Below are 132124 nucleotides of genomic sequence, written 5' to 3' on the forward strand. Positions count from 1 at the left end.
ACATCTGCTTGGCAGCATGAAAGAAAACTTTCATAACTCAGTTTTGATCAGTTTCTCAGAAAAAGGCTGCTTATGCATATTTGCAATATATGCAATGTTTAGATATTTGTACTGGAAAACAAGACAAAAATACTCAGGAAAAACATCACTTTTGCAGTGCAGAACATTCTAATTAGTCAACAGATTTAAATATAAATGGCTTTGATTGGCAATTGCATTCATATATGATTGGTTACAGTGCTGCTGAAGAAAACACTGCAAAAAGACTGGAATAGAACTAAATGAGATGCTGGAACTGACACGTCTGCCGAGTTGTGCAGCTCTACAATGTATGTTGTGTTCAAATGTGAAACAGTATGCAGTGATAAATGTTCCAAAGACTAGTATGCTACACTGGTGTCACATGACCTCAGCATGTTGCGTCTTGGAAAAAAATGATTGTTTTGCATTTTCACAATTCAGTTTTGTGTGAAAATGTCTCGGATTTGGCAGCACAGCAGTTTCTGCAGGTCTTTAAAAAAAAGTCTTAATTCACCCTTTCACATATTACAGCCTTAAATTGGAATCAGAAAGTCTTAAATTCATAAAGTCGTGGCATTAAATGTTGCACGCAGTGCATTTTTGTCTTAATTTCCAGAACAAATATCTAAACATCCTTAAATCAAGATGCATTTACTGGAGATGCAAAATAAAGCCTATACTTAAAAGAACAAATATCTGTCAGTGGGGAATGAAAACTTTTCCATTTGTATTAAGTTGACCTTTCTGGGCCCAATGCCAGATATTTGTTCTTGTTTTATCTAGATAAAGAGACTAGAAAACAATATGAAAATACTGAGAAAAAAAATTTATAATAATAATTCCTTTAGTTTTTTTGCAGTGCAATCAGAAGGTACACTAAAAGTTATTTCCATATTGTAGTGGTTGAAAACATTTTTATTCTGCATAGTGCATACTTCATAAATAGTGCTGTGTGAGGAGTAATACCGTAGTATGTTATTCCAAACACAGCCTATGTCAATTCTTAACACAATATAGACAGTGGTTTCTCTCATGAGGTCAGAGGTCAAAGGACAGAAGGGCTCAGAGAGGTCTGGGGGAATGTTTTAATGGCAGATCAAATCCACACAACAATGACACGCGTTCATGTTCACTGCGGTGTCTCCTCCAGCTGATTCCCAGACACAGAGTTCCTCCGACGTCCTTCTCCCAAACACCTCATCCATGTAAGAAAATACAGCATTTTTTACTTATATTTGGCAAATACAGAAGCAAACCGAAACACAGTTTATTCTCCACAAACAAAAATACCCCAAAAAGGTACGATTGGAAATAAAAAACCGAGGCCAAACATGAAATATCCAATCCATCCGTTTCTCATGTCTGTTTATCTACTAAAATAGCTAGAATGTTAACAGTCTGTACATCTACAGGGGCTCGTCGTCATCAAGACGCCCCGGTAATTACATCAGGAAATAAAAAGAACTAAAAAATAAACAATGCTATTTACTATCGGAAATTCACATTGTACGATTCTCAGGACAAAAGTGGTGTTTGCAGAAAATATGAGTCTAAGCTAATCATAAATAATACAGGACGAGTGAAGGAACAACCAAACCGCTTTGAGACATCTGGATTTGCATTTTAAAAGGTTTTGAGACAATAACACCGCAGATATTTCAGTGGTCACCAATCTCTGTCTTAACTTACCCATACAGAGGCAAGCGGACAGACTTAACCAAACCGGTTTGAATCGAGGCTGCAAAGTTACTCCAAACTCCAAGGCCCAGTGGACATACAGAAGGCACTTTTAATGGATTTGACGTTGTGAAGGCAACCCTTTTTCATTATTTTGGGGCGGATCTTGTCATTCCTTGTCATTTGAATTGGGTATAAATTTAATATGCAAAAAAAAAAAAAAAAGCCTTAGATGTCATCTGTCAAAACCAACTATTTACTTTCTTAATGCACTGCAAAAAAATGATTCTTACTGAGTATTTTGTCTTAATTTCAAGATGCATTTAAATCAAGATATATTTACTTCAGAAGCAAAATGAGTCTTGTTTTCTAAACAAAGTACCAAAATGAAAAGAGTTTGCACTTAAAACAAGAAACATATCTGCCAATGGGATCAGAAAAATAAACTTAATTCAATTCATCTTATGTCATGTTGCTTTAAGTCTTATTTATGGAAAACAAGACAAAAATACTGAGTAATAAAATCATTTTTGCAGTCAACAACTTCCTACTCTTTAACAATTCACATTATTACAATTTTCTTGTAATACTTGAAAAACGTGATACACACATAAAACGACTTTTAAGATCATGTTGCCCAGGTTATTGGTTAATAAAAAATATTTACACAATCGGACCCTTTTCACAATAAATATCCAGTTGCACTCTGAAACATCACATTTCTGAAATAAAAAGGGCTGCAAACTGTTTCATGTGGAGTTTAATTGGAGAAATTACCTTTCTGTCATCATAATTAGTTTGTGTGAAATATATAAAACCAACAGAACTCACAAGCAACTAATGTACAAATCACATCAACTCCTGTAGAATTGAGCTGCGAAACTCTGACCGCCTTTCGATTTGTTCGCAAGCTTGGCTGAAAACGTGTTACGAAGATCCGAGTTCAGCCACACAGACAAAGACAGCAACCACAAGTCGTGCTTCACAAAAGCATCATCATCAACTAAAGAAAGGTCAATAAATTAAACCAACCAACCGTTCAAGGAATAACTTAACATCACCAATAGAGTTTAGTTCGAGTAGAAACCATTTCTAAACTGTTGTGAATGAAAGCAAGACTGTGAGGGGCAAAGTTACAGATTCGTGTCTAATGTTTTCCAGTAAACAACGTCTTTTCAATGTTTTGTAAACTGAATCGACACCAACAGTCTGTAGATCAATCGCTTTCATTCACGCCGTTTCATGTTCACTACACCAGTTCAATTCGTTTCTCTTGACTTCAACAACGCATCACATTTCCACGTTCCAGTAGCTCCTATCATCTACACAAAGCACACCTGATGGCCATTCGAAGACTGAAATTAGCTCAACATCACCAGAAAATGAGTACGAGTTTGACTTGTGCAATACTGGACTGGACAGTTGGTAAATTCAGATTGAGTTTGAATTGTGAGCTGACAAAATAATGACTTTCAATGTCTAATACAACAGTGCAAGTGCTGATATAAAACAAACTCTTAAAAATAATGTTTTTTCGCAGCAATTCCATAGAAGAAACATTTTTGGTTCCCCAAAGAACCTTTCAATTACTTTTTTCTTAATGTGAAGAACACTTCTGACTATACAGAACCTTTAGTGGAATGGAATGTTAAAGGTTCTTTAAGGAACCATCAATGACCCTTTATTTTTCAGTTTATCAGTAATATTGTGGATCTAAACGCATACACTGAAAGATCTGATGCATTTTGACTCCAAACAAACTTAAAAGATGAACTAAAACTGGCAGGTTTTGACTTTTCTGTTGCATCCCTCGACATCAAAACAGCTAGACAAACACTGAGAGGTAGAGGTGAAGGGGATCAAGAGCTGTGGGTACTTGTCATTTCATGGGAAGGTCAAGGCGACAGCAGGTTGAGGGGTTTCTGGGTAACAGAAGTGGGGTAAATTACATTACAGTAGTACAGTAGATGCAGCTCACGTGACGTCTCAAAATATTCACGTGAAAAATCACCAACTAAACACAAAAATGATAAACTGTAGTATGATGAACGTGACAAAATGACAATATAAACCTAAAAACTCAACCACAAAGAATGGAAACCTGGGAGAGGGCAAAACCTCTCTGTTTACTTCTATAAGGAACATTAACGTACTTATGAAACCAACAATAAAAAAGTAGTCTAAAGTTGATGTCTGACAAATCCAGGAACACACTGAAAACATTCCATGTGATCTTTTCATTCTGAATTTGTTGGAATTACCAAAATGATGAGTTTATTAATAAGTTTCTTTCTTCATGGACAAGTGTAGCATTACATCAGTGTCTCAGCAATGGATGCTTTGCAGTGAATGGGTGCCGTCAGAATGAGAGTCCAAACAGCTGATAAAAACATCACAATCCACACCACTCCAGTCCATTAATTAACAGCTTGTGAAGACAAAAGCTCAAAAATAAAAATGTCTTGATGGATTTGATTTTTACAAACATGCAGCTTTTGGTTTCTCAAGACATTAACTGCTGAACTGGAGTGGTGTGGATTATTGTGATGTTTTTATCAGCTGTTTGGACTCTCATTCTGACGGCACCCATTCACTGCAGAGCATCCATTGCTGAGACACTGATGCAATGCAACATTCCTCCAAATCTGATGAAGAAACTAACTCATCTACATCTTGGATGGCCTGAAGGTGAGCAATTTTTCTTTTTTGCTTAGTATTCCTTTAAAACCAAACCCCGATTTGGTGTTATGAGCGCTGACGGAGAAATAAATAATTCATTACAACTTCATCTCAATTACAGTAATTCCAACACGACAAAATGCAGCGTTTAATCTGGATCAAGACCCCCTTAGGATGAGTAAAACGCTAAAACACTTGCACAAAGAATAACCCGCACCATCGCTGTTGAAAGCACTCATTGGAAGTGACGGACATGCCGTAGATTGGGACTTTTTAATGTTTCAACGGTAAAACACAGACTAGTCTGGAATATTGCTTTGCGGCAGCTATTTACAGAACTGCAAAACAAACAAATAAAAAAAAAAAAAGTAGTCACAGACAAATCTGATCTACACACATACAGCTCACATTCTTCCATGTTTATGAGTGGTCCTCTTCCAAAATAATTACACCAAAAAAAAAAAAAAATCTGTAAACATAAAAAAATTACACTTTATTTGTTGTTTTCAATAGTAATCCGTCGTTTTTGTGGAATCATCTCTGCGAGCGGTACATTAGCCTCATGATCATTCGTGTTTACCCTTTATAAACCCTTAAATTCAGTCCCGCTGGAATCAGCTGCTTCCAAAGAGCAACGGCTTTCCCAGTGGATTCAAGTAAACAGAATTTCTCACATTGTTTTCTCCATTATTTTACTCCTCAGGGAAAGGACACCCTCTTCTGTTTGTTTCGCAAGTGCTTTCTGACTGCTCTCTCTCTCGATCGATCAAAGCGCAAACCTCATTTTCATCTCAGGGAACAAAGAAAACCAACGAGAAATCAAAGGGGACAAAGATTTGTGTTTCTGTTTTCCATTCCTTCCTTGCAATGCAATAAACCTGTGATCTGTGGCCCCTAAAGATACATGTTTTCTTTCCTTGTTTAATTTTTTGTTTCGTTTTACACACACACAACAGAATGAACATTTGTTTGGAAGCAAGGTCTCCTGGTGGCAAGTCACAAATTTTTCAGAGGTCACATTTTCCCCACGTGTTGGATGATTTGTTATCCTTCTATACTTTTGTTGTTGTTTTTTTGTTTTTTTTTTGTGTCTAGTCCCGCTTGGCTTGGAGCTGCTGCTTCCAGGCCTCGTTCAAGTAAACCAGTCGCTTGTAGTTGAGCACAAACAGGATGAAGTTCAGTGCATATGTGGTGATGCAGATGACGCAGAAGTCCTTAAGGACAAAGTAGAGGATGTAGCCCAGGTAGAGGGAGCCCATCACTGACGCGATGGAGGTGGTCATGAGAATCAGAGCAGCCATCGCACTGGCCGTCAAACCTGCACGTGTGCACACACACACACACACACACACACACACACACACACACAGAGAGAGTGAGAGAGAGGTTAATGCACTCACTGAAGAACAACAACCGACAACAACAGCACTGCCAAGAGTTCACTAATGCAGCAACTGCATCAAATATACATGAATACTGATGATGGTACTCTTTTAGTGCCATTCAACAATAAAAAAGCAATATTCATAAAAAACTAGTTTTTTAAATATTATTTATTAACACTGTATAATAATAATAAACAATATACTTCTTACAACATTAAAAATTCAACTATATGAATATTGTTCATCCTTTTGTTCAATATTTGATATTTTTCAAGATTTTTCTAGGTGAAACCTTTATAAAAATATCTATTAAAGGGGTGGTTGATTGTGATTTCACTTTTTTAACGTTAGTTAGTGTGTAATGTTGCTGTTTGAGCATAAACAATATCTGCAAAGTCGCAAAGCTGAAAGTTCAATGCATTTAAAATTCTGGCAGTTTAATGCCTACAAAAACGGCTCGTAGGGACTACGACGAGTTACTTCCCGGGTCCGATACGTCACGGACCCAGATAAACCCCGCCCCCGGGACCCAAAGCAAAGGGGGTGGGGCCATGCTGCGCTGCTTTAGAGGAAGAAAACTAGGGGTGCACGTAAAAATCTATTCATATATGAATCGCGATTCTGTCTTCTAGCGATTTTAATGGATTCACAAGATTCAAAATCAGTGTTCTAAAGCAGCGGTTCTTCATACTGTTGCTCGCGTCGCCCTGCTCTGCATCTCTCTCTCTCTCATTCAGATCATCAGCTCAGTGAATACACTTATTTTCACATAGCTATGAGAAGTGTTATTCATGGACGCGTGTGCGGTTGCTGTACTGTATTAAAGCTTTAATCAGAATGAAACCGTATATTAATAGTTAACATAGTAGCATTTACAAATGACAGCATATCTAAAAGTATGAGACATCAACAAACAAAAAAACATAGGCCTACCATTAAAAGCCGTGCTTGCACAGGTTCTGCGCGATCCTCTTCACTAATATTTTCTGGGTCTCAATCGGGCACGTTTATCAGAGAAGGGACAGAGCGGTGTACAATTAAGGTAAATTATGTGAAAAATAATGCGTTTTTTTAAAAACAAAAGCATTAACATGTTAGACTGCACTCCATAAACACAATCAAGCCTAGAAAAATCCCAGTCAACCACCCTTTTAATGAAATTTCTCAATATAATAGATATCTAATGTTAAGGTTGTCTAATATGTAGGCCTAATATCTAAAAGCAAGACAGTTCAGTAAAATATGCTTATTAGTAAAACTTTAAATGCAGCAATTATGGATCAATTATAATGCCCAGAATATTATTTCATTTAAAAAAATAATAAATATTATTTCTTGTTCCTATTAAAAATAGATTTCTTTACCAGTTGAATCATAGCCAAATTAGATTTAGACAGTTATAGTTAACAGTTAGAATTACTTATTATAAATCACTCTGAAATTCAGATTTTCTAGAGTATAACAAGAAAATCCAAGCAAAACCTACTCAACTCCTTCACTGTTTGTCATTCACTCGTCACTGAATAATGGCAAAACAATGAATACTGTAGAATGACTCTTATATTGTCCTATTTCTATACCAGAGAGATGCTGCCTATGTACAGTGTCCCAAATCCAGGTTACACTTGCAGTTAGAATGCTGCTTTAAAAGGTAGGTGCCTTAGACATGGAGTTTATGCATTTTAAAGTGGGCGTGGTTTGTAAGGGGGCACATTTGAGGCTTGACCTTTCCCCTACTCATCACTCACTCGAGCCCTTCAGAAAAGGGAGCATTTCTCAAGAACAGAGGGCATTCAACACACACGCTGGCACAGTCTTGCTATTCATAGTCATGAAATTTCATTAGGGCAGAGCAGGACAAACGGATCACACACACACACAACGGTGCAGACAAGGACAGAACTATCTGAGATTTGGGTCATGGAGATAAATAACATAAACGAGTGATATGGAAAGGTTTCAGAAATTAAAAACATCTTCAAGTGTCTGTTGGTTCAAGGCTAGACAGGAGGGATCTGTTCCAAAACCTAGTGCGGCCTTTAAAGACCCCGTCTAAATTAAATGGAAGCTGATAAGAGAATTATGTGTATATATATATATATATAAACAGATTTCACAGGGTCCTATTACTGTTAAAGTATTAAATCATTAAAGGTGAACAGGGTGACTTTAACTAATAAATATCACCATACTTTCCCAGTTGATTAATCACAGTACATTAAACAAACTGTTTTGCATTACAAGTTTTTCTGAAATGCAATGCTTAAATTTGCAAACGAGGCATCGTGTAATTAAAGATGCATTAATTTGCATAAAATCCCAGAATAGAAATCTGAACATTGGATAAACTCCGGTTCAAAATTCTGGTCTCATATTGTTAAAAATGTTTTTAAGAAATAAAATGTTACATCAATCAGTGTGAATGAAATATAAACAAGTAAAAATAAAAGCCTCCAGAATATAGATAGGAATAAAACTAAGTTTGGTGTATATAAGTGCTTCTGAAGTGGAGAAAAAACTTTTTAAAGATACATATTTTAATTGAAATATACAGATGCAAATAGGTGAAGTTCAATAATAAAACAAGGCGAAGGATATGTAAACAAACACCTCAGGAAAAACCTTATTATGTGTAATTAAATAAACACTTAAATGTGTATTTTGCATGTTTACGTTGGATGTCCACTAGTTTAAAAGACGTCAAGTTATGGAAGCAAAATCTCAAAATTGACCAGTGTATGGGAAAAAAAAAGAAAAAAAGATTTTGTCAGTAGTATCTTGGAAAACTTAATCCAGAAAAACACAGATTACACATCCAGCCATATCACATTAGAAGTGCAACAATGCCATCTTAAGGCCTTTCCACACTCAATGCGAAACAAATTTCGGACGCGATGACAAGCTGGAATAAAACAGCTTCCCTATGGATGCTTCCACATGGACCGCGAACATTCACGCACTTAAAATGCGAATGTTTTTTTTTTCGTCCAGTCCGATAAATCTTTTCAGTTTCACAAAGCGAAAACATGGGCCATCCAATAAGATTTGAGCGATACATCACAAGGCCAGAGCAACTGCTGTTACCCAAAAGGTCGACGCGGTGGTGCTGAAAGCTCAGAAGACTGTATTGAGCACGAGCGTAAAAACACAGAAGTAGAGGACTTTTTCCGCAGGAGAGAAGAGTGGATGCCGAGTTCTTGTTATTGTTGGTATTTAAGAACAGACTATTCTCACATGTTCTTTATACAGAATAACATATAAAAAAAAAGAAATATTTTTCTACACATGAAATATGAAGGCAAATAAACCTATAATTATGAAGACAGGTTTTCTGTATATGTTTTTATGCAGCTCATGGCATTTTTTTTTTTAATCAATAAAGGATGTTTATGACACATGCAGGTATCGGTCAGTCCATTATAAAACATACAAAGAGTGCATGTCTGGCTATTATGGAATCAAAATCCATTTTAGATCACAATTGGAAGTTATTACAAGCACTCAATGATGATTTAAAGTGGGTTTTGCATTTGCAAAATGCATTGCTGGTCAGCACCACCTAGCGTGCAGGCGTGAATTAGCAGAAGGCAAGCATTCGTTTCGCGCTCGGTGTGAAAGCAACATTCACGGGCAATTTGCCTCACGCTCAGTGTGGAAAGGCCTTCAAATGGCCACCTTAGAAGGCAGCTCACTAGGTTTATGAAAGACCAGAGTCATTTGAGTAACTGAGTCAACAGCCTGTCCATTCATTCATTCACGCATAGATAAGGAAACTAGCGGAGAAACTGCACAGTAAAATGTAAAACAGTCTATAAAGAAGTGCAAAACGCTTCCACGTGTACAGCCGTCCATCACTCCGAGAGCGAACTGCACGCTGGCATTATGCAAATGTGCTGCAATAGTGTGAAGAAAGACTTGACTGTGTCCAGTTTTAGACGCACAATGAACCTGAGGACAGATCAGCAGAGCCAAACACGCAGAAGACCTTGAGTCAGCAAAGCCCACATGACTGCTGAGAAACGACGCAAGGGGAAATTATGAGGCAGACATGCATGCAGGAATGGGTCGACTAGTCAAACCAATTAATGCGGCTGTTTTATCAGCATTACAGAAATAAGGATCGAAAGTAATGTGCTGAATTATCAGGACTATTAAAGATTTATGCCATTTCAGGTTGTAGTTATTTCCGTATCACCTTTCATCAAAAACAAAAAAAGATTTTACTATCATCCACATCATTTTCATGACAGTTAAGCATATTTTTCCCCAAATTTGCATTACTGTAATGTGTGAGGATGTTTTAATTGTGGTATTTGACTTATTATATTTACTATATTGTAATTATTTTAATTTTAATCATAGTTTAATTTTTAGTATTCTTTATGAATTAGTGAATTTTGGAATTTTTATTTCCAGTTAGTAATAGTTGCCATGACAACGTTTCTAATTTTCATTTAGCTTGTTTTTCACCTAATAACGGTATTTATATTTTATTTTAGCTTTATTTAAATAAAAAAAAAAAAATGTAGTATAGTTTTATTTAACAATAATAAACCAGACGAAGGGAATGACAAACATAAGAGAAACTGATACAGCAGTAACTCAAACTCAAACACGAGAGTCATGGGGTTAAACTAAGGTTGTGAATGTTTGACCTGTGTCTTATTGCACTGAAATGCTAAGAGATTTCAGCCGTCAGCGATGACAGACAAGGACAAGTGAGGGTAATAATTCAGAGGCCTGTGAGACCGCTTTAGATTACAGAGAGTAATGTTTCTACTATAACCGGACACGCTCACACGTCCTTTACAGTATCCGTCTCAGGAAATAATCTGTGTTAATATTCATCTCTGGCTAATGGCAGACACTGTACACTGCACAAATTAATGTGAACTATCAAATGTTTCACAAATAAACCTAGATGGAGACAGAAATGATATCAGCTAACAGTTTTAACATAATTCCCACAGTAGTACATGTAGATTGAGAGGCTGTAGACACCGTGTGTGTTCATGTGTTACGCAAAAATCATAATCAAGCTTATCGAGATCACGATTATTTAACACCATTATTCAGTGACTTTGCGAACATCACCTGTTTACTGAATTTTCAAAGAAAAAAATATGTGAACTTTAAATATAATTCAACTGAGAAACACAAAAATATAATTTAAAATATTTTCAATTTTAAATAAATGATAAAAAACAAAACAAAAATGCATGAAATCAAAATAATTAAGATCAACTAACTTGTAGTATATAGAAAATCAAGCAGTTGAGAAAAATCACAAGTGGAAATAAAATGGAAGTTGAATTTTTTTCTTTTTATAAATTGATATTTATATCTGCCATACTTTCTGTACTGATGCATCCATAGAAAGAACCTGTTGTTGTAAAAACAGACTCATTCTTGCCACTGGTCGGACTTTTGCGTCTATCTTTCTCAGTTGGTCGCATGAGCACACAATTTGGTCTCAATTTTTTTTTTTTTTTTTGCTACAACATGGTATTAATAAATGCATGCTGATGAACTTTTATCATAGTTTATAGTTATATGGTAACGAAAGTGTTCAACATTCAACCCGTTCTTTTTCCATCAGTATTATTTGTGATTTAAATTTTGTGAACAGGAATTTTTTCGTGCGCTTTCACTTTCAAATTCGCGATCTTGGTGTCACGTTTTACAAGAAAAGATAATTGTCTGTTTTGCTTATATCTATACACCTTTCACTTTTTAAGACTAAAACAAAAGATGGATTCATTGTTATTCTTAATTAAAAAGCGCAACAACAATAAAACAGTAGGTTACAATGACAAACTAGCTTAGGCTACATAACATTTATTAACAAAAACGAATAAGACGAGGCATGGCATAGGATACATCACATGATGTATTATATAACGACTAATAAGTTACAGAATGTTTAGCAGACACTGAGAAATCAAATATTAATAATAATATTAAAAAAATTAAGGAAAGCCTCCATAGCATAACGTGAGGTAAACAGCAAAGATAACAAGCTTTTCAAAACGAATACAAAGTACAACTAAACTGTCTGTCGCTGACAGGACTTGCATGTTTTTTTCTACAAGAATACCAGCATGTTCACCTTCTCTGGTTTAAGAAGCGGTTTTTTACTTTAGTTTGAAAACCAAATCCTCCATTGCCCTCAGACCGCTGCGCGCTCGTGCTGACGCGGTGAGTATAAACCTGGCTCTACACCTGAAGCGCTCGCGCTGAAAGCCCCTCTCTTCACGTGATCGGTGAAATCTGACTCCTGCTACAATGTGCCGCAGCTCTGCAGCGCACGCTGTATGAAGCAGACGCTTTGAAGCAGCGCAGACCATGCACTCGCACAAATGCGACCACGTCAAATTTTAACATTCTCAAAAAATGGTCACAAATCCATTTTGGTCGCAGTCTAGAGCACTGTTGATGCTGTTCTTACCTAGTAACAGCTGAAAGATATAAAACAAAATTCCATAGACACTGTTTGGCTGGTTTACTGCACTGTCGTTCCCAAAAATGGATCCCAACAGTCCAAATCCTCGACCCCATCTACAGAAAAGATAAAAACACAAACAGAGAGAAACAGTGAAGTAGCAGAAATCAAACAACATGAGAGACTGGAACTAAAAATAAATATTAATATCATGTGTGGGCGCTGTGGGTTTCTCGAGGGAATACAAGCACATTATGACAGAATATTTGGCCTAAATCAAATCATACAATGATCAAGACAGAAGCACAGTTTTCCTTTTATCAGTGCGAACAGAGATTTCTGACCCAAATTGTTTGAAATTATACTAACAAAGGAGAAATGTGGTGGTTTCCAGTCACATCCAATTCCGGCATATATACATAAACCGCACACATAAATAGATAAAATACTGCAGGTTAATTTCATTAACATTTGATATTTTTCAGTATTAAAATATCAAATTAAAGGTGCAGTAGGAGATCTTGGAAAATGCTAAATTTAGCCTGATAGCACTGAAAGTCAACTTCCCACCCTCCCTGCAATCGCCGTCTAAAGCCACACCCCCAGCAAGCATATACGCTCACAGACCAGAATACCAGAGACAAATTTACTACAATAGGCTACATCATTTCATATGCATCTCATCATGTGCGATGTTTGTTCTATTCGACCGTAAATGCCCTGCGAAGTGGACATCACCAGATATTCCCGCAATGATTCCATATATTCCATGTATGTTCCATACAAAGGGCATTAAAGTGTGCAAGACGTAAATTTAAATAGTATTTATTTACAGAGGTATGTTATGTCACATTTAACACTTCTCTAGTAAGTTTAGTCTGTGTGTGAAGACTCTGCGCAGCGCAAATCCGTGAATGAATGTTCCGAAGTGAAGTAAACTTCAACGGATTTCCCTGCTCAGGGAGTAACGTTAGGGAGCAAAGAACACTGTGTACGGAGCATGTCAATGGGAACACAGTTCATGGACGTAGCTCACTTCTAATGAGCTGGTTATCTGAATTGGGTGTGTTAACTAAGCGAGACATGCAAAATATGCAGAGACGGGGGCGCGAGGACTGGTATTGGGAACCTCTTGGCTACAGAAAACTTTATAGTACAGTTAGTAAGTACTACAATACCAAGAAGGAAGATTGGGTTGTTGATGTTTGTCTGCCATTCTCGCTCTGTCTACAATATTATACAGCGCTGATGACGGACCCTGTCTGCGCAAACCAGGTGCGCAGAGAAATGCAAATACATACGTTGACAGGCAGGTAGGAAAGCCAATTAAAATGCTCGGACCGAGCATTTGAATGGACGAACATTTCTTGGTCCTACACCTTCCACAGAATATATAAATACAGATAAATACATTTAGACCACTTAACTTAATGATTGCTATCGGGATGTGAGGAGAATTTCAACCAGCATAACAAAAAATGTTTCTGAAGACAATCACCTATTGCATCTTTAAGTATATAACTAACATTTCTCTTGTCAATCATCTTGGATTCATTTTTTTTTTCACTGACAGAGCTCATAATGCATTTTCTGCAAAGAAAGAAATCTGCCAAAACAAAGTATCTTAAAAGGCAGGAAAATCATATTGCATTTTTTGGGGCTTAATTATGGCTGACAATCACAAAACTGGACACATTTCAGCATTAAACAGTAAAATATAGAACTATATGGAAAATTATGGTTCATTTGCTAAACATTCAATCCATTGCAACACCATTTATAATGTTATGAGTAAACTTGAACGCAATGACTGGATGCCAGTTACAGTTCATATTAGGGCTGCACGATATTGGAAAAAAACTGCGATATATATTGTGATACGAAAAAAACAAACAAAAAAACCCCCACCAGATGACTTTAATAGCTCTATCTGAAAGAAAAAGAAAAAAAAAGATTGGGGTGATTTTGTAGGAGAGTAAATCAACATAGGAAATAAATTACAAGCATAGATAAATATAACAGAACAAAGATACAAATGAAATAAACAGTGCTTTGTATTTTTAAGACAAGTCTAACAGTATTCAGGTACAGAAATCGAATAATCAAATGTAAAATAACACTGCTGTCGTGTCTGGTGTAGACGCGGTGTCTGTGCGCAAGCAAAGAAAACGATCAGTATAAATGATCAGTAGCCTACTAAACATCGCACATCATGCGATGTGACTACCGCGGATGCGCACATTGCGATATCGATGCTGAAACGATATATCATGCAGCCCTAGATCATATAGAGCTGGAATCTGATTCCTACATCAGTCTCTACGTGTTTGAAAAGCCTGAAACCTTTTCTACTAACTAACCCTGAAGAGGAAAAAGATGTGTAACCCAACACTGGAGAGCAGTTTCCGTTTTATAACTTCCTGCCAATGGATTTGTCAAAGAACTAATGCTGCCAAACACCTGAGGTCATGCCCGATCTCCACCATATGTCCCAGCATTCCCAATGAAAGCGTTTCTGCTCAGAAAACATTTCTGCTCAGAAAACATGTGTGTGCTACATAAATAATAATGCAAGTACAATCATGATTCAATATTGCATCGCAACTTCGGGTCCTTGTATTGCTATTTTCTTAATTATGCGTTCATTCAATTCACTAGCTAGTTCAATATGAAGAAGCAGTTTGTCTAAACAAGAAAAACTGAACACAGCGTTCCTTCAATGAGATCTTGTACCAGATAAAAGCAAACACACAACACTCATTTCCTTTAGAATGTATGTTAGTCAATTGTTTATAGTATGCATTATTACTCCAATGAGCATTCTTATTAAAGCTTGTTTAACTTTTGAATGCCCAACTGAAACAGTGACAGAACTTTTAATAAACTTTCCATTGTACAAAACAGGTTCATTACAGTGGAAAAAGGTTGTTTAGATTATTAAAATGTTCTTTGCACGAAGACAAATTGATAAAAAGGTTACCAAAGGTACAGAACCCAAAAATGGTTCTTCTGTTATGTTGCTGTGAAAAATTCCATTTGAAACCTTTTTTTTTTTTTTTAAGAATGTAGTGTAACACAACAAAAACATAAGGACTCACGCTTGCTAGCAAGTAAAGTCTAGACATGCAAATTCTCCACTTTTACAGGAAACACCTCACGAGACATATGGCACTCACAACATTCAGCACCGTGAGAGAATAACTAGAACAATAAGCATGTATCCTCGTTCATTCTCCACAGGCATTTCAAAAGATTCCTTAACTAGTTGAAAGCCTTCAACTAAACCAACCAGCTCAGATGAACCACATTACAATGTTGATTAGAAAACAAAAGTATGCAAATCAGATTTTAAAAGGATAATGAATGTGTGAACAACTGCACAATATAAAACCATTGATACATGAAACAATAAACAACAGAATATATATGAACCAGGGCTTGACATTAAAGGTGCTGTATTTAGGATTTTGACTCTACTAAAGCATAAAAATACCATAATGTGTTTGCAGATATTTAAGAAACATGCTATGTTAACATACTTGTTTATCTGAAAAACAATTCTACAGTTAGTTATTCTCCTTTGAAAATGTGCATTCCGGCCCGGAATGTCTGTGTTTGTTATGGTTTGTGAAACCCGCCCACTGCCAGTTTACCCAATTGTATTTCGGCACCGCGGGTTGCCAGTTGGTGCAAAACACAGCGTATTTAATTTAATTCATTGGCATGTGCACTCATTTCTGTTGGTGTCGTTAATCTGGCAACCTGCGTGTGTGTCAAGTCTGAGGAGGAGGGACCGGGTGAAAAAAAACGTCTCCAATATTTTGAATTTGGACTGCAATACCTAGTTCAACCGCTAGGTGTCAATCCTACATACAGCACCTTTAACGCTTGTCTGGGACAAGTGGATTTCGTGAAGGGGCAAGTGAAAGAGAATTTTACTTGCCCAACCAGACAAGTAACCTGATTAAAACATCAACAACAAACAATAACTAGGGCAGCACCAAAACTTTGGTGAGAATGATTCAGATTTTATTACTTTCAGTGTAAACGGTGACTGATAACGGATAATGTATTGACAGTATCAAGGCATCAGTTGAGGCTCATGCAGTCTATCTGACTCACAGAAAAATCAAAAATAATAGGCGCAACGGCACAAACAAATAAACAAACATACTGCGGTACAAAAAGAGAGATAAATATTCTGTATAACATATGATATAGGCAAGCAAAATCACACGACCAAGCACCAGCACGACTGCAAATGTGACATTGATTTTATACAACAGTAGTTCAGTAAACAAGTAGTTAATATTTAACTGACTTACATTTTAGACACATTATTTACCCGGTTTTGCTAACGACAATAGTTCCAAGCAAAGCCACAGCAGAACAGTCGCATATCTCCGAGCAACACACAGCGGTGTTTCGTTACTGAATGATTCAGCATTTTTGAACGAATCGGGTGAGTCAATGATTCAATGAGCCATTCATAAAGACAGTGGCTGTATCCGAAATCGCCCCCTATACCCTCAAATAGTGCACTATTTGAGTGGACAGCCATTTTAAGTGGTGTTCGAAACCATAGTGGATGTTCTCGAGTGCACTCATTCAATCCCACAATGCACCGCAAAAACGAGTGTACAACAGATGTACACTCAACGGCTAGAGAATCCCCATAATGCACTGCGAGAGTCGCGCGCCGAATGAATTCCAGCATCTCACCAGAAGATGGCGCCTGCAGCTGAATCATCCATTCATTAATTTTAGAAGCGCTCGTCCAAGGCGTAATACAACAAAGGTACAAATTAATTGTAAATTGACTATTAGGGTTTATACATAATTTCCATGACAGAGTTCAAGATAAATCATTCAATCTTATTACTGGAGCTGCCTGTTTCAAATGATTAATAAACAGCAAGCAAACTATGCAAAAGCGGCAGTCCTTCCGGTGCACCGAGTGTCCGAATTCACTCACTCGTTTGCATTCACTCCTTCAGGTGAACTGCATGAGTGGACTAATGTAGGGAATAGTGAATGAGGGTATAGGGGGCGATTTCGGATACAGCCAGTCACTTGCTTTATTTATTGAATGAATTAGCCGTTTGAACGAATTGGTTGAATCAGTGACTCACTCATTAAGACCGTGACTTGCCGCCACCTACTGGTGGTTTGGTTTCATATTTGAAAGTATCATTGCATTTTTCCAACATTTCATATTTATATATTAAAAAAAGTAAAACATTAATCTTTAATAACATTATTTATGCATTTGCAATTTTACTGTGTAAATGCATTTATGGAACCTCTTATCTTCATTAAACAGTCTGAGTAAATACATCTAAATGGCACTTTCAATGCAGCTTCAGTGTCTCCTCTGCAGTGGAAAGATTAAGTTTGCTGATACTGATTTCATTTGAATGGTAACAACTATACAGAGTCTAATTATTCTAATTGAATGTATTGATAAAATTTAAGTATTTCATGTAAATGATGACAGCTACATTTAGTAAGGTTAGGAAAATATTGCCCTTCATAAAGTTAAAAAGTGTCCTAGAAATCAGTTTAAGGCAAATATCACAAATGTGCAGATTAAAGTAAGACCTCATAGAGCAGTGATGAGACTATTGCTTCAGAATGGATTACATTTACGCCAGAAAAAAAGGCTTCTTTTTTTTTTTGCCTCAGACAAGTAACTTTTTTACTCTTACAAGTGAATGACTGACAAGCACATGTCAAGGCTTAGTGTCAAGCCCTGTGAACACTCAAAAAATGTAAAGCAATAATATGAAACCATGCAATATAAAAACAACAAATATATAGCATATAATTAATATGCATAAAAGTTGAGAAGTTAAGAAGAGCAACTCGATCACTCGCAATGTGCCATGGGATTGGACGGTCGCTTTTAATTTGATTTTCATTGCCACGTTAACAGCGAATGCACTGATTGTTAAATCTCTGTGCAGGATTGTGGGTAATGTAGTTCTTGGGAATTTGGTTTATAATATATGATTTCTGAATATTAAAATCACTCTAATTTGTGGTTTCTACATCAGCAGGTGTGACAGAATGACGTTGGTGCTCATTGTAGAGCTGTCAATAAACATTATTGATAAAAACTATTTATGAAGAAAATAAATGGGATATTTACTTCCAGAACCAGACTGTTGCTCTCTATAATGTTAAAGTAAAATCAATTTCTGATACCAATGCATGCACCAAAATAATACTGTTTTCTTCTATGTTGTAGAGTCAGCATTTCTTCAAGCTTTCTATGCTGCATTTAAATTTCACTATACATTAAATATGAACTTTGAATACAATACTTTACCATTATGAAACCATATCAAACAAGCTACGAGAGACTGGCATGAATCTTGACTATCTTTGGTTTGTCTGGCAACTCCAGTCATTGAGATGAGATATACAAACCAACACTCCCTTATGTTTTACAGCACAGAATAACATCTCTCACATCCACAGGGCGGAAAACACTCAGAAATCTTTCACAAACCTTTAGAAAGCAGTGCAGTCGAGACTCAATGATCAGTACAGTGCGGTTTCCCAATGGAGAGACCATTCACAACCAAATTAGAGGCAAAACCCATAGCAAAAGATCTCGATCACCTCAAGCTGTCCGATTATCTGAAGTCGGTTCGGCTGCACAGAAAAGTCTTATAAAAGTTGCTTTCCTTTTAGAGCGAGACCTTAAGCCTGATTATGTAATGTTCCTTAAAAACCTTCACCCGGCTGGAGTTTAGCTTGGCTGTTTTCCCTGCAGACCGCCTGCTTTATCAGACAGCCTGCTGTGAGCAAACAACACAATCAGCAGCTTTCTGAAGCAATTCGATAGAATCAAACATGCAAACGCACGGTCTCTTTATCTACGTGATGATAATAATAACATAAGTGAGCATGATACAGGATGCCATCCTATTTATTTCATGATGAGTGGGCACACCTACAGATTCACAGATAAAGTGGGAGACTCTATTAATACCAGATCTGCAAGACACATCCGTCTGTATCATGTCATCTCAATATGCGACAATTGATTAAAAATATCAGAAATCATCCCTTAGGACGGCTGATCTACGCTGATAAGATCTCAGTAAGCATGTGATTTGTTTTCCATCAAACTAAAGTTCTCCTGAAAGTGAGTGAACTTCACATGATTGCCCTGAAAACCATATCAACATCTTTTTTCCCTCCAAGCGCTTTAATTCAACAACAAGCTGCATGAAAGAAGTGGTCTCGTTATTGCTGAATCAAGGGAGGGAGGTTATTTAATAAACAAAAGCAATCCAGAAACTGGACCTTAAAACTGCAAACTTACATTATTATTGTTAACATTATTATAAATTAACTACACTAAATTAACTGAATATATTCACTAGCTTTATACATTTAAAAATTAACATTTAGAGTATATATTTCACACACTAGTTAATATATAGTGTATAATACAAGTTAAAAATATGTATATTTTCATATATTTAGTGTATATGTAAATATATAAAACTGCACATGCATGTATATATGTGTGTAATATATACTACATATATATATATATATATATATAAAACACACATACATTCTAATATTAACTACACATTTACTAAATATATTAACATATTTAGTGTACATATAAATATATATAATAAATACATTCACACATTAAATTAATTACACTAAATTAACTACATATATTCAATAAGTATATACATTTAAATTAACAATTAGTGTATGAATATATATTTAAACAAACGTGTGTGTGTGTGTGTGTGTTATATATTCTAAATACCAACTAAATATTAGCAGGATAATTTGAGCATTAAAAATAATTGCTAAATTACTCCATTAATGGTTTGATGATGTGTAAGGGTGGATCCTTCAGTAATAAAATCAGGAACTGACGTCTCAAACAAATCACTCTGATCTCAAAGGTTACTAAAACAAAGTTGAACCCTGATCAAACTCAATCAATTCCCTTCTCCAGCTCACCTCTCAGCCTCATACATCAATAAAACGATTAATAAAACGATCCTGCATTTAAAGGGTCTGTTAAACTTCATATTCGAAACACGAAGAAAACTAAATAATCTGACAGGTAAGAAACAGCCTGTTGTACTCACATAAAGGGTGTGCTGTCAGCTGAAGATGCTAATAAATGAGTGCCTTTGATTTCACCTCAAGACCACAATCAAGACCAGCACATTAGAAAATAAATGTACATGAAAATATATTAGTATACGGCACTGAGCGCACTGCTATGGAGCTCATTCACTCATTAGCACTGTTAGCATTAGCTGCTATCGCACTGTGTTTCTGTTCACAAGACAAAAGCCACATTCAAAAGCAGCTTTAAAATTACGTCATTTAATTCATATTTATGTCTCTATTTGTGTCAACCCAAAAGGCGTTTCTAGAAAAGACATAAATGTGAGACGGATATTTTATTTTATCACCTTTTCAGTCAGTCAGCGGCCCGGAGCGACTCTCCGGCTGTGTGTCAAAACCAAGGGAACTCCCTAACTAGACAGCACTTCCAGATCGTCAAAAGCGCATTCAAACTCTGGAACGACCCTGAAACGTCCTAAAGCATCCAAAAGGGGTCAAACCCTTGTTTTTGAACGTGCGAAGCGCCTCCGGCAGCTGTAGACGTTGTCTAACTAGGGAACTCGCTAGGTTTTGACACTCTCTCTCACCTGGACGTGAAGACTTTGGAGCAGCTGATGGAGCTGCTCAGGTCGCACATGGCGCGGTAGTTGGCGTCGCGGGTTTTTTCCCTCTCCACATGGAATGCGTACAGGGATAACAGGATTCCTGAGAGACACACGAGCAGCCGCACTATCCGCTCCCAGCGAGGGGTGGACACTCGCAAGACGGGCGCCGCCATTTTTTCCCGGCCTTTGCACGAGCGCGCGCAGCCTCCCCTGCCTCAACCGTTGGGCGCGCGACGTGGAAAAGTGTCGGTACGTGTTACAGCGTCGGGGGCGTGGCTAACAATTTTGGTTTGGACGGGGCGTGGCCTGATCGCCGGGGGGCGTGTCCTTCGAGCGTCTCGCCATTCTTGTGTCAGTGGGGGCCATTGTAATAGTACAGATTCTATTATCTATTATTGTACCCTGATTACACAGTACGCACCCGCATGTCATAAAAGCACAGAGAGAGAGCTTTTGCTATGATAATATGATGAAAAAAGTGTCATTGCTGTCACATGATAGTATGACTGAAGAAGGAATGCAGTGTTGCAAAATTATAGGCTACAATTGATATAATGGGAAAAGATAATATATGTGACCCTGGACCACAAAACCAGTCCAATTTTCTGAAATTCCATTGATGTATGGTTTGTTAGGATCGGACAATATTTGGTTGAGATACAACTATTTGAAAATCTGGAATCTGAGGGTGCAAAAAAATCAAAATATTGAGAAAATCGCTTTTAAAGTTGTCCAAATGAAGTTAATAGCAATGCATATCAATAATCAAAAATTAAGTTTGTATTGTTGGCTATTGCTACAAATATACCAATGCTACTTATGACTGGTTTTGTGGTCCAGGGTCACATATTTAATATTATAAAATATTATATTCAGAGCTGGGTAGTAACTGATTAAGTAAGTTATCAAGTAAGTACTTGTAATTAGACAAAATTACATTTTGAAATACTTGTAATCAGACTACAGTTACTTTTTATTGATTACTTGATTACATGTATTCACACAATAACAATAAATTATTCAGAATTGATTGATTCTCCCTAATAGGCTTTTTTCACATTTCCAGGTTTTATCAGGAAGTCGTCATAGCTGGGTAAACTTCGAGAGCAGTGAATGAGAGAGTATACCACAAATATATATTTTACATTCCCCTTTGCTCAAATAGCAAAAGAAAAAAAAATCCACGATAGTGTTTTCATGATTTTCAATAAAGGGGAAAAAATTAAGAGACTGATCAGCAGTCAGAAGAGAGAACAATGTCAAATTTACCATCACTCCCCTAAACGCTGCATTAGAAACGCCCTGGCAGTACAACTATTTTTATTTATTTATAAATGCGTCCTCATAGTCTTGTGAAAAGCATTCAATTCCTTTCTAATATGCCTATGACATGCAGGTAAATAAATTATTTCATTTTTTAGTAAGTGTTTTATTTTGATTGAATTTCATTTAAAATTATTTATTTTAATTTTGCATTTTTATGACTTAATGAATTAGCTTTTCATTAAATTCACAAACCCACATGCAGTTCCTTCACAAACCCCAGTTTGGGAAACCTTGGCGTAATGTAATGCTTAATTGGCTTTATGTTGTTAATAACAACAAAATGGAATATATTTTCTTTGCATTTTAATATCAGTATGGTACAATATTATCCTATTTAAATCAATGTGATAAACGAGTTATGTTAAAAGTAATCTAAAATTAATCTGATCATATTATATTAAGTGTGTAATGTAATGGATTTTTTGTCATGTAATTTGGAATCAGTAACATACTACAATTTGTAAGTACTCTGTTCTGATTATATTTATTATGACACCAAATATGTCTTACGAATTAAATCGATTTTATCTCTGGGTTATCGGTTACAACATGAATGACATAAACACATGCTATTATGCATGATTTTATCAGAGACAGTTGTAGTATTCGTTATACAATACATGCATACATAAATACAGTAAAAACAGTAATAATGTGAAATATTTTTGACTAACTAAATAAGCAATGTTAATGATAAGAAATGTTTCTTGAGGAGCAAATCAGCATCTTAGACTGGAGTTATGATGCTAAAAATTCAGCTCTGCATAACAGGAATAAATTACATATGAACATATATTCACATAGAAAACAGTTATTTTAAATTGTAATAATATTTCACAATATTACTATTTGTATTGTTTTTTCGTTCACATAAAATGCAGGCATGGTATATATATATACTCGTGATGTATATGCATGCATACATTTTAAAATATATAATATATAATGTCTCATTTATTGTTTGTATTGACAAACATTGAATTCAGGTGCATTGTATTGCATGTTGTATGTAGTCCTGAATTGTACTGTATTTTGCATTTTATATTATGTAACAGACATTAAACAGATTGAAGTGCTACTTTAGTTCAAATGGCATACGTACATATTTATAAAAGATACTACACTAAACAGTGAATCTACACTGCCACATAGTGGCGTCTTTGTGCTGCAACACATGCTTGCATTTTATATGATACGTGCTGCTAGAGTTTCCTGTTGTCCATAATAAAAACAGTATGTCTTTAACCAAGAATGCGAAACATGCTGTGACAGATGCATTTTCAAATATATACTTCAGTGAAAATTCCTTTACTTGCAAACAGTTTGGAGATGCAGGATAGAAATGGGTGTTAACATGTTGGCAGCCTTCTGTAATCATGTGATCTGTGTCTCGTTAAAAAGTTATATAACTTGCGTGTGTTTTGTTTGTCTCGGGTATAAAATGAAGACAGAATATGCATTATAAACTTTAGAGGTTTTTGCCATTGGATGGAAACGCAGCATAGATGAATACACATCAATTTAAATACAGCAAGAGCACTTTAAAAACTTACATGCAAAAGTGCATGTTTATTGCGTCATCTGCTAACAGCATGAAATATACATTTATATACTTATACAGATTTATACTTACGTATATAAAATAAAGTCAGGCAATCATGTCAAATGCATTTTTTATTTTTATGGAACATTATTCAATATGAAATAGGCGCAAAACAAAAGCAATTTGGGTTTATTTCATACAGAATTGCAAATCTGAACAGGAAAGCGATGACCATTTTTGCGATTTCTCTGTTTGTTTTCAAGTTTGTACATGTAAAACTTAAATGTACTTGTGTAAATAAAGAAGGAAAATGCGGAAGTGAGCTTTGTTTTGCATGGATGCACGGCTAAAAACAGCCCAACCTTCAGCCAATCACGAGTGCTTTAAATTAACGGATCTCACCAAAACGCAGCCAATCACAAGCGAGCAGGAACTCTCCGCCAATCACCGAGCAGTTCTACAACCCACGTGACGGCGATGTTTCAGAAAACCGTGTGACAGCAGCGTTGTTTACTCACAGAAGAGAATCGCAGTGAAGAGCTCGTCTTATTCTAATCGAAATGGCCGCCGACATCGACAGATTAGTGTCTTTTGAGGAAGCCAATTACGATGAGTATGATTATTATAACCTGGAGGAGTATTCCTGCCATGCTGGAGGAAAAGGCAGAAGTAAGAAGGAGATCGGAATGAACACTAACCGCCATATCCCAGCCGGACACGAGAGAAAAATAGCAGAAAAACTGCTAAACAGTGAATTAAAACGCAGGAGAACCAAGAGCGCTTCCTCCTGAGGAAAATGTCTTGAGGTGAGAATGATGTCTATCTAGTGGGCATCCATGTGATAGTTGCTTGCGACATGTCTATGCAAGTCCTCCGCCCTCTTTGTGCACCAAGTCCCGTTTTATGCAACCTCGATCCAATTTTCATGAGCACCAGTACAGACAATTCATTAATGCTATATATAATATTATTGTGAATATGCATTTTTTATTAATTTTTCTGCATTACAGATTCAGGCCGCACATACTGGAGATGGATGAGTGAAACCGGATCGTGGTCCAAATGTCTGTTTTGCCTTTTTCCTGACCCACTGAATATTGGTGTCACGTGACGTCGATCAGCTGGAGGCGCCGCCGCTGCGGTCACGTGACGCGCTGCAGCAGTTTTGACGCGAATATCTTGTGTGTGTGTGTGTCTGTGTGTATTTGGGTGGTCCTGTACATGGCGTCACGTCTTTAAACGTTCACTGACTTAAGAAATGTGTTCAGTTGAAGGAAATTACATGTTCTTAAGGAGATCAGAAAACGTGTTAACTTCTATGATTGAAGACAATAAATAAATTTGCATAATTCTCTTTGTGGTTTTGCATTCTTTGTTTTTAATAAGCATCTGAATATTCACCTTTTTCATTTGAACATGGAAATAAGATGAAAGTATGTGATTGTCAAGGTTTTAAAGAAGATAAAATGAGCAAACATGTTTAACATGATCATCAGGTTATCAAAATAATTTTATATTTAAGCGTTCAAATCTTTATTGGGTCACTGTGTGTAACTTACTATATGATACGCAATTCAAAAGGAAAAGTTTTCATTTATATTTTTTCTTGTTTTGAGCGTAAACTCATTTAATTTGTTCAGTTTTTCAAATTTGCTTCTCATAAATCTTTTTATTTTATTTTTTATATATGATTATCCGGTTATCAAAATCATTTTATATGTAAGTGTTCAAATCTTTATTGGGGTCACTGTATGTAACTTACTATAAGATACTCAACTTAAAAGGAAAAGGTTTCATACCCCATTGACAGATGTTTGTTCTTGTTTTGAGCATAAACTCATTTAATTTTGTTCAGTTTCTCAGAAAACAAGACTTAATGTTCATTTTGCATCTCAGGCATCTTGATTTAAGGATGTTTAGATATTTAGATAAGACAAAAATACTGAGGAAGATACTCATTTTTTGCAATGCATGCAACATTTAATGCTGTACCTTTATGAATTTAAGACTTGCTGCTCTGATTTAGAAGTTTTATAAGGCCTGAATTTGTGGAAGTACCTAATTTTATTTTAGCTACACCATGTGATACCAGTGAGAAGATCCATTTACCATGATATCCACGACTGCACTTTCAGCTCTCTGACCTCCACATGGATTGGAATTATGAACAGACAGAACTAAAAATAGTTGCAATAATATAATATAGCTGCAAGCAGCGATGGCGGGCCCAAGCCATCAGTGCAAACGCCACCCTGGTGCCATCAGGAAAACTGCCTTACAGTAACCCTCTGGCAGTTTGGATTTAAGGGATACAGCAATGAAAGGGTTAATCTGAACCATCAAGACACACACATGTTCGTTTTTGTGAAAAGTGGGGACATCCCATAGGCGTAATGGTTTTTATACTGTACAAACTGTATGTGATATTGCCCTACACCAACCCTACACCTAAACCTACCCCTTACAGGAGACTTTCTGCTATTTCAGATTTTCAATACACTCCATTCTGTGTGATTTATAAGCGTTTTGAAAAGTGGGGACATGGGGTAATGTCCTGAAAAGTCACCTTCTCCTTGTAATACATGTCATACCCTTGTTATTACACAAATTTATGTACTTTGGTAACACTTTCAATAAGGTTTCAGTTATTAACATTAACTATATTAATTAACATGAACAATAATTATATAGCATTTATTAATGTTAGTCTCTTTCTCTCTCTCTCTCTTACACACACACACACACACACACACAAAGAGAACAATATATAAACCTTTTGTAACACTTCTCAATAAGGTTTTAACATTATGTAAGTTAACATGAACAAATTTTTTTTATAGCATTTATGAATCTTAGTTAATATTAAGTTCAAAATTGACTACTCCATTATTAATTAAAATGTCTAGTTAATGTACATCAGTTACTGTACCATGAACTAACATAAGCAATTTTTTACTAACACAAATAAATACAGTAAAAATATGTTGTTCATACAATAATAAGTGAACAATAATTATATAACATTTATTAATATTAATTCATGTTAAGATCAAAATTTATTAATACATTATTACAATTTAAAGTTGTATCTTAACATTAGTTTATGTACTGTGAATTAACATAAAATGAATATTTTTAATGTTAGTATTCCTTTTTAGTTCATGTTAGTTAATGAATTAACTAATGTTAACCAAAGAGACCTTATTGTAAATTGTTGCCAACACTTTTTATGATCTATAACTATTATATATATATATATATATATATATATATATATATATATATATGTGTGTGTGTGTGTGTGTGTGTTATGATGTAGATTTATCATAGACTCTTGGCACACTCTTGTCATAAATGAATCTATTACTGTTCCTACATAATTTGTAACAACATAAAATTTCTTGTAACAACAGCATATTTCTTCATGCTGTTTTCATGAATGAAAACTGAACCTTTAATAATAGGAATTTTACCACATAGAGTTGAGAAATGGTGGTGGTGGTGGTTGAGGAGAGACCCCCCCCCCCCATGATTGTAAAGCGCTTTGGGTGTATAGCAATACACAATATTGTATTGCTATACACAATAAAGCGCTATATAAATGCTTCATTCATTCATTCATTCAAATAATAAATGCCTTAAAATAAGATTTAAAAAATGTGTTTATGGCTTCCTAGGTAAGATATTGATTATCGAGAATACCATTAAGACGTCCTTTAAGAGATTAGCCTAACTGCCTAAACAGTTACCATAGTGTTTATTTGTCAGCATTTAAATGCACAGTTATACTTACGTGGGTACTTTCCTGGGATTACCAGACTCTGCATATAAAATTATATGTTCTTTAATAACATGAAACTGTATGTTAATTCCGCAATCATTATTTATGGTGTTGCAATTATTTTGTTTCTCAGTTTCTGATAAGAATGAGGCAGGAGATGTTTCTGTGAGAGTCTCTACCTATATATAGCACATATAAAATGAGCTTCACTGGAAGATTACGAGCTGGCTTATCTTTATCCGGAAGTTCTAAATAGCGCTCCATGCATATGGTCAATTGGTTGGAAATCCTCAGAGGAGTATATCAAATTCCAGAGCATGCGCTTTTTAAACAGACCTGAATAGCCGGCTTCCTGTTGGGCGGAGCCTATGACATGCAGCGTGATAGTTGTTCGGTTTCATATGAATACGTGCAAGTAAATATCTATGTTCATCCCATGACAAACTTCTAAAGAGTCAGACCAGTGACCTGTATCAGGATTATAGTTAACTAAAACTACAACCAAAAAAAAAAAAAAGGTTACTTGAAATAAAATAAACATTAACTGATATAGATATAGATAGATAGATACTTTAACTTGTACTAAATAACTTCAACTTCATAAAAAAGGAATAAAAAAGAATAAAACAACAAAAAAAACAGCCCTGCAAAAATCACAAAAATTAAAATATAAAAATAAAAACATTCAAAATATTAATAAACTGTAATAGCATCTCAATGATACTAAAATAGTATTGGTTTGTTTGTATGTGACCATAACCCTGTTTAAAATGATGCTCAGTCATTTTTCTAAAATATCTTGTGTAAACAAAGAGGCACAAATAATTTTCTCTGGCTTTTTATTCTTACAAATGAATTCCTATTTTGTTCAAAACCCCATCATTTTAACGGAGCATTAAAAATACACATGCAAAAGCGTAAACATCTGAATTCAAATAGTTTTAATCAGTCACATTGAGTAAATCTGTTGCATCACAAAAAGCCTCCTCTGCTCATGCTGTAATGGAAAGGTTTGATACTAATACTAAAATGTGCGCTGCTGGTACATCGTGTGCACCATAAAAACCTGAGTGATCACATTTTATCCATCTTATTTCATGCACCGCATACATATATCGTCATATACATGTAAGAATACACATGGTTTTGATATGATTTGCAGAGTGAAGCAAATAGAAGAATTCGTTAAACTAATGTGCATTTGATATGCTTTTGTTCCCCATACTAGAAAGTGGCATGCATTACATTAATATACTGTATGTCATCTAATGATTCCTGAATCGATCAGATCAGAACTCTAGAATTCTAAAATTGGCACTGGAATTTAGAACAGCAGATCACACAACATCTATGCAGTGTCTAACAGTGATCTCAACATGCTACACTTAATAGAAAAAAACGAAACTATTTCAGGTTTTAGGTGAATTCTGCATTCAAATCCAGCTGAACAGAACCGAAGTCAGTCTGTGTTTAAGCACTTGTGGTTGTGAATCACCAGCTAAACGCATTAAATATTTACACGCTCCAGTATAAAAGAGTCGTAGCATGCACTGCATGTCGGTAATGACGTGTCTGTACATATGATCAGTGCAGAAACACTGAGAATGACGAAAAGAAGAAGAGAAAACAGTTCTGACACCTTATTCATGAACACATCATGGATGAATCTTCTGAAAAGGTCAAATTCTCATCATAATTCACATACATCTCATTACCGTAATTTAAACAATATATCATTATTTCTTACATGTAAAGTTCTTTGCATTAAATAACCCAAATTTTGGAGAAAATTGTGTTGAAAATAATCCCACAATGATCCTAAACTTTTTTTATTATCATTGAGATGCTATTATGTTTTATATTAATTATATGAATTTGTTTTGTTACATTTTTCTATTTAATTTAATTTAATTTATTTTTGTTGTTGTAATTTTGCTGTGCATTTTTTGTATTTTATAAATGTTCTTTTAATGTAATAATAATAATAATAATAATAATAATAATAATAATAATAATAATAAATTGCTTTTATTATTTTTTATTTGCACTTTAGTTTTAGTTATTTTAGGACTTCAAATGAAACTAAATCAGAAATTAAACTAGCTAAAATAAAAATTATATATATATAGTTTTTTATATTTTACTTTACTTTGTTTTCAAGTAACTAGTTTTTATTTATTGTTTTTTAGTTTTAGTTAATTTAGTACATTAAGTTAAACTATGAGAAATTATCTTCTAATTTTCTTTAAATATTTTATTTCAAGTAACTATTTTTCTATGCTTTTAGTATTAGTTAACTACAATAACCCTGCCTAAAAATTAACAATAGGCTTAATTTGCTTTATGCAAAATATATTTTTTGAGATGAAATATGACCCAGACATCACAATACTGATCTCCAGCTTCATTCACACATATGTATTAATTATTCAGAGGTAAACTTGATCCCAAAACACTCCAAATCTTAAACATACTAGTCAAGTTTTATGACAAATGCATTGACCTGAACAAAAAACACATGCAGACATTCGAGGTAGCGAACCTGAATTTCATACAATCAGACTTCAGCAGTTTGTAAAAGAGCTAGAAACAGGCGTGACATCTTAGGATCTATAGCAAGTAGAAAGGACTCATTCACTTCTAGAAAAGTTAACAAAGCAAAACTCTTTGGCAAAAACTGCCTAACGTGTTGCATATCAAATCCAAAAAAGCAAAGCGTTTTTTAACAATATGCATCAGTAGATGAACTGTTAGAACACTTGGCTTTTTTCTTTCCATCATGCAGTCTTCAGAAACATCAAACTGCAGCATTTGGAAAGCGTTAACTCTTGGACGCGCGCAGCTTCCGGCGGAAATACTCTGGCGCGGCTTCCTGCAGCCAGTCGGCGTCCACCAAACACAGATCCCTCATGTAACAGCGCGACGTGTGCAGGAGCTCGTTGAACACCACGCAGGCGGGTTTGGCCTGGAACAGGACGGATGAGGGATGGATGGCCACGGGCTGGTGTGTGTCCAGAGCCACGTAAGAGCCGTCCGGTTGCAGCTCTGCCGCGTTCATGAACAAACCGTGAGCCAGACAGCGCCGCACGTTCGCCAGGTCCGACAGAGACGATTCCAGCTTCATGTTCATCTGAGGAACACAAGATCACAGGCACTTAATCATGCACACTAATCTGGGTTTTTTAATTGGTCTGATTTAGTGTCATTTGCATGTCACTGAGATACTATTATAGTTTTTTTTTATTAATATTTTGAATTAGCAATTTTTTTCCTTTTATTTTTTGGTAAATTTTATTTTGTAATTTGTTTATTTATTTTATTTCAGTTAAATGTTTACTTTATTTCAAATAACAAATACGTTTTTTATGGATTTATTATTTTTATGTGGTTAAAACAGTTAAATGAAACCATTAAAACCATTTTTTGTTCTTTGAAATAAAATCAATGTTAACTAAAATAAAATATATATAAAAAACCTTTTTCATTTAGTTTAACTTGGTGTACGAAAACAACTAAAACTAAACAAAATAAACCTAATAAAAACAAATTAATAAAAACTATATAGGCATATAAAAAATAATAAAAATGACAAAAACACACACAAAAAAATTATTAATGACAAACACACACAAAAATGAAAACAGAAAATAAACTGATTTAAATTTTTAAAACTATAATGAAGAAAACACAATTTAAAAACAGAAAATCTAAAAATAACTAATTAAATTATTAACAAAAACTATATCAATGATACCAAAAACTGATAAAAATTATAAAAAACTAAATTGCTCAATTTAACTAAAATTAATATAAAAACAGAATGTATACAAATAAAATCTAAATTTGATCAAAAATATATTTATACATTATACTAAAATAACACTGGTCTATTGGCCAAGTACAGTGTTATGATTATACTTTCAATATTTAATATTTATTCTGGTTTGTCCCATAGAAGTTCAGTGCATTACTGTAAATGTAATTTTCCCTTCTTACAAATGAAGGTATGATATAAAATCATTTTCTGTGATAACTGACATCATGTCACACATGTTGTACATTATCCAAAGCAACTTCCATTGCATTGAAGAAATACACTTTCTCATTTCATGCATTCCCTTCGAACCCATGACTTCGGCGCTGCTTGCGCAATGCATTACAGTTACAGAAACTGTTAGAGAAAGCTACCTAAATGCTATTACACAAACACATTCTCAGACGCAAGCTAATCTCATAGGAGTTGCATTTGCTCTTGGTTTTTCTCTCTGCATGTGTGTGTGTGTGTGTACCTTGATGCAGATGTCTCTGAGCTGAGCTCGAACCTCCAACACCAGCCCCATATTCCTGCTGTTCACAAAGTTCTCTCGACACCAGTCCTGTGAAAACACAACACACAGACATTTCCTAAAGCAGAGACAGAACAGAAAATTCACATGCAAACTCAATAAATATGATGCACTGCATTAATATCAGTTCTTCGTGTTCAGTTGTCCTCATAAGTGTACACACACCTTGCAGAATCTGGAAAATGTTAATCATTTTAACAAAACATAGAAATGTCATGTTGTTTTTCATTTAGCACTGCCCTGAAGAAGTTATTTCACATAACAGATGTTAGCATATTTTGCAACGTTCGTGTCAGTACCTTGTTTCCGCTGACTTTCTTGAAGGCCCTGTAGATGTTGAGGAGCGTCATGTGGTCACCCTCGCTGGAGATGAACTTCCTGCGGACCGCGAGGACGTCGTCTCTGCGCGCGGGAGGATTGTAGAGGACCGAGTCGACGGAGAGGAGCGAGATGATGGTCAGAACCTCCTCAGCGCAGGAGAAATCAGGAGAGATCAGCAGAGTCTGTGGAGACGCAGAAGAACACGCTTTCAGTCAAACTACAGCCAGAAAACAACAGCTTCAGTCCTCCAAAATCAAATAAACACCAACTGAAATCATTCAAATATAGATTTAAAAATATATATTTTATTTCAGCTAGTTGTCAAGTCAGCATTTCTCATTTTCATTTAGTTTACATGTACTAAAATAACTAAAACTAAAATCGAAGTAAAAAAGTAATAACTAATAAATGTCAAAAAACAACAACAAAATTACTAAAACTTTGACTAAAATGAAAATGGAAAATATATAAGTATTTAAAAATAATCAAAATACAAAATTAATAAAACATAATATTAACACAGTAATGCTAACACTGCTCTACACAAATATATACATTTATATGGAAATACTGTTAGACAAAAGTGTTATAGTAAAGCAATTTCCATTTTATACATCAAGTGAAATAAAACTAATTCAAAGTAATAAAAATGACAATCACAAAACAAAATGACTAAAATTAAAATATAAAAATAAAAACTAATTCAAATATATGCAAACAGTTACACAAAGGTGTTATAGTGTAGCAATTTGTATTTGTATGCATTATTAAATAAAATAAAAATGTATAAAACTATATAGTAGGGATGCACGATATTGGATTTTGCCGATATCTGATATGCCAATATTTTTCAAATCGTTTTGGCCGATAACGATATATTTCCTTTTCTTTCAAAACAACACTAAGTCTCTCCTGTGCAGAAATTATAAGCAAAATATTTTTAATTTTGGTTAGTTTTTAACAAGAACTTATTTGTTAGAATTAAATCAACAATAATGAAGGTTTTTTGACAGCACATTGAAGCTTTGAAAATAACTATAAATAAATTATATATTTTATATATATTTTTTCCAGCAGAAAGATGCAATTAACCTTAACATTTTATTTTAAGATTTAACATTTGTAGATGGTCTAAATCAAAAGAGTTGTAAAAATTCAGAAAATCTTTTGGAGCTAATGATTTGTTTAAAAAATAAAACATATTACACATTAATGAATAAATCAGTATAAAATTAAGTGTCATGTTTGCAATTTTTTTTTTCATGTAAGCTATAGCTTCTGACCTTTAAATCAAAACATACTCGTTATTTTATGACATCAATTGCTGCTTTATCAGAAACACAGTCTGAATGTTATTTGTGTAGGCTATTTTACTTTTAATTTAATTAGAAGTAGGCCAACAGCGCCACCTACAGATTAAAACTCTTTAACATTTGGTCGTTAGGACCTGGGGGTACTATTACTGTTTATACACCGAATGCGTCATTCTGTGCGTGCTTTACGTGCCAAAACAGTCAATCTAATCATCATTCAGACAAAACTTTGCTTCAAGAATGAGCCATACTGTTGTCGTGAGCTAATTGCTAGCACACCCTGAGCACATGTGAGTTAATGTATTCCTCTTATCGGCATAATTTTTCATATCGGGCCGATGCCGATATTTACAGTTAAAGCCATTATCGGCTGATTCCAATATTGGTCCGATAATATCGTGCATCCCTACTATATAGACATACTTAATAAAAATAACAAAAACGCACAATACAATTACAAAAACTAACTAAAATTACAATAAAAATGGAAAATACAAAACACAAAATACTATTAGACAAAAATATTATTGTGAAGCCATTTATATTTTTATATATTATCAAACCAAATAAAAATTATATAGTCATACCTAAGAAATTAAAACAAATAAAAATGCTAAAATTACTAAAACTAACAAATTAAAATTGTAAGAAAATCTAAATCAAACTATTAATTAAAAATAGCATCTCAACTATTGAGATATTCAACTATTAATTATAACAGTATCTCAATGATAATAAAATAACACTGATCCACAAAAGTTTTAAAGTGAAACGATCTGTTTTTCTATAGATTATCAAATGACAAGTCAACGAGTTTCTCTTACTTTGGAGAAGCGAGGCTCTAGAGGGAAGCAGGCCATTTTCTTGCCCAGCGGCGTTAATGACACGTGATCATCTTTCCTATCGACGGCGCCGAGGATACACAGCTGCTCCACAGCCGTCCGCAGCGACTCTACACACGATACGTGTTACCATAGAACACCACACTGCATAGCTCAACGTACTATTAAATAAACCCGCACATTAAACAGGCATACTGAACACAGTATAATGATCTGTTCTCAGTCTCACCAGGTGACGGTTTGGACATGAAGTCAAAGTTGAGGATATCAGGAACGCCCAGAGCGAGCAGCTGCAGAAGGACACTGGCCAGATTACACCTGCAGAGAGAGAGAAATCATCAGTGAACACATGCAGACTCGCAGTGTGAAAGTACAGCTTTATACAACTCATTTTACTTTGCATCTGTCTGGCTAAAGGGCCGTTCACACTGGATGCATTCTTGTGCTCAAACACTGACAGATGAAATGAAACAGAACCGATCAGAATGCACTGCAATGTCTCGATACACATAAACACGATACACTGTTTTTAAACACCACATTAAAAACAAAGTTGTAAAACTGTATTTTATTTTTTTTTTTTTAGAAAAAAAGCATAACTTAAAACAATAGCATCTTTTAAATTAGTTTTTTTTTTCTAAGAAAGCTAGTATTGTATGATAAAGAAAATAAGCATACTTTTTCTAACAAAATAAAGGATTTCTAATTTAAAAAAAGGATTGCTTTTTAATATAATAAGTATAAGTATTTTTAACAAAATAAGTATATTTTTGCACTACTAGTAAAAAACTAAATGTTTTTAAACCACCTTAAAAATAAAATTGTAAAAACTTGAAAAACAGTATAATTTTAAGAAAGAAATTACATAAGTTTAAAATATGGCATCATTAAGAAAATAAGATTTTTTAAAGAAAATAAGCATCTTTTTTTTTTTTAACAAGTATTGCTTTAATTAAGCATTTTTAAGTCTTTTTTTTTAATGAAAATAAATAGTTTTCTTGCTCAAGTAAAACCAAAATGTTTTAAAACAATCTTAAAAAAGTTTGAAAAACAGTATTATTTTCTAAAGAAAATTTGTATATTTAAAAAAAGCTGTATCTTTAATAAGTCTAATTTTGAGAAAATAAATGAAAGAAAATAAAGAAAGAAAATAAATTGTTTTATTATAGATATAAGAAAAACTAACTTTTTTTAAGAAAAAGAAGTGTGTAAAGTAAGTAATTTTTTAAATAAAATACTCGTTTCTTTTTTTGCACTTTTAAAATAGAAAAAAAACATGCAGATGAAATGCAAGAACACATCCTGTGTGAACGGCTATATGTCGGTCTTATATGGTCAGCTTGATGAATCTGCAGACGGTGTGGGCCGTACCTCTGTATCTCAGGTACAGTCATGTTGGCGAGGTTGTCAAACTCCTCTTCAGTGTAGAGACGGTAACATGAGCCGGCGTCTTCTCTCCCGGCTCGACCGGAGCGCTGCCACGCCTGAGCTTTAGACACGCGCTGGACCGCCAACACCTCCAGACCGCTGTCTGAAACAACACAACACTGTTAACCTCAGAAGAGCAGTACAGGACAATAAAAGCAAAAAAACAGACTGAAAAACAGCACATATCCCAGGGCTGTTGCAATAGTAAATGAACACTGAATGAAATGCATCTTTTGTGCAATATTCCACCTTGATTCAATCTAAACTCTGCAATTATTCACAGTGGTGTATTCAAAACTGTTTCAACTGTGATGTATATGTTAATATTGCTGCTTAAAGTATATTTATGTGTGTGTGACCCTGGAGCACAAAACCAGTCTCAAGTAGCACGGGTATATTTGTAGCAATAGCCAAAAATACATTGTATGCATCAAAATTATCGATTTTTCTTTTATGCCAGAAATCATTAGGATATTAAGTAAAGATCATGTTCCATGAAGATATTTTGTAAGTTTCCTACTGTAAATATATTAAAATTTAATTTTTGCTTAGTAATATGCATTGCTATCATTTGAACAACTTTAAAGACGATTTTCTCAATATTTAGATATTTTTGCTCCCTCAGATTCCAGATTTTCAAATAGTTGTATCTCAAATATTGTCTGATCCTAACAAACCATACATCAATGGAAAGTGTATTTATTTAGTTTGACGTGATGATGCATAAATCTCAATTTCCAAAACTGGTTTTGTGGTCCATGGTCACATATATACATAAACACACTGGTCTTTTAATTTATTTATTTTAGTATTTTTATCTGTAAATATGTTTTTGCACATGGCATAATTGTTTTTAGAGTGGCAGACTGTTTTTGCACTGAATAGGATTGCACATAATTTCGTTGCACTTTTTCTATAATGACCATAAAGATTCTGGTTCTGATTCTGTAATATTCTACACACGAGTGAGCTTCAGAGGGCTGAGAGGGTTGAGAGTCTGACCTGGATTGTAGCGTTTGGCTTTCACCATCCCCGTGTCGATCACGTATTTGATGCCGGAGATGGTGATGGAGGTTTCCGCGATGTTTGTGGAGAGAACCACCTTCCTGGATCCCTGTAAGGCACAGACAGCAGGGTGAGAAAAAGTGCGGGTTCAGCGTGCCGCGTGTTATTGTCTCTGGTGCTGCAGGGACCTTGGGCGCGGGCTGAAACACCCGCAGCTGATGGGCCGGCGGCAGCGAGGCATAGAGCGGGACGACCGTCATCGGGCCGCAGCTCTCCGGCAGGTGTTTGGAAATGTCCCGACAGGTGCGAGCCAGCGCTTCAATCTCCTCCTGACCCGTCATGAACACCAGGATATCATGCGACGGTGGAGCTTCCTGTAAGAAAATAAGCATCATGTTTTAAGAGAAAAGATATAATGAATGAAGCATTTTTTATATAGCGCTTTATTGTGTATTGCTATACACCCAAAGCGCTTTACAATCTAGTGTGCAGCATCCACTTGGATGATGTGGATGTGGATAATCTTTCAAAAAACAATTGGTAACTTGTAAAGATAAGCATTATTTTGTAAGAAAACAACTATAGTTTTATTTTTTAAATAGGAAAGCGTTGTTTTATTATTTTTTTAAAGAAAATAAGTATAATTTTCATAAATAGCATTTTAAAGAATTTAAGTATTGTTTTTTTTTAAGAAAATAAATGATTTTTACAGAAAATATATTATTTAAAGATTATTATTTATTTTTTAAATAAAACAAGTAATGTTTAATCGTTTTTCAAATAATATAAGTATAATGTTTAGGAAAATAAGTATAGATTTTAAAGAAAATCTGTTTTTAATAGAACAATTATTGTTCTTTTTAAGAAAATAAGTTGTTTTTTTTGGAAAATAAGTATGTTTTAAGAAAATATGTATAGATTTTAAAGACAATCAAGCTTTTAAATTAAGAAATTAAGTTTTTTTATTTATTTAAGAAAATAAGTATAGTTTTTTTTTTTTAAATAAGTAACATTTATAAAGAAAATAAGTATTGGTGAGGTTTGTTTTTTAGGAAAATAAATTTTTTTTTTTTTTTTTAGAAAATTAATATCTTTTTAAAAATTGTTCAACAGGTAATAAGTATCTGTTTTTTTTTTTTAGGAAAATAAGTTTCATTTTTTTTAATAAAATAAGAAAAAAAATTAAGAAAATAATCTTGCACTTCAAACAAAACCAAAAATCCAGAATTGACTTGTACTCAATAACAATTTGGAGCTAAAAAATAAAATAAAATAAAAACTGCTGTGAACAAAAGCAATAGAGTGAAAATATAAGACAAGGCACACATCAATCAATCCAAAAGACACAGAACAACTCATTACAACTCATTATTAGAAGTCAAAGACACGATCAGATGTCTATGACACTGGAGTCTGTCATACGTGTGTGTGTTTATGTGTGTGTGTGTGTGTGTGTGACAGACCTGGTGAATCTGAAATATGGAGACGAGCGCTGCCTGCAGATAGTCAGATTGAGGCTGTTTAGTGTAGTAGATCTGAATGGGATGCTGTCGGCCCTCCAGATACAGAACCGGCGATTTATTGAAGTACTGAGAGAACAGATCCACGTCCATGGTGGCAGACATCACAACAACCTACAGATCAACAGCATTCATTCACAGAAAATACACATTACCAAATACAGACCAATCAGAGTAAAGCATGCAAATATTATATCGATGTCATCACTGTTACATTTTTGAATGCTGAGCATTCTATAAAAGATTTTCAAATTTAAATCCTAAATTTCTTTAAACTTCACAAAAACATGAATGAATGGAGTCTCTACAGTATGTTAAGCAGTTCAGGCTGGACGAATTTCAGTAGTTTAGTATTAAAAATATTTACTTTTATTAAAACTCAAACTTACTTTATTTCAGCTTATTTTATTCAAGGAAACTTGAATAAAACTTTTTATAAAAAAAAAAAAAAAAAAAAAAATTATATAATCAACTATATAGACATATTGAAATAAAAAAACTAAAAAACTTAAATTAAAATGAAAAAAATAAATAAAATTATATATATTTTTGCAATAAAATTCACAATATTAGAGAAAACTATAGATTGCCATGGCAACATTTCTACTTTCATTTAATTTAACTTGATGAACTAAAATAAATAAAACTGAAATAAAAAATTTAACAAATAAAAATGATTAAAAACTATATAGACGTAATTAAAAAACTAAAATTAAAATGACAATGGAAAATATTAAAATAAAAATCAATACATTTTTAATTTGTCGGAGTAATCAGAAAAATTCACAACAAACAAAACTGAAATAAAAATGTATAATAGCCAAACCATATGGACTTTTTAATTAAAATAAATAAATGAAAACTAATAACAATGGCAAAATGCAAAACAAATTTACTAAAACTTTAACTAAAATTAAAAGAAAAGAAAAATTATTTATATGTACTACTGTGAATTAATCATTGCAGCTTTTCTAATAAATGTCTTAGTTTGATCTTAAGGATAGGTCAGGTTCTCTTGTACCTTCAGAGGCAGGAAGCATAACTAGCTGTACTAAAATGTCATATCGAGGCCCTTATAAATTAAACGCAACATTTGTGTCAATGTGTACAAACCGACTTCTCTCGTACCTTCAGAGGTATTTTGTTCTGTTGAGTGCGTTTGCGTTGAGCGGCCTTCACCACGCCGAACAGGACGTCTGTGTGAACGGTGCGCTCGTGAGCCTCGTCCAGGATCACCACGGTGTAGCGCAGTAATAACGGATCGCCTATCGCCTCCCGCAACAACATCCCGTCCGTCATGAACTTCAGCTTGGTCTCCGACGACGTGACGTCCTCAAAGCGCACCGTGTAGCCCACCTGAGCAATAACAGAAAAAACATGCATCTTATACTGACATTGATATTCAGATGATGCAGATGGAGAATGTGGAGTTTAATGTGATCTTCAGTCGTGAAACACACCAGTTTTCCCAGCTGAACCTTCTTCTCTTCGGCCACTCGTGCTGCCAGCGATATGGCGGCCACGCGGCGCGGCTGAGTGATGGCGATGATGCCCTGCCGGCCGATGCCGGCCTCATACAGGTACTGCGGGATCTGCGTGGTTTTACCTGAGCCCGTCTCACCTGCAACAGGAAAACATTACCTGTGTGCTCTTCTGCTGCTATTATAGTGCGCTTTCTGAAAAACATCCTCACAAATACACTGAAAAACACAACTTGAGTATGACCGTTCAGTCATAAACGGACTAAACCAAATCTTAATTAAAATCTAAATATCCCAACCTGTAAGGTTCAGGGTGTAGGAAGCATAACTAGCTATACTAGAAGCCCTTATGAATTAAATATGATCATTGTTGTGAACTCCATCCTAACATTGTACAGGCAGCTACTTATTTTCATGTATAAAGACCCTATTTACACTGTGATACATTTATACTGTAAATATTATTTGGAAAATACTTAGTTTATTTTACATTACATCTACTCATTTATAGTGCTGTACTATTATTATATGTATTAGAATCTTATTTTTATTATTTATTTATTATTACATTTTACACTGTTTTTTCTTCTTCTATTTTTTATTATCCTCGGTTTCTTATTTAGTTTAGGCATTTTATTTGTTTATTTTAGGCAACCAATCAATTAAGTTTAATTTTATAATTTATAATTTAGACTGTTTTTCTCTCAACTCTTTTACGGACCCTAATTATGATCATCCTCATATAAGGGACCCCATCCCAAAACTATCCTAAAAGGTCAGCTATTTATTTTTATGTATAAACACCCAATTTATTTTGAAAATATTTACATGTCTACATTTATATTCATATAATCTATATTATAAATAAATATATTTAATATATAAACAAGCATGTTTTTCTGAAATATGTACATTCATGTGTGTGTATTTATATATACATAATAAATATACACAGCACACATACATATATTTGTAAACAAAAACTTTTATGTTGGATGCGATTAATCGTTTGGCTTCAGAGGCCAAAATTTAACAATAAAGTGAATTGAATTGAATGTCTCCTTTCTCTGACACACCAGTTTAAGGTCTTGGAGTCTCTACTAACGAGCTGATAATCAGGCGTGTTTGATTAAAGAGACACGCAAAGCGTGCAGTGTTGGGGTGCCTCCAGGACTAGTGTTGGGAACCACCGAGTTAAGATATCATAACACGTGTTATGTATGTGTTGTCTTACCGATGAACACAACATTGTGCAGCTGTCGGAGCTGGTTGATGAGCTGGGTTCTGCTCTGATAGATGGGCAGCTGTTTGCGCTGCGCGTCCACGGCGAAGGGCGCGTGTCCGGCTCTGGGCAGCAGCATGCCCGGCTTCTTATTATCCAGGCGGAAGAAGGGGGAGCCCGGCTTAAATCTCTTCGCCGGAGGAGGGTCGGGGTCGCGGGGCATGATCTGCGGGAGACGCGCGGCAGTGTGAAGGGCCGATCTCGCTCATAAAGACAGACGGACAGCAGAGGAGTCTCGCGCTGCGGTTGTTTACATCATCCGCTCATGTGGCTCAGGAGCTGCTGGCGCGCGCCGATGACGTCACCGCGCCGCCTCGTGGCGCGTCTCTCACAGACGGACCATGAAAAAATAAGAAGGTAATTATTTAGGCTATGTATTTTTGCTCACTGACTGTATTTATAATTCTTTAAAAAAAAAAATCATTTTCATTTTTGTGAAAAGAAGCCTGTGTTTTACTATTTGTTAACATTATAATGTTTTTAAACTTTATTTCTATCATGTGGTTTTATTACTTTTATTTTTTATTATTATGTATTTGTTTTCGTTTATTCTATTGTGGTTGTTACTTAATACAACCTACTACTAACACTAATATGAGCACAGTTTCTAATAATGATAATAATAATAATAAATATATATGTTATTTTAAATATCATAGACTACATAAGACGCATTCATTTTGTAAATTAATTTAAATCGTAAAGTGTAATACAAATTAATCACGTATTTTTGAAGCCAACAAAAAAAATCACTGAACATTTATTCATTTAGCAGAGGTTTTATCTTAAGAGACTTACAAGTGAGGAACATAGTAAGCAATTCTTCACAAAGCCAACAATATTCATAGTATGTTTATTAAATGAAGTGCACAAAATAAGAGAAAGCTTTTTTATATATATATATATATATTTCAAAGAATTGGAGTTTTGTCAATTTTTCTTTTTATCTCTATATCCATAGCTCGCTATATTATGGAAGCTTTCAGCCACCAAATAAAACAAATAACACAGGTAATAGTAACATTTTATGTCACAATTCGGACCATTTTTCTTGCAAAAGGTGTGAGATACAAACTCAGAATTCTGAAAAGAAAAGTCTGAAAGTCACAATTATACACGACATCATTAACGTTTTGTGGAATTTGATAATATATGAGCGCACGGAGAAACTGAACACTAAATTACTTTGTCAAGGGTGTTTATAATTATTTTTACACAATGATTTTGGCTCTCTCTGCTATGTTGAATATATGGTACAAAAGAACAGCAGAGTGAGAGACCTGGGTATTGACCAATCAGCGCACAGGTACGCCTCCTCCGCTCGATTCTGATTGGATGTTCCACTGGTACTAATAATCTGCCGCTTCCTGTAGCGGCCTCTTTCTTTCACGCGTCCCTACCGTGAGGTGAGGCGTAATGTGGCCCTGTGCGGCTTTCCTTTTTTTAAACGATAATTGTGACCATATGAAATCTTAATACGTCATAAATGTATTAAGAATCACTAGCAGATATTATTATCACTCGACATAAACATAATAATGGTCGTTTGAGGAAAAAGGTAGCATTAGCCTGTTAGCATAGGCCTGTGCGCCATGTGAGACGAGACGTAAAATGACTTTCTGATTTAAGTTTCTCATTGTAGATTGATATTCTGTTATTTTGCTGCATGTTTTATGCAATATTGTATATAGTATGTTTTTATTTATTGTTGTTGTTATTAAATTATTACACGTATTCAATTACAGCAGGTTAACTACAGGCCAGCTGTGTCAGTACTGGTTAGTCGTTCCCCCTGCTAACATCAAACTGTTTCCTACTATCCCTGTCTGTCTGAATCCCTAGGCTTGCAGGGACGCTTGGTCTCAGACATTTCATTAGGAAATTAAAGCTAATAGTTGACAATTAAAGCACTATTGGTTCATGTAAAATGTTTCCAACTATAGCTTATTTTGATTTTGGCATAATCTGTGACATTTTAGTGAAGTTTTGGGTGTTACGTCTTTGTTTAAAGCCATCTTCATCACTACATTTTATACCCCGCAAGATGTGTCTCATAGAAATCTGTCTAAATGTCTTTCAACCTGTGATCCTCAGATTTTTCAACCTTGTCTTTAAACCGGCTGTTCACCGATCCTTGGAAGCACTGCAAAGATGCCCAGGGAAGACAGGGCCTCGTGGAAGTCCAACTACTTTCTGAAAATCATCGTAAGTTCTCCACGCTTTTATAACATGAACTACAGCAGGACATCTACAGCCCAGCTGTGTCCGTGCTGGTCAGTCGTTCCCCCTGCTGAAATCAAACTGTTTCCTACTATCCCTGTCTGTCTGAATCCCAAGGCTTGCAGGGACGCTTGGTCTCAGACATAATATAGTCATGAACCCCATAAGGTTGTTGTTTTTGCCAAGTGTTTATATATATATATATATATATATATATATAAAAATGACATTTATTATTAGTTTGATTTGAATATTTCTGTATTTAGTTTTTTTTAAGTTCAATAAATGCGTACCTTTTTTTTTGTCCCTGCTGAAACTAAGTCATAACTTATTTTGATCCAGTATCTTTTGTTAATCAATAGTTTTTTGTTTTTTTTAACTTTAATAAATCTTAAGTCTTAAATCTAATTTTGATCGAGTTTTTAAAAACGTAACTTTAAAAAAAGCAAACTTGGATCAAGTATCTTTTATTAAACTGTACACTTAATGATTATTAATACACGTATTTAGTTATTTAAAATGAGTAAACATTAGTCTGATTCAAGATTTGCTTTATTCAATAAATGCACGATTTCCTCACCCTTGTAATAAACTCTCTAGACATAGTTTAATCACAATTCCAATCCGGTTGTGAAGTCTGACACATTTTTCTGTTTGCAGCAATTGCTGGATGACTTCCCCAAGTGTTTCATCGTGGGCGCTGACAATGTCGGCTCCAAGCAGATGCAGACCATCCGTCTGTCCCTGCGGGGCAAGGCCGTCGTGCTCATGGGCAAAAACACCATGATGAGAAAGGCCATCCGTGGCCACCTGGAAAACAACCCATCTCTGGAGAGGTGCGTGTCAGCCTGGGCACAACGATGACCCACAGTAGACAAACACAGGCTTTTAAAGTCTTTATAGTGTGCTATCTCTATAAAATGATAAAACTTCCCTGCAGCTCAATCATATCACATTTTTTAACAAAATGATGCATCTTGTAGCATTTTATCCTTTTGACAACCATTTGATGTGAAGTCTTTTCCTTTAATTGGCAAACACCACAAAGACGCGATTCCTGACTAAATCTCAGCCACATTACAACAATTCTTAGCAAGTTTTCACATGCATGAATGATACGGTTTTCTGCATCTAAACTGCCACAGAAAAATTGTGGGGGAAAAAAAAACTGACCATGAATGGAATATTTGAGCCTTTTTATTTTTATTTTTGTTCTTTTGCAGAATTTACATTTAAATTTAAAACATTTTGTCTATTGCCAATAAAGTCAAAGCTGCTTTTACTGCTTTTTATATTAAAGTGCATTTAAGCTCATGCATGTAGTGAATGTAAAATCTCATTTTGAAAGGAGATTCATAATCAGATAAGAGATTAGACCTTTTTTTTTTTTTGCCCTTTTTGCCAATATTTTTTTATTTATTAGTTGAATTTAAGATGCAGGATTGCATCATGAATCTCCTTTAGTTCAAGTCATTACAATTGCAATAAATTCAGAGATGCAGGATCAGTTATGGGCCGGCTGTGACAGTGCCGGTTTGTCGTTCCCCCTGCACAAATAAACCTGTTTCCTACTATCCCTGTGTGTTTTGCATCCAACGACTCACAGGGACGCTTGGTCTCAGACACACTGCATTAGCCGCATGTCTAAACTTTAAAGAACTCCAGGTAAATGTTTGATTTATTCTCGTGTTTTGCAGGCTGCTTCCCCACATCCGTGGGAACGTGGGCTTCGTCTTCACCAAGGAGGATCTGACTGAGGTCCGGGATCTGCTGCTGGCAAACAAAGTGAGTGTCACTGAGTGACTGTGTGAATGTCTGAGGTTCTTCAGGGCTTGAATTCATCTCTTCATGTGACTATTATTGTCGTCTGTGATGGTAGGTGCCCGCTGCTGCCCGTGCCGGTGCCATCGCCCCGTGTGAGGTGACCGTCCCGGCTCAGAACACCGGGCTCGGTCCTGAGAAGACCTCCTTCTTCCAGGCTTTGGGAATCACCACCAAGATCTCCAGAGGAACCATTGAAATCTTGGTAAGTAGCAGGAGAATTGTCTGCTTTCAGCTTCCAATGATTATAAAGACAAGATTTAGATTTTTTTATTTATTTTTTACATAAAAACGAAAAAAAACTTTTTAAAAATTTGGTAACTTAAAGATGTTTTTTTTTTTTTTTAAAGAAATTAAGTATTTGTTTTATTGTCTTAATATTTTAGTCAAGACAGCAGTTATGCATCATTCACTTTAGCAGTGAGAGAGGGCGAGAGAGACCATTCACGCTTTCAATCTGTATGTTAACAAACTGCTTAATTCATTAGGGAATAGGCTCTTAACTGAAGCTATATAGTGCTTGTAACGTGCTGAAACAACATAATATATTATAACCGAATGTACGGCACTTATTAACATAGTCCATCGATTAGCATAAATCAACTGCTCGTAAAGCTAGGACATCAAAAATGAACATGAACATCTCAGATAGCAAGCACATTCGGGCCGATTCCGGCTGAAATGCGGCACTTTCTGCTCAGTCTTGGGATCAGTGGGAAGATAACGGGCCAGAGCCGTGTCGACTCTACAAAACACCTCTGGCTGTCAGATGGCTTTTTGTCTATGGGAAGATCTCGGTTGAAAGCTCCGCACTCGGTGTAGTTGTGTATCTACCTTCGGCCCCAGTTCATTTTGTCACAGGCGGGCCGCTGCTAGCGCTAGATTAAGGAAATCAGCTGCCTGAGAAAAAGTTTTGACTGTTAAATCCTGACGTAAATCTACAGTGTACGCGTGAGACAAAGTGGTGTTCTTCTGTTGTCTGTGATGGCTTGTAGGTGTTCTATTGGCAGCGCCACCCTCTGGTTACATGAACGTGTCACAACCACATCAGCACCGTAAACATGGAGAATTGTCAAAAAATCGCATAGCCCATTTGATAATCTATTATTAAATCAACTAATCGAATATTTGATAATCGTGATCCATCCCTAATATATATGTGTGTATATATAGATAGATAGATAGACAGACAGACCTGTTTAAACATCTTTTCAACAAGTTTAAAGATTCGAGCATCAGGTCACTACAGATGCTGATGAATCCAGAGGTGCAGGATCAGTTATGGGCCGGCTGTGACAGTGCCGGTCTGTCGTTCCCCCTGCACAAATAAACCTGTTTCCTACTATCCCTGTGTGTTTTGCATCCCACGATTCACAGGGACGCTTGGTCTCAGACACTTTAAAATTTATTTTGTTAGTATTGCAAATGAACTAAACTAAGTGTCCTGTACTGCCCACAGAGTGACGTTCAGCTGATCAAACCTGGAGACAAGGTGGGCGCCAGCGAGGCCACGCTGCTCAACATGCTGAACATCTCACCCTTCTCTTACGGGCTGATCATCCAGCAGGTGTATGATAACGGCAGCGTCTACAGCCCCGAGGTTCTGGACATCACTGAAGACGCCCTGCACAAGAGGTTTCTGGAGGTCAGTTCAGTTAATGCTACTCGTTCTTGTGTTGGGATTTGGCCTGAAAGAGAAATGACTGCTCAAGATGATGCTAAATCTCAATTTTGGGTCTTGGAGGATTTTATTTGTAAAGATGCAGGATCAGTTATAGACCAGCTGTGGCGGTGCTGGTTTGTCGTTCCCCCTGCGCAAATAAACCTGTTTCCTACTATCCCTGTGTGTTTGCATCCCACAGCTCACAGGGACGCTTGGTCTCAGACAATTATTTTCTTTACTTTTTTATTTATTTTTTCAATTTGTTTCACTTTAATTTTAAAATGATTTCTTAAATAGTTTAAATATAAAATTAAAACAAAAATATAATGTAGGGGCTAAAATAAGTAACATTAAAATTGTGCATATTTATAGAATAAAAAAAAATTAAATCAATTAACTTTAATAAAAATCTTTCAGTAATTTTCAACAATGATTTTGATTTTTAAAGGGGTCATCGGATGCAAAATTCACTTAAAGTTGTTTGAACAAATGTGTGTTGGAAGTGTGTACACATCCGTCCTATAATGATAAAAATCCACCCTTTTTTTTTTTTTTTTTTTTTTTTAAATCCCTATTTTAAAATCCTCTTTCTCAAATCAGGCTGTTCTGAGGTTCCTGTCAGAATAATGTAGTTCTGTACAGGCTGCTCCCACGATAGTTGATTGATAAGACCATCTTACCTTAGACCCACCCTGAGAGCTGTCCGCCATTGTGTCGATGCAGAGGAAGACAAGATGTCTCAGATTAAGCGATTTAAGTGTTTAGTTGGATGTAGTAATGAATATAGCAGTCGTTAGTTACTCCTGACATCTGAGCCGCTGAAGACGCAGAGGATTAACGTTGCTTTCGCTTTGACGTGAATGCGCAGATCCCCGGTCTACATAAATGCGTCTGTTTGCCCGAATCATTCGTGATCTAGCTTTATCTACAGAAAAAGTGAGTTATAAGGGTTTTTATGAATCTTTGCAAAGCGCCTTTCCTAATAATGTGCTAGTTGGCAAGTTTCGCGGCTGAAGTTTAGTATGCTCTATAGAGAGAGAGAGATGTATGTGTATTTGCATTACTATATATATATATATATATATATATATACATAAACATAAAAATATGCCTCATTATGGACTCTTTCTATGGGCCGTGGTATGCAAGCCATCTGCCATTTTTGGAACGGTCTGCGACTCTTTGAGCGCATTCACCGTGTGCATCTTCAACAGCAAGTTTTATGCTTGTTTATCTTTGAATATTCATTTATTATGGTGAATGTGAGATGGCTGACGCGTCAATGTATCTGGAGCGGTCGGATAGGGAATTACACGCATCTATGGTCTGCTCGTCGCTCCACAGAAGAGAGGGGTAGAGTCAGCAGAGCTCACTAGCATTTAAAGAAACATGGACTAGATCAGCGCGCTGAAGACCGAGCTGATTTTTACAGGGTAAAGGTGTTTTTTACACTACCATTGAGAAGTTAACCAAAGTATGTTATAGACTCTTCATTAAGACCCTAAAGAATCATATCAACTTGTGTAATATGGGCATCCGATGACCCCTTTAAGCAGTGTAATTTGTTAATTTGATTTAATTTGCTCTTATTCAAAAAACAAAATTATGTACTTGATTATATAGTATTTAAAATAAAAATACTTTATAATTTTTTTCCCCCCATTTTAATTTGTTTCCCCATCATATAAAGTAAAATGTTTTAAATATTTTAAATCTAATTTAATGTAAAAAATAGTTTTAACTAAATATAAATTTATTAATCAATATTTTAAATAAAATAGAAATGTAAAATTATTTTTTTCATTTTAATTTCATCCCCCTTTCAGGCCTTAAAGTGTTTATTCCCTGATGTCTGTGTAACTTGTCCATCTCTTCTGCTCAGGGTGTGAGGAACATCGCCAGTGTGTGCCTGCAGATCGGCTACCCGACGCTTGCCTCCATCCCTCACACCATCATCAACGGATACAAGAGGGTCCTGGCTGTCGCCGTGGAAACAGACTACTCCTTCCCCTTGGCTGAGAAGGTAAAGCTCAGATCTGATGTGCTGCTGCTTCGGGTTAGGTTATAAATGGCTGATCCGTGCCGTTCTGTTGATCAATCCTGCACAAAGTGACCAGCGTCCAGCCGTCCATGTCAGTGCTGTTCATCCCAACAGACAGGGACGCTTGGTCTCAGACAGTCCTAATAGATCTTTTTCTGCCTTTATTGGAGCTGAAAGCATGTCTGACGTGTAACGTGGTTTCTCTCCGCAGGTGAAGGCCTTCCTGGCTGATCCCAGCGCTTTCGCTGCTGTTGCAGCTCCTGCTGCTTCGGCTGTGGAGGTGAAATCTGCAGCTCCTGCGGCCAAAGAGGAGGCGCCCAAGGAGGAGTCCGAGGAGTCTGATGAGGACATGGGCTTCGGCCTGTTTGATTAAACTGCTGAATGAATATCCATGTCAGATTAACATCAATAAAACATCTGGAAACATCAGCTGTGACTCTGGTCATTTCATTCAATACAATAGTTTCACCAAAACCAAGGTAATACAATATCTTCATACATGTAGTTGTAATCATGCCTGTTATTGTTGTTTTGTGTATTAAAAACAGAATGAAACAGCAGAAAATGTTGAACATTAAACAAATGAAGAAACGTCCATAACATCTGACACACAAAACACTTACAGATAAAGTAATGCTGATTTAACGCAGAAAATAATTTCAGTTTACCAGAACTTTTTAGTCCGTATTTAGACTTCATTTATTTGTTAGCGTCTGTATCTTTTCTGCTCAATGACTGCATGAATCTGCTCCAGAAGTGTTTCTGTTGTTTGAGATGTTTTCCCAGCGACCTCCATAAGATCAGCGATCATCTCGGCTGTAAACTTTGTATGCAGTTATATCATTGAAGCACCCAATAATGATGTGAAACGTAGGTCTTTTACATGTCTAAATGAATAAACTTGTCTTCATCAGTTCACATTTTTTACACAAACAATGAGAAACCTTCATAACTAATGTGGTGCATGTTCATCGGTTCGAATCGAACTGTTTCCTCGGTTCAGTGACAGAGCAACTGGAGTGCAGGAATGAGTTCATTCATCATAGGATTATGTACGCCGCTATTTTTGGCTCGTTTTGAGTTGGAGTGACTGTAAAGCGTCTGAAAGTGAGTTTTGATCGAGTAACTTTAGATCTCTGCTGCTTGAGCCGCGAACAGTCTTGGTTCTGTCCGATTTGATAATCTGGTTCAGCTAGTTCACTAAAAAGAACCGGTTCAAAAGAATGATTCGCTCGAGAACCGGTTTGCCCGAGGCTCTGGATTACAGGTTCGTTTTGCTTCATAGGGCAATATATCATCAAGAGCCACGGGTATTAATTTTGTGTTCCTTGATATGATTTTTTTTTAGAAAAAATAAAAAGGCACAAGAGTAGCCCTATAATTTGTGAATTATGGTATAGGGAGATTATAAATGTGTGTAATACCACAAAAGAATCGCCTTCACTGATATCCAGGGAAATGATGAGGTCAATGTTTCTTTCTTTTCTCAGCACTGAGAATTGCAGATCATTGACAGATTTTTTTTTACATTTATCCCTGATAGCACACGTACATCTCGGAGATGTCTATTTGACATCTGCATTTACATCTGCAAGACGTATTGTGTTTGCTCATCTGCAGTATGTCTATAGGACATTTCCGTGTAGATGTCAAGTAGATGTCTTTAAGATGTTTATGATTCAGAATGTATGTAAAACTAACATCTGAAAGATGTCTTGATGTCAAGGTTCAATGTTAGGGCAGACGTCAAATTTGGGTTGAAAATGAAAAGCGGGCTGATGTTAAAACCAGACATTTGCTTGATTTGACTTGTGGTCTACTGGACCCCACTAATAGTTTGTAATCAGGCAATGTTACAGTAGTGCTACAGTATTGTCTCTTGGAGATCAGAAATCATGCAAGTCATGACTGTTTACAGACTTTTGATGGCCATCACTGCCTAGACATCAGTCGAGCTGAAGATGTCTTTTTCATATATTTCTTCAGATGGGACAATGTGTCTGTCAAGCTGACTCCTGGTCCTTCTATCAGCCAAGAAGTTGACTGAGGAAAAAGCCAGAGAAGAGCAGAAGCAGGAGATGAAGTGATGATGGTGAAAAGGAGCAGAGTTTATTGAATAGTTTTAGTTGCGTATGTCTCAATGCTCAGACTTTGTCTGACCTTCGTCTCAAATTCAGCTAATGTTATACCAAACTGCTTGACAACAACATCCCATAAACCTTGAGTTTCAATAAACATTCCCTCGTGTCTCTTATTCATGAAAACAAACAGCCCTTGAAACCACACAGACTAAACAACAATGGAAAAATAATATATATATATATATATATATATATATATATATATATATATATATATATATATAAAACTATAATATAATATAAATGACTAATCAATTAATGAATCAATGAAATTAATATATAAATAACTATATTCATTATTATAAATGATTGTATGATTAAATGGAATAATAAAATGGTTAAATGATAAATGATTATAAATGAGTGAATGAAGAATAAATGAATATTTAAAAAAGCAAGTAAAACACAATACAAATGTATGGTTACTCTCTTGAAGCAAAGCAGAGTTTGCATTTGAGGATCAAAAGATAGCCTACTTCAATCATGAGGGGTGGAGATGTTGAAAAATATTATTCAGTGCAATTTTCTTGTAATTAGTGTAACATTCCTCCCTAGATTAGCAACAATTGTCAATGGGTAGGGGTCTGCTGTAAAGCAAATGGTTGCACAGGGAAAGTAGACTTAATTGGTTTAGTCACATTGCATCCATGACCGCGTTTTTAAACATTCTTTATTATTATTATAATTTATACTACAGCCATTTTTATGTCCCAGAGTTTAACTTTATGGATGAAACCTGCTATGATTATCCTACTTTTAAAGCATAAATTTGATTTAAATAATAGGTTTACATAATATTCACATATGTAGACATATTGTATTGTCTCTACAGTTACAGCATGAAATGCTATTTGAACCTATAACATTTTACATAACATTTACTTATTTTATCTCATAATTCTCCCTGATGTGTGCAAATTAGGCTACATGCAATATCTCCAAATTTCAAAGCTATCTTAGGCTGGGCTGTGTAGTTGTAACCATCTCTTTGCTTTGTATCGTGCTTAAAAAAAAACTTTGGTCTCTGTTTGCACTTGATTTATTTTTGTTATTTATACTGTTTTTTATGTTCAATTTGTGGAAAGGATTTCAATTAGGAGGTCAGAAGTTCTAAAAGCTTATTATTCATGTACAGTTCTAAGGTCTGAAGAGACTTGTATGAATTCATACAGGACAGAAGCAGTCAGTTTGTGGTTTGTGCTTGTGTTTGTGGGAAAACCTTTTATAGTGCTTGTATATTGTTGCCTTTTACTGCATATGATAATTCATACTCATAATGAAGAACTGAAATGGCATTCATTACAAGTTGATTAGTTTCAAAATGCACCTGCAGACAGACTATTTTTCCAGTCATAAGAGTTTCACCATTGCGGATTTAAAAAAAATACTGTAAAAATCTCGTCTCGTCTTGTCTCGTGAGCTAAGGGTCTCATCACAACCCTAGTAAATATCCCAAGCTTTTTGCTGATGTGCCATCACAAACTACAGTAGTATGCCATGATATTGATGTAGGTGACAGCCAGCCGATTAAGCAACATCCTTACTGTGTAAATCCAAAATAACGTGATATCGTGAAACTGGTCTTGCAGTGCCTAGTCAAAGTCTGTGGAGCTCACCATGTATTTTGGTACCTAAATCTGACTCCACCAATATATTTTGTACTGACAGTGGTAAAATCAGTGCTGTAATCAAGCCAGACTCCTTCCCACTTCCGAGGATGGAAGATTATGTAGACTGTGTTGGTAGTGCACAGTCACAAAATTAGACCTGCTGAAAGGGTATTGGCAAGTCCCTCTGGCACCTCGTGGCTCTTGCATCAGAAATATCAGCATTCGTGATGCCTGATAATATCCTACGATACGCTGTCATAGCTTTCTGCATGTGAAATGCTCCTTCCACATTCCAGCGACTTGTGAACAGAGTATTTTTAGGAGTACCAGATTCTAAAGTGTGTCTGGATGATGTAGTAGTGTACTCAAACTCATGGGTAGATCATTTGGCTTGGCTGGATGCAGTGTTTGGCCGGTTAGATGATGGAGTGTGTGTGTGTGTTTGAGTTCTTGTTTTTTTTCCCTCCCTATCAATTAGTTGGTTCTATTTGTTACTTTAGCTTTGCTTGACCTTGCTTTGGCCTTGACCAACCTCTGATGCACTTATACCGCCAAAGGGATCACGTTTTGCAAAAAAAAGAAAAGAAAAAAAAAAGGTCCCCACGCTCTGAACGTGCTTATGATATCATCAGAGTTAAAGCATCTGGATCTTTTTTTTCTTTATTATCTTAAGGTCTTCACTGGGAATGTTTACTTCAGGGAAAAGGATGTTTAGTTTCCGGCATGTCTCGGCAGCAATTTTCTGGGATCAGTTAGCCTTCGCTCATCCGCCCCTCTAAGCCGCTCTCCTCAAGCAGCGGAAAAAGGAAGCAATCTGACATCCTAATTTGGAGCACTAAGTATTAAGTGGCAAGTACACGCTGGCTCAGAGCCCAAGTGCTTCTCACCCTACTGATCGGATAGCGCTCATCAGTGGAGTAACATAGTAATGACGGGCCCCAGGCTATTACACCGGCCCCCTGGGCTGCACGGTTATGAAGCACATACAAACACACAGCGCTCATGTCAAGAAGGGAACCCATATAAGTGAATTTGTGCAAAAAAAAAAAATTCTCTTTATTGCTTATGAATGTCAAACAATGAAGAAACGGACTGAAATATGCAGAAACATTTTAACATAAACAGAAATAAAGTCCAAACATAACTATAATGCCACACATCCCGCATCACCAGAGAGAATCTGCCATTCCACCGGAGCATAAAAAAGCATGAATCATTTACAATAAGATCAAGATGCATTTATCAAACAGACTGAATTTTAATTTCTTGCCGACTTGTTATATAGTCATATTTGTGCCTGGAATCATTTAGCTTCAGCGACTGCACGGATCTGCTCCAGCAGTTTCTCTATGTTGTTTGAGATGTTTTTTCCAGCAACCTCCATAACTTCAGTGATCATCTCAGCATCGTAAGGACCTTTTAAGATGCCATATTTCTTCCTCCAATCACCAGGCTTTTCTGATGGAACAGTAATACACTTAAACTTTAATACACTTAAACTCATGCATTTTTTTAAATTTTGGTTAAATTTTTGACACAATTCCCCAATAAATTCGGACTGGTACAGCAGTATCAAATGAAATCAAATTAGTTATTGATTGCATTTGAAGCAGGAAGTTTTACATCAGCTATTAGTGATATGCCCGCAGTTGTGGTCTTTACTGGTCTTGAAATAAAATCCAGAGTCCTTTTAGTCTGAGACCAAGACTGAGTACAAATTAGGTCGAGACCGAGACAAGACCAAGATATTCCAAACAAGTGCAATATGGGTTAAGCCATGCTGTTTTGAGGACGTTAAATAATGGTGCAGAAAAAGTAAACTTTACTAAATGTATTTACTACAGGCAAGGGTCCACTTACCTCCACAGTTGACCACATTAAACAGAGGGATGTGAATCACGGTTGGAGCATTTTGGCCTTTGAACACATAAAAATCCTTTGGTTTCTTCCCTTCTTTACTGGGAACGTCGACTTCAGGGAAAGGGATGTTTAGTTTCTTGCACGTTTTAGCAGCTTCTCTCAATGTCTGCAATGGAAAAGTATAGCAGTAGCACTTTATTAAAAGACAGAGGTTTTTATTGAGACTGACATTATTCACTTAAATCTGCCCCTTCATTCTATGTAGCCTATACTTCATCAGGTACCAGCCAAGAAACTGCCACTGAGATGAATGGGAAACCTGATGGATGGAAAGCTCTATCCAGATATTACAGAACGCATGAAGATATACAGTGAGGAAAATAAGTATTTGAACACCCTGCTATTTTGCAAGTTCTCCCACTTAGAAATCATGGAGGGGTCTGAAATTGTCATCGTAGGTGCATGTCCACTGTAAGAGACATAATCTAAAAAAAAAAATCCAGAAATCACAATGTATGATTTTTAACTATTTATTTGTATGATACAGCTGCAAATAAGTATTTGAACACCTGTCTATCAGCTAGAATTCTGACCCTCAAAGACCTGTTAGTCTGCCTTTAAAATGTCCACCTCCACTCCATTTATTATCCTAAATTAGATGCACCTGTTTAAGGTCGTTAGCTGCATAAAGACACCTGTCCACCCCATACAATCAGTAAGAATCCAACTACTAACATGGCCAAGACCAAAGAGCTGTCCAAAGACACTAGAGACAAAATTGTACACCTCCACAAGGCTGGAAAGGGCTACGGGAAATTGCCAAGCAGCTTGGTGAAAAAGGTCCACTGTTGGAGCAATCATTAGAAAATGGAAGAAGCTAAACATGACTGTCAATCTCCCTCGGACTGGGGCTCCATGCAAGATCTCACCTCGTGGGGTCTCAATGATCCTAAGAAAGGTGAGAAATCAGCCCAGAACTACACGGGAGGAGCTGGTCAATGACCTGAAAAGAGCTGGGACCACCGCTTCCAAGGTTACTGTTGGTAATACACTAAGACGCCATGGTTTGAAATCATGCATGGCACGGAAGGTTCCCCTGCTTAAACCAGCACATGTCCAGGCCCGACTTAAGTTTGCCAATGACCATTTGGATGATCCAGAGTCATGGGAGAAAGTCATGTGGTCAGATGAGACCAAAATAGAACTTTTGGTCATAATTCCACTAAACGTGTTTGGAGGAAGAAGAATGATGAGTACCATCCCAAGAACACCATCCCTACTGTGAAGCATGGGGTGGTAGCATCATGCTTTGGGGGTGTTTTTCTGCACATGGGACAGGGCGACTGCACTGTATTAAGGAGAGGATGACCGGGGCCATGTATTGCGAGATTTTGGGAACAACCTCCTTCCCTCAGTTAGAGCATTGAAGATGGGTCGAGGCTGGGTCTTCCAACATGACAATGACCAAGCACACAGCCAGGATAACCAAGGAGTGGCTCTGTAAGAAGCATATCAAGGTTCTGGCGTGGCCTAGCCAGTCTCCAGACCTAAACCCAATAGAGAATCTTTGAGGGAGCTCAAACTCCGTGTTTCTCAGCGACAGGCCAGAAACCTGACTGATCTAGAGAAGATCTGTGTGGAGGAGTGGGCCAAAATCCTCCTGCAGTGTGTGCAAACCTGGTGAAAAACTACAGGAAACGTTTGACCTCTGTAATTGCAAACAAAGGCTACTGTACCAAATATTAACATTGATTTTCTCAGGTGTTCAAATACTTATTTGCAGCTGTATCATACAAATAAATAGTTAAAAAATCATACATTGTGATTTCTGGATTTTTTTTTTTAGATTATGTCTCTCACAGTGGACATGTACCTACGATGACAATTTCAGACCCCTCCATGATTTCTAAGTGGGAGAACTTGCAAAATAGCAGGGTGTTCAAATACTTATTTTCCTCACTGTCAATAGTCAAAATGAAAATGTTTTTATCTGTTCAGATGATACACAGCATTTGTAATTATCTTTCTGTGTTTTTGAAGTTCTTTATGTTTTAGGTTATGGTTATGGCAACTCTGAATGCCATCATTATTAAATAAAAATCCATCTGTGTTCCACAGAAGCAGGAAGAGTTTAGATATGGGATCAGAACAACATGAGGGTGAGTAAATGGTGATAGAATTTACATTTCTAGGGGATGTATTCCTTCAAATTAACTTTTTTTGAGACAATGTGTGCGTTATATTGAATTAAATAAGCATATACCGTGAAAGGATCTCCATCGCTGAAATCCAGAGCAATGATGAGGTCAATGTTTCGTTCTTTTCTCAGCACTGAGAAGTAGGGTGAGTTGATCAACAGTCCGGCGTCTATAAAATCTCTTGTCTCTTTTTGCAAAAGAGCGGCTGGCACTGACTCATCTACTCAACCATAGCATGAAGTGAGTCTATTTATTATTCACAATGTATTTCCACTTACCAAACGGGTCTTTTCTCACCTGTCATGTTGTGGAGGAAGTTATAATTCCTGCCCCAGATCCTCTGAGCAACGCATCTACAAAGATCAACGAAACAAATACACTTCAAAATTTGTTTATTAAAGTTCTTCAGTTCTTCAGCTCAGTAAATGGTTGTTAGGGTCTTATCAATAATTCTATAGGGTTCTTAACTACATGGTTCTTTGCAGATTAAAAATGTTTCATTACAATGTTTTCATTACATTTCAGAAAATAAACAGTATTTTGACGTTTTATGGAAACTTGTGCGTAAAGTTGCAATCTTATGTGTAAAGTCTATAATATAAGGTGACCTGTATCAAAGTATCGTGAGATCTATAGAGAGAAGAGCAATTGGCTCCTTATGCTTTGGAATCGCTCTCGCGGTATTCTGATGTCATACAACAATCGATCTGCGCAGCGCAGACAGCCAATACCTGCTTATTTTAGGCTATTTAGAAATCCTGGGCTGTCCATTGGCATGGTTCAAATCACACTTATCTGACTGCCATCAATTCATTCGTAAATGAAGAGGTATCATATGGTATCACAAGTACAGTATGGAGTACCTCAAGGCTCAGTACTAGGACCGCTGCTTTTCACGCTCTACATGTTACCCTTGGGAAATTTCATCAGGAAACAAGATGTTAGCTTTCACTGTTATGCTGATGATACTCAGCTCTATATTTGTTCGGGGCCCGACGAAACATACCAATTTGCAAAACTAACAGAATGCATAGTTGATATAAAAAATGGATGACTAGTAATTTCTTACTGCTAAATTCTGAAAAAACAGAGGTGTTAATTATCTGGCAAAAGAAAAAAAAAAAAACTTCTATATGTAATAACCTAGAATACTGTCCAGAATGCAGCAGCTAGAGTTCTTACTAGAACCAGGAAGTATGACTATATTAGCCCAGTTCTGTCAACACTGCACTGGCTCCCTATTAAACATCGCATAGATGTTAAAATCTTGCTAATTACTTACAAAGCCCTGAATGGTTTAGCACCTCAGTACTTAAGCGAGCTCTTATCGCACTATAGTCCTTCACATCCGCTGCATTCTCAAAACTCTGGCCATTTGAAAATACCTAGAATATCAAAATCAACAGTAGGTGGCAGAACCTTTTCCTGTTTAGCGCCCAAACTCTGGATATGCTGGTTTCGTTTGGCCAGAGGGGTATTTGCCCGATTGAGCCTGGTTTCTCCCAAGGTTTTTTTTTCTCTATCCTGTCACTGATGGAGTTTTGGTTCCTTGACACTGTCGCCTTTGACTTGCTTAGTTGGGGACACTTAATTTCTGGCAATATTGTGTGCTTGATTGCACAGACACTATTTGAAGAGAACTGAACTGAGCTGCATGATGACATTACGGAATCAACAATGAACTGACTTTACTGAAAAATGTACTGTTCACTATTGTCCTCCTTTTACAGCTGCTTTATATCAGAATTTAATTTTGTTTGCAATATTTACACACCTTTTCTTTTTAACACTGTAAAGCTTGTTCGACCCAATCTGTATTGTATAAAGCGCTATATAAATAAAGGTGACCTGACCTGACTGTTTTTTTCCCCTTATCAGCAGTTTTCTGACCTCCAGAAAGGTCTGTAAAAAGATAGGGACATATATATTAGTCATTTGTTCCTATTCTAGTTTGTGCATCTACAAGCATAATTTACAATTAGCCAAAACAAAAACAACAACAAAACAGTGGTTTGAATGATATTAAGGCTCGTTATCCTATCCATTTTTGCGGTTTCATGATTTGATTTTCATAATTATTTTACTATTTAAAATGTGCTAAAAAGCCTTTAAATAGATTATATAACATTTACATATAAATTTACATTATTTAGCAGATACTTTCCAAAGAGACTTACAAATGACAAATGTTAAATACAGATATAATGTGAAATATGGCTTTTTTTTCATTGCCGATGGCTGACAGACATCACAATGTTGAGCTGGCACAGTTTGATTTATCAATAACGTGCTTACAGAGTTTGGTCGTTTAAAAACACTGTCTTAATGCATTAAGCCACCTTAAGCATTTTTCACATTAAGCATTTTAGAATGTCCCCTCTGTGACAATGTGCCCCACACTACAGGCAGCAATTTAATTTGATGTGAAAACAAGTCTGTGAGAGACAGACAAAATGTAGTTGTACTATCATTTACCTTTGTGAACATAAAATAGTAAAAATATTTATTTCTCCAACAGAAAACTTCAGACATATTTCCATCACAGCCTTGTTGTCATTGCATATGTTCAAATGTTATCTACCCTTGCAGTGATGAACAAACGTGATGAATAACTTTTGTCTGTTAGAAATAAACTTAAAAACAAAAATGAACCACCCCTGAGAAATATTCATTGCAGTAATTGTGACAAATAGCCCCAAATATTGTCTATATAAATTCTAGCACACTTTTGGAAATGTTTACTGGGCAGCGCTGATCTGGTGGCCTCAACAAGAGTAGAAGGATCAGCATCCACAAGGTTCATGAGCTCCTGGTAACATTCATCTATTGGTGGAAACACATTGAACAAACATAAACACACTGCAAAATGTCTTGATATATATAAAATTGTCAAAAGAGCCAACGCCTGAAAGGGTACACTCTAAGTAATAAGGAGCGATTTAGAAGACGGTGCATTTCTTTTTGAAGTGTTACTGAAATGCAGTGGAGTAAAAATATGTTATGCTTTCAACATTTCGTGAAATGATTCTAAAAGTACAAATACTTGCTCTTAAGTGAAGTAACAGTTTAAAGACACTTTGTTTTTGCCAACCATTAGCTAAAGGACGTCAAGTGAGTCATTGAAACATTCACTCAGGTGATTCATTCAAACTCTATTCTAAAATTCCACTGATGCTGTCATGTGTATGTCTGTTTAGTTCTGGTTTTCCTTAGTTCTGGTGTTTGACCTAGGTTCCTAGGTTCTAGTTTTACCGCCATTAGTTTATTTCCTTGGTTACTAATCTGTATGCACCGGTTCCTTTACTCACTGATTACGTTGGTTTCATTATATAAGCGCTGTTTTCTCCTCAGCTCCTTTATTGATGTTTTTTATGTTTGGTGTTAGCGTTAAGTTTTTGTTTCACAGTGCAGCTCATTTTAGTAGCTCACACTGCAGGAAGGAAACACAGTGAGGAAAATATATATTTCAATACTTTCTCTCGCAGTTATATCGTTGGGTAATTATACTGTATATAAAATGCGGGCATCAGGGAGCCGCTATTAATATGCAGGGCACTGAAACTGCTTTCAAATGCACGATAAACTCTGTTTATACCATGGAGCGGCAGTAGCCTACTTACCACACATTTTACAAGATCAGATGCTTGTCAGTGGTGCTCAGGATCTGTAAATCATTCGCCATCATCCTCAGTCATCTCTCCTTACTCTGTTTATGTGGTAAGTGAAATCTTTTGAACTGCAATGTAACAGGCTACCGCTAACAAGGAGCTAACCATGTCCCTTTAGTGGCTCGTGTTATTTTATTAGAACGCGTTATTTGTTTTCCGTGCCTTTCTGAATACAGACACCAACCCATCCCTGCACTTCACATCCCCTGCACAGCCTGGAACATAACATTTATTTCCATGATCTGCCATTTTCGCTGTTGTCCTCGCTTGTTTCTTCACAATACCTGCGGAACTTCTGATGGTTCGGCTGGAGGCTGGCCTCTGGCCTTGAACATGGGCGGGTTTATGCAAATGTTGGGGGCGTAACTATTAGTGATTCTCACTGTAACGTCACAGTCGGTGTTATGTTCTGATTCGCCTATTTTTCAATGGTCTTTTTGATTCACGAGATTTACTCAAGGAGGAAACAATGGTATTTGAGGCTCACGGTATGTCATTTCCATGTACAGAACTGTTATTATTCAACTATGCCAAGGTAAATACAGTTTTCCATTCTATGGCACCTTTAATGTATTGTATAAAAGAATTTTAGTTGTTCATTCCTTTTGAAAGAGTTTGCCAAGAAAGTTCCTCACTGACCTTCAACGAAAGGCTGCTGAGTGGTTCTCGAGGTGTTTCCTCCGGTGTCATCTTTCCATTTTTACAGTGAATAGCAGCAGGTGTTTCCGCACAACCAGAAGCAATCATACAAAACAACGTTACATCAGGGCTAGTGATATATTTTTAGTAAGTGCTACAGATAGAGATGAAGAGAACTTTTTAATATATATTTTTTGCGTCTGACACTTTTCAGCTTTTAGCGTGAACATTTGCTTGGCCACAAATGATAGATCAACAAATATTTGAACACATGGAACTAATCAATAAATAAACAATAAAATTTCATACCTTGCTTCATTTTGTCTAATGCCGATTTTATTTCAGGTATTGAAATAGCTGAAAAACAAAATCAAATGAAAATGAAATGACTTTTAAGCAGAATTAAATCTTCAAGTTTCACAATTCAAGTTGTACCTTTTATCCATTTCCAGGTCGCCTCTCCATCAGCTAAAGCACTGCTACACACAGCTGCAGAAAACACAAGATGAAACAAACACAACATTTCAAATAAATGAAACAAATTTTGCCCCCCAGCTTCATGAAACAGTTCATTTCAATACTCCTTGGGACTAAACTTTCTAGTATATAAAAGTATACTTTAAGTATAACAGTAGTAAACTTTGAGTACACAACTAGTTTACCTCTTATTACCTAGTTTACCTATGTTTTAGTATGTACTGCAACTATACTAAAAGTGAACTTAAAGGTATACTGATAGTTTACTAATTAAATACTTGTAGCATTTTTAGTACACTTTGAAGTATGGTCTCAGTAAACTACTAGTTTAGTAGTCTTATACTGCAAGTACAATCGTAAGTTTTCTTTAAGTGAACTTTACATCATACTTTAAGTATACTACTGTGTCCCTATTTAGTAATGTGTATATATTTTGTTATATCTGAACATACAAAACATCAAAAGAAAGAACAGAGTATCTACTTTTAAACAAAAACATTTTTTTTTATAAACACTTGAATGTGGTAAGTTTCATAAATAAAAAATAGATAAAGAAATAAACAACATTTTAAACAAAAAGCTGAAAAAAGACTATGAATTGGATTCAGAATGATAATCAAAACGTAGATGGAGTCCAAAAGCTTGACAATCATTATTACCTCTTCGTGTGTCAACATTTTATTCCATAACATTACACAATTTTGATGCTGTTTTATGTCTGATGATCGTGTTAGATTACACGTGGAAGCATCTGTTGTTTCGGTTTCTTCTTCACTTGTGTTGTTTTGGAAATTCTGTGCAGAAGATGTGTACTAGCGCCCCCTACCGTATAACAATGAAAACATTCTCAGAGCACAAGTATAGCTCAAATAAATTTAGACTTTTTCTAAGTATAAGTCAAGTATACTTGTCATTTTAATTATATTTCTGATAAGTACATAAAGCACATTTCTGAGAAGTACATAAAAAGTAGACAAAGTATAATTTCCTGTTTTTAGTTTAAAAGTAGTATACTAATAGCACACCTGTATAAACTTCTTTTTCGTAAGGGATGTCATAATGGGAGTCCGCAAACGTGTACATATTACTCCTATTTTTATGGCTGTTGTGTTTATTTGTGCTATATAAATAAATGAAATCAAATTAAATCCAATTAAATGTCAATGCAATTGGCATAAAGTTTCATGCGGAAAAATTATTTTTGAACTTTTTCAATCATTCCCTTGGTTACATTTCAGTTCGAGGTGGTTGGCTGTTACAAGCTGTAGCTCTCAAAAAACTCAGTTCACAAGTTGTAATAATGAGTTTTACGAGGACGTAACCGCTTTTTTACAAGTTGGTATCTCGTAATCATGATAATTACAATATGGTGTGAACGCACCTATAGTCCTAGTGTTTCACTTGTGCGATGTCAGTCGATGCTTGTGTTTGAAGTTCCTTGTTCCCTCTGTTTTTGTAAAAGTTTATCTGTTTCTCTATTAAACTACTCTTCGCACTTAGATCCTCAGCTTTGCCTGCTCTCTCCACACGCTACAGCAGTCCCGCAACAGAATTTGTTACCTTGCAGGTACAGCATGTCCATTTCAGGCTGCAGTTTTTTCTTTGAGCCGTTGTCAAACTGGCTGCCGAAGCTGGAGGTTTCCACAAATGCTCCAGTGAGGGAATAACCTGCTTCATGTGGAGTGATCTCAAACCAGGGGTCTGCAGACAAAAAACACCACCATATAACAGCTGTCACAAACATTAAAACTCTTTCAGTCAAAAACACAAACCTCCTTCCTCACGCCTTTTGCATTGCTTGTCGATCACTGCGTAAATGGGATACGGGTCTTTAGTGTGCTGGTCCCGCTGATCTGTGAGTGTTTGTTCATCAATCTGAAGAGAACATATTTTTTTACAGCATCATGTTGTAGTGGAGACTGCCAGGGCAATCGATAACAAATTTGAGTGATGACATTTTCTCAACATGTCCTGAGTAAAGTTTTAAAATCAAGCTGTAAATGTAAAAATTAAAATGGTGCTTGAGGAAACATTTGGGGTTCTTCAGATCGATTCACTGGCAGAACCTTTTAGAAAGGGGGGTTCTCTGAGGAATGTACAAAATGGCGCTCATGACTTCCTGCAAGAACTCCAAAGACGGTCAGCAGTTCCTCCACTGATACCATCCTAAAGAAAAGGCTTTGTGACACTCAAAATATGTGTTCAAGTTTCTGGAATTTACAACAGGATGTTTGAGGTTCTGCAGAAGTTTCCACCAGGTACTTTACTTCATTAAGAGGGCATATAGCAATGAACGACAAATGCTAGAGGTTAAAGTACTGGAAGAAGGTGACGTTAGAAAATTTATTGTATAAGTGGCAAAGGAATAAACTTATTAGAATTGCTTTGATAAACTGAAAGATACAGGAAATTATCTAAGAATATAATGATATCATTTTGTTTGTTTGTACTATCGTAAAGTTTTATTTTTACTGAAGACCTGCGAAATGGGTTTGTGTTATTTGAACAAAATATGAAGCAGTCACGTGGTTGTGTGGGACAACGAATTTTCGGACGTCATAGATCATGTGGACATGACAAAACTATTCTAATCAAGCTCCGGTACATGTTTTCATTGTGAGATGTTTCACTGCATTGATGTCATATGGCGATCGGTCTGCACAATGCCGATTCATCTCAAACAAGCCTAATATTTTATTTGGGGCCGAACCGTGGTTCGTTTACGTCATCAAGTCAGCAGCGGTTTATCCCATTGCTTAGTAACGACTGGTGCAAGAGAAGGCGGCAAAATGGATAGCGTTGTTCTCTTCACTTTTATATTTATGTTTTTTAACTGTTGGTTTTGTTTCCAAAGCTTCAGTACATAAGGGCACTTACATCTGTCTTAAGAATGCACTGCAAATGCTCTAAAGAACACTGAAGGCGAACAGAAATCAGCTCTCTGCTTGCAGTGTGTCAGTCATGCTCATCAGGAAAGTGAAACACAAACACGCATTCTTATCAAATGATACGTCATTAATAGCAGTTCACTTCCATGATTTGGTACGATTGCATTCATTATCAGTGGCAAACCTTTCCGGAGTTCACTTGTACCCCAGGCCACCCCTTTTAAGCAGGCTCGGGTACGGTTCGTGGGTGCGCACCCGAGTTCAGAAGACAGCGTTCACATCATCCAAACGTACTGAACTTTGACATCAATCAAACTCGGGTGAAAGCACCCAAAATGTGTGAGTATATGTACAATATACATACATGTATCTAATAATACCTAGTTATTGTTATCCATAACAATTTTTTTTCTTTTTTTTTCTTTTATTGTTCTTGCACCTTAAAGGTTTGCTTTTTCAATTTCGTTGTACTTGTACAATGACAATAAAGACATACGATACGATACGATAAAATCCACTATAGGTCGACCTAAAAACACATGCACTTTAAATCTGAACATGACCCTCAACAAGTCAAGGTGGGTTGTGCTATGAATAGTTACAGACCTCTTTCACATATGATGTGACAAATAGCACTGCCCAGAGGTCAGTCAAGCTGAAACTGTCTTTCATGTAATAGTTCTTCAGTTTGGTCAATTTGTCTGTCCAGCTCACTCCTGGACCGCTGAGTCTCTCGATGATTTTGTCTTTCACGGTCTCTAGTTTGGTGGACCAGTCTGGTTCTTGGTATAAGGAGGCCATACACCTTCAGAGAAGAACATACTGCTCTCATTTTTGACATTCAACCCAATTCGATCTCTGTGTGTTTGTTGTTTCTCAGGGTTCGTACCAGGTGGATCCAGAGACTCCGCTCAGATAAAGGATGCAGTCCAGAAGACCCGCTTTATCAAGCTGAACCAGGGATTCCAGCAAAGCCACCATGGCTCTTTGTCCTCCTCCAGAACCAAGTAACGCAATGTTTGGCACTTTATCCTGAAACACACACACACCACTCACAGCATAAACCTAAGGAAATATTTCCCTATCAAACGGTCACTTCCATTGTGTCACTTGATGACTATGAGGAAACTGTTTCCTCTGATACTGAAGCCTGATTTGTTCATGTTCGTGTAGCTGCACAAACCAATGGTGCTCTAGCCTGCCAGAATGGGAGGAGCTGCTGGCTATATATATATATATATATATATATATATATATATACATATATATACATACATATATATACATATATATATATATATACATATATACATATATATACATATACACACATACACATATAGACACATATAGACATATATATATATATATATATATATATACACATATACATATATATATATATATATATATATATATATATATATATATATATATGTGTATATATGTATATTGGAGACTACATCCCCAGTCGGTTCAAATGATTTGGTCGGTCTTCGGCAAGGCAGAGGTGGACCTCTTTGCCTCCAAAGACAACTATCACTGCCCAATCTATTTTTCAAGACAACGGGATGCTCTGGTCCACAATTGGCCCGTTTATATGCCCTCCCTCCGATCACCCTGCTTCTTCAGGTTATCAGGCGGGTCAGGGAAATGAAATGCTTTCTTGTGGTTCCACTCTGGAGAAACCAGGCTTGGTTTCCAGAGATGATTCAGCTGCTGTCGGCAATGCCATTGAGGAGAATTTGGCAAAATTTTGCACCCCCAGCCGCAGCTTTGGAGCCTTCATGTCTGGCCCCTTGACGGGAGTCTAACCATCTCTCCGTGAGAGTCACTAATACCATTTTAGAGGCTGGAGCTCCGTCTACAAGATGTCCCTATGCCCTTAAATAGTCAGTCTTCTGTGACTGGTGTTTAGCACGAAGCCTGGACCTTAATTCTTGTGATGTGTCCCACATGCTAACCTTTCTTCAGGAGTTGTTGGATAAGGGACATACCCCTTCCACACTCAAAGTTTATGTGGCAGCCATCGCGGCGAATCATTCTCTCGTGGCTGGCTGATCAATTGGCAGAAACAACCTGGTCGTTAAGTTCCTAAGGTGTGCTCAGAGACTGAACCCACCTCACCCTAGGACTGTGCCGACATGGGACTTGCCTATAGTCCTAAGGGCCCTCAAGGGCCCTCCCTTTGAGCCGCTTCAAACTGCTGACTTGCGGGCCATGCCACTCAAAACCACTGTTTCAGTGGGAACTCTATTGGAGAGATTTGTATGGTTGTGTCGTCGCAGTCTACCTTCATTCGATTTTATAATTTGGACATCCCTGCCCTAAGGCGTGGATCTTATGTGCTTAAATCTACCCATTCCCCCTTTTGAGTGGAACGGTTATGTTAAGTAGACCTCAGATTATAACTCGGGTCTCTGTTGTAGCTTAGGCTGTGTTGGGCTTGTAGAGCAGGCTTAATTCTGCATCTGCTCATAGCGCAGCACTGCTGGATGTGTTCCCCATAGTTGCAATGCAACAGGAGTGACCATTCGATAGGGAACTGGCCATGCTATAAACTGCACACAAATCATTGGCTGTTGTTTCAGTCGAATGATTCTGATGAGATGGTGCTCTGACCTGGATTATATAGCCGGCTCCTCCCATTCTGGCGGCTTGTTCACAAACGTGAACAAATCAGGCTTCAGTATCAGAGTAAACAGGAGTTTCCCCATAGTCGTCAAACGACGCAACATTCGTTCCCTTATCTCAGGGAACCGAGGTTGCATTAGTAATCGGAGCATTTTTCACAATCAAGACAATGAAACTAATGTTTGACATCTGCTGTTCACTGGTCACAGAATTATTTGTAGGTCATATTGATATAACTAGTTAGATATATGAAGTATAGCATAAGATGTTTTACCTGACTGCAGCGTATGTTAAACTTCTGCAGGCATTGTAGAACAGTGTTTCTCCTTCTGGCTACAAACTCTTCCTCGTTCGTATTCAGAGAGTGTCCGATTCTCACCTCACCACTGCAGCAGAGACACAGACAGACAGAGCAATGCTGAATTTAACTTCACCTATTTGAAATAAGTATTCTAGATCTGAATACAATTTATTCTGCAATTTATTTCAATAGTTTATCCTCTGAAATTTCCAGTTTGTTTACAGATGTTAATTGTGTAAGTAATGCAGTACAGTTCTTATCCCATCATTCTAAGAATCTATGCAGAATTACCTTTCCTGGGGTTCAGATGCACTCATCTATAAAACAATAGAGTTAACATTAAAGTAAATCTAAAAATAATTTGATAAACTCATGAGTCAGTTTTTCTTGTCAGAAGAATATACAGTATATATATATATATATATATATATATATATATATATATATATATAGCCACAACCATTTTTATAATTGATAATAATCAGAAATGTTTCCTGAGCATGAATTATGATTGATCGTGTGACAGTGACAACTATTAAAGGGTATATCGGATGCCTATTTTCCACAAGTTGGTATGATTCTTTAGGGTCTTCATGAAAAGTCTATAACATTCTTTGGTTAAAATTTCTTAAAACAACACCCTTTTTACCTTGTCAAAAACAACTCTGTTCACAGCAACCCGTTTCGGTGCATGTACCTTTAAATGATAATGAGGAACTGCTCACCCTTCTCTGAGACTGTTAACTTTAGCCACATTCGTCGTGTTGCTATTAGTACATTATTAGGAAAGGAGATTTGCAAAAAACCGTATACTCACTTCTGGAGGTGAAGCTGGATCGTGAATGATTCGTGCAAACATAAACACATTTATGTAGATCTGAGGGTGCATTCCCTTCAAAAACAAAAGTAATCCACTGCGTCTTCAGCAGCTCAGATGTTGGGAGTAAATGACAACTGCTATGTTCATTATTACATCCAACAACAAAACACCTCAATCGCTTAGAAGACATTCTTGTCTACACCTGCTCTGGCATCGAAACAATGGCGGACTGTTGACAGCTTACTCAGGGCGGATTTATGCTAAAACAGCAGTGTCCGTCTATAATCGTGGGAGGGGCCTATGCAAAGTGACGTCACTTTACCAAGAATCTAGCCGCATTCCAGATGAGGTTGAGTTCAAACCTCAGTGAGTTCGAGTCAATCACGTCACACTAAGATATTGACCTTATGATGTTGCCATGACACAATGAGAGCATTTTGTGTTTTTGTGTCAATTAAGTCAAAAACAGAAAAATAAAATAAAATAAATAAATCACATAAAATGCTGCTGTTTGTTTTGAAAACAGCTGACAAAAAGCAAAAATTGCGGTATCATTTTATAAATGTAATGTGTAATGGTAACGGCGCCGTAAACATCTGAGTCATCTAAACTGAGTCATCAAAGTTCAGCATTGTTTTGTATTGTAGTATGAAGTAGCAAGAGTTTGAGAGATACTCCCCACCCCCAGAGATACTCAGAAATAAACTGATATTAATCACTTTTCCCTCTTACACTCTCAGAAATAAAGGTACAAAAGTTGTCACTGGGGCGGTACCTTTTGTACCTATTAGGTTCAAATATGTACACTTTAAGTACTAATATGTACCTTTAAGGTACCAAAACGGACCCTTTAGGTACAAACATGTACTTTTGAAAAGGTACTGCCCGTGACAGCTTTTGTACCTTTATTTCTGAGAGTTTAGGCAGTGGCAGAGCCAGGATGTTTTCATAGGGGTGGCCAGGAAGGGGGCAGCAACCAGTCTGGGGTGGCACAGAAATCTGCATTATTTCAACATAGAAATGGATTTCACTATAAAGTACTGGACTGTTTTAGTGCCTAAAACACAACTGAATACAATTAATTTGTACTTCATTGTAACTGAGATAGCTGTGAATTACATTATGTAATACTGAGTGAATGACATATTTTGTATTACCTAGGCTACAGGTATTTTAATAAAAGGGCTCACTATAGCTTTATTGCTCAGTAAGCTTGGCTCTGGGTCTTAACACCCCCAAAATCTTGTTCTCCATCATTGCATAGACCCATGCAGATAACTATAGTCAACCGTCACTGAATTTTATATAATCAATGAACTCTGAAAAAGTTATCAGTCATTCTATTCTAACATTCTATTAGTTGTCAAAATTAATTCATTGCAGCACTTTTGTCATACCTAAATTGAGCTCTGTACAAAGGAAAATAATGTTAATCGCCATTTTGTTAATTTCGTGACTTAACTGACGATGTATGCTCGCCACAGTTGCCAACTCTAGCGAGACAAATAAGCAACCGCAGCTTCAAAAACAAGCCCAAAACAAGCCCAATATTTTTTTGATGATTTTTTATCATCAATATTATTAATTTTCAATTATTTATTACCAATAAATGAGCCTGCAACATATTAAACTGAAACCACTCTTTTATCTGAAAAGCAAGATATCAATCACCGAATAGGAGCAGAATAGGATTGGAGAGATGGAAAAGGAGAAAAGCACAAGAGCTTCAAAGGAGAGCTGTAACATAGCCACATATTTATAGCCTAAAATATATAGGGGTCGTTCTATGGAAATGTCAATTTTTCTGTCCCTAGCCTTTACAGAAATATTACACTTGAAAAACACTTGGTTACAATTTTTTTTAAATATATTTTAAAATGAAACAATGTGTTATTTGAACAATTACATCTTCTTGAGGCATCAACGTGGCAATATATATATTTTTAATTATAAAGAATTTCAAGCACCACAAAACTGCTCGTCCCCACAGCCATGTATAGAGGGAAAGTGCTTTATTTTGAGGTCAAAAACAGGTTTTTCTTCCATTTAAAAGAAAATAATGTATACATAACTATCAAATAAATGACATAAAAAAAACAAAATGCCACATAAATATTATAGAAAAATATTAAATATTATATTAAATTATAATATAATTATATTAAAAATAAAATATTATATAATAATATTAAAAATATAAAAGATTTTAAAAATCATTAAGCTGTCATTTGTGTATTCGTGAAGTCAAAAGGTAATCTAATAATGTGGTTTAAATGTTAAAAAAGAAATACATTTTAAGACACCTTGCTATACCAGGCTATTCGAACCAAATGTATTTACTCAGTATTAGGATATGACTACTTGTTTTTTATTACAGCCCGTGATAAATAATACATTACAAAAACATTGTAAAAATTAGGCTAAAAGAAAGTCATCCCTCTCCTCTCGTCTACACAGTAAAATCCCCAGTGTTAAATCAACACTGCTCAGAGTGTATTTGGTCCCACTCCAAATAGTGTTAAAGTAACACTGAAGCAGAGTTAAAGCTAATGAGATAATTATGTGATTAATTAAGTGCTGATTGAGCATTAGTGATGAACACCTGCTGTTAACAAGCAGAATCACTGAAAGAAAATAGAAACACAAGAACTACAACTCACTTCAGCCACAGCCTTTGATAAAATCAACTGAAATAAAAGACATTCAATCTCTGAAGGTCTCAGCAGAGGATGATTAAACAACTCCACAAACAGCATCACCAGCTCCACTTATTATTGACTTTATTTCTGTCAGATGACTACAGAAGCTCTTATTGAAAATTATCAGAGGTTTAAACATTGATGCTTCATTGGTCAAAAACAATGCCACCATCATGGAGATGAGTGTTTACTTTGGTTAGGCTCTTGCCACTTGACTTTCTGTGTTAGTTTTTTCTTTGCAACAATGCATATGTTGTTGTAAAGGAGAAAGATCAGTGCTTTACACTGAGCACATAGTAGATGCTTCTGTGTGATGAGACAATCATTGTTAACTGGCCGGACTTTATGCTTTGTTTTTTTTTTTGGATTTTTGCAATTAACTCGCTGATGTTATAGTATGAGAAAACATTGCAGCCAACAGTTTTTAGCGTGAACGCTTTTAAAACCATCTGCATAAAATTTTTGAACAACTGTATTGTATAGACAAACACAGACATCAAGAACCAGCATATGAATCTCAACAATGGTGACAATCAACAAAATTCTTCAAGCTGCAATGCATGCTGGGTAACACCATAGTAAAAACTCCCACCATGCACTGCAGTATAAATATTTATTGTCACCACTGTTGAGGATCATATGATAAGTGTCCATGTCTAAAAGCTTGAGCTGAAACTCCTCAACTTTTTGAAATGTTACGGTCCTATATGTTTAATACAGAGCTCAAAATTATTGTAGAAATATGATAATTATATATCCAGCAACACATGATATTATTTATATATAAGCTTACATATTTTCTTGGCTGCTTTTTAGTTGATGAATTTAAGTCAATAATCAAAGAGCAAGCAACAGAAACCACTTTGTGTTGGTTAGTCATGTCTTTGATAAGCAGAAAGTGTAATCTGCTACATCAAGCTTCTGTTTCAGCAATGTTCAAGTGTTTGCAGTGAAACACTATTGCAATTAATTAGAAGCAAAATTATTTAAAAGTTCTACAAGCGTCAAGAGCCCAACTACAGCAAACACCAACCTCCATGATGGTGGCATCATTTTTTGACCAATAAAACATCATCTAAACCTTAGTTAATTCTCAATAAGATCTTCTGTAGATGTCTGACAGAAATAAAGTGAGTCTGGTTATTAATGAGTGAAGCTGGTGATGCTGTTTGTGGAGTTGTTTAATCCTCTGCTGAGATCTTCAGAGATTGAATGTCTTTTATTTCAGTTGATTTTATCAAAGGCTGTGGCTGAAGTCAGTTGTTGTTCTTGTGTTTCTATTTTCTTCAGTGATTCTGCTTGTTAACAACAGCTGTTCATCACTAATGCTCAATCATCATTTAATTAATCACTTAATTATCTCATTAGCTTTAACTCTGCTTCAGTGTTACTTTAACACTATTTGGAGTGGGACCAAATACACTCTGAGCAGTGTTGATTTAACACTGGGGATTTTACTGTGTACATCGCTTGGATTACAGCGTCACGCACCTTCTTTTTGAATGTCATTTTTCTCCAATGAGGGGCGGAACATTTGGCAAATTACGCTACAGCACTTCTATTATTGCACTGGTTGGCTATTAACTGCGAGCAGACAGAGTGTCAATCAATGCACTGGAGAATACGGCGAACATAAATAAAGAAACGAAGTTGCTTGTCAGATTTCCCTAACAAGCGACCATATTTTTTTAAATAAGCCCAAAAAACCGCAACCAGGGATTTTTTCCCGCAACTTTACAAAAAAAGAAGCCCAAAGTCGCGTATAATACGCGATAACAACTGTGATGCTCGCAGTTTCTAGTGCGGTTTTTTATGATGAAGTGATAGAGCGTGCGTCTCATATTCGCATACAGTTGAAGAGTGAGCACAGTAAAACGGCTTAAAGTTTGATTTACTGGCATATAACAATATCCCATCAGACCGCAGTTCCCTGTTGTTCTACTGAAGCTCATTTGGCTCCTGTAGCCTACCTTTTCCTCGCTTGTTTGACTCGCGCGCCGAGGGCAAGCTGAAGTGCGCGTCTGAAAAGTCTCCCGTTTGTTGTGGTCGAGAGATACGGCCGTTCCGCGTCTTAATAAGTTTTTAATAAATACATTTTTTGAACTCATTAAAATGCTAAAAACTGTTGAATAAAAATGTTGCATTAATTAGTTTTAATAACTAAGCTTTTGATTATTTATTACGTTTTATTACTATAGAAGATTTTCACAGAATGATTTTGGCAAAATGGCTCTATGCTCTGCATATACTGCATACCCCTTTTCTGCGCCACTGTTAGACCTACAGTTACAGCATGAAATCATATTTAAACCTATAATATTTTACATAGGTCATTTAAACATATAGAATTTTAATCTCTAAATTCTAACTTTTTTTTGCCTCACAATTACAAGTTCATATCACCAAATTCAGCCATTATAACTTGCAATGTAGAGTTTATTTCTTGCAATTCTGCTTTTTCTTCTCAGAATTGAGAGAAAAAAAAAAGTAGAATTGTGAGATATAACCTGGAAATTAAATGTTTTACTCTTTAATTCTATGGCTTTCATAGACTGCCACTGCAGAACTGTCATCTTCTGCCACCAGGTCAGCTCAGTCCACCCACAAAAACGTCATCGTTGTTTGTGAGTCCAAGGCAGCAATTCACATGTCTTGTGTGGACATGCCCCATGGAAGAGTGGGGTTGAGCAGTAGCACTTTAGCATTTAAAGACAACGGATGGCTTTGAACAGAGCAGGTTTTTGAGACCCTAAAGAATCAAACCAACTTGTGGAAAATGAGCATCCGATATCCCCTTTAAAAGTCAAAAGCTGTAAACATGTCTTGATCTGATTGAGGCTACTTTCCAAATAGATAACCTACAGTTGATAAGTTCATCTCATCGCACTTTCTTGTGCAGTCATGCACTTTGTGCTCTATTATTAATAGATCAAAATAGCCTTAGTATGTTTCAAACAATTATCTATAGTATAGTTAACAGTTAACATTGTACAGATTTCTATGTAGGGAAAATGGAAACATTTGTACACTGAAATATGAATCCTTCAAATAAATTTTCACCATGATTGTTTATTTATGCAATTTTGGTAGTGTGCAAGTTATAATTACTGGCCATATTTTATAGCTCATTACTGACAAATGTTGGATTACTTCATCCTACTGTTGTCACATGCCAAGTATATTGACATTAAAATGTTAATTGCTCTTCTATTGCTGAAAATACCTCATCTACATAAAGCTTTAAAACATATACTCACAGTTGCCGTAGATGTGTGATGTAAATGCTATGTTTCCTGGTAAACGAATCATGCAAATCCCTTGAAGACAACTGATCAGACTTATGTGTGGGTGTGTTGGGGAGGGAGGTGCTGCACCTCACCTTTAATAAGTTTGAGTGGTGTGCAACAGGTTGATCTGGATGAACTTGTTGATAGAAGGATCTTTTCACTGCAGGGAGAATGACTTCATGCACAGTAGCTTACCAAAGACTATTCATGCTAACATTCAAATTTTAAGTGAACATTGTTACAGTAAAACACTCATAAATCATAGAGAATATTGCAAAATCACAACTGGTCGTTACTTATTTTGATATATTGATAGCCACATTATTTTAAGCCCTAAACAGTGTCAGAAATGATCTTTTCCATTAAGGGGCGATATTTTATGACCAAATGCTCAAAATAAAATAATTTAATAAATGTTGAGATATTTAAAAAGAATTGTAAATAAGACACAAAAATCTTTAATTATTAAATCACCAAACAAAATTAATATATGCCTGTTGTATTTCATTTTAGCATTCATTTGAATTGATTTTTTATTCAAGCAGCTCACGACATTTCATTTTCATTTTTATTGTTACAGTTGTCGTCACGTTACTCAGCAATAGAGTCGCCTTTCAAGGTTGAATTCTTGAACTTTTTACTAGGGTTTTTCTTTCTTTTCTTTTTTTCTTTCTATTTACGTGCGTGTTTGAAAGGTGATGCCCACTAATGCTGAGATAATGGTTAAATGAAATCAGTTCAAGGTAATGAAGAAAATATATGTATATGTATATATGTATATATATATATATATATATATATATATATATATATATATGTGTGTGTGTGTGTGTGTGTGTGTGTATAAATAACATTTTTATTTGTACCAAAAAAGATTTAAAGTGTCAAAGCCTCAAAGACAGACCCTACCAGTGACATCTAGTGGTCAGCTGTAATTATAGCAGCCACTTTCAAATGATTCACACATCTTGTTGATTCCAGTTTCAACACAAAAGAAATACTCAGCAATAACAGCTGTCTACATTCTGAGAATAACTGTCCACACATGAAAGTGTTACTATGTTACTTATAAAGCAGGGAGGGAACACCAGGCATTTTGTGTCTCCTTATAATGAATGACGCCGTGCAAAAGATGTGATCGCAGAACCTTCACCAGCAGACTGCAAGACAAGTTCTTTCCAGGCAATCAGATTGAACTAAACTTGTACTATTAACACCACACACAGTGCACTGCACTCTATCACTTACACTGACTGAACCCTGACTCACTATTATTCTGCACCCTGACATTCTGTTTGCACTAATTCATACCGTACTGCACTGCAAAGGTATATGTGTACCGTGATTATTATGTTTAATCACAATAATCAATTGTGTTATTGTTTTCATTTCATGCTCTCTGTATAGTATAATATTTACCATATGTTGTTCTCTACCTGTATTGAGTCCCTTACACATACAGTGGGTACGGAAAGTATTCAGACCCCCTTAAATTTTTCACTCTGTTATATTGCAGCCATTTGCTAAAATCATTTAAGTTAATTTTTTTCCTCATTAATGTACACACAGCACCCCATATTGACAGAAAACACAGAATTGTTGACATTTTTGCAGATTTATTAAAAAGAAAACTGAAATATCACATGGTCCTAAGTATTCAGACCCTTTGCTCAGTATTTAGTAGAAGCACCCTTTGATCTAATACAGCCATGAGTCTTTTTGGGAAAGATGCAACAAGTTTTTCACACCTGGATTTGGGGATCCTCTGCCATTCCTCCTTGCAGATCCTCTCCAGTTCTGTCAGGTTGGATGGTAAACGTTGGTGGACAGCCATTTTAGGTTTCTCCAGAGATGCTCAATTGGGTTTAAGTCAGGGCTCTGGCTGGGCCATTCAAGAACAGTCACGGAGTTGTTGTGAAGCCACCCTTCGTTATTTTAGCTGTGTGCTTAGGGTCATTGTCTTGTTGGAAGGTAAACCTTCGCCCAGTCTGAGGTCCTGAGCACTCTGGAGAAGGTTTTCGTCCAGGATATCCCTGTACTTGGCCGCATTCATCTTTCCCTCGATTGCAGCCAGTCGTCCTGTCCCTGCAGCTGAAAACACCCCACAGCATGATGCTGCCACCACCATGCTTCACTGTTGGGACTGTATTGACAGGTGATGAGCAGTGCCTGGTTTTCTCCACACATACCGCTTAGAATTAAGGCCAAAGTTCTATCTTGGTCTCATCAGACCAGAGAATCTTATTCAGGTGTTTTTTCAAACTCCATGCGGGCTTTCACGTGTCTTGCACTGAGGAGAGGCTTCCGCCGGGCCACTCTGCCATAAAGCCCCGACTGGTGGAGGGCTGCAGTGATGGTTGACTTTCTACAACTTTCTCCCATCTCCCGACTGCATCTCTGGAGCTCAGCCACAGTGATCTTTGGGTTCTTCTTTACCTCTCTCACCAAGGCTCTTCTCCCCGATAGCTCAGTTTGGCCGGACGGCCAGCTCTAGGAAGGGTTCTGGTCGTCCCAAACGCCTTCCATTTAAGGATTATGGAGGCCACTGTGCTCTTAGGAACCTTAAGTGCAGCAGAAATTTTTTGTAACCTTGGCCAGATCTGTGCCTTGCCACAATTCTGTCTCTGAGCTCTTCAGGCAGTTCCTTTGACCTCATGATTCTCATTTGCTCTGACATGCACTGTGAGCTGTAAGGTCTTATATAGACAGGTGTGTGGCTTTCCTAATCAAGTCCAATCAGTATAATCAAACACAGCTGGACTCAAATGAAGGTGTAGAACCATCTCAAGAATGATCAGAAGAAATGGACAGCACCTGAGTTAAATATATGAGTGTCACAGCAAAGGGTCTGAATACTTAGGACCATGTGATATTTAAGTTTTTCTTTTTTAATAAATCTGCAAAAATGTCAACAATTCTGTGTTTTTCTGTCAATATGGGGTGCTGTGTGTACATTAATGAGGAAAAAAATGAAATTAAATGATTTTAGCAAATGACTGCAATATAACAAAGAATGAAAAATTTAAGGGGGTCTGAATACTTTCCGTACCCACTGTATGTGTTGCATATATATTCAATACTTGTCATCCATAATGTCATGCTGCAGTTTGCACAAAAAGTCTTTCACCACCTGTACACTTGCGTTCATGGTACTGTGACAATAAAGTGATTTGATTTGAATTGGTCACATGTCTTTTGTTCATCAGTTGTACTGTAGGGTGCTGGATAACAACTGAACATTGTTTGTGACATGGAAAAAGAAGATTATGATAGGGACATGGACAAGCAAGCAAAAGGATATGTCTTTATATGCTACTTTAGCTGTCATTATGCTGTATCCTCCAGTAAAGTATTGCACATGGTGTTGGATAATAAAGTATGGTGAATATTCTGTAGGGATGGTGTTTGGTAAATACACCATTTAATTTTGTAAACAATACATATAATTACTATGATTGTTTAAAGACATTAACATTTGGTCATATTAATTACTCCATTATGAAGGGAATGCTGAAAGATGCATTAGAGGAGACTGCGTGGACTATATTGCTACAGGCACTTCATGCACAACAGAGATACTAATTAGGTCTTTTATAGTGATTATTTGCATTGCAAATAATTGTATGGCTTTTGCACCATAAACCACACACTGTCTGTATCTTGTCTTACTGAGTGACACATTGGCATTGTGTGATTGTACAATAAAGTGTCACAGTATATATTGGCTTTTTAAATTGGTGTCTTTGTTTACTGTCAACACTGTATTCTTATTCCTGATACAATGAAATAAATGGAGCCCATTCCAAATAGGCACTGATGTGTATTTTTTGGGGTCTATTCTTATTCTAAGATTGTCAGGGAATAGGCTGGATTCAGATGCGGGAATAACAGAGGCTTTATTGAGCAGACAATAATAACAATAGCAGGCGAGGAGCGCTCCCGCAGATGGCTTGCGTGGATGTGGGATTTCCTACACACACAGCTGGGTGGATGGTAGCGGCTGGAACAAGCCACAACAGCGGCAGAGGAGACGGAGCCGGCAAGGCTGTTCGCTATCCCGAGCGAGAGGTAGAGCGATCCACTAGCGAGTCTGCAAAGACCCAGGAACGGCGGAAGCCAAGGGAGCCCACAGGAATCTGAGCGCACAGAATATTAACTAGCAGCAACGAGCACTGGAGCCTGAACAGAGCAAGACAGGACAGGACAGGTAAACGATACAACTAGAGACAGTCAGAACAATGAAACTAACCAAACAGTCTGACAAAAGACAGAGTAACACAGGGAGCTATAAAGGGAATGCTAATGAGATGACTAGAACCCGTGTGAAACAAGATGAGCTAACAAGCAGAGAAACAAGGAGGGCGGGGAAACAATCACGCTGAAAATGCGCACGTGGCGAGCTGTCAAAACAAAGTCACGTACACAATATCTGAACACAGAGACAGAAAACCCAGGTGATCAGACCCGAGACCCGACAGTACCCCTCCCAGGAGCACCACCAGGTGCCCCAGGAGGAGGCCTACCTCGCCGATGGAAGTCCTCGATCAACGAACGGTCCAGAATGTCCCGGACGGCACCCAGCATCTCCTCTGGACCATAACCCTCCCAGTCCACGAGATACTGAAAGCCTCTCCGCGGCGCCGTCGAGCAATCTCCTAACCGTATAGGTCGGGGAACCATCCACAAGACGAGGAACGGGGCGATCGCCGGCAGGATTAAGGGGAGAAGAAAACACAGGTTTTACCCTAGAGACATGAAACACAGGGTGAACCCGACCAAGAGTGGGAGGGAGCTTGAGCCTGATAGCCACCGGATTAACCACCTTGGTGATGCAGTGCGGCCCAATGAATCTGGGCGCCAGCTACGAGAAGGCGCCCGGAGAGGCAGATCCTTGGTAGAAAGCCATACCCGTTGACCGCACACATAGGTTGGAGGAGAGGACCGGCGACGATCGGCTGCTGCCTTGGTTCGTCCTGAGGTTCGGACCAAAACCATCCTGACTTTCTCCCAGGTGCGGCGGCAGCGCTGAACGAAAGCCAGGGCGGACGGAACCGCAGCATCGGGCTCCTGTGATGGGAACAGAGGCAGTTTATAACCCACAGAGCATTCAAAGGGGACATACCTGAAGCCGCCACTGGAATGGAGTTACGAGCGTATTCTATCCAGGAAAGCTGTTGGCACCAGGAACTCAGATTGTTGGATGTCAGACAGCGGAGCATTCTTTCGAGATCCTGGTTGGCCCGCTCGCATTGCCCATTGGTCTGAGGATGGAAACCAGAAGACAGACTCGCAGAGGCCCCGATCTGTCTACGGAAGACGTGGTCCACCATCAGTTGGGCGGTCTCCCGGGCGGAGGGCAATTTGGGCAGGGGAATGAAATGAACTGCCTTAGAAAAGCGATCCACCACAGTGAGAATCATAGTGTTACCTATTGAGGGGGGAAGCCAAGAAACAAAATCAAGGGCGATATGTGACCATGGACGGGAAGGGATGGGAAGGGGATGGAGCAGACCATCAGGAGGGCGATTCACTGGCTTACATTGGGCACAAGTGGGGCAGGCCAACACGAACTGTCTGACATCTGCGGCCAGTGTGGGCCACCAGAAGCGTTGACGGATGGCAAACAACGTTCTCCGAATCCCTGGATGGCAGACCAGCCTGGACTCGTGACCCCACTGAAGGACTTCAGGACACAGCGCAGCCGGCACCGGCAACCTACCCGTCGGGCACCCTCCTGGCACTTGCACCCCTCGACCGGCCTCCTCTACTCGCCGCTCGACACCCCAAGAAAGAGCCCCGACCACCACCCCTCCAGGGAGGATGGCTGGCCGCAGCTCCCCTCTGGGGCCCCGAACAGGCGCGAGGGCATCGGGCTTGACATTCTTGGACCCCGGCCGGTACGAGAGGGTGAAGTTAAATGAATGAATGAGGCATTTATATAGCGCTTTAATGTGTATTGCAATACACCCAAAGCGCTTACAATCATGGGGGGTCTCTCCTCAACCACCACCAGTGTGCAGCATCCACTTGGATGATGCGGCGGCAGCCACAGGACAACGGCGCCAGTGCGCCACCACACACCAGCTACAGGTGGAGAGGAGAGAGAGTCATAGAGCCAATCAAGTGGATGGGGATTATTGGGAAGCCATGATAGACAAGGGCCAGTGGAGGAATTTGGCCAGGACACCGGGTTACACCCTACTCTTTACGATGAGTGTCATGGGATTTTTAATGACCACAGAGAGTCAGGACCTCGGTTTAACGTCTCATCCGAAAGACGGTGCTTTTTACAGTATAGTGTCCCGTCACTATACTGGGGCATTAGGACCCACACAGACTGCAGGGTGAGCACCCCCTGCTGGCCTCACTAACACCTCTTCCAACAGCAACCTAGTTTCCCCAGGAGGTCTCCCATCCAGGTACTGACCAGGCTCAGCCCTGCTTAGCTTCCATGGGCAACCGGTCTTGGGCTGCAGGGTGATATGGCTGTGGCCATAAATCGGCCGAAGAAGAGTGCCCAACGGGCCTGACGCGAGCTCAGCCTCTTGGCCGAACGGATGTATTCCAGATTCTTGTGATCCGTCCAGACCAAGAAGGGCTGCGCTGATCCCTCCAACCAGTGACGCCACTCGCCCAAGGCCAATCGCACCGCCAGCAGTTCTCTGTTGCCGATGTCGTAGTTACGTTCTGCAGGGCTGAGACGACGAGAGAAGAATGCACATGGATGTACTTTCCCGTCACAGAGGGAGCGCTGAGATAGAACTGCGCCAACCCCGGCGTCCGACGCGTCAACCTCGACAATGAACTGGGACTCAGGATCTGGAACCAACAGAACAGGTGCAGAGACAAAACGGGACTTTAATGTGTCAAAGGCTACCTGAGCATCCTGGTTCCACCTGAAGGACACCTTGGTGGAGGTTAAAGCCGTGAGCGGTGCAGCGACCTGACCAAAGTTCCTGATGTAGCGCCGGTAGAAGTTGGCAAAACCCAGGAAACGCTGCAGAGCCTTATGGGAGTCGGGGACTGGCCACTTGGCGACAGCCTCTATCTTAGCAGGGTCTGGTTTGATCCCCCTGGTAGAGATGATATGGCCAAGGAACATAACGGACTCGGCGTGGAATTTGCACTTCTCCGCCTTGACGAACAAATGGTTCTCTAACAGACGCTGGAGGACCCGTCTAACGTGCTGAGTGTGTAATTGGAGAGAAGGGGAGAAAATCAGAATATCATCCAAATACACAAAGACAAACTGATTAATCAGGTCACCCAGAACGCTATTGACGAGACCCTGGAAGACGGCTGGAGCATTGGTAAGACCAAACGGAAGCACCAAATATTCGTAGTGTCCCGAGGGGGTGTTGAATGCCGTCTTCCACTCATCCCCCTCCCGAATACGCACCAGATGGTAGGCGTTACGGAGGTCTAATTTGGTGAAGACCCGGGCTCCCTGCAACAATTCAAAGGCAGAAGACATAAGAGGTAGGAGGTACCTATTCTTTACAGTAATGTCATTCAAACCTCTGTAATCAATACAAGGGCGTAGGGAGCCGTCCTTCTTCTGAATGAAGAAAAACCCCGCACCGGCGGGAGAGGAGGAATGGCGAATGAGCCCAGCCTGAAGTGATTCACGAATATACTTGTCCATGGCCTCTCTTTCAGGACCGGAAAGGGAATATAAACGACCCTTAGGCGGAGAAATGCCCGGGAGAAGGTCTATGGCACAGTCGTAGGGGCGATGCGGAGGTAGCGAGGTGGCCCGGGACCTACTGAAAACCACACGAAGATCGTGGTACTCCGCCGGGACGCCGATCAAGTCAGTGGGATCCACCTGCGAAACACAAGACACAGAAACAGCAGGAAAAGCAGCACCCAAACATGACACATGACAAGACTGACTCCAGGCTAAAATGGAGTTATTGACCCAATCGATATGAGGGTTGTGTTTCAGCAACCAAGGATGTCCTAAAATTAACGGGGCCTTAGGGGAGTCAATAATTAACAGTTCGATCGGTTCACAGTGGTTACCAGAGAGGGAAAGGCTTACACATGGTGTGATGTGGGTGATAGTGGTGAGGGGATTGCCCGCTAATGACCATGCCGTAATGGGTTTGTCCAGGGGAATGGTCGGGATGTTCCACTTCTGAGCTGAAGCAGAGTCCAGGAAATTTCCCTCAGCCCCCGAATCCAGAAGGGCGTGGCCAGAGTGTGAACCTCCCTGGAAGGAGAGTCGAAAAGGAAGCTGAGTGCGTGTTGCGGGAGAGTTTGAACGGGAGAAGGCGCCCACCAGGACTCTCCGCTTCACTGGTGGGCCTTGACTTTTAACGGCACTGCAGCAGTGGCCAGCCTTGCCACAACACAGGCACAATCCTTGAGCCAGGCGCCCTGCCTCTGCTGCGGCGTAAGCCGGAGACGACCCAGTTGCATGGGCTCAAACTTAGCTGACTGAGGACTCGCCGCATCGGGTGAAGAGGACTCCAGGTGGCGCCACGGAGTGGTGGATAGACGGCGTTGGCGGCGACGGTTGAGACGGGACTCCACACGGAGTGCGAGATTAATCAAGTTATCCAGCTCCTGAGGAAGATCCACAGCAGCCAGTTCATCAGAGATGGCAAAATCCAGTCCCTCGAGAAAACGCGCGCGCAGCGCGCCCTCATTCCAGCCACAAGCCGCCGCTAGAGTCTGAAACTGTATGGCATAGTCGGTAACAGAGCACTTCCTTTGAGACAACGACGATAACCGAGCCGCTGCCTCATCTCCCTGGGCTGACCGGTCAAACAGCTTCGCCATCTCCTGGCGAAACGCAGCAAAAGTAGTACAGCAGGGAGCCCGCGATCTCCAAACGGCAATTCCCCACTCGCGGGCGCGACCCGAGAGAAGAGTGAGGACGAAAGCAACCTTTGCCTCTTCAGTGGCGTAACGTCGAGGCTGCAGTGAAAATACCAGTGAACACTGGGAGAGAAAAGCTTGGCAGGCATTGGAATCGCCATCATAGACCGGTGGATTATTGGCGTGAGGTTCGGGCTCCAGAGGAGTAACAGCGTGGAGGACCCCGGTTTGCCGCCTCCCGCTGAAGATCATCGACCCGCGTGAGGAGCTCAGCGACTCGGGCATTGAGAGCGTCTACCTCCTGCGCTGTGGCGTTGAGTTGGGTGGCATGTTGCCCCAGCAAAACTCCTTGCTGCACGAGAGCAGAACGGAGCGGATCCGATCCCGCTGAATCCATCTTGTTCAGACTGTTCTGTCAGGGAATAGGCTGGATTCAGATGCGGGAATAACAGAGGCTTTATTGAGCAGACAATAATAACAATAGCAGGCGAGGAGCGCTCCCGCAGATGGCTTGCGTGGATGTGGGATTTCCTACACACACAGCTGGGTGGATGGTAGCGGCTGGAGCAAGCCACAACAGCGGCAGAGGAGACGGAGCCGGCAAGGCTGTTCGCTATCCCGAGCGAGAGGTAGAGCGATCCACTAGCGAGTCTGCAAAGACCCAGGAACGGCGGAAGCCAAGGGAGCCCACAGGAATCTGAGCGCACAGAATATTGACTAGCAGCAACGAGCACTGGAGCCTGAACTGAGCAAGACAGGACAGGACAGGTAAACGATACAACTAGAGACAGTCAGAACAATGAAACTAACCAAACAGTCCGACAAAAGACAGAGTAACACAGGGAGCTATAAAGGGAATGCTAATGAGATGACTAGAACCCGGTGTGAAACAAGATGAGCTAACAAGCAGAGAAACAAGGAGGGCGGGGAAACAATCACGCTGAAAATGCGCACGTGGCGAGCTGTCAAAACAAAGTCACGTACACAATATCTGAACACAGAGACAGAAAACCCAGGTGATCAGACCCGAGACCCGACAAAGATAACTATGACTTGCAACTTACATATTGGCAAGTTTTTGAAAATATAATCTAAAAAATGTGACTCAGTACAATTTGTTGTTATATTAAGAATAGATATGTGTACGTTTTACTGCCCTTCCATCCTCAGGGGCCCAGTAGTGTCCCCTGGAAGAGCAAAAAAAAAAAAACATTTCTAATGGCTGTAAATCAAAGTCTGATTGTAGTTTTAAGGAGAAATTTGGCAGGACAACTACTTATGCTATGTTAATTAAATAATGCTGAGTTTTCAAACATATATGGAAAGGTGGTATAAAGGTGTTGAAAAAAGTGCTCTTAGTAAAATACCAAACTTCAGCCTGTCTCTTACATATGTCATAAATGTTTGCACAATTAACATGTTTAGATATACCTTTGTTCAAAAAAGATGGTATTTTCCCCGTTTTATTATTAAACATTTTAAAGTACATTGCCCGTAAGCCTCTGCCATTCAAATGTGAAAAACATGGTGCTGGTATAAAGTTATGCTCATAGTAATCGAGGTTATTGTGCTTTAACAATAAATACCACAGTAAAACTACGGTTACTGTGGTAAACACATAGTAAGAATCGAGGTTATTGTGCTTTAACTACAAATACCACAGTAAAACTACATTTTCTGAGGAAAACTCATAGTATCGAGGTTATTGTGCTCTAACTGTAAATACCACAGTAAAACTATGGTTACTGAGGTAAACTCATAGTAAATATTGAAGTTATTGTGCTTTAACTACAGATACCACAGTAAAACTACGGATACGGTGGGAGAAGCATGGTATGCTTTGTGGTTACTGTGCATCGACTACACATGACCTGGTCAAGCGACAGTTACATGGTAAAAATATGGTAAATGTGTGAACTTTTTACATGATCCCTTTCCCACCATAGGCAAATTATAAATAAATATCTTCATTCATAAACACAGAACAATGGAGTATTTTATGAGATGGTACCTGTATATGTGTCCTGAAGTCATCTAAATCCATCTTTTAATACGCTATTTCGCTGGTCTTTGGTCCATGTGCTACGGCTTGTTGGCATTGGGGAAACGATCGGCCCTGCTGGTACTCCAGTGGTAACTTCACCTTCATACATGCGTGCGGTGATTAACCATGTGGATGGATGATAACAGCCTTCTCAGCCTACCAGTAGGTGCAGCAGGTCCCTTCTGGCCCATATCTATGATCTGATATCCACCGATAACGCTTATTCAATAGAGTGATAATATTCAAGCAGGTGCTAAAGCCTTTCATTTGGCTCCCCCTTCATTACACCATGTATACTTTCACGTGGCATAGGCCTGGATGAGTGTGAGGTTTCCAGGCCTCAAATTGTGTCCCGTCTACCCCTGCCTGCTTCTAGCTGCTTTTTGTAGTGCACCGCTTAAAGGAATCAGCATGCAATATGGTTCCACTATTTGGTTGTTGATCTGTCATAAAAGCGCTGGAATATTATATTTATTTTTGCAATAAATTTAGCTAATTATTTGTATACAATAATGCTTTTAATTTTAGAATTTTTTGTAATTAATATTTATAGTAGATGTAAACCCCCCCTCCCCACAAGTTTTTAAGAAAAACCTGGAACACAGGTTTCTGATAAATGGCTAGAAACCAAACCAACTATAGTTGCACATGGAGTTTTGCTGATTTTTTTTTTATTAGCAAGATTCAGTTTTTACACTGGAAAACAAGCTGACGTTTGCCTCCAGCGTGCTCTGCAAGAGGTTGGCATGTGTACTGATTGCCCTATGATATCAAATGAAAAAAAAGAAAAAAAAGAACAGTTTATTAATTAATTGTAATAGAATGAATGAATGTGTCACGAATCAGGTCTATGAACTTCTGTTCACTCACCACCAGAGGACACCCGGTCACCACTAGTGTTGGGCAGTAACTATACTGAACAAAATGATAAACGCGAAGTTGCGCATACGTATACGCCGATCCAGAGTATCCCAAACACATATCAATGGGTGACATGTCCGGTGAGTATGCTGGCCATGCAAGAACTGGGATGTTTTCAGCTTCCAGGAATTGTGTACAGATCCTTGCAACATGGGGCCGTGCATTATCATGCTGCAACATGAGGTGATGGTCGTGGATGAATGGCACAACAATGGACCTGCCTCAGGATCTCATCACGGTATCTCTGTGCATTCAAAATGCCATCAATAAAATGCACCGGTGTTCGTTGTCCATAACACACGCCTGCCCATACCATAACCCTACCCCTACCATGGGCCACTCGATCCACAACGTTGACATCAGCAAACCGCTCACCCACACGACGCCATACACGCTGTCTGCCATCTGCCCTGTACAGTGAAAACCGGGATTAATCCGTGAAAGAACACCTCTGCCAGACGCTATCGAATGTGAGCATTTGCCTACTCAAGTCGGTTACGACGACGAACTACAGTCAGGTCGAGACCCCGATGAGGACGACGAGCATGCAGATGAGCTTCCCTGAGACGGTTTCTGACAGTTTGTGTAGAAATTCTTTGGTTATGTTGCAGCAGCTGTCCGGATGGCTGGTCTCAGACGATCTTGGAGGTGAAAATGCTGGATGTGGAGGTCCTGGGCTGGTGTGGATACACGTGATCTGCGGTTGTGAGGCCGGTTGGATGTACTGCCAAATTCTCTGAAACGCCTTTGGAGACAGCTTATGGTAGAGAAATGAACATTCAATTCACGGGCAACAGGTCTGGTGGACATTCCTGCAGTCAGCATGCCAATTGCACACTCCCTCAAAACTTGCGACATCTGTGGCATTGTGCTGTGTGATAAAACTGCACATTTTAGAGTGGCCTTTAATTGTGACCAGCCTAAGGCACACCTGTGCAATAATCATGCTGTCTAATCAGCATCTTGATATGCCACACCTGTGAGGTGGATGGATTATCTCGGCAAAGGAGAAGTGCTCACTCACACAGATTTAGACAGATTTGTGAACAATATTTGAGAGAAATAGGCATTTTGTGTACAGTCTTAGATCTTTGAGTTCAGTTCATGAAAAATGGGGGCAAAAACAAAAGTGTTGTGTTTATAATTTTGTTCAGTGTAGTTTCTAGTAATTTAGTTACTGTAATAATATTACTCTTTGCAGTAACTAGTAGTGTAACTAATTACTAATAAGATTTCAGTAATAATATTAGTTACGTTCCATAAAACAGCTTAGTTACTTTGTTACTTATGATGCCTCAACCCTGCTGATTTAAAATCTAACAGTCAAATAATTCCTAGATTAATTCCATCGCACATGCATGTGATGTCCCCAGTGCAGCAGGCAAGCTTGGAAAATGGAAAAGCTTACATACAGCAGATAGAAATATCGCATTATATTGATTTTGTCAAGAAAAAAGGTCTGTTGTGTAAGTTGTGGCTTTACTTTACTCTGGAATTACATCCTCTGATCAGCATGTGGTACATTATATTAATATAATAAAAATATTTTTGGAAAATTAAACAGTTTCTTACAAACTCATGTGATTTGATAATTAATGAGATGAATACAACACTTCTGACTTCTGACAACTTCTGACTGCGATCCAATGTGGATTTTGGTCAAATGATGAGGCAGAAATATGTTGTTAGTAACATTCTAGAAGAATTTTATCTGGAAGATACACATTCTGTGGGACGTGAAGAAAAAGTAATGTAACTAGTAGTGTAACTAATTACTGTTGCCAGAAAGTAATAAGTAAAGTAACACTACTTTTGAAAGGAGTAACTAGTAATGAGTAATATATTACATTCTTTGAGTAACTAGCCCAACACTGGTCACCACAAGGACTCTCACACTACACAGACTGTTACATTATACTCTGGACTACATTTCCCATCATCCATTACACTGATTGCACACACACCTAAATGCACTGATTACACAGACACACAGCTGAATCCCATCAGACACGCTTTATAAGCCTTGGATTTTGGATTGGTAAGCATCTGTCACTGTGATAGCTACTCTACGGAGCCTGTCTTTAGTTTTCCTAATCTAGTCTAAGTCATAGTCTTGCCTGTTTTCCTGTGTATCTTAGATTTATCCTTTGCCTTGCCGTTTGGATACTGTTCGCCCCAGCCCGGACTTATGCTCATGTTTACGGATTACCTCTTTTGTCTAAACCCTCTGGATATTGTTAGCCGACGATCGACCACGGCTGTTTAGGATACTTCTCTTGCCTTGCCCTCTATATACCTGTTTGGCATTGTCAGAAACTTGCCTGTTTAACGACCACATCTCTGATAGTGGACTCTGATAGTGGGCGACTCTATTATCAGAAACATCAGTAGCAGGACTACAACTACATGCTGCTTTCCTCAAGCAACCATCTCTGATGTGAACAAGGAACTTCGGAACATTCTGATGAAGCACAAGACAGCAAATCGAATCATCATCCATGTGGGGAAGAACGATATTCGGAAAGAGCAGTCAGAACTGCTTAAGAAGGATTTCAGTGAACTCTTTGAAACAATTCAAAGACTTGAAGTTCAGTCGTTCATCAGTGGACCACTCCCAGCAAGGGAACTAACATGTTTTCACGGCTGCTTGGGCTGAATACATGGCTACAAAGAACCTGCAGTACAAAAGTAGTCAACTTCATCGACAACTTCAATATTTTCTGGGGACATAGACAACTGTTTAAACTGGACGGCTTCCACCCAAACAAACTTGGTGCGAGAGTGCTAAAGGACAATATCTATTTGTCCCTCCGTCATCCTTCAGTGGTGTGTGCCAATCCACTCGGCCTCAATGGCACACACACACCTGGACAGAATATGAGTGACCACAGGACTTCATGTCAGCCTCAGAGTCATCTTATGGTTGACACATCCCACAAGGACACAGATAACACCACGCAGCCAAAACAAACTTTCCTCACAGAGACTATCCCGGCTGAGCCCTGCCCACACAGCTCATCACAAACAGACTGTGACGTACTACATCAGCTCCAAGACTCAGCACCCAAGGACAACTATCTGGAAAACAGCCAGGGAAGCCAGGACAACATATCACAGCCACCGGAAACACCAGAGCCAGAGCCCCGCTCGCCAGACACACTATCCCTCTCTCCAGAATCTCCACTTCTAAGCTTCTCACAGAAAATGGAGGAACTGGTGTATGCTGGGACCAAACTCTCCCACTCGTTCGCTGCAAGCCCCCAGATATCAACTAAAAAACGGCGGGCCCCACAACCACCAAAGACTTCATGCCCAGCTCTCCCTCCTCCTCCTGTGAGAGCTCTCCGACCGCTGCCACAACACCAGGGCCAAAACCCTCCTCCATCGGCTGTAGGTGAACCAAAAACAACTGATAACAGCTCTCAGTGATATGTGTCGGGTCCCCGCTATATTAGCAGCAACACTCACAAATGTTCACAGAACAAGCGGGAACCCAGTGTGCCTGTAGCTTTTTATATTTCTGTTTTATCACGTGATAGAAAGTCTAAGGCCTTCTCAAGCCGTACGGCTGACCCATCTAATCTGCGGCCTGTAATGCGTCAATCTAAGATTGCTGTAGAGACAAAATGTAATTCCATCAAGTTAGCATTTTTAAACATTCGCTCACTAAAAAATAAATCATTTCTGATCAATGATTTTATAACCACAAACAACCTGGATTTTATGTTTCTAAATGAAACATGGCTTGAAGACAGCTGCAGTGCAACAGTCCTCAATGAAACAGCCCCTCCTAACTTTAACTTTACAAGTGTCTGCAGGACTGTTAGGAGAGGTGGAGGTGTAGCTGCTCTATTTAAAGATGTTTATCAATGCAAGCAAGTGTCATTTGGTCAGTATTTGTCCTTTGAATATCTAGGTATTGTGCTGAAAGGTGCTCCACGCATTCTGTTTATCATTATTTACAGGCCTCCAAAATACTCTCCAGCCTTTGTTGAAGAGTTCACAGAACTGTTATCAATGATTTCCTCAGAGTTTGACTGTTTTACTATTGCAGGGGATTTTAATATTCACATAGATAATGCAGAAATCAAAACTGCAAAAGAAATTATTACTGTTTTAAACACTTTTGATCTGATCCAGCATGTGCATGAACCCACACACAATCGTGGACACACTCTAGATTTACTCATCAGTAAAGGTCTAAAAATTTCATCCATTGTTGTTAAGGATGTAACCCTATCTGATCACTTCTGTATTTTCTTTGATATATTGATCTTTGTTACCACTGAATCTAGATCTGTCTCTGTCAGAAAGAGATGCATTAACGAGAACACTAGTGCACGATTTATGAAGGCTATATCTTTAACACCAAGCATTTCTGCAGACTCTGTTGATCTTCTCCTGGATTCTTTTAACTCAAAAGTTAAGAATGTTATTGATGATATTGTTCGACAAGGGTCTGCAAGAAGAATGGCAGACAAAAATCACCATGGAGAAAATCAACAGCAGCTCAGAGTATGAAAAGACAATGCAGAAAAGCTGAGCGGATGTGGCGGAAGACAAAACTTGAAATTCACTATAGCATCTATAAAGACAGCCTTCATGCTTTCAATGTGGAACTAGCCACAGCTAGACAGACCTACTTCTCAAACCTTATAAACAGTAACTTAAACAACTCTCGCACTCTTTTGCTACTGTGGAGAGACTGACAAGCCCCCAAGTCAGATTCCCAGTGAAATGCTCTCCGACAGTAAATGCAATGAGTTTGCTTCCTTCTTTTCTGAGAAGATCAATAATATCAGAAAGGAGATTGGCATATCTACTTTTGCAGAGGTCACACAGATTCGACCGCAATTTCAAAAAGAAGTGACTATGTCTGTTTTTGAAGCAATTGATTGCAAAATTTTGAAAGAAATAGTACAGCACCTTAAATCATCAACCTGCTATCTTGACACACTTCCCACATCTTTTTCAAAAGTGTGCTTAACTGTTTAGAAGCAGATCTCTTAGAAGTGGTGAACGTCTCACTTCTTTCTGGGACTTTTCCAAACTCCTGAAAACTGCAGTTGTTAAGCCCCTTCTGAAAAAGCGCAATCTTGATAACACAATGTTGAACAACTATAGACCAATATCAAATCTTCCGTTCATAGGTAAGATTATTGAAAAGGTAGTTTTAATCAGCTGAACAACTACTTAAACTTAAATGGATACCTGGACAATTTTCAATCTGGTTTCCGACCGCATCACAGCACAGAGACAGCACTCATTAAGATAATAAATGATATTCGCTTCAATTCTGATTCAGGCAAAATATCAGTGCTGGTACTACTAGATCTTAGTGCTGCGTTTGACACTGTTGATCATAACATACTTCTAGAGAGACTGGAAAACTGGATCGGGCTTTCTGGGATGGTACTCAAATGGTTCAGGTCATACTTAGAAGGGAGAGGTTATTATGTGAGTATAGGAGAGCATAAGTCTAAGTGGACGTCCATGACATGCGGAGTCCCACAAGGCTCAATTCTTGCACCGCTCTTGTTTAGCCTGTATATGCTCCCACTAAGTCAAATAATGAGAAGAACCAAATTGCCTATCACAGCTATGCTGATGATACCCAGATTTACCTAGCCTTATCTCCAAATGACTACAGCCCCATTGACTCCCTCTGCCAATGCATTGATGAAATAAACTGTTGGATGTCCCAGAACTTTCTTCAGTTAAATAAGGAGAAAACTGAAGTCATTGCATTTGGAAACAAAGATGAAGTTCTCAAGGTGAATCATACCTTCACTCTAGGGGTCATTCAACTAAAAACCAAGTCAAAAATCTTGGGGTGTTTCTGGAGACAGACCTTAGTTTTAGTAGTCATGTCAAAGCAGTAACTAAATCAGCATACTATCATCTCAAAAACATTGCAAGAATTAGATGTTTTGTTTCCAGTCAAGACTTGGAGAAACTTGTTCATGCCTCTATCACCAGCAGGGTGGATTATTGTAATGGTCTCCTCACCGGCCTTCCAAAGAAGACCATTAGACAGCTGCAGCTCATCCAGAATGCTGCTGCCAGGATTCTGACTAGAACCAGAAAATTTGAGCATATCACACCAGTCCTCAGGTCCTTACACTGGCTTCCAGTTACATTTAGGATTGATTTTAAAGTACTTCTACTCGTTTATAAATCTCTAAATGGCCTAGGACCTAAATACATTGGAGATATGCTCACTGAATATAAATCTAACAGACCACTCAGATCATTAGGATCGAGTCAGTTAGAAATACCAAGGGTTCACACAAAACAAGGGGAGTCTGCTTTTAGCTATTATGCTGCCCGCAGTTGGAACCAGCTTCCAGAAGAGATCAGATGTGCTAAAACATTAGCCACTTTTAAATCCAGACTCAAAACTCATCTGTTTAGCTGTGCATTTGTTGAATGAGCACTGTGCTACGTCCGAACTGATTGCACTATGTATAATCACTTTCTATTCTTAAATGTTTTAAATTCTTTTAAAATCAATTTTAAATCACTTTGTTTTTATTGTTGTGATTTTTATTATTTTTAATAATGACTATTTCACTTCCTTTTATGTAAAGCACTTTGAATTACCATTGTGTATGAAATGTGCTATATAAATAAACTTGCCTTGCCTTGCCTTGCCATCTCTGAATAAAGCTTTGCAGATGGATCTGAACGCTTCCTCTGTTCCTTCCGTAACAGAATGAATGAATGTTGCATTTATATAGCGCTTTATTGTGCATTGCTGTACACCCAAAGCGCTTTACAATCATGTGGTGGTAAAGTAATACAGTATTTTAATCAGTAGTAATCCAGTCAGTGTTATTGTTGATTTGATTATTAGTGATCAGCTATTTATTGCTTATTGAAGATCAAGAAATGAAGAAACGGACTGAAACATGCAGAAATATTTTTAACATATTAAACAGAAATAAAGTGCAAACATGTATATAATGCCACACATCCCGCATCACCAGAGAGAAGCCTGCTGTTTCACCTGTGTATCGAGTTAAGACATTTGTATTAAAAATTAGGAGGATAAAAAATCAACAAAATGCATTTAGAAAAGCAGAAAGGACTACGGATGAAAATTAGCCAGTGTTGGCTAAATCTGGTGCATTTTACATATTGTATGTATTATTAATGTGCATGTCCCTGATTAAATAAAAAAAGATTGAATTTCAAGCCGACTTTAAATTTGTCGTGCTTGTGCCTGGGAATATTTTGCCTCCGCGATCACTCGAATCTGCTCCAGCAGTTTGGCTTTGTTGATTGCGATATTTTTCCCAGCGACCTGCATAAGTTCAGTGATCATCTCAGCACTGTAAGGAACCTGAGTGGTGCCATATTTCTTCCTCCAGGCATCGATTTTATCTGATGGAACAGTAACACACTTAAATCAGCAGGGTTGTTTGGTAACACTTTAGAATACTGTTCCTTCTTAATGAATAACTACACAGAAACAAGTGACTAATGCACTATTAACATTGTAGTAACTACCATTACCTAACAAGAAACTCTGATTAATGATTTAGTAAGTAATAGCGCTCAGTTGAAACTGGTAGTTCACTATTAGCTAATCAATAACTACTATTTTATATATATTCTGGAGAACTACTAAGGACTACTGTATACAGGTTCATAATTAATGTGAATTGTGCATAATGTTCAACAACGTCGTTTGCACCGCGCTCCTCCGCTACTTGATTCTTTTGTTTTGGTGCGTCAATCTGTTAAATTACTTTGTAGAAGAATTAATGATCCGCACTCACGAGAAAGGTTTACATGCATCCAAGGTCAAAAAACAGTTTTCTCCAAAAATAGCTTTAATTTTTCATTTCTAAATGATTCGTAAATGACTAGTGCGAAGCAGTTCGAAGAATCAGTCTCTCTAAACCTCTCCTTTCCGTGAGCACTCCCTGCTGTGATTGGTCAGATGGCGCAGTCCTTTGTGATTGGTCTACCGCGTACAGTGCGAATGACAGCCATGGGCAGACATTATGCAAATGTATTACTTCGTGACGTACAGCTGTAACAGAATAATATTCGAATTCCTGACGACTGGTTTAGGCGATTGCGAGTCGACTCTTTTTTTTTTTTTGATAGACAATAACTTTATATATCGTGCACTTTCAGCTTCACAACTTTGCAGAAAGTTTATGTTCACATACAGCTACATGACACACTGCATGAAAGGTAATATTCGAAAAGGCATAATAGGGGCACTTTAAGATGAAACTGAAGACTTTGAGCTTTAATTCAAGGGGTCAAAAATGTAACATAAAATGCTTAGGAATTACAAACATATTTTATAACATTTGAACTCATGGACATCAGCAGAGACTGGGTTTCTTCTTTGTGATGGTTTGCCAGGCCTTTACTGCAGCAGACTTCAGTTGTTGTTTGTTTGTGGCTCTTTCTGTCTGTAGTTTTGTCTTCAGCGAGTGAAATGCAGCTCAATCGGGTTGAGATCAGGAGATTGACTGCTGGGTTGCTTTTGCTGTATGTTTTGAGTCATGGTCCATTTGTACTCTGAAGCGGTGCTCAATCAGCTTTGCTGCATTTGGCTGAATCTGTGCAGAGAGTATCTCTCTACACTCTTCAGAATTGATCCGGCTGCTTCGGTCTCTTCATCAGTAAACACCAGTAACACAGAGCCACTGAAGCCATGCAGCTCATGATCACACTGCTCCATGCTTCACAGATGATGCTGTGTGCTTTGATCATGAGCTGTTTTTTCTTCCCGTCATTCTGGTGCAGGTTGATCTTAATTTCAGACGTCCAAAGAATGCTTTTCCAGAAGTGGTCTGGCTTTTTTAGATGTTTTTTTGGCAAAGTCTGGCCTTGTTTGCAGCTTGTGGTGAAGCCTCTGTATTTGCTCTGGTGAAGTCTTCTCTTGATTGTAGACACGTCTGCCTCCTGGAGAGTGTTCTTCTCTTGACTAGATGTTGTGAAGGGTTTTTCTTTACCACGGAGAGGATTCTCCGATCATCATCACTGTTGTCCTCCGTGGATGTCCAGAAATTTTTATGTTGCTGAGTTCACCAGTGCGCTCTTTTTTTCCTCAGAATGTACCAAACTGCTGATTTGGCCGCTCCTAATGTTCCTGCTCTCTCTCTCTCTGATGGATTTGTTTTGTTTTTGAAGCCTAACAATCGTCTGTTTCCCTTGTGTGGAGATATCCTTTGACCGCATGATGTGGTTCACAGCAACAGCTTCCAAATGCAAACGACACACTTAGAATCAACTCCAGACCTTTTACCTGCTTAATTGATGCAGAAATAATGAAGGAATAGACCACGCCTGTCCACGAAACAGCTTTTGAGTCAACTGTCCAATTACTTATGATCCCTTGAAAAAGGGGGGAGGGACATATTAAAGAGTTGACTGGAAGATGTTAACTTGCCTCCACAGTTGGCCACATTAAACAGAGGGATGTGAATCACGGTTGGAGTGTTTTGGCCTTTGAACACATAGAAGCCCTTCGGTTTCTTCACATTTTCACTGGCAATGTTAACTTCAGGGAAAGGGATCTTCAGTTTCTTGCACGTCTCAGCAGTTTGCGTCACTGTCTGCAGTGGAAAAGCATAGCAGTAGCACTTTACTGAAAGGCTTAGATAGATATTTCTGTTGAAATTGAAGTTATTCACTTAAATCTACCCCTGTGTAGCCTATACTTCTATCACGCATGAGCCAAGAAATGGCCTCTGAGATGAATGGGAATCCTGATAGATGGAAAGATCCAGATATTACAGAACTCATGAAGATATATGCCACACAGAGATATAGTTAAAATGAAATCTGTTTAAATGGTTTTCTATCTAGTTTTTATCTGGTCAGATGATACACAACATTTGTAATTATCTGTCAGTGTTTTTGAAGTTCTGGGCATTTTAGGAATTGGCCTATGGTCTATTGATCATTATGAATGCCATGAAGAAAAAACAAACAGAAGAAAGTAAGAATTTATATGTCCACCTTATTCTTCAACATGGAAGTAAGCCTATGGGTGAGACTTCCGGTTCATTAGCCGCTACAGGTAAATAACGAGAATTACAACGTGCAGTAAACCGTAAAACTGTTTGCACTACAAACCAGTGTGTTCATAATTAAGATAATACATTAAAATAATATGGTAAGATACACCAATTTGCAATATCAAGCAGCAAAACGAGCGGTTTTGTACAGCTAAAAATAGCTGGATGCGGATGACACCGGAAGCCAGACCCATAGAATTTACAAATGCCCATTTTTACAGGAAGAATAAGGTGGATAGGTTCAGAACAACGGGTGAAGTTGAGTAAAAGTGAGTAAATAGCAATGGAATTAACATTTCTAGGGGATGTATTATAAACTTTTATAAGAGAATGTGTGCATTATATATTATATAATACCGTGAAAGAATCGTCTTCACTGAAATCCAGTGAAATGATGAGGTCAATGTCTCGTTCTTTTCTCAGCACTGAGAAGTACGGTGAGTTCAGCAACACTCCTGCGTCTATATAGTCTCTCGTCTCACTCTCCAGAAGAGCAGCAGGCACTGAATAAGCTAAGTGATCACAGCGTGAAATGAGTCTATTAATTATTCACAATGAATTGCCAGTTAACAAACGGGTCTGTTCTCACCTGTCATGTCATGGAGGAAGTTATATTTCCTGCCCCAGATCCACAGAGCAATGCATCTACAAATGCTGATCAAAATATCTGTGAAACAAATACATTCTTTAAAATAAATTTTCTAAAGTTCTTCGGCTCAGTAAATGGTTCTTAGGGTCTCATCAATAACTATTTTGGCTGTATAGTGTTCTTGACTATATGGCTCTTTGCAGATTAAAAATGTTTTATAATAGGATCTACAGATCAGTGTATTTTTTAGCTTCGAGAATGAACAGTACTTTGAATGATTATGGACTCTAATGTGCAAAGTTGCGATCTCAGATACAGCTGCTAAAAATGACTGTAGGCTCCAGCATACCCGTGAACCTTCATGGTTCAAACGTTGTGGAGAACAGATGGATGAATTGATGTTAGAGACAGTTCAACCTACCAAATGGCCAGGAATTGAGCTTGAACTCCAAACTGACATATTTGCATACGTCCATGGTGTACTGCTTCATGTACTGTTTTGCTGCTTCTTTATCAGCAGTTTTATCATCTTTCAGTTTTTCTAATGGATAATTCAGATGACGTTGGCCTCCAGAGATATCTGTAAAAAGAAGGGGAACCAAACAGTGTGATGGAACAAATGATATTATGGTATGTTACCCTATCTATTTTTGAGGTTTTATGATTTGATTTTCATAATTGTTTTACTATTTAAATTGAGCTAAAAAGTCATTAAATAGATATCATTCAGCAGATGCTTTCCAAAAAGACTTACAAATGACAGATGTTAAATACAGATTTTATGTGAAATATGGCTATTTTATTTTAGACAGTATTTCATATTCCAAAAAACAATTATATAATAAATAAAAAAAAAATAAAAGCAGGTTCCCTCTGTGACAATGTGCCCCACTATGGACTGTAGATCATTTAATTTGATGTGAAAATGAGTCTGTGAGAGACAGCCATAACGTACAAGGAGTTGTACCTTTGTGAATGTTGAACTGAGAAAACATTAAAAATGTCTTTTACTAAACAAAAAAACTCCAGACATCTTTTCCTCACAGCCTTGTTTTCATTGCATCAGTTCAAATATGGTATCTAACCTTACAGTGATGAACAAACTTGATGAATAGCATTTTTTTGTTTGTCAGACATAAACTTAGATACAAAAATGAACCAAATCTGAGAAATATTCACTGTTGTAAGTGAGACAACTAGCCCCAAATATTCTCTATATAAATTCTAGCACACTTTAGAAAAGGTTTACCGGTCAGCGTTGTTCTGATGGATTGATCAAGAGCAGAAGGATCAGCTCCTTTCAACACAGCGAGATTCATGTCAACAAGTTTCAAGAGTACCTGGTAACATTCGTCTATAGATGAGGAGTTTGGATCTTTTGAAGGAAACACATTGAACAAACATGAACACACTGCAAAATGTCTCGACAGTATATGCTCGTGCGCAAGATTAATTTCAATGTAATGTCTCCTCGCCTCAACAAAGGCTACATGCCTTTACCTTTAAAGTTTAGTAATGCTGCCAAATAAATATATAGTCTACACAAGTTCTTTTTCAAGCAGGGGGCCACAAGATTACTTTTGACATTATTTAAAATGAGTAAAATTTAGTTCCTATGTTATTTACAACCCGAATTCCGGAAATGTTGGGACTTTTTTAAATTTGAATAAAATGAAAACTAAAAGACTTTCAAATCACATGAGCCAATATGTTATTTACAATAGAACACAGAGAACATAACAAATGTTTAAACTGAGAAATTTTACACTTTTATCCACTAAATAAGCTAATTTCAAATTTGTTGCCTGCTACAGGTCTCAAAATTGGCATGGGGGCAAAAAAGGGCTGAAAAAGCAAGACATTTTGTAAAGATTCAGCTGGGAGAAAATCTAACAATTAAGTTAATTGACATCAGGTCTGTAACATGATTAGCTATAAAAGGGATTTCTTAGAGAGGCAGAGAGAGGCTCTCCAATCTGTGAAAGAGTGCGTAAAAAGATTGTGGAATACTTTAAAAACAACATTCCTCAATGTCAAATTGCAAAGGCTTTGCAAATCTCATCATTTACAGTGTATAATATCATCAAAAGATTCAGAGAAATTGGAGCAATCTCTGTGCGTAAGGGACAAGGCCGAAGACCTTTTTTGGATGCCTGTGGTCTTCGTGCCCTCAGACGACACTGCATCACTCATCGGCATGATTCTGTCATTGTCATTACTAAATGGGCCCAGGAATACTTCCAAAAACCACTGTCAGTAAACACAATACGCTGTGCCATCTGCAGATGCCAACTAAAGCTCTATCATGCAAAAAGGAAGCCATATGTGAACATGGAAGTGCCTGAAGCGCTGTCGTGTCCATGGGCCAAGGCTCATTTAAAATGGACTGTTACAAAGTGGAAAAGTGTTCTATGGTCAGACGAGTCCAAATTTGACATTCTTGTTGGAAATCATGGACGCCGTGTCCTCCGGGCTAAAGAGGAGGGAGATCTTCCAGCGTGTTATCATCGTTCAGTTTAAAAGCCAGCATCTCTGATGGTATGGGGGTGCATAAGTGCATACGGTATGGGCGGCTTGCATGTTTTGGAAGGCACTTTGAATGCTGAAAGGCATATAAAGGTTTTAGAGCAACATATGCTCCCCCTCCAGATGACGTCTATTTTAGGGAAGGCCTTGTGTATTTCAGCAGGACAATGCAAAACCACATACTGCAGCTATTACAACACCATGGCTTCGTAGTAGAAGAGTCCGGGTGCTGAATTGGCCTGCCTGCAGTCTAGATCTTTCATGTATAGAGAACATTTGGCGCATCATTAAATGAAAAATACATCAAAGACGACCACGAACTCTTCAGCAGCTGGAAACCTATATCAGGCAAGAATGGGACCAAATTCCAACACCAAAACTCCAGAAACTCATAACCTCGATGCCCAGACGTCTTCAGACTGTTTTGAAAAGGAGAGGAGATGCTACACCATGATAAACATGCCCCCGTCCCAACTATTTTGAGACCTGTAGCAGGCATCAAATTTGAAATGAGCTAATTTTTTGTGCATAAAATTGTACATTTTCTCAGTTTTAACATTTGTTATGTTATCTATGTTCTATTGTGAATAAAATATTGGCTCATGTGATTTGAAATTCTTTCAGTTTTCTTTTTATTCGGAATTTGGGATGTAGTCAAAATGGCCAATTCCTGATATAGTGCATGCACTATGTGAGAAGTAAGGAGTAATTTTCGGCTCATTGTTGGAAAAGGTTGGAGAAGGTCTTTCTGAAATGTAGCGGAGTAAAAAAGACATTATGCTTTCAAAGTTTTGCAAAGTGTTTCTAATAGTACAGATAAGTGGAAAATGCTCTTAACCCTCATGTACTGTTGCGGGTCAATGTGACCCGTTTTGATTTTTGAGTTGTCAGAAATATCAGTTAACATGTTTTTTTTTCTTGAACTTTTGTGACATTTCCTCATTTAGGGTCATGAACATGCATGCAAAGTTTCAACACGCTGATGTGTTTTGACATGTCAAAAAATTGTTACGTTCGTACTGTTCCTGGGACAATTTGACCCTGCCTATTTTAATGCTCTAAGGCAACTCTACAGACCCAAAATAATAACATTTCTTGGTTATATTTTTTATATTTTTTTTATTTTTTACTATCCTATGAAGCAAAAAAGTAGCTTTTCCCTACTCATTTCAATACAGAAAAAAATATTTTGTCATCTAAAGTGTTGAGCTATCATTTCTTTTTTCAATCTATCTGAAATACTATTTAACTCATGTTGTTTTTCTTGAAGTTTTGTTACTTTTTCTCATTTAGGGTCACGAACATGCATACACAGTTTCAACACACTGATGTGTTGTGAAATGTACATACAGAAATTATTATACGTTTGTGATGTTCGTGGGTCAATTTGACCCGCATAGGCATTCATTCAAAAGCAACTGAAATACATACAAAATAACAACAAATTCCTTTGTTGTATTTCAGAGCTCCTCAACTCTAGTCCTGAAGTGCTTCCTAGTGTCAGTGTCTTGATGAGTTTAACAACTTTTTAATTTCAAAGTTTGTGAAAACAAAACTGGTTGGCCTTTTAACTGTAAGTCACAGTTTTTGAGCATAGACATAAAAATGACTTTTCCGGCTAAAATTGTCATAAAACTTGAATACTTCAGAGCACAGACTTAAGATTGGTATCCTTTTAAAGGAGTAAAAAACAGTTATACAATTTAATTTATAAAAAGTTATACAAGTTTAAATGTCACAAATGGAAAATCTATCGCTATTTATCTATTTTTATAAATCACGAATTTAGATAATTTAATCATGTTCTATATTAATGCGCTTCCTATAAACATTGGTAACCATAGTAACATACAGTTATGGTTGAATAGTAATACAGACAAAAATAACCATCATTTTTATCGTTCCGGTCAAATATTGCAGCGCAAATATTATTAACATCTTTAATATGTGAATGCTGGCAAATGACCATGGCATAAGTAAGGGATAATCAATGGCTAGCTGTGCATTAAACGATTTGAATGCACTTAAATAGTTTAATGCACAGCCAGCCGTTGATTATCCCTTACGTATAACACTTAATTTGTCAGCTTGTAGCTTGAATATTTTCTTGGCCACAAATGATCAACAAATATTTGAATACATGGAACTAATACAGTTTTTAAAAAAAACTAAAAAAAAAACACTAAGATATTCTATACCTTGCCTCATGTTCTCAGATGCTATTTTTATTTCAGGTGATAAAAGAGCTGAAAGACAAAATCAAATGAAATTGAAATGTTTTTGAACAGTACATGAGGGTTAAGTAAAGTAAAAGTTTAAAGATATTTTGTTTTTGTCCACCATTAGCTAGTAGATGTCAAGTGTGTCATTGAAACATTCACTCGGCTCATTCGTTCAAATGCTAATTCACTCTAAAATACCACTGCTGTAGATGGACAGTAGCATTTTTAACCTGTAGCTACAGACATTTTTCAAATGTCTACATTTTGGTGTAAAATGAAATCTAACACCTCCCCTTATTTTCCTTGGCCTCTTGAGTACTGGAGACTCGTTTGGTAAAAGCATGATTGTCTGATGAACTACTATTGGATGATGAATTATCATTATTAATACTTTGGATTGATTGCATTATACATTGAATTGTTGGGGAAAACCTTTTAAATAACAGACAGTATAAAGGAGATTTGAGCAACCTAGATTTTAGTGTTGTCAAAATGTTAATAATAAAAAGGGATTGCATTATATGTGTGCTTCCATGAATTGGGTTGTATTATATTAAAGAATTTAAGTTTTCCATTCCTTTTAAAAGAATTTGCCAAGAAACTTTGTAAGTTCCTCACTGACCTTTAGGCTGCTGAGGGATTGACCGGCGGTTTCCTCCATTGTAATCTTTTCATTTTTACAGTGAATAGCAGGTGTGTTCCCACACAAGAAGAGATAAATAAAAATCAAACACACAATATTACATCAGGGTTGGTGATATATTTTTAGCAAGTGCAACGAAACCTTTATAATTGATCATTTTAGATTATGCCATGGTCTGTCTGAATACTCGATTCTGATTGGCTGGCAGGTGTTGATTAAATTCGTTGAACTGCACAGGTAGTTCCAGGTCAGTTTAATCACGTTCTATATTAATGCGCTTCCTATAAACATTGGTAACCATAGTAACATACAGTTACGGTTGAATAGTAATACAGACGAAAATAACCATCATTTTTATCGTTCCTGTCAAATATTGCAGCGCAAATATTATTAACATCTTTAATATGTGAATGCTGGCAAATGACCATGGCATAAGTAAGGGATAATCAACGGCTAGCTGTGCATTAAACAATTTGAATGCACTTAAATAGTTTAATGCACAGCCAGCCGTTGATTATCCCTTACGTATGACACTTAATTTTGTCAGCTTGTAGCTTGAATATTTGCTTGGCCACAAATGATCAACAAATATTTGAATACATGGAACTAATAAATAAAAAAATAAAAAAATATAAAAAATTTGAAATTCTATACCTTGCCTCATGTTCTCAGATGCTATTTTTATTTTAAGTGATAAATGAGCTGAAAGACAAAATCAAATGAAAATGAAATGACTTTTATGCTGTATTAAATCCTCAAATTTCACAGTTCAAGTTTTACCTTTTATCCATTTCCAGATCTCCTCTTCAACAGCTAAAGCACTGCTGCACATAGCTGCAGAATACACAACATGAAACAAACAGAATGTTTCAAATAAATGAAACAAATTTTGTCCCCCCCCACTTGTTAATGGAATTGCCATAAAGTTTCATGTTGAAAGAATACCAACTCAAATGTTTGTTTAACATTTCTAATCCTACTCTGCGTTGTATTTCATTTTTACTTGACAATTAGCTAGTACTACGGATGTCACAGAGAATATTGATGTATTTTATTCTAGGTCAGATCAGCACACAGTGTACAATATACACTGTAAGTTGGTATTAAAAATAATAATAAACTTTAAGGCAGTCCTGTAACATAATTTGTTACCTTGCAGGTACAGCATGTCCATTTCATCCTGCTTCTTCATCTTATTTTTAAACTGGCTGCCAAAGCTGGATGTTCCCACAAACGCTCCAGTGAGGGAATAACCTGCTTCATGTGGACTGATCTCAAACCAGGGGTCTGCAGACAGAAAACACCTCCATATCCACCTTTTTCTTCAACGTGGAAGTAAGCCTATGGGTGAGACTTCTGCCTCATTAGCCGCTATAGTCTATATATAAAATCTTAAAAAAAACAAAAAACAAAACTAACACTAGCTTTTCTAATCTTTTTGTATTTTATCAGTATTCTTTTTATTTATTATACAATTAACAAAAGCAAAAAAGGCCTCTAACACTAGCTTGCTCTATTCTTTTTCTATTCTATCTGTTTTCTTTTTATTTATTATACAGCATAATTTTAAAAAAAAACCTTGCTATGTGTACTGCGTTAAGCAAACAGTGACTTGTTATAGCACTTGTATATCATTGCTCTGTTGTTGATTTTGATTGCTTCCATGGTCCTCATTTGTAAGTCGCTTTGGATAAAAGCGTCTGCTAAATGACTAAATGTAAATGTAAACGCTATAGGTAAATAATGAGGAGAATAACAACGTGCAGTAAACATTTTTTGCACTACAAACCAGTGTGTTCATAATTAAGATAATACATTAAAATAATACAATAAGATACAACAACTTTCAATATCAAGCAGCAAAAGGAACTGTTTTGTACAGCTAAGAATAGCTGGATGCGGATGAGACCGGAAGCTAGACACACAGAATTTACAAATGCCCATTTTTACGGCAAGAAAAAGGTGGATAACAGCAGACACAAGCACAACAATTCATCTATCTTCAGACAAAAACACAGACCTCCTTCCTCATGCTGTTTGCATTGCTTGTCGATCACTGCATAGATGGGATATGGGTCTTTATTGTGCTTGTCCCACTGATCTGCGAGTGTTTGTTCATCGATCTAAAAAGAACATATTTTTTACAGCATCATGTTGTAGTGGAGACTGCCAGGGCAATCACTAAAAAGTTTCAGTTATGACATTTACTCAATATGTCCTGAGTAAAGTTGTCTTAAAATCAAGCTGTAAATGTAAAAATTAATAAGCACTTGAGGGAACATTTGGGGCTCTTCAGATTGCTACACTGACAGAACCTTTTAGAAAGGGGGGTTCTTTGAGGAATGTACAAAATTTACATTTACATTTACATTTATGCATTTAGCAGACGCTTTTATCCAAAGCGACTTACATTGCATTCAAGTTACAGTTTTTACATTTTTATCAGCTCTTGCTTTCCCTGGGAATCGAACCCATGATCTTGGCGTTGCTAGCGCCATGCTCTACTAGTTGAGCTACAGGAAAGCTGTACATGTACATATGTACATATGTACATAACTTCCTGCAAGAACTCCAAAGACAGTCAGCAGTTCCTCCACTGATACCATCCTAAAGAAAAGGCTTTGGGACACTCGAAATATGCGTTGAAGTAAAACTTGTGGTCGACTGGTAAATTGGTTTTGCCGATTGTTTATCGGCAAAAATCCATACAGACAGTTTTTTCCAGGTTGTTTCCTTTGCTAGAGCGGCTGAAAAGGTCCGCTGTCATTATACAGTATGAGAGAGGAATCACTGACACCATGTGCTGTTTGTTTTGACATGTAAGGCTGAGCAGGACAATTCAGATGCAGAACAGTCAACAAAATGGTGTGTATAAAGTATATTACAGTACATATTTTCATATTATAAAGCAATTAATTTGTTGACTAGATGCTGCATTAGTGGAGAACAGCAGTAGGCTGTGTTTGCGCCTTTAGGCTAAGAGGACACAAACATTAGTCGATGAAAACACACGCAGTCCAACCCAAATGTTTAATGTCACGATTGTTGCCATCTATTTGCATGATATTATATCCAGCTGGTCACTTTTATGCATCCGTTAGCGACCGAAGTTGCATATTTAAAGCTAGTGAAAGGAGAAAGCAAATAGTTTCCTTTTATTGTCAGTGAAATACTTTTTTTTTTTTTTTTACTAATACTTATTTTGATTACATAAGCATTTTCTAAAATAGAAGCAAATAAAGTGAGAAAGGATATGTACAATATACTTATATATGTATCTAATAATACTTATTTATTGTTATCTGTAAAATGCACTATCGGTTTATCTCTAATAAAAACACGTGTAATCACTTTAAAACTGAACATGACTATCTCTACCCTCAAGTCATGGTGGGTTGTGTTATGAATAGTAACTGGCCTCTTTCACATATGATGTGACAAGCATCACTGCCCAGACGTCAGTCAAGCTGAAGAAGTCTTTCTCATAGTAATATTTCTTCAGTTTGGCCAATGCGTCTTCCCAGCTGACTCCTGGTCCGCTGATTCTCTTGATGATTTTGTCTGTCACGGTCTCTAGTTTGGTGGACCAGTCTGGTTCTTTGTATAAGGAGGCCATGCACCTTCAGAGAAGAACATACTGCTCTCATTTTTGACATTCAACCCAGTTCATTCTCTGTGTGTTTGTTGTTTCTCAGGGTTCGTACCAGGTGGATCCAGAGACTCCGCTCAGATAAAGGATGCAGTCCAGAAGACCCGCTTTATCAAGCTGAACCAGGGATCCCAGCAAACCCACCATGGCTCTTTGTCCTCCTCCAGAACCCAGTAATGCAATGTTCGGCACCGCATCCTGAAAGGCACACACCACTTAAAGCATGAGCCTAATGGAATAGTTTTTCACAATCAAGAGAGTGAAACTGATGTTTGACATCTGATGTTCATTGGTCCCAGAATGATTTGTAGGTCATATTGATATAACCAGTTAGACATATGAAGTATAGCATAAGATATTTTACCTCACTGCAGCGTATGTTAAACTTCTGCAGGCATTGTAGAACAGTGTTTCTCCTTCTGGCTACAGAGAGTGTCCGATTCTCACCTCACCACTGCAGCAGAGACACAGACAGACAGCAATGCTGAATTTAACTTCACCTATTTGAAATAAGTATTCTAGATCTGAATACAATTTAGTCTGCAATTCATTTTAATAGTTTATTTTCTGAATTATCCAGTTTGTTATAGATGTAAATTGTGTAAGTAATGCAGCATAGTTGTTATTAGGGCTGCAACAACGAATCGATTAAATCGATAAAAATCGATTACTAAAAGCGTTGGCAACGAATTTCATAATCGATTCGTTGTGTCGCGCGACGCGGAGACGCTTGATTGTTAAAAAAAAAAAAACTTTAGTTGAGCGCGGAGCGGAATGAACACACTCGGTCTCTCTCGCGCACTGATGCTAGCAGAGTTCGGCGCCTCATAAATAAATAAATAAAAAAAAGTAAAAAAAAAGTAAAAAAAACGAGCGGAGGTAGAGGAAAGATACATGGCGGAGGCAGAGAAATCCGTGCGACCCAAGTCATCCAAGGTGTGGGAGCAGGGGCGGCGTTTGCGTATGGCAGAGTATGCAGTTGCCATACCCTAGCCCAGTCAGGTGCTGTGAAAAATTATCCAAACTTGAGTCGCTTATAATTCGTTTTTATTATTTTAAATCAGAGAGTTTTAAAAATAGTAAACCAATGATAAGCATTAAAATAACTTGTCAGTAGAACTTCGTAACGCCATTGTATCATCAAGCTCTCAGCGAGACCTCGTAACTTCACCCCGCCTCCATTCAGACTGACTCGCCGCGTCCATATAGCTACAATCAAAGTTATATAACCTGCAAAAGTTGATGAAAGCATATAATGCAATGCACTTGCTGCTTCAGATAACAATTACAGCTGTTCTAATGACAGACAAAACACTCCATCTCCGTCATTCTCTGGTCAAAAACATTGTTAACTCCATTTGAGCTTGATTTTCATATAATGTTAAGTGCAAGTATCTGATACAATACCAACGCTAACGACGCAGTGTTGTTAAATTATTTAATTTTTGCACCCCAAAAAAGTCTATATATTTGGCAGATGTAAAGCATACATGTGTATGTTTTTGTGTTAGTCCATTTTATTTTATTTTATTATTATTATTATAACAGCTCAGGGATGTTCAAGGAGCAACATGTTTGTGCACTTTCTAAAGATTTTAGTTCTGTTTTTGAATAAAGGGTTGGAAATGAATGCTTTTCTTGTTGTTGGTTTTTATCCGATTCATCGATTAATCGAAAAAAAAACCCGTCATATTAATCGATTATTAAAATAATCGTTAGTTGCAGCCCTAGTTGTTATCCCATCATTCTAGTAATCTGTGCAGAATTACCTTTCCTGGGGTTTGGATGCACTCATCTATAAAACAATAGAGTTAACATTAAATTGAATCTTCTGAAAATCATTTGATAACCTCATGAGTCAGTTTTCTAGTCAGAAGACCTATTATAAGCACAACCATTTTCAACATTGATAATAATCAGAAATGTTTCCTGAGTAACAAATCAGCATATTAGAATGATTTATATTTTATCATGTGACACACAAAACTATCAACTGATATTTGGATATTTGAGTTGTTTCAATAAGTAAAATTCACAGGGAAGTTGTGATAGCTAATTTTAAAACAATTTAAAATGAATTACAGTAGAAAACTGTTGTTTTGAATTATAATAATATTTTACAATATTACTGTTTTGACAGCATTTTTGAGCAAATAAATGCAGCCCTGGTACTTCAATCTGTAAGTCCAGAGCTTGATGTTCTTCCATCACTTAGTGTGTGGAATCACTCAAATATTACAAGCACACATACAATATTATGACACACATACAAACCACACTCTGACATCCATACCAACAAACCCACACAATTATAGCTGCATTATTTATCCAATTGGCTCTATAATATGCACATGCAGAAAACAGGAATAAAACGAGTATTTGCTTTATAGGCCAAACCTGAAAAAATGGCACCATCTGATAAAAAATAGTTAAAAATTAAATTCTGGAGTCTTGCCAACAGAATGAAAGCCTATTAACAAAAAACGCACTTTGTGTGCACTTTAAGCCCATATTTATTATATAACTGTAACTTGAATATCTTTTGGTCAGCAGCTAAAATAATACAAATTGTGCCTGTGTCCAAATATATGGACCTGACTGTAAATAAAGTATAATAAAGTTCCTGCTTAACTGTTAAAAGCTGTAAATATATCATGATCTGAAATCTATTACAATTTATTTTACACTTTATTTTAAATAAATATAATGGAAGTGTCTTTCAAATAGATAACTATAAATACAGTTGATAAATTCATGTAATCTCACATTCTTTTGCAGTCAGATAAATAAAAAATGCTTCTATTATCAGATCAAAGTAGCAGCAGTATGATTCATACTATTATTTATGGTATATTTAATCACTCAAATAATTTTTCACCATGATTGTTTATTTATGCAATTTTGGTAGTGTGCGGGTCATTGTTATTGTCATATTTTAAATCTTATTACTGACAAATGTTGGATTCATTCATGCTACTGTTGTCACATGCCAATTATAATGACATTAAATCTTTTAATTGCTCTGCTATTGCTAAAAAGACTTAATCTACATAAAGCTTTAAAACATATACTCACAGTTCCTGTGGATCCTGAGTCTTCAGCAACAGCACCACACCAATAACAACACAGCAACTGTTGTCTTTCTGATCGAGCTCAAGATGTTCTTTTATACGGCTCTGAAACGAAACTGTAAGTCTATTGTTGTGAGGAATGTTAACTTACACAATCATTCACAGAGACCATGAAAAATGTGATGCTTCCTTGTAAAGTAATCCTGAAAATCCTGAACATATAAAAGTTAATATACTTGTTTACCAAGGAGACATTAGTGTCAGTGAAGAGCTTGAGAGGAAGCATGAGATGTGATGTTTGCAGAAGACAGAAAAATCAAGGTAAAACTTGTGAACAATATTTTTGTGTATTTTCAATCATGATGCATTCCGCAACAGAATGCTATCAAAACAATACATGATTTACTATGACATGGAAATGTTCAGGACTTTCACAAAATATTATAAATGTTAACATACTGTTATAAAACAAAAATAAACCAGTGAAAGTATAAAAAATTACAATAAGAAATAGGTCCACAGGATCAAATGTGCCTGTAATAATAAACAACTACATACTTCACATATTCACATATTCACATAATTTAATGCCTACCATGTACTCATCTTCTGATATTAAATATTTTCTACATAATATTTTACTTGCTGGTACAATTGATAATTTACATGTATATTGATTTTGGTCTACTGTATATAACTGTGCTGGGAATCATTCATTTCATTGTATCTTCACGTTCTGATGGAAAATTTGGCAGCATAATTAATTTTACGCACTCAGAAGTACCTTAATGACAGGTATGGTAACTAGCTGACATCAGCTCCCAAACCAATGACCAGCTGAAGGGAAAAAACTGCTTCAAACCCAAACAGAGTAAAATAAATTCCATCTCCAAGCATTAGCTGGCTTTGAGTGCTCTGACCAGCTCCACCAGTTAACATGTTGAGAAAAGAACAGCTTGAACTGATCGAGCTGGCTTTTCCAGCGGTCGTCAATGACATCCATGTTTATACAGTAAAACGAAAACATCTCGGATGGACACGCACACACACAAAAAAAATCACTTTCGGTATGAATGGCCCAGTATTCAACACTAGCTTCAGATTATTATTATTAAATCTCTGGCAATGTTCACAGCTCAATATATTATGGTACGGTGACGCATTGCTGCCACACACATATTATTTTTTCCACTCAATTATGTCGTAATAACGAGATCTTATGTCGTTAAAACGACATCTTTTCTCGTTTTAACGACATCTTTTCTCGTAATAACGAGATGTTTTCTCGTTAAAACGACATCTTTTCTCGTAAAAACGAGATGTTATGTCGTTAAAACGACATAATTATCTCGTTAAAACGACATCTTTTCTCGTAATAACGAGATGTTTTCTCGTTAAAACGACATCTTTTCTCGTAAAAACGACATCTTTTCTCGTAATAACGAGATGTTTTCTCGTTAAAACGACATCTTTTCTCGTAAAAGCGAGATGTTATGTCGTTAAAGCGACATAATTATCTCGTTAAAACGACAACTTTTCTCGTTAAAACGACATATTTTTTTCTCATAATAACGACATATTATGTCATAAATATTTTCCCGTTATAATAGATGGTAGCCTACATTATGTGAGCAAGCTGATTGTCCGTGCTACTGTCCTGACATATAATCTGCGCTGCTGAAGTTATGAAATACACTGTTTTAAATGTATTTTAATGTAATGGTTTTAATTTGTAGCGGCATGTTTATTAGGATTAATCTCCAATCTGTCTACAATATAGTGCTATCCAATAACTGCACTCAGACCCATGACTCATTTAGGCTATATGATCAGATCAAAACAGCCATTTTTGAATATCCACTCCGGGCTTGGAATATTTCTTTATTTGAATGACTGAAGTTTGATTTAACAACAAATCGAAATACGAACAAAAAGAAATAAAGACATTTTCTAATAGGCTAATAATAATAATAATAATAATAATTATTATTATTTCGTTCTGTTTGGCAAACGGGAAAGTTTTTTCGTATTTTTTGTTCGTGGGTTAAAAAAAGAGCTTATGCTATAGGCTATTTGTGCATGGGCCAGCCTAAAAACGCCACTTTTCAACTCAGTCTTCTCTATCCCATCACACAGAAGAGTTCATCTGATGTACCGCTTTGCAAATTAGTCACAATAACGTTTCTTCACACTGCCTGGCTGTTTTATAGGCTATATTTCTTGCAAATATACGTTTCATATAAAGCACAGTAGGCTACTGCTCTTCTTGGTTCGGCGGCGCCAGCGCGATTAGCTAAATTGTGATAATAGAGGAAAGAAATATAAATGTCTCCTTTATTTTCTATACTTCTACAACAACAACAAAACTTTACAAATTGCTTTTGTAAAATAACAGGGTGCGCTTTCTGGCGCACCTTGTTATGTCTAAAGGTCTAAATAAATAAAAATAGAAAACAAATTTGTGTTTATTTAATTCCTATAGCCTAAATCCAACAAGAGGTTCTGTACAATCTTTCCCGTCTGAGCTCATCTGTACTATTGTGCTCACACACCCAGGCGCAGCGCAGCCTATTCCTTCAGTAGCCAATTGCCGTGTGTCCACCAAGTTTTAGCGAGACTGGCATATTTTTCAATTGTTCTAAATGGGGCGCGCGTTTTTAAAACGCCAGGAGGCGTGCCAGCGCTGAGCGTCTTTTTCGCTGAGAGTTCGGGCGTGTTTTCTCGGCGCCTTTAGTTGAAGAATGTTCAAATTTGGATTAAATGCTGCGCTCATCACTGTCACTTTCTAGTCAGTCAACCAATCAGAGTGGAGGAGGGCGGGACTACCGACTGTACTAAGGCTGAACAACAATAGAGAAGTTAATATTGCTTGTCTCCAGTGTTTATTTCTTTAATAGATCGAATTGCAGGACTACCATAATAGTGTTATGAAATATAATGTTTGGAGAAACATTTCATTCGCTATGTGTCTGCCATTACTTCAGCGGATTCCGTATCATAGCAACCAAAGAGTACAGTCTATTATCTATACGGAAAAACGCTGCGCTGTCAGCGCTCACAGCCGGCGTTTTCAGCTGGCAAACAAAGCGCTTTGGTGGACACGCGGCCTAAAGCGAAGCCTGGAATTTAACCCAGAAGAGGAGCGATGCGATGCGCAGCTTGATTCAGCTAAAGATATAATTTAATAATATCATTAATACATAATCAGAGTAAAGTATCGACCGTTAATTTTCGTTTTCCCATTTGCCAAACAGAACGAAATAATAATAATAATAATAATAATTATTATTATTATTATTATTAACCTATTAGAAAATGTCTTTATTTCTTTTTGTTCGTATTTCGATTTGTTGTTAAATCAAACTTCAGTCATTCAAATAAAGAAATATTCCAAGCCGGTGGATATTCAAAATGGCTGTTTTGATCTGATCATATAGCCTAAATGAGTCATGGGTCTGAGTGCAGTTATTGGATAGCACTATATTGTAGACAGATTGGAGATTAATCCTAATAAACATGCCGCTACAAATTAAAACCATTACATTAAAATACATTTAAAACAGTGTATTTCATAACTTCAGCAGCGTGCAGATTATATGTCAGGACAGTAGCACGGACAATCAGCTTGCTCACATATAGGCTATCTATTATAACGGGAAAATATTTATGACATAATGTGTCCTTATTATGAGAAAGAAATATGTCGTTTCAACGAGAAAAGATGTCGTTTTAACGAGATAATTATGTCGTTTTAACGACATAACATCTGGTTTTACGAGAAAAGATGTCGTTTTAACGAGAAAACATCTCGTTATTACGAGAAAAGATGTCGCTTTAACGAGAAAACATCTCGTTATTACGAGAAAAGATGTCGTTATTACGAGAAAAGATGTCGTTTTAACGAGATAATTATGTCGTTTTAACGACATACATCTCGTTTTTACGAGAAAAGATGTCGTTTTAACGAGAAAACATCTCGTTATTACGAGAAAAGATGTGGTTAAAACGAGAAAAGATGTCGTTTTAACGACATAAGATCTCGTTATTACGACATAATTGAGTGGAAAAAATAATATGTGTGTGGCAGCAATGCGTCGCCGTAATTATGGAAGCTAATTTCCTCCACTGAATAAAAAAATTAAAAACATAACTGTGACTTATCTCACAATTGACATTAGTAGTTATAACCAGGGCCGCATTAACCATTGGGCTAGGCGGGGCTGGAGCCCCGGGGCCCGAGCAAGGAGGGGGCCCGTGATTGGCTGTGGAGAAGATTGACTGGTCATTGGTAGCGCCGATCGCCAAAGCCCCACCACGCCCCCCACTTATTAGCGCTATTATTTAGTGGAGCTTTTCCATAAATTTCATTGCAGTAACATTAGAAATTGAAACGTCACGTTTGAATTTGTTTTACCAATCAAATGCATTTATTTTATATATTGCTTTTGAAAGACCTGTGTAGCCTATCTATCAGGTGACCGCTGAGTGCGCACTCATCTCTCTCTCTTCGCTTCGTTCTGGCGTAATCTCATGCAACGAACAATCTTCAAAAAGTAAAAATGTCAACTATTCAAAAAATGTTATAAAAATAAGGAGAGAGGGGAAAAACACGAGTTAGTCAGTAAAATTCCCAGCTATCAGACTATTTTACTAAAGCTGATGATGGAGTGGAAGTTGTGGAACAGCAAGTGGAGAGGTGTTACGAGATTTTTTCGGTTTCCGAGATTTTCTGTTGCAGTGGGCGGAGCATACATGAATATTAATGAGTTTCCCGGACATGCGCGTGGAACTGACAATTTCAGTTTACGCTCCTTGTATCTCAGCAGGTTTAATGGAATATTTTAAAATATTTTCAGCGTTGTGCAAACGTATGCCTGTTTGTTCATCATTTTGTAACAGTTTAGAATGTTTTTATTAATTGCACGTTTTGTGCAGTTGTCCCTGACTGAATGATAGCAAGCATTCTTTGTGTAATGTTAGGATAAAGCACAGCAAACCTCAGCTAGTTGATTTCAGTTTGTTGTGCTGTAGCTTAGCTTGCAATGCTTAAAAACTGTCTGCTATTGTTATCTTTTGAGTGCAAAAGCTGAAATAAACTTGTATCTGTGGACTAATCATTTTTAATCTACCCTGGTGTGATTCTTCAAACTGTTTGACTTTATATTTACAAAATGAACAGGAATCCAAGACCACACACATGGATGAAAGTGTTCCTTTAATACATAAGAAAAATTTTGGATTAAACAAATTTGTATGGACAAAAGTGTATAAAGTAGCCTATATTTGGTACACTGTAAATGAGAAAACAAATAGGCCTTCACGGCATTTTATGGAATAGAATATGCAACTAATTTGATGTAACAAAATGATTTTATTAACGGCAACTATATATATATATATATATATATATATATATATATATATATATATATATATATATATATATATATATAATTTAATGTATGTCTGTATTATTTTATTTTTTCTTTGCACTGGTAGCTCCTGTCACCAAGACAAATTCCTTGTGTATGTAAACACACTTGGCAATAAAGCTCTATCTGATTCTGATTAGCCTACTGTTCTAAGGCTTTAAGGTCTGTGATGTCAGATTTCAATTTTTCCTCTTCAGTGTCATTTGATCTTTCAGAATTAACTCTAATATGCTGATTTGCTGCTCAAGAAACATTTCTGATTATTATTAGAGTTGAAAATTGTTGTGCTTAATGAAGTGTGGAAACCATTACACAGTAACAGGATTCCTCGATGAACTGAAAGTTCTACAGTATTTATTTGAAATAGAAATCTTTTGTAACATTATAAATGTACTTACTGTCGTTTTTAATTAATTTAATGCATCCCTGTCAAACAAAAGCATACATTTCTTAAAAAAAAATAATAATACTAAAAAAACAACAGCATAGTAATCCCAAAACCTTTGAATGGTAATGTCATGAGTCAAATGCCAGAATCAAGTTTAGAAATATGTTGTTGTTGTTTTTCCTCTCTTACATATGATCTTAGAATAACTTTATTATGTGTCATATTTTTATACAGCAGATCCAACAAGGATATTTACATCACACTCTTTTCTCCTATGTAGTCTTGTTTTGGTGCATAAATCTTTTTAGTTTGTAACAAGAATTCAATAGTGATTCATACTCAAAATTGAGGAAAACTTATATTAATCATCCTCCATGACTAAATTTTGAGTGTGAATCATTATTGAATTCATATTTTTAAAAACAAAATGTTACTGTCTCAAATAATATCAAACTTCCACACCAACACACATTATAACAACATCTAGCTATCAAAAAATAGTCAAGGCCACAATCCAAACACATGGTCAAAGTACAGATGACAGAGAATAACATCAGTGTAGGTTGCAAAATTCTTCTTAGGCCACTGATATGGTGGTGAATGTTATTTCATTCATTGCCAGAGGATGACCGTTTTAAAACATAAAAGGTAACAGAAGAGTATATCAATAAATAATTGAAACGGTTGTTGGTTCACATGTCTATATCTGCACTACTATTGGAAATCAGTGTAGACATAATCATCCAGGTGTTCTGGGATTCTTGGTTTCACTGTGCAAGGGGAACCTTACACTTTTACTTGTGATCATCTTAATTTATATTTGTTTGTACAAATGTTTAAATATTATATATGGGAAACATGAAAAAAAAAAGAAAATAAAAAAACAATGACAATTTCAGCAACTTTTTCCCCCCCCAGCAGTTAGTTCAGTTAGTTTATAACCAAACAGCATGGAGAATGTTTAACAGAGTAAGTTAAGACATGGATCATCACACCCTATACAAAAATATGTCCACAGATACATTCATATAGGTTTATTTCATTTGTAGCAGACATAATGTATTCAACAAATTAAAACAATTAATAAGACACAATTTTAAAGCTTTGCGAGCAACAAATGAACAGCACAACGAACTGAAATCAATGTATGCAACTGGTTTGCGGTGATTTATCCTAACATTACACAAAGAATGTCAGCAATCATTCAGTCAGGGACGACTGCACACAACGTGCAAGGTTTGTGTGAACAAAACACTGCAAACTAAGCAAAACTGTTACGAAATGAACAAATGTAGTATAGGCATAGGTTTATGCAACGCTGTAAATATATTTACCTTTTTAAAAAATATTCCATTAAACCTGCTGAGATACAAGGAGCGTAAACTGAAATGGTCAGTTCCACGCGCATGTCCGGGAAACTCATTAATATTCATATATGCTCCGCCCACTGAAACAGAAAATCTCGGAAACCGAAAATCTCGTAACACCGGACACATGGAGTAGATAAAAACATAGCGTCATCGTCGCCACAGATTTTAGGTTAGTTTGATTATTAACTTGATGGATGTTTATTGCTTGTTGTATTTGAACAACCTCTATGGGCCTATATTCGCTTTTGGGTTGAGAAATAATCCGGTAGAAATATATCAATCGTTTAGCGCGTCATGATGTTAGCTTATCATTTAAACTCATTTTAAACATTGTGGTTTAAAAACAAATGTAACTGTTCAGGGACATTAAGAAGCGGGGCAGAATTTATTTTGGTAAATGCACGCGTTACAGCCTAAAAACGCGCGGCGCGTTAAGCACCTTCCTAAACTTGAGTTCTTTTTCGCGCCTTGAGCGTTCAAATATGGTTAAGCATACGTGTCAGTATGCGAGTATCCTCGTAAACAGTCATTTGTGTCTTTCATGAACATTATAGTTAAAGATAAAGCATGCATGTGAAGTGTAGTAGGCTATATGAGTTCCTGGCATTGTATGATGAGATTTTAAAGGGATAGATCACCCAAAAATGTAAATACTGTCATCATTTACTCAGCCTCGAGTTATTCTGAACCTGTATGAATTTCTTTGTTCACCTCAACATAAAAGAAGATATTTTGAAGAATGTTCATAACAAGAAGTTTTCTGGGCCCCATTGACTTTTTTTTTTCCATACTATGAAAGTCATGCAGCAGCTGTTTGGTTACCAGCATTGTTCCCAATATATTCTTTTGCCTTCAACAGCAGAAGGAAACTCATACAGGTTAAGAAAAACAACAGAATTTTAATTTTGGGTGAACTATTCCTCGAAAGCAGCCTGATATAGCTGCTGTTGCCATTTGTGTCAATAATGTGAATCAAACATCACTCCATGTCCTTGACTGAATCACTTTTGTAAAATAAGAATTAATCTATATTGAATTTATACAGTGAAGACCATTCAGTCTATTTGTACATTTACTTTACACAATATAATGTTTTTATTCAGTGCTTTAAGTTTTTCAAGTAGGTCGATTTATGTATCTTTGTTCTTTTGTCATTCATGACTGTTTACTTGTCTTAAGTAAGCTTGGTTTTACTTAGGCTAGTATTATTTTTTGTGATATTGTAATCAGTAACAAGAATTATGAAATTTCAGTGCATCAAAAATGTTGATAGGATAAAAATCTTATTTTGAAGCTATATATAATTTTTGTGATGGGGGGCCCTGCAGTAAGTCATAGCCCCGGGGCCCAGTGATGTCTTATAATGGTTATAACCAATACTTTGTGTCAGATTGATGATTTATGACCTGATTTATGACCACTGTCAGCATCGATTAACAGGTTGTCGTATGTCAAATGTGTGCATGGGTAGATTTATGACCTGATTTATGGCTATGTGACCCCCTCTGTCATTCTTGGTGATGAGATAAAAACATAATAAATTCAACAAATTATAAATCTAACATCTTTGATTTACACACCCTACTGTCATGTCAGTCAGGGGTGACAGGACCCCGGTGACGTGACAGTCAGGGTGACAGAGGGGTCACATAGCCACAAATCAGGTCATAAATCTGACCATGTACACATTTGACATACAACAACTTGTCAATCAATGCTGACAGGGGGTCATAAATCAGGTCATAAATCATCAATCTGAATTGCATTAAAACAATTCTCAGAAGTTATAAGTTCACTTATAGTGAAACCGAACCATAACTAGTGTTGGGGGTAACACCGTTGTCGCTGACGTCGCAATAGTTAGACGCTGGCGGCATCCGAAAACTGAAAAATGCTGCCTTTCGGAGGACACATTCCAAGGCAGGAAGGCATCAAGGCACGTCCGAATCCAATGTTAGCTTCACTTCCTGTCTCATGAGATACCTTCATCTGATCGATTTTTGAAGGCAGCATAGATGTATCCTTCGCTGCCTTTGAAATCCCACAGTCCTGTGCGTTCCATTTGTGACGGTTGAGCTAAAAAATAAAGATGGTGTCTGAAAGTTGCGTTCGGTGGTTAGTTTGTCTGTAAATGTATATTTCTGATTAACTTTTTGCACCTTTGACGTTATTTCTAGCGAGATATCATAGTAATTAAATATTCGTTTAGTTATCACCAAAACTCGTTCTATTTTGTTGTAGATCATTAAACCGTTACGCTGCCTCAGAAGCCTGTCCGAAATCAGTTTTGTGAGGTGCCTTTGTGCAAAAACGCCATATGACAAAAAAGTAATTGCTTCATAAGGCAGCGAGGCAGCAGTTTTCGGATGCAGCTGCTGTCTACAATGAAATGAAAATCATTTGAACTTTGTGTCAGTACGTCATAAATAGAAGGAAGCATCAGTTTACTGTCGGGGATTTGTTGTGATCTGCCGCATCATGTGTAGATAGCATCACTGATTATAATGGGTTTTGTTGTCTTTTTTAAAATGAGAAATCATAGTTGTAATACAGCCTGAGTTATGGTTGATTTGATTTTTAATCAGCTCTTTATTGCTTAATGAAAGTCAAGCATTTAGGAACATTTTGAACATATTAAATACAATGCAAACATGATACTTTTGTACTGCCACACAGATCACATTTAGCAGAAAAGGTAGCCTAACAATGCTGATTTAATTAATGATTAAGACAAAACAATCAACTCTGTTTACTGTGAAATATGTTATTCAGATCAGTTTATTCTATATTCAGTTTATATTCAGTCTATGTGAGTCTATATTCAGCAAATTGTTAACGCCTCTGAATCTTTTTCTTTCAATGGCCACACCAATCTGCTCCTTCAGTTTCTCTATGTTGTTTGAGATGTTTTTCCAGCGACGTCCATAAGATCAGTGATCATCTCAGCGCTGTAAGGACCTTTAAAGGTGCGATATTTTTCCCTCAGGTCTTAATATCATCTGAAGAAAAAGTAACACTTAAATCAGAACAGTTTACTTCAGTGATATTTCAGGTTTATTCAGGACAGCTGTAAGATCTGAACTTGCCTCCACAGTTGACCACATTAAACAGAGGGATGTGAATCACAGTTGGAGAGTTTTGGCCTTTGAATACATAGAAGTCCTTCGGTTTCTCCTTGTCTTCACTGGTAATGTTGACTTCAGGGAAAGGGATGTTTAGTGTCCTGCACGTCTCATCAGCTTTACTTAAGGTCTGCAATAGAAATGCATGATAAAAAGGCTTCATTAAAAGCTTCTGAACAGAATGATCAGTGTAAATTTCTCTTGTTTTGTTTAAAGATATAAAGTACCACCCTTCCAAAAGCTAGATGAGATATTTACTTTTCCCAGAAGACAAAATAAGATAAATTTACACTGATTAGCCTGTTCAATTTTTTTTTTTGGAGCATCATGTTTGTAATAGTTGCACACTCAATGTTGCAAAGGATTCAAAATGTGCAGAAGATGCTGGAAAAGAATATATATATATATATATATATATATATATATAATTTTATTTTATTTTTTCTGAAGAAAAGTGGTCAGTTTTACTGCTCAGGATGACAGCATTAAGAAACAAGCATTTATAAACTTTTGAACTGGTTTGTGTAAATTCAGTTATTAATTTTGTCTATATTTGTCCATATCTGAACTATACTGTATGTAAATACCTGTTATGTGAAATAGCTTATTGAGGGCAGTACTAAATAAAAACAACATACAAGTTTTGCGATCCCTCAAGCTACAGTTTTGGCACTCTAGCTGTTCAGAATTAAACCTGCATATGTCTTGCGGAAGAACACTGTTTTGGTCACACGGATGAATGTGTTTTGCAGCATCTTTGCGAATGTAAGTGCCATCTTTTGCTGTTGTTTTGACTAATTGTTGTCTTAAAATTAATAACATTACATAAGTTTGTAACATTGCTAGTCTGATCAGGTCAAACGTTGTCATTTCTGTTAGACCGCTATGCTAAAATAAAGTGAAGTGAAGTGACGTGTGGCCAAGTATGGTAACCCATTCTCGGAATTTGTACTCTGCATTTAACCCATCCAAGTGCACACACACCCAGAGCAGTGGGCAGCCAATGCTGCAGTGCCCGGAGAGCAGTTGTGGGTTCGGTGCCTTGTTCAAGGGTCTCACCTCAGTCATGGTATTGAGGGTGAAGAGAGCACTGTATATTCACTCCCCCCACCTACAATCCCTGCCGAACCAGAGACTCGAACTCGCAACCTTTAGGTTACGAGTCCGACTCTCTAACCATTAGGCCACGACTTCCCCACATCGTGCTTGGTGTGAACGGGCCTTTATTGTTTAGTTAATAAAACTTTTGTGCACGAATTACATGAGTTTCTGATTCTGTTACTGATTGTGAATAATGTCCCTTTTTCGATTACGATCTAGCTACATGCTCTAATGCATCAATACTGTAAGAAATGTATTTTTGGTGGCCACGAAAATATTATTTTGATATGAGTTGATATGAAATTACACTGAATGTTTGCTGGACGAACAGATTAGTTGATGACAATATTAATTCTGCTACAGTTACTACTGGCAGCTGATATAAATAATTGTAATTAATTATAATTTATTGTAATTATTTATATACATTTCCCTTTTGAGGTAATTTGCTACAATAGTAAAGGTGTAGTAACCATTGTTTTTTTGCTCATTGATTACCATTTGTATAACCCCAGTTTTATTACAAATACCATGATTAAACTATGGTTAGTGAAGCAAGACCATGGATAATTTGATAAACTGTCTTTCTAATAAATATATGATTATTTATAGGGGTTCTCTCTCGTGCTGATTGGATAGGTGGTGTGATTACTGATGATGAATTGGCCGTGTTAATTATATGTGCGAGCTCCTCCCGAAATTTGTTAATAAAACATCACTTATTATAACCATTATTATAACCATTAAATAACCATCTCAAAATGTTTCTAAATTTCATTGGTTCGTGGCCAGGGACGATTTCTGTGAACCCATGAATCAGGTGGCAAACCATTGAAGTTTTAATGAGACATTTGTATAATTAAAAGTAATAATAGTTGCTAATAGTATCTTATCAGCCTGTTTAGTTGATCAATTCACAGAACAAACAAAACAAACCCTGAAAACTGATAAAAGAACACAGATTATACAGACATTTAATGGTATTAGATGATTTGTTAATTGTATTGTGACGGGAGGAGCCAACGACATACACAGTGGCTGTGGCGTTAGGCCTCGGAGAGGCTTTTATTAAACAGAAATAATAAAATAGTGTCCAAAGTAAACAGGGGATCTGGTGTCCTCGTCGTGCTGCGGGGCTTGTGAAGGAGGGCAGTGTTCAGGAAGGGAGGGTCCAGGTAAGGGGCGGAGTCCGGCGGCTGCACGCGCTCCCACTTGGGTCCACAGAATTCGGCGGGACTTGTTTGGCCCGGCATCCTGGCCCGAAGGCCGTAACACTGGTGCGGCTTTCGTCCGGACCGCGGGTCCGGCAGCTCACGTCTCTGGCGGCTCGGAAGTCCCTCTACGCTCCCTTCCTGGACCCACGAGGACACCAGCGTGCGTGCATGCATGGGGGAAGAGACCGGTCTCTCGAGGAGAGGCGCGCTCGGTATTTAAACAGCGGCGGTGATGAGGCTTCATTCAGTTCAGCTGTGCCTCATCACACGCCGCCAGCCCTCGCTGTTTCCACGCCCCTCCTCTCTCGCACACCCACTCCCGTCGGGAGCCTGGTGAAGGGCGGCGAATAAGGGACCAGGTGGTGATGATAATAAAGAGGGAGGCAGCTGACTCGTCACAGTATTTAATACATTTCATAGAAATATTTGTAATGGTTTTGTAAAAGTTGTATTTATGTATGTTTGGTCTGAGTTTTAGTTGCATTTACACCGTTCTGACCAGCAGGTTTCAACAACACGTGGTGTGTGAAGCAAATGGTTCAATTAATTCAAAGCTTTGAAAAGCTTAGTGTCTCCTATCATGACACGCACTGGTGAATGGCATATGTAGAAAATTACCCGCAAATTCTGTCCCGACAGGCCTAATATATAAATAGTTATTACAGGCTTATCTAATTCAGAGTAAGACAGACACACATTTTGAAGATGGATTTATAGTTATTTAAATTTTGTTACTGTAGCTATAAAATTAACATTTTGCACATCCTGTGAGGGGTTTGTAAAGAACTCTTATGTGTATAAAAGCCAGGCCTACCATGAAAGGATCGCCGCCACTGAAATCCAGGGAAATGATGAGGTCAATGTCTCTTTCTTTTCTCAGCACTGAGAAGTAGGGTGAGTTGTTCGACAGTCCGGCGTCTATATAGTCTCTCGTCGCATTTTGCAGAAAAGCAGGAGGCACTGCTCCATCTAATCGATCACAGTGTGAAATGAGTCTCTTTATTATTCTCATTGAATTGCACGTTTTTAGCCGGTGTGTTCTCACCTGTCATGTTGTGGAGGAAGTTATATTTCCTGCCCCAGATCCACTCAGTCATGCATCTACAAATATTAATCCAAGCACCTGCAAAACAGTTATACTTTTCAAAATACATTTTCTAAAGTTCTCCATTTCTTTAAACGATTCTTAGGTTATCAAGAACCATTTTCCTGTAGACTTCTGACTTGACTGTTTCATTACAGGATCTTCAGACCGCTTATTGTGCGTATGGTAAGCAAACAATTAAATACTGCTAAATATATAAACTTGGTTACTGTGTATTTAAAACATATTCAGTTTATTGGTATTAGGCCTAATTCAAAAATCTGACCTGTTTTATTTATGTATGACTGACAAATATGCATCACTTTTTACACAGTTTATTGTGTAATCCAAATGGATGGAAATTTAAATGCAGTTGAAATACATAAATCTTATGTTTTATGCCAATTTTTGGAAATTAGAGACAGTTCAACTTACGAAATAGCCAACTTGTGTTCCAACCACTCAAATTGTCACACACATTCACGGTGAAATGCTTCATATACCGTTTTTCTGCTCTTTTATCAGTAGTTTCCATTGTTTTCATTGGAGAAATCAGCTGACTTTTGCCTCCAGAGAGGTCTGTAAGAAAACAGGACATGACAAAAGTGGGTAGACATGATTGTGTTACATATTATTTGTTAATGTTATCTTATACAAATATTTTAGATATTTTATATGTACATATTTAGCAGATGCTTTTTTTTTTCAAAACACAAATGACAATTTTTAAATGCAGATTTGATGTGAAATATGACTTTTATTTTAAATAACAGGTATTCTTCACAAATTTGTTGTCACAACAGGTTCTCACTGTGATGTATAATGTTTTACCGTTCAAATTTGTTCTGATGGATTCATCAAAACCAGAAAGATCTTGGCCATTCAAAGCAGAGAGATTCATGTCAATAAGATCCATGAGCGCCCGGTAACATTCATCTGCAGACTGGGAGATTGGATCATCTGAAGGAAACCCACATTTGTCGGAGTCTAGTGGGCAGCGCTCTGACAAAGAGGACGCTTCGGGTGCAAGATCTGTTCTCCTCTCACTCCTCATCACTTCATGTCTCCTCTCACTGCTCTCATGCTCTTCTGTCAATATATATTGAGTAAAGATGATCACATTGCAAAAAAAGTGCTTTTCCACATTCAAATTTATGATGTTACGATATCAGTTTTCCCACAACCAGAAGCAATTATACTTAAATAAAAATGCTATACTTTAGTTCTTAATTAAAAATAGCTACTTAAATACAAGCAGTAAAAATGCTTTACCCTCCCTCATTGTCTCAAGTATTGTGTCGTTTTGAAAGAAATCTGAAAAACATAAAAAGGATGATAATAAAATAACTGCTGACTTTAAGCAAAATTCAGTCCTCCGAAAAAATGTTCACCGCTTATCTTGTTCCACATGTTTCTCTTAATATCCTCTTCATCCGCTAAAGCGCTGCTGCAAAGAGCTGCAGAAAAAAACAACATCAACAAACTTGGAAGTGCAAAATAAAACTGCAGACATTTTGTATGATTGAATTGCAAAATTTTAAGAAGTGACAAGGATGTGTCTCATGGCAATTTCGTAATAATTGTATTAATTGGTAGCTAATTCGTATGAATTATACATAAAATGTAGACTAAAAAGTAAATTTTTAGAAAAATAAACAAACATGAAGGTCCTCATTTATTTCATATGAAATCGCCACTTTGTAAAATGATAATACAGACCTGGAACCGTTTGATAGTTAAACTCATTTGCAGAGATCAGTGAAGTAGTAAAGTATGCAATGTATTAAGCTATGTAAGTTGATATTACAAATAAAGTGTTACCCAAATACTGAACTCCTCTGTGACAAAGTTTGTTACCTTGCAGGTACAGCATGTCAAATTCATCTTGATGTTTTATCTTTGAGCCCTTGTGAAACTGGCTGCCAAAGTCGCAGGTGTCCACAAATGCTCCAGTGAGGGAATAACCTGCTTCATTTGGATTGATCTCAAACCAGGGGTCTGCAGACAGAAAACATGTCGATGTAACTACTGACACGAGCACATTAACGTTTTATCCCTTTTTTTCATACATCAGATGCAGACCTCCGTTATTGCTCTGATTGCTTTGCTTGTCGATCACTGTGTAGATGGGAAACGGGTCTTTATTGTTCTGGTTCCGCTGCTCTGTGAGTGTCTGTTCATCGATCTATAGAAAACACAATTGTGTCCTTACAATACAATAACATGATGCCACAAAAATGTAAGACATTCAGTTTTTTCTCTTAATAAGGATCTAAGGCTCAAATGGAGCTTCATAGGCCTATCTTTACATTTTTACAGTGAGAGACTTTATCAAGAGAATCGAGAGTCGAGAGGTGTTACCATTTCATTCTCAGGTGTAGCCTACTTAAAAGAAATATGACTGCTGGCTTAAAGAGAAATGTTCCAATTAAAACTGGAAGTGCGTCCTTTTTGGAGATGTCCATCAGTTTTATCGCTTGGTTGGTTTGTTTTTTTTTCAATTTAAAATTTAATATTTCTGTAGGCCTATATATTCTGTAAGTCTATTGGAGATGCTGGACCCTTTTTACGAACTGAAATGTTGCATTGCCATAATAAATAACATTATAAATCTATCAAAATTCTTTCATATTTAATTTATTTTTTTTAATGAATGAGGCATTTATATAGCACTTTATTGTGTATTGCTGTACACCCAAAGTGCTTTACAATCATGTGGGGGGGTCTCTCCTCAACCAGCACCAGTGTGCAGTATCCACCTGGATGATGCGCCAGCAGCCACAGTACAACGGCGCCAGTGCGCTCACCACATACCAGCTACAGGTGGAGAGGAGAGAGAGTAGAGAGTCATAGAGCCAATTCAGTGGATGGGGATTCTTAGGAGACCATGATTGATAAGGGCCAGTGGAGGGAATTTGGCCAGGGGTTAACACCCCTACTCTTTACGAGAAGTGCCATGGGATTTTTGATGACTACAGAGAGTCAGGGCCTTAGTTTAACGTCTCATCCGAAGGACGGTGCTTGTTGACAGTATAGTGTCCCAGTCACTATACTGAGGCGTTAGGACCCACAGAGACCACAGGGTAGAGACCTGCACTCCCGCGGGAGTACCACGGGACCCAACGCAACAGGGTGCGGCGCGGGACAACTCTTGATGGGCGAGCACGGGTGCGGGCGGGAAGAGACTCGTGTGTGTGCGAGATGTGGGAGAATAAAATGATTCGCGGGACTCCTGCAAAATAGAAATTATCTAAACATAAAATGTCTAAAACATAAATTGTTATTTATCTGTTGCACAAAAGCAAGAAGAACAACTAATATTAAAATTAAAATGACTGACATGCGCAAGCTAGGAATAGTTCCTATTTACAACATGTTTAGCTAATCACAGACTCAACTGTGATTTCTGGAACGCAATGGCCAATCAGAGGTGATTAAGTTAGAATCACCGCAGTGCTGAAATTGCATGCTCACGAATTCTCACATTTCAACACATGGAGTGTAGACATTGTGAAAGATTCATTGTGTTATAACAGAGCTTTATGAGATAGCGATGAACTGAGATGTCAGCTTTTAGTGATAATAAAGGAAGCTGCTCACATTCTGCCATGCCAAACCATGCACGCAGCAGCCCATGCTTGCTTTTCTGTTAAAAATAACAGTCATTGTGAATGATGATGCTTAGCCTAAATAACATTTTTTTTTTTTTTTTATCGGGAGCGTTTATGCTGGGATGTTGTGGAGCTTAGGTGATGTTACAGAACCATTTAATGTAAATTTGTAAATTTCTTCGATGTATGGAAAAAAATCTTTTGCGGGCGGGAGCGGGACAAAACATGAATTTCACGGGAGGGAGTGGGACCAGATAAGATATATTTCTGCAGGAGCGGGCGGGCGCGGGACAGAAAAATCCGTCCCGCGCAGGTCTCTACCACAGGGTGAGCACCCCCTGCTAGCCTCACTAACACCTCTTCCAGCAGCAACCTAGTTTTCCCAGGAGGTCTCCCATCCAGTTACTGACCAGGTTCAACCCTGCTTAGCTTCAGTGGGCAACCAGTCTTGGGCTGCAGGGTGATATGGCTGTGGCCATATTAATGTCATGTACATTTATAACACTTGTTTACCCTGGCATAAAATGACAAAATATGCAACCACAAAGCCCAACCTGTGTAGCCCGATTCACGAACAAATGACTGCTATTATGAACCAGTTCTTTTTAGTGAGTCAAAAAAGAAAAGTCCAATTCAGGAACACTGAATCAACATCATTTGGCCACTGAACTGCAAGATATAAATAACTTGTTTTCAGTAAAAATGATAAACTAACCTTCTCTATACATACAACTAAAACAATATGTTGATTCAGCAGTATTTGGAAAGACAGGCTGTAAATCATACGACCCTATAATTTTCTAAATTATGAATACAAATTAAACCTGTAAAATCCATCCCTGGTTATGAATATATACAAACCTCTTTCACATATGCTGTGACGACCATCACTGCCCAGACATCAGTCAAGGTGAAGAAGTCTTTCCCTCTGTAATAATTCTCCAGTTTGGTCAATTTGTCTGTGAAGCTGACTCCTGGTCCACTGAGTCTCTTGATGATTCTGTCTTTCACGGTCTCTAGTTTGGTGGACCAGTCTGGTTCTTTGTATAAGGAGGCCATGCACCTTCAGAGAAGAACATACTGCTCTCATTTTTGACATTCAACTCAATTCGATCTCTGTGTGTTTGTTGTTTCTCAGGGTTCGTACCAGGTGGATCCAGAGACTCCGCTCAGATAAAGGATGCAGTCCAGAAGACCTGCTTCATCAAGCTGAACCAGGGATCCCAGCAAACCCACCATGGCTCTTTGTCCTCCTCCAGAACCCAGTAATGCAATGTTTGGCACCTCTCTCTGAAACGCACACACCATTGAAAGCATCTGCTTCCACATGCTATCAGAAGTATCAAAAATCAGAGGGCATCTTCTGAGTACAAAACATATGCAGGTTTAATTCATTTATTCCCATATACATCTAACGTATTGCTAGCCTTTTATTACAGTAGGAATGTCTTCCAACATCATTTAGCAGAGTGGCGCATATGTTGGCAAGAATATTACACTTTATTCCTGTTTTGCAATCTATTACTCATTGTTTGCATAAGCACCTTGCATTCACACGTTAGTTGACAGCATAATCACCTGACCTGGGGTTTGATGCAATCAATTACAAGCTTTATCAGGCGATTCATTATTTTGAGTCTGTATTAAATGTGATGTGTTTAACCATTTTAAATTCCATTTAACCCATTCCTGAACAGAATCACAAAAAACAAGTCTTATATTTATGAGAAAATGATAGACCCTTACAAAAAAGAAGTTTATTCAAGTCAAGTCACCTTTATTTATATAGCGCTTTTAACAATACAGATTGTGTCAAAGCACTTAACAGTATCAAATTGGAGGATAGAGTGTCAGTAATGTATAATGATAAGATTAAACACTCAATTTTCAGTTAAAGGCATTTCATTATTGAATTCAGAGATGTCATTGTCTAGCTCAGTTTAGTTTAAATAGTATATGTGCAATCAAATCGACGATAATTGCTAGAAATTAAGTGTCCCCAACTGAGCAAGCCGTGTGCTATTAGTATATTTCTTTTAAACTAAAAAATAGGAAAGTATACTTTTAATCTATTTGTTATGTACTTCTCAGAAATGGGCTTCATGAACTTTTCAGAAATATACTTAAAATTACATTTAAGTATACTTGACATACTTAGGAAAAAAATCTAAATATATTTGAGCTATACTTGTGCTCCTAGAATCTGTGTTTTCATTGTTATATGGTAGGGAGCGCTAGTACATCTTCTGAACACAAAAAACAAAAGAACACAAGTGAAGAAGAAAAAAAAACAGCAGATGTTTCCACGTGTAATCTAACGCGATCATCAGGCATAAAACAGCATCAAAACTGTGTAACGTTATGGAATAAAATGTCGACCAATGAAGAGTTAATAATGACTGTCAAGCTTTGGGGTGTTGATTGACTCCATCTACATTTTGATTATCATTCTGAATCAAATTCACAGTCTTTTTTCAGCTTTTTGTTCAAAATGTTGTTTATTTCTTTTATTTATGAAACTTACCCACATTCAAGTGTTTAAAAAAGAATGCATGAAGCTAGAATAAAATGTTTCTGTTTACAAGCAGATACTCTGTTCTTTATTTTGATGCTTTGTATGTTCAGATATTCATATAACAAAATATATACAAATTAATACCTAATAGGGACATAGTAGTATACTTAAAGTATGATGTAAAGTTCACTTAAAAAAATGTAAGAGTATACTTTCAGTATAAAACTACTAAACTAGTAGTTTGCTCAGACTATAATTCAAAGTCTACTAAAATGCTACTACAAGTATTTAATTACTATAAGTTCACTTTTAGTATAATTGTAGTATTAGCTAAAAACATTGATGTAAACTAGTTGTGTACTCAAAGTTTAATACTGTTATACTTAAAAGTATACTTTTATATACTAGAAATTTGGCCAATTTAGTCCCAAGGAGTATTGAAATAGTACACTTACAAGTATACTGCTAGTACACTGATATGTGTATACTTACTACATAAAGTATACTTAAAGTATACTACTTTTTGGTAAGGGGATATTTTTGAGATCGATTAATTGGGACTACGTAGTTTGAATGGTTGGGTTTAAAGAGGTTTAATTGGGTTTTATTTTCATTAAAAAATACCTCAAGCTCTGGTATTCTCCTGTGACTATCAGGTGACTAACGTAATTATTAAAAAAAATGCTTGCTACCTGGGAATGGCATCGTTTTTCACAATGAAGAGAGTGAATTTGATGCTTGACAGCTGATGTTCATCACCCAACACATGCCATTTCAATATAAGCAGTTGGAAATATGAAGTATAACATGATTTCTTTACCCGAATGCATTGAATCTGAAGCTTCCTCAGGGTTTGTAGAACAGTGTTTCTCCTGCTGGCTACAAACTTCTGCTCTCTCCGATTCGGTAAGGGTTTGAATCTCACCGTACCGCTGAGGAAGCCACAGAGACAGACAGACAAATCAGTGCTCACCTGAACATGACTTATTTGATATATTTAGATGTCAAATATTCTAGATTTCAATGCAATTAAATCTGAAGTTAATTTTGCACAATTATTCTCGGAATATAGCAGTTTGTTATAGTGAAATTGTGTTATTTTACTGCTTCCATGATTCAAGAGATCTGGGCAGGATTACGTACCTTTCCTTGGGTTTAGATGCACTCATCTGTAAAACAAGAGAGTGAGTCAAGTATATAACAGGATATAGCAAATCAGTAAACTCTGCTGTTTTTAGAGAATTATGATAAAGCAAAGAAACAACAGAGTAAACGTGAAAAACATTAATATTATGCATGCGTCAAAGTAAATACAAACCTGTTGTAAATAAAGTAGAAACTATGTGGGAAATGTGTTCCAGCTTAAAATGTCAACACTTTTGAACTATTTAAATAATGTAAAAAACATGATCTGAAATATATATTTTAATTATTTTATTCATTTTTAAATAAAATATTAGATGGCCAAAATACAGCTGATTACTTCAGACATTGTGCAATCTTGCATCTTTATAGTTTTTAGATTCAGATTGCTAAAAGTTATATTATTGGATCAAAACATCAGTATATGTTTCAAACATGCAATTATTTATAGTATATTTCAATAACGTTGTAAAGATTGTGGTGCATAAAAAATGCAAAACTTTGTCACATTGAAATATGAATCCCACAATTAAATAATTTTTCACCATCGTATATTTTTATGCACTTTTGGTAGTGCATGGGTCATTAATAAGGTTGTCACATGCAATTTATAATGATATGAAACATTTAAATTGCCCTGACATTATTTATATTAAGCTTTAAAACATATACTTACTATTTCTGTAAATCGTGAGTCTTCAATTCCACACTGAAAACAACACAGCAGTCCTTATCTGACTTTCAGCCAGAAGATGCTCTTATATGGGGCTCTGAAACTACACTGCAAGTCTAGACATTACCCTGAGGGTGAGGTTGTGAATGATGAATGACTCAATCATTGAAAACTGTGATATTTCCTTGTATATTAATTATGTAGCCTCACCTCATGCACCTCACCTAGTTCGTGTGGCGAGAAACAGGATGTCCTGTTGTCATTTTCAATGAGAACAGGGGAAAGCCTTCATGCTCGTTACCAGCAGAACATGCTGCAACATCGTATTGCATAAGGAAGTAGGCTTGCAAACGTAAAATTCAAGATTGCATACATTGTCATTTATGGTGTGCCAGGGTTTGGTTTTAATTTCAACTGACATATTTCAACTTTGTTTTCAGGTAATGCCTTAAGAGATCAAATGTGAACCTTGACTGTAACCTTGAATCTCACAACAATGTTTTTATTGTTTAATTTTCATCAAGCCATAAATTTGTGAAATGGATAAAAAAAAAAAAAAACATACAATATTAGTAAAAAATTTTGCCACTACATACATTTTAATCCATAAATGTTTAAAATATTGTCAAATATCATAAATGTTTCAAATATCAGACATCCTATTCTGTGTTTTTGACTAAAAAGTATCACAAGTTCATAAGAGTCACGTGTTCTTGAATCGGCTACACAGGTGGCACTGTATGTTTTTGACTCGCTGGATTCATGGATTAATTTGTTCATGAATATATATATATATATATATATATATATATATAGTTAAGTTAAGTTATATATATAAGTAACATTTTGTGGTATTGACTCACTAAAAAGAACCATACATTCTTCCTGATTGGACTATACATTACATGATTGCGATGTGTGCAAATTTATTTCGCATTACACAGTAGTCATCACACTGAAGCGCACTAGCGCAGTCATTAATGTTTACATTTATGCACAAATTTGCGTTTTATGCACAGGGGTGGCAAAGCGTTTTCTTATGGACATACTAAACGCTTTGAAAAAATGTGACATTAAAGTAGCCTACCAAAACAGCAGTGGTGGAGGTAATGAATTACAACTACTCATGTTACTGTAATTAAGTAGTTTTTTCAGCACTTGTACTTTCATGAGTATATTTTTAAGTCTGTAATTTTACTTGTACTTTAGTACAAATTAATCAAAGTATTCTATTTCACTACTTTTAAAATCACAATTCATTACTGAGTATGCCTTCTGGGGTGCACCTCTTTATAAATCACGTTCGGGGCCCTTCTCCCTCGTCGGGCCCTTGGAATCATCCCAACCTTCCCCCCATTATGGCGCCCCTGTTGATTATGGTTGCACTTATTGTTTGCACTTAATAAGACTAAGAGAAAACTGTTATATATTTTTATTTACACAGTTTTTCTATGTTGAATTTGTGGAAAGTAGTTCAGTTCACGCACAGCTTCAATAAGAAGTTCTAGATCAGGGGTACCCAACCCTGTTCCTGGAGATCTACCTTCCTGCAGAGTTTAGCTCCAACCCTGATCAAACACAACTGAACCAACTAATTAGGATCTGAAGGAGCACTTGATAATTACAAACAGGTGTGTTTGATCAGGGTTGGAACTGAACTCTGCAGGGTCCGGATTGGGAGCGTGAGACTGAACCCTTTTCGGTCTATTCCTCCCAGCCATCCATCCAGTTGGTGTGGGCACTGGGAGCCCAGTTTTTGCTCCCAAACTTTGTGTTTCTGTTTTTGGATGTGATCATCCGAAGTTTCTAATAAACTTCATTCCTCTGTTTTGAGTCTTCCTGTCTT

At 37.3% G+C, this 132124-nt stretch overlaps 5 protein-coding genes, 3 non-coding genes and 1 pseudogene across 12 annotated transcripts; 3 read left to right on the forward strand and 6 right to left on the reverse strand.

The window, feature by feature from the left end:
* Positions 1 to 1092: 1092 nt before the first annotated feature.
* vkorc1l1 (vitamin K epoxide reductase complex, subunit 1-like 1) lies at positions 1093 to 21178 on the reverse strand. The gene is made up of 3 exons (XM_058776134.1): positions 20913 to 21178; positions 12211 to 12320; positions 1093 to 5695 (listed from the first exon to the last, which is right to left on the reverse strand). The coding sequence occupies exons 1-3, from the start codon at positions 21101 to 21103 to the stop codon at positions 5469 to 5471; spliced, it is 528 nt and encodes a 175-aa protein (XP_058632117.1). The 5' UTR covers positions 21104 to 21178; the 3' UTR covers positions 1093 to 5468.
* Positions 21179 to 29736: 8558 nt separating this feature from the next.
* dhx33 (DEAH (Asp-Glu-Ala-His) box polypeptide 33) lies at positions 29737 to 41469 on the reverse strand. Its single transcript, XM_058776370.1, has 12 exons — positions 41071 to 41469; positions 39816 to 39976; positions 39484 to 39711; positions 38299 to 38469; positions 37024 to 37209; positions 36833 to 36944; positions 35774 to 35933; positions 34632 to 34720; positions 34385 to 34512; positions 32226 to 32429; positions 31870 to 31956; positions 29737 to 30710 (listed from the first exon to the last, which is right to left on the reverse strand). The coding sequence occupies exons 1-12, from the start codon at positions 41279 to 41281 to the stop codon at positions 30402 to 30404; spliced, it is 2046 nt and encodes a 681-aa protein (XP_058632353.1). The 5' UTR covers positions 41282 to 41469; the 3' UTR covers positions 29737 to 30401.
* A 1009-nt stretch (positions 41470 to 42478) lies between these two features.
* On the forward strand, positions 42479 to 49292 carry rplp0 (ribosomal protein, large, P0). The gene is made up of 8 exons (XM_058776371.1): positions 42479 to 42524; positions 43213 to 43323; positions 43999 to 44174; positions 45036 to 45123; positions 45218 to 45364; positions 46619 to 46804; positions 48705 to 48845; positions 49075 to 49292. The coding sequence occupies exons 2-8, from the start codon at positions 43270 to 43272 to the stop codon at positions 49234 to 49236; spliced, it is 954 nt and encodes a 317-aa protein (XP_058632354.1). The 5' UTR covers positions 42479 to 42524; positions 43213 to 43269; the 3' UTR covers positions 49237 to 49292.
* LOC131541780 (small nucleolar RNA SNORA63) lies at positions 44835 to 44964 on the forward strand. Its single transcript, XR_009271590.1, has one exon. It is a non-coding gene; the product is annotated as a small nucleolar RNA SNORA63 (small nucleolar RNA).
* LOC131541779 (small nucleolar RNA SNORA63) lies at positions 46920 to 47048 on the forward strand. The gene has a single exon (XR_009271589.1). It is a non-coding gene; the product is annotated as a small nucleolar RNA SNORA63 (small nucleolar RNA).
* Positions 49293 to 53654: 4362 nt separating the features above from the next.
* On the reverse strand, positions 53655 to 74136 carry LOC131540135 (cytosolic phospholipase A2 gamma-like). 5 transcript variants are annotated; one of them, XM_058774613.1, is made up of 17 exons: positions 72769 to 72819; positions 68097 to 68171; positions 67571 to 67596; positions 67253 to 67364; positions 65234 to 65376; positions 64951 to 65149; positions 63229 to 63331; positions 63017 to 63157; positions 61415 to 61468; positions 61289 to 61336; positions 60980 to 61030; positions 59415 to 59495; positions 58526 to 58574; positions 56970 to 57025; positions 56738 to 56892; positions 54475 to 54640; positions 53655 to 54072 (listed from the first exon to the last, which is right to left on the reverse strand). In XM_058774613.1, exons 2-17 carry the CDS (start codon positions 68166 to 68168, stop codon positions 53918 to 53920), a joined length of 1611 nt encoding a protein of 536 aa, XP_058630596.1. In that variant the 5' UTR covers positions 68169 to 68171; positions 72769 to 72819; the 3' UTR covers positions 53655 to 53917. The 5 variants fall into 5 exon arrangements, with proteins under 5 accessions (XP_058630596.1, XP_058630598.1, XP_058630601.1 ...); XM_058774615.1 differs by having other exon boundaries at positions 72698 to 72804; XM_058774618.1 differs by lacking the exons at positions 68097 to 68171; positions 72769 to 72819 and adding an exon at positions 74056 to 74136.
* An 18930-nt stretch (positions 74137 to 93066) lies between these two features.
* On the reverse strand, positions 93067 to 117877 carry LOC131540815 (cytosolic phospholipase A2 gamma-like). The gene is made up of 15 exons (XM_058776074.1): positions 117799 to 117877; positions 105919 to 106001; positions 105610 to 105752; positions 105324 to 105525; positions 103926 to 104028; positions 103058 to 103192; positions 102686 to 102739; positions 102560 to 102607; positions 101885 to 101929; positions 97764 to 97889; positions 96936 to 97094; positions 96515 to 96592; positions 96283 to 96437; positions 95295 to 95460; positions 93067 to 93262 (listed from the first exon to the last, which is right to left on the reverse strand). The coding sequence occupies exons 1-15, from the start codon at positions 117875 to 117877 to the stop codon at positions 93081 to 93083; spliced, it is 1758 nt and encodes a 585-aa protein (XP_058632057.1). The 3' UTR covers positions 93067 to 93080.
* On the reverse strand, positions 104356 to 104430 carry trnaa-agc (transfer RNA alanine (anticodon AGC)). Its single transcript has one exon. It is a non-coding gene; the product is annotated as a tRNA-Ala (tRNA).
* A 727-nt stretch (positions 117878 to 118604) lies between the features above and the next one.
* LOC131540816 (cytosolic phospholipase A2 gamma-like) lies at positions 118605 to 130985 on the reverse strand (annotated as a pseudogene).
* Positions 130986 to 132124: the final 1139 nt, after the last annotated feature.

This window comes from Onychostoma macrolepis, chromosome 05 (genome assembly GCF_012432095.1).
Source record: "Onychostoma macrolepis isolate SWU-2019 chromosome 05, ASM1243209v1, whole genome shotgun sequence".
Classification (NCBI taxonomy): Eukaryota; Metazoa; Chordata; class Actinopteri; order Cypriniformes; family Cyprinidae; genus Onychostoma; species Onychostoma macrolepis.

Bases quoted from the DNA above. Each gene is read 5' to 3' on its own strand.
- vkorc1l1 (XM_058776134.1), bottom strand. From the start codon at position 21,103: ATGGCGGCGCCCGTCTTGCGAGTGTCCACCCCTCGCTGGGAGCGGATA. The intron at 12,321-20,912 runs GTGAGAGAGAGT...TCTTTTCTGTAG, and splicing joins TCCAAAGTCTTCACGTCCAG to ATGGGGTCGAGGATTTGGAC. The intron at 5,696-12,210 runs GTAAGAACAGCA...GCACACGTGCAG, and splicing joins TATCTTTCAGCTGTTACTAG to GTTTGACGGCCAGTGCGATG.
- rplp0 (XM_058776371.1), top strand. From the start codon at position 43,270: ATGCCCAGGGAAGACAGGGCCTCGTGGAAGTCCAACTACTTTCTGAAA. The intron at 45,124-45,217 runs GTGAGTGTCACT...CTGTGATGGTAG, and splicing joins ATCTGCTGCTGGCAAACAAA to GTGCCCGCTGCTGCCCGTGC. The intron at 46,805-48,704 runs GTCAGTTCAGTT...TCTTCTGCTCAG, and splicing joins TGCACAAGAGGTTTCTGGAG to GGTGTGAGGAACATCGCCAG.
- LOC131540135 (XM_058774613.1), bottom strand. From the start codon at position 68,168: ATGCACCCTCAGATCTACATAAATGTGTTTATGTTTGCACGAATCATT. The intron at 67,365-67,570 runs GTAATTCTGCAT...TCTCTGCTGCAG, and splicing joins GCATCTGAACCCCAGGAAAG to TGGTGAGGTGAGAATCGGAC. The intron at 56,893-56,969 runs GTGAGAAAAGAC...ATGGTTGAGTAG, and splicing joins CTTCCTCCACAACATGACAG to ATGAGTCAGTGCCAGCCGCT.
- LOC131540815 (XM_058776074.1), bottom strand. From the start codon at position 117,877: ATGGAACGCACAGGACTGTGGGATTTCAAAGGCAGCGAAGGATACATC. The intron at 105,526-105,609 runs GTACGAACCCTG...TCTTCTCTGAAG, and splicing joins GGAGTCTCTGGATCCACCTG to GTGCATGGCCTCCTTATACA. The intron at 103,193-103,925 runs GTCTGTGTTTTT...TTCTGTCTGCAG, and splicing joins CAAACAGCATGAGGAAGGAG to ACCCCTGGTTTGAGATCAGT.
- dhx33 (XM_058776370.1), bottom strand. From the start codon at position 41,281: ATGCCCCGCGACCCCGACCCTCCTCCGGCGAAGAGATTTAAGCCGGGC. The intron at 34,721-35,773 runs GTACGGCCCACA...CTCTCTCTGCAG, and splicing joins ACTGTACCTGAGATACAGAG to GTGTAATCTGGCCAGTGTCC. The intron at 34,513-34,631 runs GTGAGACTGAGA...TATCGTGTGTAG, and splicing joins CATGTCCAAACCGTCACCTG to AGTCGCTGCGGACGGCTGTG.